At 53.2% G+C, this 138,275-nt stretch overlaps 6 protein-coding genes and 1 pseudogene across 10 annotated transcripts; 3 read left to right on the top strand and 4 right to left on the bottom strand.

The window, feature by feature from the left end:
* Positions 1 to 1,718: 1,718 nt before the first annotated feature.
* On the bottom strand, positions 1,719 to 2,920 carry PYY (peptide YY). 2 transcript variants are annotated; one of them, XM_004597390.2, is made up of 4 exons: positions 2,771 to 2,920; positions 2,284 to 2,471; positions 2,084 to 2,164; positions 1,719 to 1,965 (listed from the first exon to the last, which is right to left on the bottom strand). In XM_004597390.2, exons 2-4 carry the CDS (start codon positions 2,469 to 2,471, stop codon positions 1,941 to 1,943), a joined length of 294 nt encoding a protein of 97 aa, XP_004597447.1. In that variant the 5' UTR covers positions 2,771 to 2,920; the 3' UTR covers positions 1,719 to 1,940. The 2 variants fall into 2 exon arrangements, with proteins under 2 accessions (XP_004597447.1, XP_058532114.1); XM_058676131.1 differs by lacking the exon at positions 1,719 to 1,965 and having other exon boundaries at positions 2,080 to 2,164.
* Positions 2,921 to 36,410: 33,490 nt separating this feature from the next.
* On the top strand, positions 36,411 to 39,967 carry NAGS (N-acetylglutamate synthase). Its single transcript, XM_004597389.2, has 7 exons — positions 36,411 to 36,946; positions 37,420 to 37,694; positions 37,802 to 38,015; positions 38,256 to 38,436; positions 38,865 to 39,036; positions 39,114 to 39,296; positions 39,814 to 39,967. Exons 1-7 carry the CDS (start codon positions 36,530 to 36,532, stop codon positions 39,965 to 39,967), a joined length of 1,596 nt encoding a protein of 531 aa, XP_004597446.2. The 5' UTR covers positions 36,411 to 36,529.
* A 1,753-nt stretch (positions 39,968 to 41,720) lies between these two features.
* TMEM101 (transmembrane protein 101) lies at positions 41,721 to 44,386 on the bottom strand. Of its 2 annotated transcripts, XM_058675479.1 has the most exons (4): positions 44,201 to 44,382; positions 43,734 to 43,914; positions 42,897 to 43,043; positions 41,722 to 42,471 (listed from the first exon to the last, which is right to left on the bottom strand). In XM_058675479.1, exons 1-4 carry the CDS (start codon positions 44,335 to 44,337, stop codon positions 42,163 to 42,165), a joined length of 774 nt encoding a protein of 257 aa, XP_058531462.1. In that variant the 5' UTR covers positions 44,338 to 44,382; the 3' UTR covers positions 41,722 to 42,162. The 2 variants fall into 2 exon arrangements, with proteins under 2 accessions (XP_058531463.1, XP_058531462.1); XM_058675480.1 differs by lacking the exon at positions 42,897 to 43,043 and having other exon boundaries at positions 41,721 to 42,471; positions 44,201 to 44,386.
* Positions 44,387 to 56,562: 12,176 nt separating this feature from the next.
* LSM12 (LSM12 homolog) lies at positions 56,563 to 85,223 on the bottom strand. The gene is made up of 5 exons (XM_004597320.3): positions 84,974 to 85,223; positions 83,212 to 83,345; positions 60,227 to 60,336; positions 58,906 to 59,032; positions 56,563 to 58,195 (listed from the first exon to the last, which is right to left on the bottom strand). The coding sequence occupies exons 1-5, from the start codon at positions 85,095 to 85,097 to the stop codon at positions 58,103 to 58,105; spliced, it is 588 nt and encodes a 195-aa protein (XP_004597377.1). The 5' UTR covers positions 85,098 to 85,223; the 3' UTR covers positions 56,563 to 58,102.
* Positions 85,224 to 87,980: 2,757 nt separating this feature from the next.
* G6PC3 (glucose-6-phosphatase catalytic subunit 3) lies at positions 87,981 to 92,630 on the top strand. 2 transcript variants are annotated; one of them, XM_004597319.3, is made up of 6 exons: positions 87,981 to 88,410; positions 90,715 to 90,821; positions 91,195 to 91,285; positions 91,474 to 91,592; positions 91,803 to 91,944; positions 92,116 to 92,629. In XM_004597319.3, the coding sequence occupies exons 1-6, from the start codon at positions 88,193 to 88,195 to the stop codon at positions 92,477 to 92,479; spliced, it is 1,041 nt and encodes a 346-aa protein (XP_004597376.1). In that variant the 5' UTR covers positions 87,981 to 88,192; the 3' UTR covers positions 92,480 to 92,629. The 2 variants fall into 2 exon arrangements, with proteins under 2 accessions (XP_004597376.1, XP_058532539.1); XM_058676556.1 differs by lacking the exon at positions 90,715 to 90,821 and having other exon boundaries at positions 88,198 to 88,410; positions 92,116 to 92,630.
* Positions 92,631 to 94,162: 1,532 nt separating this feature from the next.
* On the bottom strand, positions 94,163 to 130,968 carry HDAC5 (histone deacetylase 5). Of its 2 annotated transcripts, XM_004597318.2 has the most exons (27): positions 130,809 to 130,968; positions 125,586 to 125,798; positions 117,358 to 117,426; positions 104,277 to 104,536; positions 103,909 to 104,053; positions 103,659 to 103,773; positions 103,358 to 103,488; positions 103,044 to 103,190; positions 102,850 to 102,962; positions 102,394 to 102,525; positions 102,055 to 102,277; positions 100,977 to 101,191; positions 100,530 to 100,808; positions 99,651 to 99,816; positions 98,960 to 99,093; positions 98,550 to 98,670; positions 98,052 to 98,101; positions 97,798 to 97,905; positions 97,459 to 97,514; positions 97,271 to 97,358; positions 96,340 to 96,459; positions 96,048 to 96,145; positions 95,750 to 95,868; positions 95,286 to 95,419; positions 94,692 to 94,776; positions 94,372 to 94,540; positions 94,163 to 94,284 (listed from the first exon to the last, which is right to left on the bottom strand). In XM_004597318.2, the coding sequence occupies exons 2-27, from the start codon at positions 125,605 to 125,607 to the stop codon at positions 94,245 to 94,247; spliced, it is 3,339 nt and encodes a 1,112-aa protein (XP_004597375.1). In that variant the 5' UTR covers positions 125,608 to 125,798; positions 130,809 to 130,968; the 3' UTR covers positions 94,163 to 94,244. The 2 variants fall into 2 exon arrangements, with proteins under 2 accessions (XP_004597375.1, XP_058532537.1); XM_058676554.1 differs by lacking the exons at positions 125,586 to 125,798; positions 130,809 to 130,968 and having other exon boundaries at positions 117,358 to 117,615.
* Positions 130,969 to 133,820: 2,852 nt separating this feature from the next.
* Positions 133,821 to 133,904, top strand: LOC118759689 (U6 spliceosomal RNA; annotated as a pseudogene).
* Positions 133,905 to 138,275: the final 4,371 nt, after the last annotated feature.

Here is a 138,275-nt window from a genome sequence, read left to right as displayed (position 1 = left end):
GAGGTGACCCCTATGCCTAAGGTGTTTCCCAGGCTGAAGAGAGGGATGGGACTGTGCAGGGGGCAGGGGGCAGGGGTAGCCTTGTCCCCTGAAGGAGCTGAGAGTGTCTGTGGACTAGAGGCTTAGAAGGAGCCAAGAACACCTGGTGTGATGGTTTATCTTGCAGCAACCAAGTCCTAACGCGCTCTCTCTCTCTCTCTGCTTCAGGCTCCCTCTGGTTGTAAATTGTGGAAGCAGGCCCCCCTAACCCCAAGGCTGTCTCCTCTTTGCCTTTGTTCAGGTTGGCTATGTGGCTCTTCCCTTTTGGCTTTCTTCAATAATTAACATAGGAAAACCAACCCTAGAGACTCTTAGTTCCAAGGAAGATAGTGATGAACAAGAGCTTGCTTATCCTAGCCTTTGTAACAAGAGCTTTGTCACTCTGGCTTTTTGAGATATAAAAGTCTGTATGTTTTTAGACAAGGTGCATCATCCTAGAAGCATGGATGATGGCCGCAGTGTTGCTTAATAAAATCATTCCTCCGTTAAGCATCTTCCTTCTCATTGTCTGTTCCATCGATCCTGACAGTCCCCCAGCACCCTTGACCTTGGACTTTAGCAGGTTCCTGGAGAGGAAGTCACGGCTGATGGGGGCAGGGCCGTTCCTCGAGAAAGGACTCAGAGACCCAGACAGGTTCATTGATTCTTTTTAAAATTAACTGAACAGCGCCCCCACCCGTTGGCTCAAGCCCGAAGCGCCCACAAAGGTCAGGGCTGGGCCTGTGTCCAGGTAGAGCCGGGACTCCATCTGGGGCTCCCACCTGGGAGGAGGGGAAGTAGCCTACCTGGGTCACCACAGTGGCCGAAGCAGGAACCAGGGCCGGGAGGAAACGAACTCCCGCCCCTAGGCGGGACGCGCGTGTCTTAGCCATCTTACGGTTGTTCCTTAGTCAGCAGGGACAACTGAGCGATGAGGGGGGCAGGGAGAGCGCCCATCAGGGCCAACCAAGGGGGGCTTCCTGGAGGAAAGGAGCTGAGCAGGAAGGATCTCAAGGATCTGGAGTGAAACTGAGCAGCCACAGTGCCTTTGGAGCTGGGAAGGGGCGGGACACGGACCGCCTTGCGCTCTGGGAGGCGCGCTCAGTGATTGCTCATCATGGGGGTGGGGCTTGCAGGGGCAGGGCGGTTTCCATATGCTCCGGCTCCGCCCACCCCTACCGAGGGACTTAGGGGTGTCCCGGCAAACGTCCAGTCTCATCCAGCGTGACCCGCCCCCTCACCCACCACCTCCTCCTCCACAGCTCCATCTAGGGTCTGTGTTCACTCCAGCCGGGGTCTCTGTCCTGGGGCCTGACCCCCTTGGCCTTCCAGCGAACTTCCAGTCTTCCACAGGGACTTGAGCAATTCTGTCCCTAGCCACTCTCCTACGCTGTCCAGCCGTCTCCTTGCCACCGTCCACCTTGCTCTTCCCAAGAAATTCTCCTGCTCCTCCCTGCCCCTTGTGCGGGAACGTCCATGCACCCGCAGTTCCCACTCTGTCCCCTGACTATGGTTCCTTCCACAGAGGCCTCTGGGGGGAGGGGCACAGAGAGACCCCCCCCACACACACACACACACTTCCTTGTTGGGGCGCCTTTGGCCTCAGGACTCCTCTTCCAGCCCTTGGGTGCCCACGCCCCCCACTCACATCGGACGCCACTCCAAGAAAGTGGACATAAGAGAAATACAAACAAACCCTGTGCGGTTCTGTGAAATTTGCTCTTTATTGTAGGATTGGGGAAGGACCACACGCAGCCCCCCAACCCAGGGGACAGGGACACGGAGCAATGGGCAGAGGGTCCCCTCCCCACCCCGCTCCCAACGTGCAGTTGGCGGGAAAAGATCCAGGTTCCAGGGTTGGCAGCAAATATGCAAGAGACGCAGGTGTAGTTAGCATGTTTCCCGGGAGGCCTTGGGGAGCATCACCACGGGTAGGCACCTTCTGACCTGCAGGAGGAAAACAGAAACAATCAGATCTGGAGAGGTGCCACGCGGAGGCTCCGTGGGGCAGCAGGACCGGACCACGTTTCAGGGGCAGTGGGCGTGGCGGGCAGTGCGCTCCTACCGCGATCTGACCCCACGATCCTCGCCATCGGGGAACAGCAGTTTGGACAGCAGGGCTTCTGAGCTCTCGCGTTTCCCATACCTGGAGGGCAGGGTCGCGGAGGGGGTGAGTAAACAGGCATGGTCTTGCCCCTGGGTGGACCAGGACCGAGGGCGAGGCACCAGGGGGCCCAGCCGCCCACCCCGGGCGCCATCGCTCACCTCTGCCGGGTGACCAGGTTGAGGTAGTGGCGCAGGGAGGCGTAGTAGCGGCTCAGCTCCTCGGGGGACGCGTCTTCGCCTGGAGCTTCTGGCTTGGAGGGATAGGCGTCCACCAGCGTCCCCAGGCAGGCGAGCAGGACCAGCAGCACTGCGGCCAGGGCAGGCCACGGCCTACGCACCGTTACCATCTGGGAAAGGGGACATCAGCGCGGGCGGCCTGTTGAGTCCTGCTCCTCAGTGCTGGCGGGCTGCAAAGGCTGCCTGGAGCTGGTGCTGGACCAGGCTCGGTCACCAGTGCGCTGGGTGTTCTTGGATCCCGCCCTGCCTCCGTTTCCCCCTTCTATTTGAGGTACCCGAGCCTTGCCTGCCTCCAGAGCCCCACGCCCAGACAGGCTCCCGACCTCGGCCCCCTTCCAGTCCAGTTTCCCACTATACAGCCTCAGTTTCTCCCATCAAATACCCCGGGGTGAGCCCCAGTCCTACTCACAGCGGCAGCTTGGGAAGCTAGATGCGCAGCAGGTGGAAAGCGAGGGGAAGTCCCTAGGGCTGTACTGCGGCCTCCTCTGCGCCTCTGCTCCCTGCTTTTCCTCCGCAGGGGCTTATATCCCCGGCCTGGAAAAGGAGGGGGAGGCCGAAGAGAAGGAGGGGGAGCCAGCAGGGAAGGCCCTGTCTCCTCCTCCTCCTCCTTCCTTCCCTCCCTCCCTCTACCCGCGTTCAGCCCCGCCCGTGTTGATGTCTCCACCTGGTAGGGGCCGAGGACAGCCGCCCGTTTAGACTCAGGGACCCCGCAGGATGGGGTGCCCCGCGCACACCCGGCCTGAGCACGTGCAGCAGCCCCTAAGACTAGGGAGAATTCGCCCAGCCTGTCACTGTCATGACCCTTCCGGACAGCCCTCCTCAGCCTCTTAGCTTCACTGTGGAGAAGGCAGAGGGGTGGCTGGACCTGGGAAGAAAATTTCTTTCTACTAAAGGCAAGACTGGGAGCATGTGACCTCAGCTCTGGCCTGCTGGGTGTGATGTCCTGGGGCCTCTCTGGATACTCCATGAGATTTTCTCTTCATGAAAAATTTGGTGAGAGAAGCAGATGTCAGTTTGCTCATCAGAAGCAGATGCGTGGGTACCTGTGCATCCAAACCGGCACATACAGACAGGGGTCCAGCCAGACCCTCCCCTTGGTCAGGTGTGATTCAGGGCATGGTGCCTCGTGGGGCTGCCCACTGGCAACTGGGCTGAGACCCTCCCTCAGAGCCCTTGAGCAAGAGGAAGGGGTTGGTGTTTGTTAAGCACATACTATGCGCTGGGTCTTGTGTCGTTGCAGACCTAAACTGAGCTGAATCTGCCCGAATTTTACAGAGGACTGGAGCTCTGACGGCAGCCAAGGCTGCCTGCAATTCCAGCAGCAAAGAGGGTGACGGCATGGTGGTGGGGACTCCAGGAAGAGCCCCGTTAGCCCTAAGGGCTACGGAGGCTCGGCTCCTTGGCATAGCGATGGTACTCAGGAACCAGACATGGGAGCAGCGGACAGGAGGCTGCCAGCACCCCAGGTTTCCAGTCTTACCAGAACAGCTGCTCCAGGAAGAGAGAGGGCGGTCAGGGGCTTCACCATGAAGCCCTTCCGGCCCCTTCTCCCCACTGGCAGGAGGGGCCAGCCTGCCCGGGCTCGCCCTGGTTCTAGGCCGGCCCTTCCACCCTGTGGGACAGATGGCTGTGGGTCTATTTTTAGAGCTCTCAGTGGTGGAGAGTCCAGGGCCCCTTTTTATGGGCTCGGTCACCTGCACGCTCCGGAAACGACTCCCCGTCAGCCAGGCAGGCTCCATGGGCCTTGCACATCCCAAGAAACTCGGTGGGGGCCTCTCACGGAGCGTGAAGGACAGAGAGGACACCAGGAGAAGGGCTCATGCCCCTTCCTCGGAGGGCGGGGGGACGTCATGGTTCTAGGATGTTCTAGGTGATGGTCATGGCTGGGTCTGTGGGGCTCCCCTTTGTGGGGTGAGGGACACAACAGCATTGAGGTGCTCCAGTGTCCCTGAGAAGAGGCATTCCCTGGGTACATAGTGGAAACAGGCCTGGGGAGGGCTGTCCCAGGGTGGGGATGCCTGGCTCACTCAGGTCAGCAGCACTAGCCAGGGTGGGGATAGGGGGCTGTAATGTGCAGTCCCCACCTAGCAGAGCGTTGGAGTCCCCAGATATCTCAGGGGACAGACCTCCCAGGACCCTTCAAGCCCCAGGGGGCCTGAGGCTGAGGGGAGAAACCATGGAGCAGGAGGAAGGCCTGGAAGAACCACTTTCTCATAGATGTTGCAGCCCAAGTCAGTGGGTCTCAGGGCCCCCATGGAGTGGAGCAGGAGCCGCCCATCCATCACACCCCCCTCCCCCTTCAGTTCTGTTCCCCAATTACAGGGCAAGCTGATTGGCTCATTAATCACTACCTCCTCATCGAAGACTTGATAAACTTGTTGATCATGGGGAGACATCTCAGGCCTCGATCGATGGACGCGCTACCTTCCACCCACGGGCCCACCGCCGTCAGTGACGTGTGACTCAGTTGCAGTGAGACACGTCTGGGTCTTCTGGTGGAGAGCGGGGAGACCCCAGAGACAGCTCTTATCACAGATTGCAGACCAAGGCCCACCTCCAGCTTGTCCCTGACCAGTGTCCCTGTGAATCCCTTAGGCATTGTTTAGAGGCCCTAGCAAGGCCACCACAGGTCAGGCTGGCCATGAACTTGGACAGGCATTGGTCATTCTTCTTGCCCAGTTTTAGGGCTGCATATTTAGGGTGTCCTGAGCTAGTATGATGATGCAGCAAGTTAAATGGCTGCCTGTGACACCACTATCCCATATTAGAATGCTGGCTGCTCCACTTCAGATCCAGTTCCTTGCTAATGCACTTGGGAGAGCAGTAGAAGATGGCCCAAGTTTCTGGGCCCCTGCACCCATGTGGGAGACCCAGAAGAAGTTCCTGAAACCCAGCTTTGAACTAGTCCAGCTCTGGCTGCTACATCTATCTAGGCAGTAAATCAGCATATCAAAGATTCTTTTTCTTTGTCTCTCTGTAATTCTGACCTTCAAGTAAAATAAACTATTTTTTTTAAATAAATCAGAATGGCTGGGCCTGGTGCAGTGGGGCTAGTGGCTAAACCCTTTGCCTCTAACGCACCGGGATCCCATGTGGGTGCTGGTTCTAACCCTGGCGGCCCCGCTTCCCATCCAGCTTCCTGCTTATGGCCTGGGAAAGCAGTTGAGGAAGGCCCAAGCTCTTGGGACCCTGCACCTGTGTAGGAGACCCGGGAAAAGCTCCTGGATCCTGGCTTCAAATCGGCTCAGCTCTAGCTGTTGCTGCTTGGGGAGTGAATTAGCAGACAGAAGATCTTGCTCCCCTCTGTATATCTGACTTTCCAATAAAAATAAATAAATAAAGGAAAATTATGTCTAATGATAAGTATTATGGGGTGGGAATCATGGAAAGGCACAGAATGCAAAGATGTGGGGGACTTGGCTGGACTATCAGAGAAGGACTCACCTGCAAGGTGACATTTGAAGGAAGCAAACCATGGGTTACCTTGGGAAGATTGTCGCAGGCAGAGGAGAGGACCCGTGCAAAGGAGCATACTTGGCAGTTTACGGAATAACAAGGAGGCCCATATGACTGCAGGGGCATGGAGTGAATGATGGAGAAGGCTAGAAGGAGATGGAAGAGATTAGTGGAGGGAGGCAGAAGGTTGATCATGGCTGCTGTCAGGGTTTTGGCTTCTGCTAAGAACGAGAGGAGAGCTTCAGCTGCAGACGTGGCTCAGGCTGTAAGCGAGGCGCTGCACCCTTCTGTCTTGTCACCCAGACTGTGTGATTCCAGAATGCGCATCTGCTTACATCCTTGTCCCAGCCCACATACACAGGGGGTAGGTTGGGAGCTGGGGTGGGGGCAAGCAGATAGCAAGTTAAGTGACTGTTCAGGACATCACCAGGAAGTCAAGCACCACTGCCCAGAACTTAGTCACATGGTGGTGCCCAGCCACAAGGGGAGCTGGGTGTAGGGTTCCCAGCTACAAGGCATGGCCCCCAGAGAAGCTTCTGTGGATTCTGTTACAGAAATAAGGAAGAGAATTATCTATGCCTATGTGGAGCTAGTGTTGTGGAGCTGCAAGTTAAGTTGTCTCTTGCTTATAACACTGGTATCCTATTTCTGAGCACCAATTTTAGTCCCAGGTGCTCTGTTTCTGATCCAGCTCCCTGCTAATGCACCCAGGAAAGCAGCAGCAGATGGCCCAAGGGCTTAGCTCCTGTCATGACCTGCTGTCATTTGGAGAGTGAACCAGTAAATGGAAGATCTCTCTCTCTCTAACACTGTCTTTCAAATAGCTCTGGGGAGTGATTTGAGAGACTCTGCCACAGAACATGAGGGAGAAAATACATTCATTTTTTATTTATTTCGGAGCACTTCCATCTGTTGCTTCACTCTCTATGAATCTGTATTGGCTGGGGCTGGGCGGAAGCCAGTAACCAGAGGTGAACTCAACCCAGGTCTCCCACATGACCGGCAGGAACCCAGTGACTTGAGCCATCACTGTGTTCTCCCAATTGCGTGCAGGACAGGCAGCTAGCTCCAGGAGCTGGAATCAGGCACTCAGGAGTGGGGAGAGGTGGGGTAGCTTTCCTGCTGGCCTCCATACCTGCTCCAGAAGCAAGTATAGGAGGACACTATGGGATACGCCACAACAGCCTCAGTGACTGACCTGGGGCTAAACTGAAGTCTGGGGGTAAGCGCCTGACACTGGCTGCCATGCTCCATCTTACTGAATCTGAGACTGAATTCTGCAGGAGGGCTGGTGTACAAGGTGTGCAGTGCTTGCCCTCATCCTCCTGTGCCTAGGACAGCTCCCCAACCCAGGGCTAGCTCAGGGCTCTGCGGGAGCTGAGGCAACCAGGGAAGCCACACTCTCATGCCCTCCCACCACCGCCAGAGCCAGTAGCCTTCCTATCTCTTTCTTTCTGTTCTTTCAATAGCCTATGCACCTGTGTGGCGCCTCTCTCTCTCTCTCTCTCTCTCTCTCTCTCTCGTCCAAGTTTGGAGCCCTCACCTGCCTTGCCTGGTCTCTCTCCATCTCCCCGGCCCAGGCTCATCCTGGCAGCCAGCCTGTCCCCACAAGTGACCTCGGCACACAGCTTCTCTCACTCTCAATCTTTTGCCCAGAAGTGGGAGCCTTGCCCCCTGTCTCACTCAGCTGCTTCATTCTCTGTTCCGTCCCTCCCTCCCAGCTCCCCTCCAGCTGCCCTCCTCTTGCATTAGAGTTTAGTTGCAAGCTGCATACACAGCACCCAGGCTAAAGACTAAGTTTTCCAGGCCCCATGGCTGCCAGCAATTTCTAGTGATACGTTTCAGCCACCAAATGCCAGGATGTACTGTTCAGGGGAACCAGTGTAGCCTCTATCTCTGTCCATCATGCTAAAGGCCAGGCAAAACTAGCCGTGTCAAAATGTTGTATTTTTACTGCTTTATTGAGGTACCTGACCAACAAAACTGGAAATATTTAAAGTATGCAGTCTGATGATTATGGTAATCATATTAGTTGTGACATTTTCCAGTATGTGATGTGATATTATGAATAAAGTCTCATTCCACACAACATCTAGAGCCTTTATCAAGGATGACCCTGGGGGACATCATGTAAGTAAAATACGTCAATGACAAAGAGGAGAATGCTGGGGCTGGCACTGGGGCACAACAGATAGAGTCGCTGCTTGAAATATCTCATGCTTTATCCAGATCCAGGTTCAAGTCCCAGCTGCTCTGCTTCCTTTCCAGCCCCCTGCTAATGCATCTGAGACGCAGCATGACCCATGTGATTGAGCCCCTGTACCCACATGAGAGACCTGGATAGAGTTCTAGACTCCGGGATTCAACCCAGTTCAGTCCTGGCTGTTGGGGTGTTTCGGGAGTAAGCTAGTAGGCATAAAATCTTTGCTGTCACTTCACCTTTCAAATACATGCATCTGTTTCTAAAAGCAGCTATTAAAAATCAGAACCAACAGCAGGCAGAAATCCTTTTCTGGCTCTTCCTATGGCTGTCTCTGTGACACAAGCATCCCAAGGTGAGGAAGGGAGCTACTCCTGATCGGACACCCTCTCCCCCACCCAGCCTGCAGGATAAAGTGTGGGAGATATAACATGATGTCACAGAATGTCCCACCTGGGCTGCAGAGGCCGATCCAGTGCAGCAGGTGGGAAGCTCTGGGGCCAGCGTGCCAGGGCTAATCAAGCCCCAGCTGTATGGTCCTGGGTAAAGTATTGGACCTCACCAGCCGCTGAATGTAGATGACAAACAACAGAACCTTTCGACAACCTTTCTTAAATAAGAAAAAAAAGATTTATTTTTATTTGAAAGGCAGAGTTACAGGAAGACAGGGAGAGATTTTCCATCCGTTGCTTTATTTTGCAAATAGATGCAATGACCAGGGCTGAGCCAGGCCAAAGCCATGAGCCAACAGCTTTGTCTGGGTCTGCCACACGAGTACAGGAGCCCAAGCACTTGGGCACCTTTCCCAGGTGCATTAGCAGGGATCTAGATCAGAAGTGGAGCAACCAGCACCTTAAACAGTGGTTTTATCAACTATGCCATGGCACAGGCCCCTCAACAGCAATTTTCTTTTTCTTTTTTCTTTTTTTTAAGATTTATCTTTATTGAAAAGTCAGATATACACAGAGAGGAGGAGAGACAGACAGGAAGATCTTCTGTCCAATGATTCACTCCCCAAGTGACCACAATGGCTGGTGCTGCGCCAATACGAAGCCAGGATCCAGGAACTTCTTCTGGTTCTCCTACGTGGTTGCAGGGTCCTAAGGCTTTGGGCCATCCTCTACTGCTTTCCCAGGCCTCAAGCAGGGATCTGGATGGGAAGCGGGGCAGCCGGGATTAGAACCGGCGCCCATATGGGATCCTGGTGTGTTCATGGCGAGGATTTAGTCACTAGACCACTGAGCTGGGCCCTCAACAGCAATTTTCAAAGCCAGCAAAATCAGGAAGGATGGAGGGAGTCCCTTGGCCCTGTCCCTCCCCCTGGAAGATGCTATACACAGGGCACAAGAAGGCAAGGGGTGACAGGCAAGACAGGAGGCCATCAGTATCCACGTGCCACTGGAGTGCAAGTGAGGGTCTCGTGTTTCCTTGTATTCCCCAGCCTGGATGGGACACCCTGGAGAGGAGAGTGGGCTATGCGGGGAGGCCTGGCTCCATGCTGAGGCATGCCGGGGAGGCAGTCTCCATACAGAGCAGAGGAAACTGCAGGTCCCTCATCCTTCCAGGGCCCCAGTCCCTAGACAATCACAGGACATAGATGACAACAACTTCCATGGCTGCAGGTTCACTCACCAAATGGAACTTGCAGCTCTAAGGGACAGAAATCTTCCTATCAACAGAACTGAGACAGATATTCAGCGCAGTGGTTGGGACACTGGTAGGCCAAAAGTGGCCCAGGAGATTAAGTCACTACCTTTGATGCTGTCATCCCATACGAGTGCTGGTTTGAGTCTCAGCTGCTCCACTTCCAGTCTAGCCCCCTGCCAATGCACCTGATACCCAAGTGGAGTTTCAGGCTTCAGTTTCAGTCTGACCCCGCTCTGGCTGTTGTAACCACTTGGGGAGTGAACCAGTAGATGGAAGATGTCTCTTGAGGTCTCTCTATAAAGCTGCCTTTTAAATAAATGAATAAATTATTTCTAAAAAGTGAGACACCGGCTAGGATACCCACATCTCAAGGATCTGGGCTCACTCCCAAGTCCAGCCTCCTGCTAACGTGTACCCTGGGAGGCAGCAGATGATGGCCCAAGTCCTTGGGTCTCTGCTGTCACGGGGGAGGCCTGAGACTCCGGCTTCAGGCATTGGCTTGGCCCAGGAGGAGAAGCTTGCAAGTACTGACAAGTGAATCAGTGGGTGGGAGATCTCTCTTTATCTCTCTGCCTTTCAGATAAAAAAAAAATCTTTTCAAGAGTAACACTGTTTTATAAAATGTATTTATTGATTTATTTATTTAGATTTATTCATTTTATTACAGCCAGATATACACAGAGGAGGAGAGACAGAGAGGAAGATCTTCCGTCCGATGATTCACTCCCCAAGTGAGCCGCAACGGGCCGATGCATGCCGATCTGAAGCCGGGAACCTGGAACCTCTTCCGGGTCTCCCACGCGGGTGCAGTGTCCCAATGCATTGGACCGTCCTCGACTGCCTTCCCAGGCCACAAGCAGGGAGCTGGATGGGAAGTGGAGCTGCCGGGATCAGAACCGGCGCCCATATGGGATCCCAGGGCGTTCAAGGCGAGGACTTTAGCTGCTAGGCCACGCCACCGGGCCCAAAATGTATTTATTTTAATTGGAAAGTCAAATATACAGAGGGGAGGACAGACAGAAAGATATTCCATCTGATGGGTCGCTCCCCAAGCAGCCACAAGGGCTGGAGCTGAGCCGATCCAAAGCCAGGAGCCTGGAACTTCTTCCGGGTCTCCCACATGGGTACAGGGTTCCAAGGCTTTGGGCCTTCTTCTACTGCTTTCCCAGGCCACAAACAAGGAGCTGGATGGGAAGTGGGGCTTCCAGGATTAGAACCGGCGCCCATATGGGATCCCGGGGCGTTCAAGGCGAGGACTTTAGCCACTAGGCCACGCCGCCGGGCCCTAATTAGTTATTTTTAAAATTTATCTGAGGGCCCAGCACTATAGCATAGCGGCTAAAGTCCTGGTCTCGAATGCATCAGGATCCCATATGGGCGCTGATTCTAATCCTGGAAGCCCCACTTCCCATCCAGCTCCTTGTTTGTGGCCTGGGAAAAGCAGTTGAGGACGGCCCAATGCATTGGGACCCTGCACCCGCGTGGGAGACCCGGAAGAGGTTCCAGGTTCCCGGCTTCGGATCGGCATGCATCGGCCCGTTGCGGCTCACTTGGGGAGTGAATCATCGGACGGAAGATCTTCCTCTCTGTCTCTCCTCTCTGTATATCTGACTTTGTAATAAAATAATAAATAAATCTTTAAAAAAAATGTATAAGTCTTTAAAAAAAATAACTAATTAACTTAAAAAAAAAAAGCGGTGCAGAGCCAGCGGAACTGTCTTGTTCATCAAAGGCAGAAACACAAAATGGCACAGATTTTCATAGAGTTTAACAGACTCACACCCCAGGGGCCAGATACCTGCAAGAGAATGCCAGCAGCAGATGCACTGCTCACTGCCCTGAACTAGAGGCAACCCCAACGCCTCCCACTGGGCAGTGGAATAAATAACCCAGAACATCAGCATATTGGGATTCCTACCGCTCCGTCATCAAAAGGAATGCACACAGCACAAATTGGATTAACCACAAGAGCATTTTGCCGAGTGCACAAGGCTGTTTCGGAAGGTTATGCCCGTTTAATTCACTTACAGGACATTCTTGAAGAGACGGCCTGATGTTGATGGAGAGCAGATCGGGCTGGAGGAGGCCTGCGCCAGCGCTTCTCTTGCCACCTGAGCACCGTGTGGGCGGCAGAAGCATCTCCGCGGATGCTGAGCGCCACGCATCTGCTGACCCTGCGCTGTGCTTCCTTTATAGGTGGTGTAAAGAGGCCAGAGTGAAGAGATCACTTGGGACAGCCACAGCCTGTATCAGAGCATCAGGGTTGCAGCACTGGCCTTGCTTCTGACCCCGGCTCCCTGCTAACGGGACGTCTGATCGTCAGCCAGGGATGGCTCACTAGTTGGGCTCCTGCCACACGCATAGGATACCTCCAGGCTGAGTTCCTGGTTCCCAGACATTAGGATGGAAAACTAGCAGATGGGAGGTCATTCTCTATACCTCTTCCTCTCTTTCTCTTTGCTTCTACTTCTCAGAAAGAAAAAAAAAAAAACTTGGGGTCAGCACAGTGGCATAGCCAGCAAATCTTCTGACTGCACTGCTTGCAGCCCATATGGGTACCAGTTCATGTTCTGGCTGTTAATTTCCCACCCAGCATTCTGCCTGTGGCCTGGGAAAGCAGTCGAGGATGCCCTAAAGCCTTGGGATCCTGCATCCACGTGGGAGACCTGGAAGAAGCTCCTGGCTCCTGGTTTCAAATCAGTCTAGCTCTGGCCATTGTGGCCATTTGGCGAGTGAACCAGCAAATGAAATCTCTCTCACTCTCTCTCTCTGTATCTCTCCCTTTCTCTCTGTAACTCTTTTAAGTAAAAAATAAATAAATCTTCAAAAAATGGCTTAAAAATCTTTAGAGTGCCCAAAACAATGCCTGGAAAATACTAAACTTCCAAAATAACCTTCTTAGAGAGCCACAGCTGCCTGGCTCCCGTGCCTAGACACCCATTCATGTCAGAGCAGCTGGGAAGTGCACCCATGGGTGCAGCTGATGGAGCAGAAGGCTCTTGGGTAGGCTGGGTCTGTGTTGGTTTGGGGGGTCACAGAGGAGGCGAGTATGTGCATGTGAGCAGAAGGGCAGCCCTGGAAATGCGCGGTGTCCCTGTGGTACCGGATCTGTGCAGAGCGGTCATGAAGGGAGGTCCAAGCGCAGGCAGGCAGACCTGCATAACCTGTGCAGGCAAGGACAAAACCTGGTGCCAACCCTACTTGGGCTACGTCCTTGGGTTCTGCCTTGAGAAAGGTGTCTCCTCGTGGAACCTCCCTCCACCTGGTCCTCTGTGAAAGCAGCTGGCCCAGGTACCTGGACAACACAGCAAGGGCTTCGTGAGCAAGGCCCAGCCAATGCTCAGGGTCACTGGAGGTGCCCCGTGATGGCACACCATTACTTTCAGCAGAGAGAGCAGGATGTCGCCCCTTGTTGGAATAGGGTGATCTGCTGAGGGAGTTTTATTTACTTAGTGTTAGTGGTTTGAAAGGCAGAGTTACCTGGCCCAGTGCATTAGCTCAATGGCTAGATTCTCACCTTACAAGCACCAGGATCCCATATGGGCACCAGTTCCTGTCCTGGCTATTCCACTTCCCATCCAGCTCCCTGCTTGTGGCCTGGGAAAGTAGTCAAAGATGGCCCAAAGCCTTGGGACCCTGCACCTGTGTGGGAAACACAGAAGAAGCAGCAGATAGAAGATCTTTCTCTCTTTCTCTCCTCTCTGGAAATCTAATCTGCCTTTCCAAAAAAATAAAATAAATTTAAAAAGCAGAGTTACAGAGAGAGAGAAAGGTCGGTCTTCCATCTGCTGCTTCACTCTCCAAATGGACATAACAGAAGGAGCTGAGCTGATCCGAAGTCTGGAGTCAGGAGTTTTTCCAGGTCTCCCATGTGGGTGCAGGGGCCCAAGCACTTGGGCAAACTCTCACTGGTTTTCCAGGCACATTAGCAGGGAGCTGGATGGGAACTGGAGCAGCTGGGACTTGAACCAGTGCCAGATGGGATGCTGGCGTCTCAGGGGGTGCTTTACCCACCACACCATGGCACTAGTCCCTACCGTTGATTTAACTGCAGCCTTCAGAGTTACATGGTGGAAGGTCATTCAGTGAGCAATGCTGGCGTTTCTTTTTGCTCATAGGTAACCTGCACAAGGAGCTTCAAAAAGTCTATGGGAAGGTGGTTTGGGCCCCCCACATTGCACCCTGGTGGGCCTGAGGTTGACTGCCAGTCCTTTGCCCACTACGCACACCTGGGAGGCAGCAGTGATGGCGCCAGTCTTTGTCTCCCTGCCACCTACATTGGAAGCCCAGACTAGATTTCCAGCTGCCAGCTTCAGTCTGGCCCAGCCCTGGCTATTGAGAGAACTAGGGGAGTGAACCACAGGCTGGAGGAGCTCTACTTCTATTTCTGCCTTTCAAATGAAAACAATTTGAAAAAGAAAAACATTAGGGTGGGTGCGGCGCGGTAACGTAGTGGCTAAAGTCCTTACCTCGCATGCCCCAGGATCCCATATGGGTGCCACTTGGTGTCCTGACTGCTCCACTTCCCACCCAGCTCCCTGCCTGTGGCCTGGGAAAGCAGTTGAGGATGGCCCAAAGCCTTGGAACCCTGCACATGTGTGGGAGACCAGGAAGAAACTCCAGGCTTCAGATTGGCTCAGATCGGCTCATCGCTGGCCATTTGGCCACTTATGAAGTGAACCAGCAGATGGGAGATCTTTCTGTCTCTACTCACTGTAAATCTGACTTTCCAATAAAAATAAATAAATCTTTTTAAAAATAACATGCACACATAAACTTTGTTTGTTTTTTGCTTGTGGGATATGTGCATTACTTTTTCATTCAACTATGTCACAAACATTCTGAAGCCTCCTCACATTTTTGACCAGCAGACATATTACCCAGGTAATTCATATATATACAAAAGGGAGATGAGTAGAGAAGGGCAAGAAAGCCCAGGATGCGCAGCCGTGCCCTCCGGCGCCCTCCCTCGTGGTTTGGCCAGGGCTGTCCTCCGAGCGGCCCCTATCTGATTAGCTGTTCTTCCAGCCCTCCGCCTTCACGCCCACACAGCACCCTGGTGTCCATCGAACGTCAGGAGAGATTTGGCCGAGCGCCTTGCTGAAGTCCAGATGCCGGGAGCTCGCCACCCTCCAGCCCCAGCTACACATGGGAAATCAGATCAGCGCAGGCATCTATTCTCAGCATGTCCCATCCCAGCTTTCCTTTCCACATGCAACCCTGGACCAGGGGGAAGGACACACATTCCACGGTCAGACTTCCAGCCCAAGTCCCATCCCCATGACAACGAAACTCACAGCCCTCTCTGCTCCCTGTGTCTGCTGTGTGACTTTGGGGAAGCTGCCTGACCTCTCGGAGACTGTTATAAGAAGATTGTGGCAGAGACCACTCACATGCTTTTTTGGAAACCATGAACCTGATAAACCTGCACCTGTGCCCTCCCTGCCAGCAGCAGTCTCCTCCAGGACAAACCCAGGAACACCCCATCCTTATGCTCTAGTGTCTAACACAACAGGGCAGCCTCACCCCTAAACCCTCATTCCCCTCTCCTCTTCCTCTCCAGCATCTGCCCTTCTTTCTCCTTGCTCCCCACACAGCCCCTCTAGGTGTTGGCACTGGCCCAGCCAGGGGACAGCTCTGCCTCCCCCGAGGCTGTCTGTATCCTGCCCTTGCGGGGGTGGGCTAGGGTGGCGATGATGAAGTGGCTTCCACCATATTACTCATTCACACGCTTCCTCGTTAACAGCTTCATTAGTTCCCAGGACCGTGTGGAAAGTCATTAGTTGTGACCCAGTCGGTGCCATCCATCAAGGTGTGGGGGCGATGACAGCAGCCTCCCTCCTGCTGCCTAGCAAGGAGAGCCAGCCCTAGGGCCAGCTTCCAGGAGGTTAGGGCTGGAAGAGTTTGTGGGACAACCCCCTTGCCTCCACAGCATGCAGATCTGCTGGCCCAGTAGGAGGGCTCCAGCCTGCACTTGACCCGAGGGCTCCTCCACTTCCACCCTCCTTTATGCCTTTGGCCACTCTGTCCTCACCCCTCCCCTTGCTCCAATATGTCTCCTTGGCTTGCTGCGTGGTCCCGTCAAGTTACAGGGCCAAAAGCTCTCCCTGCCATTGTCCCAAACTTAGAGCTGCCACAGGGGTTGTCCTGCCTGCAATTCCTGCTCCAGGGGTAGAGCTGTGCAGGAAAACCTCCTCCTCTTGTTTGAAGATTTGTTTAGTTGAAAGGCAGAGTAACAAAGAGAGACAGAGAATCTTCCCTCTGCTGGTTCACTCCCTGGTTGGGCCAGGCCAAAACCAGGAGCTTCTTCCAGGTTTCCCACATGAGTGCAGGGGTCCAAACACTTGGTCATCTTCTACTGCTTTCCTGGACACATTAACAGGAAGCTAGATGGAAAACGGAACAGTCCACTTGAACCAAACCAGTGTTTCAGTATGTAATGCTAGTATCCCAAGTCGAATTTATTTAAACTATTTAAAAAGATTTATTTATTTTAATTTGAAAAGCAGGTCAGATTTACAGAGATAAAAGGCAGAGAGAAAGATTTTGCATCTGCTAGTTCACTACCCAAATGGCTGCAATGGCCAGAACTGAGCCAATCCAAAGCCAGAAGCCAGGAGCTTCTTCCAGATCTCCCATTTGGGTGCAGAGGCCGAAGGCTTTAGGCTTTGGGCCATCCTTCACTGCCCTTGCAGGCCACATACAGGAAACTGCATGGGAAGTAAAGCAGGCAGAACATGAACCAGCGCCCATATGGGATCCCAGCACTTGCAAGGTGAGGGTTTAGCCATTGAGCCATGGGGCTGGGTCCTCTTCCCTCAAGTTGTGCTCTTTTTAAAATAATAAAAAGATATATTTATTCTTTATTGGAAAGGCAGATTTACAGAGAGGAGGAGAAACAGAGAGTGAGATCTTCCATCCATTGGTTCACTCCACAAGTGGCTACAATGGCCAGAGCTGAGCTGATCTGAAGCTAGGAGCCAGGAGCTTCTTCCTGGTCTCCCACATAGGTATAGGGTCCCAAAGCTTTGGGCCATCATCAACTGCTTTCCCAGGCCACAAGCAGAGAGCTGGATGGGAAGCAGGGCACCCAGAACACAAAGTGGCACCCATATGGGATCCAGGGGCATGCAAGGTGAGGACTTTAACTGCTAGGCTACCACTCCAGGCTCAACCCCAAGTTGTATTCTAACCTGTTGTTCCACAATGCCCACCCTTCTTCTTTTTTTTTTTTTTTTTTTTGTCTCTTTGTTTTATTGGGGAAAAAAAGCTATATATACACACACACACGAACATACACACACCACAGAGGGAGATCTTTCATCTGCTCATTCACTCCCCACATGCCCACAACAGGGCTGAACCAGGCCAAAGTCAGGAGCCACAAACTCCATCCATGTTTTCCATGTGGGTAGCAGGAAGACAAGTGCTGGGCCATCATCTGCTGTCTCCCCCGCTGTGTGTTACGAGGGCGCTGGGAAGCAGCTGAGTCAGAACCAGAACCATGCACTCTCACAAGAACCTCTTGGGCACTGCCATTCCAGAGCCTGGGAGGCCTCCCCCAGTGGCTGATGTGCAGCGTCCCACCCTGGGCCTCGGAGAAGAAACCTGGGAAGGGCAGAACTGGGGTGAATGCAGGTCCTCTACCACGCTCCCACCCTCACCACAATTCGGGTCTGTACTTCCAAATGACAAGCAACATACTTGATGTGGGACGCTGCCTTGGCAAACCACACACAGGCCCGCTGGGCCAGTGTGGAGCTGGCCATGGTGCTAGAGGCCCTTGGGCTGCTGCTGGAACCCACTTCCCACCGTCCCTCCCACTCCTGCCTACACCCCTCCTCCCCCGTCACAGCCCTCAACTGCTGCATCAGTGGGTTAGGTATTTTCCACCTGCACGGGCCCTGTGTGTAGCAGCTCTAGAGTGCCCGTCCTGCACTTTCAGCACAGGGCCCCCTGCCAGGGCAGAGGCCCGGCCAGCGTGTATGGCATCCTGAAACGAGACCTAGAGCTGGAGTGGGACTTACTTCACCTAGCCTTATCCGCCTTAACCCCTTGAATTCACCTGAGCTTTACTCCGCCCAGGCTTGGTGGCTATGCTCTCGGGCTCCCCCTGCTGGTCCCCGCTGCCCACCCTACAGAACACCTCCCATGGCCGCCTGACGGAGCAGAATCAAAAAGAATTCATCAGGGAACAGGGGCCTTGTGTGCAGGGCCTGCCCCGCTGGGTAGGGCATCGTTGGAGGAAAGAAAAACTGCTTGGAAGCACTTGGAAACCCGTAGCCGGATTTCCCAACCTGAGCGAGCAGACGCGGACCAGGCGGAAACAAGAGAAGCCCGAATGAGGTTGGAGGACGTCTGTGGACAGGATGGAGGGGGAAGTGGAGGAGTAAAGAGGAAGGGAGAGGACTAAACGAACATCCAGGCGCTTCCTTGGGACCTTCCTGCTGCCGGCAGCCAACGGCAGTGCCACTCGGAGCTTTTTATTGAAGACTCACACACACACATTAAGGCGCCCAGATCGTAAATGTTCAACTCAGTGCATTTCCACAAACCAACACGTCAACGCGGCCGGCACTTGGCCCAGGAAGCGTGCACTTTGGGCAACACCCCCCCAACCCTCCTCGGCTCCTACCCGACCACATCCCCACCCAGCTCGCTCCTCCTTGGCAACAGGGCGCATACGGATGTCTAACACGTAAATGGAATCACGAGGTTTTTTTCGGGGCCAACTAAACTCATTTATTATGGAAGGCAAGCACACAGAGATCTCCTATTCCCTGGTTCACTCCCCCAAAGCCCACACCAGCCAGGACTGCTTCTGGCTAAAGCCAGGAGCCTGGAGGGCCATCTGGGTCTCCCATATGGGAGGCAGGGACTTAAGCACCTGGGGTGCACCTTGTCAGGAAGTTAGAACCAGCACCGAGGAAACACTTGAACGCAGGCTTTCTGATCTTTGGTGGGGGAGTGCTGAATAACATCTTGAGTGCCCATCATGATGCTGAAATTCACCCATATCATGTTAAGTTACAGTTCAGTCCTCCTCTCTGTTTAATATTCTGTAGTATGCAATATCACAAATCATTCATCTGTTCTGCTATTAATAAGCATTAAGGAAGTTGCAGGTTGGGTGGGGGTGCACAATGGAGTAGCAAGCGAATCTTCTACTTGCAGCGTTGACATCCAATCTGGGAGTCATTTCAAGTCCCAAATGCTCCATTTCCCACCCAGCTTTCTGCTTGTAGCTTAGGAAAGCAGTGGAAAAATGCCCCAAAGCCTGGGGCTCCTGCACCCATATGGGAGAACCACAAGAAGCTCCTGGGTCCTGGCTTTAACTGGCCCAGTTCCAACCATTGTGGCCATTTGAGTAGTGAACCAGAGGATGAAAGAACTCTCCTCTCTCTCTCTGTAACTCCTTTAAGTAAAATCAATGAATCTTTTAAGAAAAAAGAAGCTGTGGGTTGAGGAATATTATAATGACTGCAGTTATGAACATTCTTAGACGTGGCTTTGGGTTGAACTTGAGTACATATTCCTGTTGAGTGCATGCACCTGGGTGTGGAGTTGCTGGGCACAGGTGAAGATGTGCTAAACTTCAGTAGATCTGGTGCCAAGCCTGGGACCAATCCACGCCCCACTAGCAGCGCCTGGGAACTGTGCCTGTCCTGCATCCTTGCCAGCACTTGCTGCTGTCTGCCTCATTTGAGTTATGCCAGTGGATGTGTAGTGGTGTCCTATCGCAGTTTAGATTTGTATTTTCCTGACAATAAGGAGCGGCACTTTTTTGTTATTTAAGATTTATTCATTCATTGGAAAGGTAGAGTTCACACACACACACACACACAAAGAGAAGGGAGCAGGGAAGAAAGAGAGATCTTTCATCCACTGGCTTACTCCCCAAATGGTTACAATGGCCAGACCTGGGCCAGACCTTGGCCGGGAGCCAGGAGCTTCTTCTGGATTTCCCACATAGACACAAAGCCCAAGGCCTTGGGCCATCCTCCACCACTTTCCCAGGCACATTAGCAGGGAGCTGGATCAGAAGTAGAGCAGTCATGACTTAAAATAAGCACCCATGTGCAATGCTGGCAGCTTTATCTGCTATGCCACCATGCCAGCCCCAAGCTCTATTGTTACAGTGGTTTTTTGTTGTTGTTGTTTGTTTGTTTTTAGCATGTTGCAACTGAAAAATCCAAGGATGCATTTTCATTCCTGTCTGGTATTGGATCTGACACCGAATCAGAGATGAGAAATGCCAACCTAGGACCAGCACTGTGGTGGAGCATGTAAATTTGCTGTGCAAGACAGCGGATCTCATATAGGTGCCAGGTCATGTCCCAGCTGCTCCGCTTCCAGTGCAGCTCCCTGTTAATGGCCTGAGGAAAGCAATAAGAGATGGCCCAACCTGCCACCTACCTTGAAACCCCAGTGATGATGCGGGCTTCACGCTGGCTCAGCTCTGGTCATTGCAACTGCTTGAGGGAGTGAGTTAGCAGATGGGAGACTTCTCTCCCTCTGTAAGCTTTGTTTAGGAGCACTCTCTAGAACCCTGTCTCCATGCATAGTGGACCCCTCCTCATCCATACACACGTTTCCTTAGCTCTAAACACCAGGTGCTCCCATGAGCCAGTACTGCCCTTGCCCCCACTGACCAATCAGGCGGGAAGTCTGTCGCTGTGTGTCCAGCCAGCAGGAGGAGACTTCTGGATGGGATGAAAACTTTGCCTGAGTGCAGACCGCTGTGTCTCCCCCAACATGGTCCCAGTGCCTGCATGTGGTTTTGCAAGAGGGGACACTCCAATGACTCGGAACCTGGCAGGGAGAAGAGCATGCACTCTCATACACTACGTCCCCAGCAGGAAGCACTTTTCCAAGAAGGGATGCCTCTGTGCAGCACACCACCTGAACAGGTGCACTTGGTACTGTGTGGTAGCAGCAGTCAAGCCAAAGCCAGAGAACAAGCTTAGTAAAAGTGGGATGCTAAGGAGAAAAGGCAGGACCAGAGAGCATCAGCCAGCCACGAATGTGTCTCAAGCCAGCGTGGCCTCAGTAAGGCTTCTGTCTTCAAAGCTGGGCCATGCTGGGCTCTGTGCTTAGTGTGCTTAGTCGGCTTCCTTCCCTGCCTGCGCTCCACGGCATCTCTGCAGGCCTGCAACTTCAGTCCTCATGCCCTGGGTTTCAATCAATCCACCTCTGCTCACCCCACTGCTCGGGATCCCTTCTCCACAGAGACACTGTGGCCTCCAGGGTCGATTCCCAGGACAGCGGCCTTTAGAAGAGCAGTGTGAGGAGCAGAGGAGGCCGCTGGGAACCTGGAGATGCTGGCCCAAAAGGCTTGGGGAGCTGCAGCTTTGGAATGATGAAGATGTTAGTGTAGGCGGTGAGCGCTGCCCAGCTGCCACCCACCCAGCGTCCCATTCTGAAGGACATGGGCAAGCTTAATCTCCCACCTTCTGTGCCTGTCCTAGATAGAGACCGGGCAAGAGGCAACCTGCCTGGAGGGTACTCTGCGGGGATACTCCCGGAGGCTCAGAGTGACGCAGGACAGACCCATGCAGCATCTACAATGTCTTGCACATCCACACCCAACACCCTGTGAGCCTAGCAGGTGACCACCACTATCACTCTGCCCTCCCAGGATCCTCACCCCAGCACACCAGGGGGCCTGCCCCCGGTGCCAGCATCACACCAGTGGAGTGGCCTGAGTGTGCCGAGGTGAGCGGCCGCTGTTTGCACAGCTAAGTGGCATCTGTGTACTCAGCAGGGCACCACAGCCAGCCAGGCTTATCTCCTGCAAACAAGAGTCCGGATCTGCCGGAACCACCCAGAGCCTGGTAGCACTGGCGAGCCACCGGAACCGGCTTATCTCTGTTCTTATGTATCAGCCCATCACTGATAAGAATGGGGGCCCAGGAACGGAGGGACTATTGCTCCTGCACTTTCCTTTCCCACGGCCCAGCCCTAGGGTCCTCCTTCGGAGCTCAGAAGTGATGGGGTCGTTGTTAGGGTGGTCCTGCTCCTGGGGAAGCCAGCAGCCTTTTTATCCCTTTTCCTGCTGCTACCCACGACAGTCAGGCCCTGGCTGGACTTGGGGTCATGGCAATGTCCCCCTCCCTACCTGTCCCCTGCCCCCAACAGTTACTCACTTGACCCAGGCTAACATGGGGTCAGCCTGTGAGATGTCACTACCATCTGAATCGGCTTTCCCAGGGACTCAGGCAGGGAGGCACCTAGGCTGTCTGTTACAGAATTGGGGGCTGCTTGCTAAGAGAAACCGGATCCCAGGGTCTGCACCTGCTGACTGGCAGAGAGGGGATTTGAACTTAGCACTGCCTGAACCCACAGCTTGCACTTGCCTTGCCCAATGAGACATTATCTTCTCCCAGATGAAGACAATGCGGCAAAGTTCTGAAGGCATTTCCCTTCACTGATCGGCTGCGCGGTGCCTGCGGGTGTCAGGTTCGGGGTGGGCTCTGGGGGTGTGAAATCGATTGCTTAAGTCTAGACCCAGGCCTGGCACGCTCATTAAATCTCCACCCTGCTCTTAATTAAATCCTGTCTGCTTTGTGTGAGGAGGCAGAACCTAACATCATTTTGTTTCTCTTCCAAAGTTGGAAGAAAGTGGTCATGACTTTTATAATGGAAAAGGAAAGGCTCTTCTAAATAGTAAATACGAAACAAACGAAGGGATTGCCTTGAGGCACAGCAAGTTAAGCTTCTGCCTGTGGCAATGACATCCCATTGGGTGCCAGTTCAAGTCTCAGCTGCTCCACTTTCAATCCAGCTCTCTGCTAGTGTTCCTGGGAAAGCATTAGAGATTGGGTCAAGTCCTCAGGTCCCCTGTACCAGTGTGGAAGACCACGAAGAGACTCCTGGCTTGAGCCAGGCCTAGTCAGGACCATTATAGTCATTCAGGGAATGAACTAGTGGGTGGAAGTTCTCTATTTCTCTTTCTCTCCTGCCCTCCCTTTATCAGGAAAGTGGCACCAAAATAGAGAAGAAGAAACGAGGAGTGAACTCAAAGCCAAAATGAATTTATTATAGATCAAGACATTCACAGAGGTGGCCAGCTACCAACCGTGCGAACAGAAAAAGCACATGGCAGAGGCGCCACCTTTCAGCAGTTTTGGCTGTTTAGATCATTCCTGGTTTGGGGGTGTTGGAGGGGTGTAGAGGTTTTGGGAGAGCGGGGAGTGTGGACGATACTAGCTTTAGGTGGGCAGTTCAGCCTTGGCAGGTCTTGCTCCCTGGACGGTTGGAAGGAATGCTGAAGGTGAACCTGGTGACATGCAGAGCAGGAGTCCCTGAGAAGACGGTACCTGTTCACAGTGTCGGAGAACCCCGATGTCCGCGGAGCCTGGTGAAACATGTGTCCTGGCCCCATTACTCTGCCTTTTAAGTATGTAAATCATAGCCCGGCGTGGTAGCCTAGTGGCTAGGGTCCTCGCCTTGCACACGCTGGGATCCCATATGCATACCAGTTCATGTCTTAGCTGCTCCATTTCTCTTTCAGCTCCCTGCTTGTGGCCTGGGAAAGCAGTCAAGGATGGCCCAAGGCCTTGGGACCTTGCACCCACGTGGGAGACCCAGAAGAAACTCCTGGCTCCCGGCTTTGGATCAGCTCAATTCCGACCATTGTGGCCACTTGTGGAGTGAATGAGCAGATGGAAGATCTTCCTCTCTGTCTGTCCTCCTCTCCGTATATCTGACTTTCCAATGAAAATAAATAAATCTTTTTAAAAACATTTAAAGAAATGAATATTAAAAAGATGTCACGTGAGCGGCCCTCATCCCATACCGGAGTGCATGGGTGTGTGCTGCAACTCTGCTTCCCACTCCGGCTTCCTGCTGAAGCACAACCTGGGGGGCAGCAGGCGGTGGACAAGTGCTTGGGTCTCTGCCACCTCCGGGGGAGACCCAGGTGGAGCTCTGGGCTCCTGGCTCTGGCTCAACCCATCCCTGGTTGCTCTGGGTCCCGATCCCCTCTAGCCTCTGGCCAGGAAAGAAGAGGTGAGGAAGGCACAACTCCCAGACTGACACGTGGCAGATGCCGGGCCAGGGAGAGCAGGGAGGCACCAGAACAGGCCCCAGGGTGGGGGCACCCCTTGGTCACAGAGGACGTGTACCCATGCAGTTCTCCAGGACTGGTCACATGGTTTCCTGTGCCCTGTGCATCCCGTCTTATGTCTTGGCAGCCCAACAGAGACACAGCTGAGTGTCGTGGGCACCCCACGGACCCAGACCACGCATTGATCTCCTCCAGCCCGCTCATGTCCAACAAGCCACTTTGTGGCTTTTCTCTTCTCTATTTTAAAGACAGAATTACAAATCACAGGGATAGAGAAAGAAAAAGATCTTCCATCTGCTGGGTCACTCCTCATACAACCAAAACAACCTGGTCGGTGCCAGGCCAAAGCCAGGAACTGGCATCTCATCCAGGTCTCCCACAGGGATGACAGAGGCTCCAACACTTGGACCATCTTCTGCTGCTGTCCCAGCTGCATGAGCAGGGAGCAGGATCAGAAATAGAGCAGCTGAGATATGAACCGGTGCTTTGATATGAGATGCCAGTGTTGCAGGCAGCAATTAACCATCATGTCACAACGCCACCCCACCCCATCCTCACCTCCTTCACCCCTCACTTTGTTTAGCTAAGTCTTGGCCCCCTCATCTGTTAATGGAAAGAAGGATCCCCTGGCAGGAGACAAACCAGAGTAGGACCTCATTAAGCTGCACCAGAGGCTGGGTGTTCCAGGGCCAGAGCCAGGGTCCAGTGTCAGGCCAGCTGTGAGCGCTGCTCAGCCATCAGGCACACACTGAGTGTTGAACCCCTGCCCTGGCTGCAGGCCTTGTTACACCACATGCCCTTAGCCGGCTGACAAGGCCTGTGTCCTCAGCTTCATTTCACAGATGCGGGATACAGAGGTGCAGCGAGACTGAGTGCTCAGCCCCAGAGCCCATCAGAGGCTGATGGAGGCCCCTGGCTAAGCTCAGGTTGGAGCTGTCCAGGCCTCCCAGGCTCTAGCCTTAGAGCAGCCACGCTCCCTCGCTCCCTCGGTGTAAGCACAGAAGCTAGTGGGGCGTCCCTGAAGCCCTGTGGCTTGCACTGTCGTCCCCAGACTGGGCCCAGCTCCCCCCTCCACTGCCCTCATTAACTGCGCGGGGAGCCCCAGGAGGCAGTCAGACCTCCAATCCTGGCTTAATTACTTCTCCTGTCACTGTGATGGAAACCTCCCAGCTCCAGAGACCCACAGCAGCTCCCCACCTCCCCCCACCCCTGCAGACAGCCTGGCTCCTGCCCCCGGGGGGCTCAGCCACAAGGGGCTGCTGTGGATGGGGAGTCCTGCCTTCCCAGGCTCCATGAGATGGTCCCTAACCAAGTCCTAGCTCCCAGCGAAGCTCCTGAATCTCCTCCCTGGGGCCAGCAGGAGGGGCCGTTCCTCCAGCCAGCATTCAGGGGGATTCTACGGGGGGATACATGCAGGAATGAGATGTTCACAGACTGGAGGAGAAAGGGTTCCAGTCAAGCAACCAGAAAGAGTTGTTTACAAGGTGGGGGCAGTAGGAGCTGAGGCCGGATGGGGGAGGGGGGTTGAGGGGACAGGCAGAGGAGCTGGTCAAGGTGGTACCTCTCTTCCTGCCATCACCTCCCATGGCCCAAGACAGCAGCCACACACGCACGTCTGCGCGCGCACACACACACACACACACACACAGAAATACACCGACCCCCCAGTGAGGAGGAGGTGGTAATCCTGACAACTCGCAGCCTCACTGGCCCCTCGTCCCTTCTGCAGGACATCCAACAGTTAGGTGAAGGATATAGAATTCAGTGACAAGTAAACTGGCCTGTAGGAAAACAGAAAGGGAAACAGTGAGCAGGCCTCTGATTCCTGGGAGTGCTGGGCTGAGTGGTGCTGAGAAAGGCAGGCACCTTGCTCCGGGAGAGTGCGGACATGGGAGAGCACCTGCACCGCGCACTCACGATGCTGTCCCCCCAACACAGCAAGAGGTCACATCTCCCAACCCTCCAACCCCCCACCCCGGCCAGCTCCTCGGTTGTCCTCACTCAGCTCCCTCAGCACACAGCTCCCAACCTCCTGCCCCACACTTCGGGTCTACACCGTCTTCTGCACGAATGCGTCCTTGCGTGCGTCATCTTCAACGCCTGGGGCACACAGCATTTAACACAAAGTAGGACTCAGTAATGCCGTTTTTTCTTTCTGGTGATTATCTGAAATATTTTCTGGTTCTTTAACCTTCAGCTTCTTGTTTACAAAATGGTGTAAAATACACAGCACATAGAACTCATACACTTAAGTGTGGGAGGCGCTGCCATCCTGTTTCCACGCGGCTGCACATCTCACTTCCTCTCATGGCGCACACAGCTCCACTTCCTTGCCAAAACTTGATATTGAAAATATTTTAAACTTATTCTTTATTTCTTTTTATTCAAAAGGCAGAGAGAATGACAGTTCACTCTCCAAGTACTTGTGGCTACCAGGGCCAGGGAAGCCGAAGGTGGCCCCAGAATTCCTTCCAGGCGTCCTGTGTGGGTGGCAGGGACCTGCACGCTGGAGCTGTCACCTGCTCCCTCCCTGGGTCATGGCATCCTGACTGTCATCCTGACCCCTGTGCTCAATGCCTACTCCATAGTTGATATTTTCTTTTTTATGTTAAACAACTTGTCTTATTTATTTGAGAGAGAGAGATCTTCCATCTGCCAGTTTATTCCCTAAATCACTGCTGCAGCCAAGTCTGGGCCAGGCTGAAGTCAGGAGTCAGGAACTCCATCCGAGCTTCCCACACGAGTTGCAGGGGCCCAAGCCCTTGAGTCACCCTCTGCTGCCTTCCCAGGTACATTAGCAGGAAAGCAAATCAGAAGCAGAGCAGCCAGGATGTGAACCAGCGCACTGAGATGCCAGCACTGCAGCTAGTGGCTTAACTTACTGTGCCACAACAGTTGGTCTCCGTGTTCTCTGGATTTCCTGCCAGTTGCCCTCCTACTGATGTAAGGTGGCTGTGATTTACATTTTTCAATAGCCATTCTTGATGATTTTAGTTATTGATTTCCTCACTGAAGAACAGCATGATAGAAGTTGATCTTCTATCTGCTGGTTCACTCCCCCAGATTCTCGTAATAGTTAGGGTCAGCTCCAGGCCAAAGCTGGGAGCCAGGAACTCCCTTAGACTACCCATCCAGGGGTAGGAACCCAAGGGCATGAATCATCCTCTTCTGCCTTCCAAGAAGCGTTAGCACAGAGCTGGATTGGAAGTAGAGCAGCTGGGACTGCAATAAAGCACTCAGATACGGGATGCAGGCATCCTTGGCAGTGCCCTAACCCACCCTGCCACAACAAGTCTTTTTTTCCCCCCTTTGAATGGGGAAATAGAAGAAATAGAAAAAGAAATAGCAAGAAACAGAGAGAAAGATCTGCCATCCTCTGGTTCACTCCCTAAGTGGTCACAATGGCCGAAGCTGTGCAATCCAAAGCCAAGAGCCAGGAGCTCTTCCTGGTCTCCCACATGCATGCAGGGTCCCAAGGCTTTGAATCATCCTCAACTGCTTTCCCAGGCCACAAGCAGGGAGCTGGTTGGGAAGTGGAGCAGCCGGGACATGAACTGGCACCCATAAGGGATACAAGTGCTTATAGGTAGAGGATTAACCCGTTGAGCCACAGCGCCAGCCCCAGTAACTATTTTTAATACTAAGCAATCAAAAGACTAAGAGAAATTCAGATGGCAATATGACAAAGGGTTAATGTGTTCTATATCTCAGAAGTTCACACATCTAATAAGCATCACAGACTCCCAAACATAAATGGACAATAAACAACATGGGGCCAGCGCTATGGCATAGCAGGGTTAGGCTGCCTCCTGCAACGGCAACACCCAAATTGGATGCTGGTTTCTATCCCTGCTGCTCCACTCTGATCCAGCTCTTCACTAACGCACGTGGGAAAGCAGCAGAGGACACCCCAAGTGCTCGGGCTGTGGAACTTTCATGGGAGGGTCCAGATAAAGATCTGGCTCCTGGCTTCAGTCTGCCTTAGCTCCGCCCGTGGAGGCCATCTGGGCAATGAACCAGCAATGCAAAGTCTCTCTGTCTCTCCTTCTCTCTCTGTGAGCCTGCCTTTCAAATAAACATCATAAAAACTTTAGAAGGAAAGCCCAGTGTGGTAGCGGCTAAAGTCCTCACCTTGCACACCAGGATCCCATATGAGTGCCAGTTCTAATTTCGGTGGCCCCACTTCCCATCCAGCTCCCAGCTTGTGGCCTGGGAAAGCAGTCAAGGACAGCCCAAAGCCTTGGGATCCTGCACCCTCGTGGGAGATCCAGAAGAGGCTCTAGGCTCCTGGGTTCAGATTGGCTCAGTTTCAGCCATTGCAATCACTTGGGGAGTGAATCATAGGACAGAAGATCTTCCTCTGTCTCTCCTCCTCTCTGTATATCTGACTTTACAATAAAAATAAATAAATCTTTTTAAAAAAACTGTAAGGTGGGGGCAGGAATAGTCAACACACCTGGTGAGTAAGGAACACGGCCACTCCTTCCTCACGACACTCTAGTGCATGTTGGTACAATTCTTTCAAAAAATAACTTCTGAAAATAGCAGAGCATTAAAAATTCCCAGGCACTTTTAGTCCAGAAATTCAATTTCTGGGCACTTAGCAAAAACAAACTCAATTCAGAGATAAATGCACAAAAGTATATACCACAGTTTTATTTATGATAGCAAAAGCTTGGAAATACCATACACTTCTCATTGCAGCACCCCTGGTGTTAAACCATGAAGTGTAACGCGATTCAGTCAGCTGGAGCGGGTGCTGTGAGCGCCTGCTCACATAGAGGAAGTGGGTAAAACACTCCATACAGTAAGATCTCAGTTAGGAAGAAACCATCGCAGTGAATCTGCATAAAAACATAAATTAGGGAGCTGTTGTTGTGGCACAGCCAGTAAAGTGACAGTCTTCCATGCTAGCATCCATGTGGACACTGGTTCGTATCCCAGCTGCTCTACTTCCCTTCCAGCTCCCTGCTTGTGGGCCTGCATCTGCATGGGAGACCTGGAAGAAGCTCCTGGCTCCTGGCTTCAGATCAGCTCAGCTGCAGTCATAGCAGCCATTTGGAGAGTGAACCAGCAGCTGGATTTCTGTCCTCTCTGTAACTCTGCCTTCCAAATAAAAATATAAACAGTTTGGCTGGAAACGGTGTGAAATGCAGTTGTATGATCGGGTAAAGGGGATCTTATGCAAATTTCTATGTTTTTGGGAACTTTCCACGACCCTTTGACGGTGAGGGTTTTCTTCACTAGACAGTATAAGCTGTTCTGCCTGACAGGCTCTGCTTGGGATGCAACCCTCATGTGCCCAGTGACCTCCCTTCCTCCAAGTCCCCACCCAGCCCCATTCCAAGCCCTGCGGCGGCAGTGAAGTCAGGGCATCTGGGACCCTTGCCTGGCTCCTCTGTCCACGCTGCGTTAAGACCCGAATGGAGGCCCTGGCGGCCGGAGGACTCCGGCCGTGGGAGGGAGGAGCCTGGCCAATCTCTGGGCCTGAATGCAGGCAAGGTCTGTCCCTACTCGCCCAGAACCCTGCCTGGTGCACTGGGGATGCTCCACCGCCGCGTGTCCCCTGGAGGTGGCCGCCGCATCTTCCCTCATCCCCCCACCCCTCTCCTCCCCGGAGTTGCTCCCTCACTCCCGTGCTGCAGGCCGCGTTTTCACAGAGGCAGGTTAAGGCCTCCGGATCAGAGGCCGTGGGGCCTCGTGGCCGCGGGGAGCCTGGGCACCCAGTGTGCACCCCAGCCTGTCCGCCCTGGCCGGGTGCTTCGCCCGGTGCAGCCGCGGACGTCTCGGGACCGCCCCCTCCTGGCCGCCGCTGGTCATTACACCTGCGGCGCAAGGTGCAACCTCAGGGTGTGACAAGGCCGGGACAAGGGCGGCGGGGTCTGAATCCAGGAGGCCCAATATTCGGCCTAAGGAGGTTTCTCTTGAGCCTTGAAGCTCCACGACCCGCTACCTGTACATTAACTTCCCGTCGGGACATGCAGATCAGGTGAAATAGCATGAAATGTCTATTAGCTGAACATTTTGAACATACCAAAACCACATGGATTGTACTCCATGTGTCACTCTTACATAAACCAACACACACACACACGTGTGCGCGTGCCCACGCGGCTCTCAGGAGACAATGTGGATCCCCTCAGGGCAGGGTCACACGGAGTCTTCACACAGGTCCTGCCATTCCCACCCACTCCCATCTCCATCTCTGCTGGCATGACGCTGCAGCGTCAAACCCATCCACGTGTCCACGTAGGCAGCATGGGGATAGACCAGATTTTACCTAAAGGCTGGCTCTGTGTGAGCCGGCTCCCGAGGAGCTTGGCCACCTATGGCAACCCTGCTTCCCTCTGTGGCCGCTCTTTTTGCAGGAGCCAAGGGCAGTGGGCTCATCCCAGTTCTTCTCGGTCTCAGAGGTATTTACCTTGAGGGTAGTTCCTCCCAGACTTAGTTTTTTTTTTTAAGATTTATTATTTTTTTTTTTGCAAAGTCAAAATTACAGAGAGAATGAGAGACAGAAAGATCTTCCATACATTGACACACTCCCCAAGTAACTGCAACGGTCAGAGCCATGCCGATCCAAAGCCAGGAGCCAGGAACTTCTTCCAAGTCTCCCAGGGTCCCAAGGCTTTGGGCCATCCTCGACTGCTTTCCCAGGCCACAGGCAGGGAGCTGAAAGAGGAATGGAGCAGCAGGGATACAAACCGACACCCATACAGGATCCCAGGTGTACAAAGTGAGGATTTTAGCCACTAGGTTACCATGCTGCCCCCCTGCCCTGGTCACTTAATTTTTTAAAATGTATTTATTAGACACATCCATTTACTTCCCAAATGCCAGCAATAGCGGGACTGGTACAGACCAAAGCTGAGAGCAGAAACTCAACCCAGGTCTCCCCCATCTATGTGACTTGGACCCAACCTCCTGAGCCACTGTCCCAGCCTTCCCAGGCTGAGCATCTGCCAGAAGCTGGGACTCCAGCCCAAGCACTCCAGTGGGGCCTGAGTACCCCAGCCAGCTGCTTAGCCCCTGCCCCAAATACCTGTTGGAGACCCCTTCCTCCACCCTGGACTCTGGCTGGCTCCCAGCATACCTCCTACCTACCAGCCCCCACTTCTCTGGGAGCTTCTCTTGCCACAGCACCTCCTAGCAACTCAGCACAGCCCAAAACACTGTGGGGTTAGTCCCTCACCTCTCTGGAGCCTCCCCAGTTCCTCTCTGCTGAGCTCCAGTCGGTTAGGGAGCTCTCTGATGGCAGCCACCAGGAAGCCCCCCATTACCTGACACCTGGCGCCTGGAGATTCTGGGATTTCTGTCCCAGCTCTTTCAGGGGGTCTTCAGAAGAATGTGCTGCAGGTTTAGAACGGTGCCAAGGCCCTCTTACAAGGCTAATAGGGCTGCCCTTGAACCCCAGAGCAGCAGCCAGAGATCTGGAGTAGGGAGCCCTCTGCTGGACACAGGCTCACAAAGCACTTGCAACTAGAATTTTCATTTCAAAGGCATAAGATCTTCCATCTGCAGATTCACTCCCTAAATACCTGCAACAACCAAGGCTGGACCAGGTTGATGCCAGGATCCAAGAAGTCATCCAGGTCTTGGCAGGAACCCAAGTCCGTAGGCCATCCTCTATGGCCTTTCAGAGTATCCATTAGTAGGAGGCTAGAGCCCATGCAGAGCAGCTGGGAATTCCACTATAGGAAGCCGGCAGCCCAAGGGCTGGTTTCATCTATACTCAAAGGTCATCCCTTGGAGAAGTATGTCTTCATCACAGTGCAATGAAATTAACTCCTGTTCTCTTCCCTTATGTTACAGACTAGAGGAATTGTATGCCGTCCAAGCCTTTCAGAAACCAATAGTGCAGAGACCACTGGACTTACAGCCAGGAAAAGCAGGACTGTGTCCCCAAAGCAGGTCAGCCCCTGTAGTGGATGACCGAGCCCTGCCTCGGGTCACACCCTTCTGGTGCAGCTCTGAGACCACAGCTGCTACACTGGACCTCCACAGATGGCTAGGGTTACCTCAGGGCCAATCCACTGACCAATGGGCATGCAGCCTCTCCGTCTTCTCTCTCTCCACTCCTGAACAGATACCGTGGATGGGCCTGTGCTGGCAGCCTGGAGAGGCTCCAGGGGTGCAACAGTATCTCCCCTTGAGGTTCCACAGTGCCGTCAGGCAGATGCCAGGGGCCAGCCAGGGGTCTGATGGTGAACCAACAGAGTAAATTGTGCCTGCCACAGGTGGGGCTCATAATACCTCCCACCCCTGCCTCCTCCCACCAAGAAAACAGGCCCTTGGGGGCAGGTGTTTGGCTTAGTGATTAAGATACTGGGTAGGACTTTGCAGCTCCACTGGCGTGCCTAGGTTGCAGCTCCTGCTGTGCTCCGAATTCCAGCTTCATGCCAAGATGCACAGTGGTGGTGCTCTCTCTGTACCTGACTTCCCAGGTATACTTCTGTTCTCTCCATCCTCGTGGCTGCGCCTTCTCATGCCATCTTCTGCTCCTCACCTTCCTCCTGAGCTCACAGCAAAGTGCATTGGGCAGGCAAGACAGCCGAGGGAGAACCCTGAGATGGAACCACATGGGAACCATTCTGATAGACAGAAGGTCAACAGCATGCACAGATTGGGTCTTGAAAGGACACAAGGGGTTAGGGGTACCAGAGTGTTCACTCCTTCCAGGGGTCCTGCAGCTGACAATTGGGGGTGCAGATGTCTCCCTAAGATGGAAGAAGAGCTGAACATCTCTGCCAAAGGGAAAGCTGGGGTGGGAGAGGGGGGAGCCTTGCAGCAGCTGCACCCAGGAGGAGCCAGGGGCTACTCTGTGCACCCACAGGTGGGCTGCATTGTCACCTGTGGATCTGTGACATGGAACTGTCCATGTCAGCTCTGGTTCCTCCCCTGCCCAGGTTCCTCTCACCTCCATGCCCACCTGCATGGTCAGTCGAGCGCTCCAGCCCAGCCCCTTGAGCCTGTTCTTGCAGCCCCTAATGGGGAGGGGGTAGGGCCTGATGGTGCTGGTGTGGACTGTGCTTTGGCTCCCTGCGTCTCCAAGACCCAAGGCCTGGGGAAAAGCTGGGACGCTGATTCTGGGCTGTGCTCTGAAAATCACAACTACAGCCAGTGTTAAGGGAGACAAGCTGCGTGGGACCTCCTCTCCCCTCTGCACAGCTCAGTGAGGTAGGACCAAGCAGGTCCACTCCAGATACCCTCTAGCAAGCATGGCCAGGTCCCCAGCCAGAGGTTGGTCTGCCCCTGGGAGAGCTGTGGGGACACCATGGCCCCAGGGCGGATGGGATCCAAGTTAATCATCTACCTCGGATTGCTCTAGGCCCCATTGGCCACCTGGGGACACGGCCCTCTGGGATAAGGCCCAAAGGAGTTGGGGGGCAGCTTCCCAGCTAGCCTCTGTCCAATAAGCTCAGGGGAAATGGGACAGGTGCATTGCATCTGGTAATGGGGGCAGGGGAGGGTGGACACCCAGCGCTGCTCTCTAGGAGCTCCAGTCTGAAACCAGAGAGGGTGGGTGCCTGACCAGAGAGTGCTCAGCTGTGAGAGAGCAGGGAAGAGGGCCTGGGAGGTAACTCAAAGGGCAGGGCTGCCCAACACCCCACCCCAGGCTGTCTCTGCACTCCCTGCCTCCTGAGATGTCTAAGAAGGAAAAAGCAGAAGTCAATGAGGAGGTTGCAAAAGTCAGCTTCCCTGACCTGCTTGTCTCCAGCCTGGAGAGGGTTCACTGTACTACCCCACATCCTCTGGGACTCTCGAGGAGGGGCTCAGCCCAAGCCACTGCTCCCATGTGGAAACCACAGGCAACGAAGTGGGGGACCTAAGATGCCTAGGATCTGACGGTGGCCATGGCAACCACCAAGGGCCCAGCTGCTCCCCTGTGATCACAGAGGGTGGACTGCCTCCGCGTGTGGCTGAGCACAGCTCAAACCAGGATGATGTAACACTGAGCCATGTCCTGTGACAGGTCCAAGTCTTTCAAGTCCTTTCCAAGTTATGTGTAAGAGCACAGGTCTGGAACAGAACTGCTTTGCCCCAGGGACCAGAGCCACTGCCTTCTGCAGAACGACCCTGGCCCAAACATACTTCTAGGCCTATTTCTTCACCTATAACAGCCGAGGAAGCAGTGATCCCCGAGTCACTGTGAGGACTGAGTTACGGTCTAGGAAGCACTTGGTCTTCAACACAGCAGCCATTACCCTCTCAAAAAAAAAAAAAGCCTCCCATGGCATCTTAATACCTGGCACCTGCCAGCCCTCCGGATTAGAAGGCAAGCAGTCAGAGCTGCCCAGCTGCAACTGAACAACCTTGTTCGGTTCTTTATTCTTTTCTTAAAAATATTTATTTTTATTTTTATTGGAAAGAGGAGGAGAGACAGAGAGGAAGATCTTCCGTCCGATGATTCACTCCTCAAGTGACCACAATAGCTGGAACTGAGCCGATCCAAAGCCAGGAGCCAGGAGCTTCTTCCAAGTCTCCCATACAGGTACAGGGTCCCAAGGCTTTGGGCTGTCCTCGACTGCTTTCCCAGGCCACAAGCAGGGAGCTGGATGGGAAGTAAGGCCACCAAGATTAGAACTGGCACACATATGTGATCCCAATGTGCAAGGAGAGGACTTTAGCCACTAGACTACCACACTGGGCCCTTGGTTCTTTATTCTTAAGGCTTCCTCCTGCTTATGGCAAGTGACATAGTCTCTCTCTTTTTTTTTTTTTAAAGATTTTATTGTTATTGGAAAGCCGGATATACAGAGAGGAGGAGAGACAGAGACGAAGATCTTCCATCCGATGATTCACTCCCCAAGTGAGCCTCAACGGGCCGGTACGCGCCAATCCGATGCCGGGAACCTGGAACCTCTTCCGGGTCTCCCACGCGGGTGCAGGGTCCCAAAGCTTTGGGCCGTCCTGCACTGTTTTCCTAGGCCACAAGCAGGGAGCTGGATGGGAAGTGGAGCTGCCGGGATTAGAACCGGTGCCCATATGGGATCCCGGGGCTTTCAAGGTGAGGACTTTAACCGCTAGGCCACGCCGCCGGGCCCAAGTGACATAGTCTCTTACAGTTCATCTCTCCATAAATATAAAATTTGACTTTATTTTTATTTGAAAGAGTTATAAAGAAAAGTATTTCTTCTGCTGGTCCACTTCCCAAATGGCCAAAAATGTTGGAGCTGAGCCTATCTGAAGCCAGGAGCTTCTTCTGGGTCTCCCAAGTGGGTGCAGGGGCCCAAGAACTTAAGCTATCCTCTGCTGTTTTTCCAGAGCACAAACAGGGAGCTAGATTAGAAGTAGAACAACCAAGACTTGAACCAATACCCCTATGGGATGCCAACACCAAAGGCAGCTTAGACTACTACACCATGGTGCCAGACCCAAATAAAATGTTTTTTTTTTTTAAAGACTTATTATTATTGGAAAGCCAGATAGACAGAGAGGAAGATCTTCCGTCCGATGATTCACTCCCCAAGTGAGCCGTAATGGGCTGGTACGCGCCGATCCGAAGCCGGGAACCAGGAACCTCTTCCAGGTCTCCCACGCGGGTGCAGGGTCCCAAAGCTTTGGGCCGTCCTCGATTGCTTTCCCAGGCCACAAGCAGGGAGCTGGATGGAAAGTGGAGCTGCCGGGATTAGAACCGGCGCCCATATGGGATCCCAGGGAGTTCAAGGCGAGGACTTTAGCCACTAGGCCATGCCGCCGGGCCCCCAAATTTTTTTTTTTTAAGATTTATTCATTTTTATTGGAAAGTCAGATACACAGAAAGAAAGATCTTCTACCTGCTGATTCACTCCCTAAGTGGCCGCAATGACTGGAGCTGAGCTGATCCAAAGCCTGGAGCCAGGAGCTTCTTCTGGGTCTCCCACGCAGGTGCAGAATCCCAAGGCTTTGGGCCATCCTCAACTGCTTTCCCAGGCCACAAGCAGGGAGCTGGATGGGAAGCGGGGCCACTGAGATTAGAACCAGGCCCATATGGGATCCTGGTGCATGCAAGGCGAGGACTTTAGCCATTAGACTACAGTGCCAGGTCCCAAATAAAAGTTTTTAAAATGTGTATTTACTTATTTGAGAGACAGAGACATTCCCTGTCCCCAAATGCCCAAAACGGCCAGGGCTGGAACAGGCTGAAGCCAGGAATCAGGAAATGCAATCAATGCTGTCAACACGGGTGGCAGGGCCCCTAGTCCTTGAGCCATCCCCTGCTGCCTCCCAGGCAGCTGGAAGTGTGTGTGCGGGGGGACAGACTCCAACCCCAGGACTCTGCTATGGGAGGTAGTGTTCCAAGAGTGCTCTTCGTCACTGTGCCAAATGCCTGCCCACAAATATTTAATTTGAAATAGTTCAAAAGAGGCCTCAGCGCTGGAGCCGGGCTTAGAGGATGGGACAGCATGACCCAGTAGCTGGAATTTGGAAGCTGATAACCTGGGACAACAGAGGCAGACTTGCTTTGTCCCTAACTGTCCCCAACCAGAGGCCCCTCTCCACACTGCCTCAGCAGACTCTTCACACCATCTAGGGGTTTTTCAAGTCTTTCCCGGATCAGGACTTGGCACCACCCTGATTTTCCCTAGAGGCTCCCATTACCCCAGAGGCGGGAGATTCTGGTGGCCCTCCCCCTGACCCTTGGCCTGGCCCTTCCCTCACGTACACACAGGTGACTCCCTGTCCCTGTCCGGACCCGCCCAGGCCAGGCTCAGCCCCGCCCAGTGAGCCTGTTAAGAACCCCCAAATGCAGGGCTTTCGGTGCAGACGGCTCCTGTGCAGCAGGGTGGGATGGGGGACGAACCGCTTAGGTTGTAGTCATGGTGACCGCGCGAGTGGCCGCTGCCCTCGGCACGGTCTTCGCAGGCTGTAGATGGCGTGCCCCCCGGGACACTCGGGGGTCCCGGAGACTAAGCTGCAGCACGCGGCGGCGGGCGGCGGGAGGCACCAGCCCGGGGCGCCGGCTCAGCACCGCCAGGGTACCAGCTCAGCGCCCCCAGCAGAAAGCTGAGAGCTTGGAGGACGGGGCCCCATCGCCCACTGTGCAGGAGCCGCCACCTCGCTCGATCCCTGTGCCGTCTGAAACTCCACAGTCCCCGGCCGGCCGCTCGTTGATCCAGCGGGACCTCCAGGCCTTTCTGAGCCAGTGCGAGGCCAGCCCGGGGGAGGCACGCCACTGGCTCGTGAGGTTCCAGACCCAGCACCACTTCTCGGATAAGCCATTCGCTGTCATAGAGGTGAGTGGAGGGCGGCGGACGTGTCACCGCAAGGGGCGAGGGTTAATGCTGCGTACCATCAGGCCTGGAAGGCGTGCCTGGGAGCCAGGAACACTGGGGATGGGCAAGGCCGCGCGTTCCTGCTGGCGCCTCCAGCTCAGCCGGCAGGAGAAACCTGGGGACCCCAACCTGGCTGGAGTAAGTCACCCCCCTACACACACACACATGCAAACTATGGACACAGTTTGGGGTTCCGACCAAGAGCTGCGAAGCTGGACGCTAGCCACCTGCGTCAGTCCTCCCGGAAAGGCGTCCCAGAGTCCAAGGTCGCAGGGAGGTACAGCGAGAGGAATGCTGCAGTGAGATAAGGGAGTGGCAAAGAATGCAACAGGTGGCCAGATGCAGGGGGGCGCTGACATCTCGTTGGCAAGGTGGAGTGCAGGAGAGGGTTCCCGGGCCAGGCTAGCGCCCGCTGAATACCCAATCTTTCCCAGGTGGATGAGGAGGTGCTCAAGTGCTCGAAGGCCGTGTCCAGCCTAGCCTTTGCCCTGGCCTTCCTGCAGCGCATGGACATGAAGCCGCTAGTGGTCCTGGGGCTGCCGGCCCCCACGGCACCTTCCGGGTATCTGTCCTTCTGGGACGCCAAGGCGCAGCTTGCCCAGAACTGCAAGGTGCTCATGGACGCCCTGCGACACAACGCGGCCACAGCAGTGCCGTTTTTCGGTGGCGGCTCCGTGCTAGGCGCTGCCGAGCCTGCTCCCCATGCCAGGTTAGTGCTGCCGCCGCCATGTCCACAGCGGCCGGCGCCCTAGGAGCCATCGTGACCCACCCTGCCCCGGGCCCGCAGGCCTCTCCAGCACTTTGTCTGGCCCACAGCTACGGGGGCGTCGTCTCTGTGGAGACTGACCTGCTGCAGTGGTGCCTGGAGTCCGGCAGCATTCCCATCTTGTGCCCCATCGGGGAGACTGCTGCGCGCCGCTCCGTGCTTCTCGACTCGCTGGAAGTGACCGCGTCACTGGCCAAGGCCCTGCAGCCCGCCAAAATCATCTTCCTCAACAACACAGGTGGCCTGCGCGATGCCAGCCAGAAGGTGCGCCCCTCCTCCTGAGGCCCGGCCCGCTCCCCCTGCGCGCCTGCCGCCACAGCGGCAGTGACTGGCCAGCAGGCTGGTCCACAAGGCTGCGATGAGTATACGAAACCCAGATCTAAGTCCTCCCTGGCAGAGGGCTCCCGGAGCAGCGAGGGCCAATAGTTCAAAGACCACTCCCCAGGAGCCGTGGCTCCCTCCCTGGGGCTCTGTCAAAGGCTCACGGCCTCGCCCCGGACGCAGGTCCTTAGTAATGTGAACCTGCCCGCCGACCTGGACCTGGTGACCAACAGCGAGTGGCTGAGCGGCAAAGAACGGCAGCAGATGCGGCTCATCGTGGACGTGCTCAGCCGCCTGCCGCACCACGCCTCTGCCGTCATCACCGCTGCCAGCACCTTGCTGACAGAGCTTTTTAGCAACAAAGGTGAGGGCTCTGGACCTGGATTGGGGGTCCCGTGCCGGCGGCTTATCCACATGCCTGTAAGGAAGCTGCAGGCAGGGGCCCCAGCGGGTGGGGAAGACCAGCAGACAGTCCTGAACCCCTACTGACCCAGAGGGGGCGAGGCAAGGCGGGGTGGTGCCGGACAGTGTGGACCGCTACGCGGGGGAGGGGGACGAAGCCACAGGATTAGAGAGCCAGGTGGGACTGCAGGTGTCGCGCGAGGTGGAGAGATCACTGGCCAGGGAAAAGCATCCGAGTGAAAAATGCAGAAAATCTGCAGTCCACCTAAGTCATTTCAACACGGAGGTCTCGAAAGTGGGTGACTGTCCTTCTGGCCCCACTGGCGCACACCGCCTGGGTGGGGCTGGGCTCTTGGACTACACCTCGCTGCCCGCCTGCCTCACCTCCAGGATCTGGGACCCTGTTCAAGAATGCGGAACGGATGCTGCGAGTGTGCAGCCTGGACAGCCTGGACCAGGGCCGTCTGGTGAACCTGATCAACGCCAGCTTCGGCAAGACGCTCCGCGAGGACTACCTGGCCTCGCTCCGCCCCAGGCTGCACTCCATTTACGTGTCTGAGGGGTGAGCCCATAGGCGCCCAGGGCAGGGTCAGACCAGAGCTCAGGGGGAGGTCCCAGCCTGCCTCTCCCGCTCACCAGGTACAACGCTGCCGCCATCCTGACCATGGAGCCGGTCCTGGGCGGCACCCCGTACCTGGACAAATTTGTGGTGAGCTCCAGCCGCCAGGGTCAAGGCTCTGGCCAGATGCTGTGGGAGCGCCTGCGGCGGGACCAGCAGACCCTTTTCTGGCGCTCCCGGGTCACCAACCCCATCAACCCCTGGTAGGTCCTAGTGCTCCCAGCTCTGCACAGTCATCCAGTGTGACCCCAGCAAGAGTCATCCTTTCCTCCCCTGTGACCCCCGAAAGAGGCCCTGCCAGTGACACCCCTGGAGGCAGCCCACCCAACGGACATGAATTTTCCCCAGAGCAGAGACAGCTGCTTTCCTTGAAGGCAGAACTCGCCTCTCCCAAGCTCCCAATTCCAGGCCCACTGCACCTCGGTCCTTCAGCAACTGCCCCTTCAACCCCTGCTGCCCAGTGTAGATGACAAGTCATGGCCTCCCTCCAGCCTTCCTGGGTGTGTGATCCTGGCAAGAGAGCTTGCTTCCCTGTGGAATCAGAACGGTAAACACGCAGGTTCAGGCTGTATGTTAGGATGAACCCAGACACCAGCTCCCGCCTGGCATGGAGCAGGTGCCAGCCCACCCTCCCCACAAAATGTTTTCTGAAAAGGAGTTAGTAAGGAGCCAGCCCTGGCCTTGCCAGCAGGTGCTGCCCCTTTGTCTTGTCCCACCCAGGTACTTCACACACAGTGATGGCAGCTTCTCCAACAAGCAGTGGATCTTCTTCTGGTTTGGCCTGGCTGACATCCGGGACTCCTACGAGCTGGTCAACCACGCCAAGGGGCTGCCAGACTCCTTCTGCAAGCCAGCCTCAGACCCAGGCAGCTGACCTTCCCAGCCCTGTAGGCCCTGGCACAGCCAGGGAGGACCAGAAGCCACACCTGCTGCAGGTGGCACCGGCAGCCACAGGCTGGATGGGGCTTGTCGGCTGAGCGATCTGCAGGGAAAGCAGCAGCCTCGCCCTGCTAGAAACAGGTGAAGTCAGACCAGCATGGGGAGGAGGAAGCTGGTCTGAAAGTCCACTGTGCTCCAAAAGCTACAATCCTATGAGTTCCTGGCCTGTCCTTGTAGCCTGCAGCTCAGGGTATGCACCTGCCTTCGGGAGCCCTCCTTACTCTAGGGTGGACCAGGTTCTGCCACTGCATTCCCTGATGTCTGTGACTTCCACCCCCAATCCCTGCCTGCCTGCCACCCTGCTGCTTGTTTTCATTCCTTTGGATCCTGCAACTTTCAGGAGACCTTGATTAAAACACAAACTCTTGTCTGAGAGTCAGCTTGCACTTGGCAGGGAAATTAGCAGGGGCCCCAGTTGGGCCTAGATCCCGAGAACTGAGAAACCCAAGGGACTCAGGGAGTTGAAGTCCAGGTGCTGATTAATGAGACCAAAGGCCTCCAGACGGACACCACCATTGCAGCCCTCCCCTGAGTTAAGTAGCACAGGACAGGGAAACCTATCTTTCACAGACCAGGCTGATAGCAGCTCCTTGTCCAGGCTGGGCAGGGCCAGCAAAGCCCAGAAAGGCACAGACACAGCCCCAAGCTGTTACTCAGCATTTGCTGACAGTGTGCCAGGTGCCTGACTGCAGTACAGGGGCAAGAGGAAGATAGCTGATGCAAGGGGCTGTGTCGGAAACAGGGCCGGAGTGGCCCCTGTCCTTGCATAGGACCTGGGCGCACATCTGTACGTGGGCCTCACACACATGCTTGGCTTTGTCATAAACACATACTATCAGTTCTCTTCTAGTTGCCCTCACCAATGATTTCTTCAAAAGAGCTGGCAGTGGGCCTGGTATGGTAACCTAGTGGCTAAAGTCCTTGCCTTACATGTGCCGGGATCCCATATGGGTGTTGGTTCTAATCCCAGTGGCCCCACTTCCCATCCAGCTCCCTGCTTGTGGCTTGGGAAAGCAATCAGTGGTCCCAAGTTTTGGGATCCTGCACCTACATGGGGTACCCTGAGGAGGCTCCTGGCTTCAGATCAGCTCCAGCTGTTGCAGCCACCTGAGGAGTGAATCAGTGCATGGAAGATCTTCCTCTCTGTCTCTCCTTCTTTCTGTATATCTGACTTTCCAATAAAAGTAAGTAAATCTTTTTAAGAAAAAAGAGCTGGCAGCAAATGGACAGAGGAGACAAGCTACAAGGGGGTTTGAGGAGAGAACTCCAGGGCGCATTCTACAGTTGGGGCCATGGGACTCACAATGGGGGAGAAAAACCCCTGGTGGACCACAGCAGGCCTGACCCACACTGGTTTTCAGGAAGCCAAAGATCAGGTGCAGCCAACAGCAAAGCCCAGTGTCGATAAACGTTTATTCTGGAGGACTGTGTGGTCTGGTGTTTCGGAAGGTACTCTGCCCCCTCCAGGTCAATCTTGGAATTGCAAACAGCAGAAGGTGGCAGTGCTGGCGGCTGCCCGCCCCACCCCTGCAGACCCTAGGGCAGACTGGCTGCTACACTCTGACCATGGTTGAGAAAGGGCGGGTGCCGTTTCTGCCCTGGCATACCCTGAGACCTATGTGACTCCCGTGGGACCAGACCCTCCACTCTCCTGGCCTGACACACCTGTGTCAGCACACACACACACATTCATTCTCTCTCTCTCTCTCTCTTTCTCTCAACTCTAAAAAGCACAGCAGGGCCAGGGGGCATCTGTCAGCTTCCCACAAACATTTTTCACATTTGCTCCTTTCGGATCTCTAGCTTCCATCCCGTTTCCCCGCTTTCAGCAGCTGCACCCCTACCCCAGCCTGACTCCCCTCCCAGGGGCTGTCAGCTCTCTTAACAGGAACAAACCCTGTGAGCCATTAAAACGTCTTGGCTGCCACTCTCACTAGGGCCAAGCCCAGGAACTGGGAGAAGAGACGTGCCTCACAGTGCAAAAAGTAAAGGCAGGGGAGCCAGGGAGCAGGGATCGAACAGACCAAAAAGCATAAACAAGCAACTGGGCTGGCTGGCAGAGAGGGAGGGTGGCCCTCAGCGGCTGCCTGTACCACCAGTCTCTCCCTCCGCCCCTGCCTGCTGCGGAACTCAGCCATCAGTGGCCAGGATAACGGCTGTCCCAAAGATGCCCACGCTCTCCCCCAGGAGCTTCATCTGGTTCCAGAACTCAACACGTCGTGTATTGTGCCAGTAGGTCACATTGCCATCGATGAGCAGCATGACTGGGGGCAGCAGGACAGCGAGGATCTGGGCAGCCAGGGTCACGTAGTAGCCTGACAGGAAGGCCAGGGCCAGGACGCCATACAGCACGAAGAGCAGCTGGACAGTCAGCTCGCCTCCCGGAAGGTGGTTTAGGTAGGCCAGGCGGTCCTCCTTGCTGTGCTGCAGCGAGTAGGCCTGCAGACAGACATACCATCCACTGAGACCCCCATGCTCCTGCACAGTGATGACAGAGCCCCAGGAAGCTGGGGCAGTGAGGAAGCACACTTCCACAGTCAGACTGCGGCTTCCACAGTCAGACTGCGGCTCCCCATGGAAGCCCACACAGAATGCGAGGGGGACATGGCACCCCAAAACCGCCCATGTCTCTACCCACCAGGGCCTCCCTAGCATGAGGGCAGAACTGAACTTTTCGGGGGGGGGGGGGGAAATACAAAAAAAAAAAAGAACTGAACTTCTCCCACACATGTGGGCCATTATTTTGGAAGCAGAACCTCTCCCCAGGTCTGCCAGCCAGAGCAGTTTTCAGGAGCCAGGCCAGCAGCCTGGGCCCACAGTTCACTTCCATCCAGACATCTCCCACCCGCAGCCCCCTGACCTACCACACAGATGAGGTAGATGCCCAAGAACACCTGGCCGGTTGATTGCAGGGAGCGGCTGCGGGGTTTCTGCCGGTACAGCTCCCCGGCGCCACTGGCCAGCACGAGAAAGCCACCGATGATGGCAACTGTGCGAGAGTACATACGGACCTGGGTTGGGGCAAGGGGACCCCGGTCAGCAAACCCTCGTACTGTCTCCAAGCACAATGGGCGGGTACCCAAGAGTTACATAATTTAAAAAAAAAAAAAAAAAACAGATGTCAAAACTGAGACCCAAAGGGGTTAGGAAACATGTCCATGGGCCTCACAGAAAGGAATTGGGGGGGGGGGGCTCAGATGGAACACCCTGTCCTCCTCCATACCTCCCGGGCACCTTGAGAGAGCACAGAAGCCACTCAATTAAAACACAGTCTTGCAGCTGCTTGCCTACCTGCGTGGTCCCCTACCTGAGGGCAGTGCCTCTATGCAACCTCACCCCTGAGCCTAAAGTGCCTGGCACAACTTTCTAGCTTTTACAGACTCAAATGGTATGTATAGATTATTTCCTAAAATCGGGTGGCTGGATCAGGTATTCCCCAAGTCCCTTTTGTCCTGTAAGTCTGGGATTATTACTAAAGCGATTGTTTAAAGGATGCCGGGGACCCGGTGCCCTTGTCTCTGGTCCTCCCAATACGCCAACTGTGCTATGACTTTGGGGAAGTTTGTTTCCACGTCGCCCCTCTAATCCCTCTCCACAAGTCTGTGGGTGCTGCCTCACGGGCAGCACACCTCGTCAGCACCGAGCCTCACCCACCAGCTACCCCAAGAGGGACCTCTGCTGCCACCACCGGAGGCGCTCACCTTCAGCCAGTCCCCGTAGTGGACGTAGCCGCCCATGTAGGCGGCGTAGGTGCTAACAGCCAGCTGGAGTGCTGCCCCCAGGGCGAACCACCGACGTTTCACTCCGAAGGACATGAAGCTGGCACACAGCACGGCGGCCCCCATGTCGAAGTACAGGTAGGGCACCGGGATATCTGGCTTCCTGCGAGTGGCAGTGGAAAAGCAACGAGGGCAGGATGACCGGGGGTCCAGACCCTGGCGACCCCCTGAGTGCCGGCACGCTCCACCACTACCCCCAACTGGGGTCTCCGCTCACGGCGAGGAATGCGACGCCAGACACCGGCCCGAAGCTCAGACCAGAGTCCCTCCCGTCAAGTCCGAGGGCCACGTCCAACTTTTGGACACCAACTGCTTCCCCACATCACCCCAGTTGCCGAGACTGGCCGCTCCGCCCCCCACCGTGTCAGGCGCTGAGTGAGCCCGCTCACCGGCGCGCCTCGGCCCTCTCGGCGTACAGCATGAGCTGACTGAAGCAGCCCCAAAAGGGGCAGCGTGTGAGCAGCACCGAACCCAACTGCATGATCAGCTGCAGCATCCATCGTCTTGAACCTATCTTCGACGCCATCTTGAGAAAGGGCAGTGCGCTGCAGCCTCATTCCTCTCAGTAGGCCGGGGCGGTGCTAAGAACGCAACTTCCGGACCTCCCGGCTTTCTTCTCCCTCCGTATGGGAGCAGTGTTCCCGGCACTCTAGTACCGGGGATTAGAAGAATGTCCTTGCTGCTTTCTTTCTGGCCTTGGGACGTCCAGGCCTCTCTTTTGTACCAAAACGGAATGGAAAAGCAGACTAGAGGAACAGTGGGGGTCAGGACATCAGAACTCTTGGACTGGAACTTGTGTTGGAACAAACTAAATCTTGAAATCAGACAGACCCGAGCTCTCAACTACAGCCATGTGACTTGGGGCGGATGGTCCGACTTGTTAAATGCGAATAGCGACATCAAACAGCATAGAATTCGTGTTAAATTAATTGTACAGTCTCATTTGAACGTATCTGGACAATAAGATGCTGGACTTTATGCTTGGTAGATGCTTGCAATAAAAGAATCTCAACTGAATTTGAACTGTGGTAATGCAACAAGGTGGAGGAATCCACCATGGGGGAGGGGTGGGGGGAATCCCAGTGCCTTTAAAACTGTGTCAAGGGCCCGGCGGCGTGGCCTAGCGGCGAAAGTCCTCGCCTTGAACGCCCTGGGATCCAATTTGGGCGTCAGTTCTAATCCCGGCAGCTCCACTGCCCATCCAGCTCCCTTCTTGTGGCCTGGGAAAGCAGTTGAGGACAGCCCAAAGCTTTGGGACCCTGCACATGCGTGGGAGACCCGGAAGAGGCTCCTGGTTCCCTGGTTCCCGGCTTCGGCTCACTTGGAAACTTTGTAATATAAAAAAAAAAAAAAAAAAACTGTGTCACATAATGCAATATAAACAATTAAAAAATTGTTTTTAGGGCCCGGTGCGATAGCCTAGTGTTTAAAGCCTTTGCCTTACATGTGCCAGGATCCCACATGGGTGCCAGTTCATGTCCTGGCTGCTCCACGTCCCATGCAGCTCCCTGCTTGTGGCCTGGGAAAGCAGAGGAAGGCGGGCCAAACCCTTGGGACTCTGTACCCGCGTGGGAGACCCCAAAGGTCCTGGCTTTGGCCATTTGACCACTTGGGGAACAAACTAGCAGATGGAAGATCTTTCTCTTATATATCCTTGTCTCTGTAAATGGTATTCCAATAAATATTTTAAAAAATAATAAATGATTTCTTTATTGATCAAATTTATAGAGGAGCTACATAAAAATCTTCCATCTGCAGGGTCACTCCCCAAATGGTGGCAATGGATGGAGCTGAGCCTTTCTGAAGCCAGGATCTGCAGGGTCCGAAAGCTTTGGGGCCATGCATTGCTTTTGCAGGTCACAAGCAGGGCATTGGAAGGGAAGTGGAGCAGCTGAGACACAAACTGGTGCCAGCCGAGTGAGGATTTAGCCATTGAGCCATTGCACTGGGCTCTGGAGTAGCGTTTCTGCAGTGTACGCGTGGGTGGGAAGATCAGTAGGTAAGGGCAATGGATCGAAGGATAAGTTAATTTTGCCTACTTCTCATCAGTGATAAGCAATTTTTTTTCACTGTAGCACAGAATCCACTTTTATTTTTTATTATTTTTTTTTTAAATTTATTCATTTTATTACAGCCAGATATACACAGAGGAGGAGAGACAGAGAGGAAGATCTTCCGTCCAATGATTCACTCCCAAGTGAGCCGCAATGGGCCTATGCGCGCCGATCCGAAGCCGGGAACCAGGAACCTCTTCCGGGTCTCCCACGCGGGTGCAGGGTCCCAATGCATTGGGCCGTCCTCAACTGCTTTCCCAGGCCACAAGCAGGGAGCTGGATGGGAAGTGGAGCTGCCGGGATTAGAACCGGCGCCCATATGGGATCCTGGCACGCTCAAGGCGAGGACTTCAGCCTCTAGGCTATGGCGCCGGGCCCAAAATCCACTTTTAAGTTGGTTTTATTTTTCATGTCCTTACCCAGCCCTGGTTCAAATGGACAAAAAGCACAACCCTAAGTGCTGAAGAACCACAGGTGAGACAGTGCGAGAAGCCCTTCTGGGCCATCCCCACATAGTGGTCAATGATGGCCTCATCTGCAGAGCCCAGGGACAGGCACAAGAGAGTTTAGGACTAAGGCAGCTTCTGTTGCTACTTGGTCTCCCTAGTTCCTCTAAAGTCCCTTTCAACCTCTGCTTTCTCCTGCAATGGCCATGAGGTTAGGATAGAGTTGGGAGAGATGCTGGCATGGTGGCTAGGCAGTGGGCAATCTGTCCTACTCTGTCCACCTGTAGCTCTGTCCACAGCAACCGTCACTTCCCCACGGATCCGCCAAAGCCACGGTGACCAGGATGTCCAGTGCTCACGGGGGCCACAAACACCTCAGTCTCCTGTTCCTAGTTAGAGGGAGGATTTGCTACTCTGGCATGGTGGCATCACTGACCAGCTGCACCCAGATCCCCACCAGCTTGGCTGGTGTAGGCTGAAGAGGCCCCTGAGCCCACCTGCTCACTTGCATCCAGCTCGGGCAACTGGCAGTGGCTCAGGTTGAGCTGCTCATGGTTCTCCAGGCTGCAAGGTTCCAAGCAGGCTAGCAGGTTGGGAGAGGTACAGGTGGAGCACAGCTAGGGTGGCATGGATGTCCCAGGACAAGCCAGCCAGCTGGTTGAGGCTAAGGTCCAGCTGCCATGGGAAACATGGCTTTCCGAACCCCACCAGCCAGAATCCACCAGATGTGGCAAGAGCAGCAGTAGCCAGCCAGCAAACAGAGGAAGAAAGCAGCAGGTGGTTGTTATCATAAGCCAGACTCCGCCTGAGATCCCAGAAGGGAAGCTGAGCAGGCAGAGCTCCACTGCCCACAACACTGTGCTCAGGCAGACGGGCACTGGGATGGGCATGCTGCCGCCAGATTCCCGAGAAAAGCCTTGCAGCTGCTATGGCTGTGGCTACGTGAGCAAGGAGACAGGCATCAGGCACTCACAGTGTAGAGACATTTGTGCCTTGTCTCCTGTGCTGGGCCGGGGGGCCAGGGATGAGAAATCCAAGCACACACTATCCCGACTCTCCTTGTTTGCCACTACTACCCACTGCTCCCTTTCCCCCAGGTCCCACAAGCAACCTTGTCTTCTCCTGACCCTCACATTTTTCTTGGAGCGGGAACTTCATGTAGCAATATCTGCAGTGCCTGCAGTCAACCCTGGGCTGGTCTGCTTACCCCACTCAGGCTGGTCACACGCAGTCCAGCCCTGACTGGCAGCGGGAAGAACCAGGGGACTGGTGTCCTGCTGGACGAACCCTTGCTGGAGCTCCTGGTTACAAGCAGTGGAGCCCAGCTCCCAGGGGACCCACAGCCCTGAGCATGGGATGAGGGCAGGCTGAGAAAAGCCTGGTAGCCTTGCACAGAGCACATGTCCCCCATCTCTGTCCACTTTAGCTCCTGAAGACCCACATTTTGCTCTCGCCAGGGCAGAGCCTGAGGGCTGATGGGGCTTACTCAGGGGGCAGTGTCGCAACACTGTTTAGCACTGACCTGCTGGTCTCTTCCGGGTACACAGGAAGGGTGTGCTATCTGGAGGCCAAAGGCTAGCACACCCTACCCTGTTTGTTGAGGAGCACCTGGCAGCTCCTGGAAAAAGACTGGTTTTTATGCCCATCATCACCTCTGCTCTGCCCCCAAAGCCCAAACAAGCCACTGCATAGTGTGTTACTTGTCCAACCAGTTCCAGCGCACAGACCATGGGGAAATGAGTTACTAAGAGGCAGGGATTTCACTAAAGGTCTTACCCGTCCCTCAACTGAGGATGGGATTCATACTTCACAGAGCTGCACGATACCTGGCAAGGCTGGTGAAATCTCCAGCTCACACAGCTACTGAGGGCCAGAGGTGAAATCTGACACAACCTGGGCCAATCTGGAACAAGGTGTGCTAACCACTAAGCAACTCTCCCCCAACAAATGGGGTACTGACTCCCAGTCACAAGTTCCCAGTGCAATGGTGCAAGGCTAAATCCTCACCACCTGGTGTGGTAGCCTAGTGGCTAAAATCCTTGAGTTGCATGCACCAGGATCCCATATGGGTGCCAGTTTGAGTCCCAGCTGCTCTACTTCCATTCTAGCTCCCTCCTTGTGCCTGGGAAAGCAGTCAAGGATGGCCCAGGGCCTGGTGCAATAGCGTAGTGGTTAAAGTCTTTGCCTTGCATGCCTGGGATCCCATATGGATGCCAGTTCTAATCCTGGCAGCTCCACTTCCCATCCAGCTACCTGCTTGTGGCCTGGGAAAGCAGTCGAGGACTTGAAAAAACGGCTGCAAAGCCAGGGCTGGCTCCAGGCTGAAGCTAAGAACCAGCAACTTGATCTGGGTTTACTATGTGGATGGCAGGGGCCTATGCTTTCAGCCCATCTTTTGCTGCATTCCCAGGTGCATGAGAAGGAAACTGGGTGGGAAGTGGAGTAGCCAGGACTTGAACAAGTTTAGAACTCAGAGGTGGGATGTTGGCAACACAAGCAGCACCTTAACTCACTGTGCCACAAGCCTCACATCCAAAATGGCCCTCAGAAGAGGGTCTACTATAGCAAAGCAAAGGCATGGATAACAAAGAGGTCATCGAAACAAAAAGAGCCCTGGCTGGGCCCGGCATCATGGCCTAGCGGCTAAAGTCCTTGCCTTGAACCCACTGGGATCCCATATGGGCGCCGGGTCTAATCCCATCCAGCTCCCTGCTTGTGGCCTGGGAAAACAGTCGAGGACGGCCCAAAGCTTTGGGACCCTGCACATGCGTGGGAGACCTGGCGCGAGTTCCTGGCCTCTGGCTTCGGATCAGCATAGCACCGGCCATTGTGGTCACTTGGGGAGTGAATCAGTGGACGGAACTTAGCCTGGACTTTAGCCGCTAGGCCATGCCACCGGGCCCAAAAATATATCTTAAAAAAAAAAAATTTACAGGCACAAGACTACAGAACCTGGAGCTCAACTGCCAGTTCCAGGCATGCAAGTTAAGTGCAACAAGTGAAACAATCCCAGGCAGGTTCACAGGACAGGTCTGAGCAGTTACTGCAAACTCACTGACTACCAGATGCCCAGATAAGTTCACTAAAAATGAGTGACACACACACACTGGCATTTCTTGTGATGAGGGTTACCAGATGGCTCTGACAAGCACCTGGATGTCACCCACATCTCTCATGATGTCCCTTAGGATAATATGAAAATGAGAAGATAGTTCCTCAAAACCAGAATACAACATTTAGATGGAAAACTATGCTATGCCATAGAATCAAGATTTTTAAATTTCTTAAAGATGTATTTATTTTCAGTGGAAAGGCAGATTTATAAAGGAAAGACAAAGATCTTCTATCCATTGGCCAGGAAGTTCTTCCAGGTCTCCCATGTGGGTGTGCTGGGTCCCACGGCTTTGGGCCATCCCTTCACTGCCTTCACAGGCCACAAGCAGGGAGCTGGATGGGAAATTGAACAGCTAGAACACAAACCAGCAACCATATGGGATCCCAGCACTGCAAAACAAAAACTGCGGGCCCCAGACTTCTAAAGCTCTTAACAGGGTGGACTAGTTAACTTCAAATACCGTACTTAACATATAGGCATTTAGCCTAGTGGCTAAACTGCCCACAGCCCACATGGGAGTTCAACACCTGGGTCCAGCTCCCCTCCAGCTGTCCACTAACGCAAACCTGGCGAGGTACTGGTACTGGTCCAAGCACCTGTCACCCATGTAGACCTAGACAGTTCTCGGCTTTCAGATTCAGTTCAATACAGTCCTGGCTAATGTGGGCACTTGGGTAGTAAACTTGCAGTAAGGAATTCTCTGTCTCTTTCTCTCTCTCTATATATATATATGTTTTTATTGATTTAAGATCTACATATACAAGCTGGAATAAGATTTGGTCCAGCAGCTGTTTCTGTGCAGAGACTGGACAGATCTTGCTGCTCATGTTAAGCTCAGCCAATACCTATGTGTCTGCCCAATGTCACTCTCACAAGCTGCACTCATCCCTATGGCAACACAGGCACTGCACAAAAAGGTTCCAGGGGTCTAGGAGTCCTGGGACCAAGGGGCACAGTGCAGCTGTCACACATGCTTCTTGCAGGCCTGTACTCCCCAACAGTGCAGCAGTTCCAGTAGAGGCAGTCTGCAAGGTTATGACTCCTGGCATTGTAAGGACTGGGAAATCTGGGCTGCCCCTATTGCCCCTGATCCACTTGGCCTCCCGTATCTGCACAGGATGTGCACCTTGGCTTCTGAGTTATGTGGCTGTGTGTCCTGGCTGTATGCACACATTGGTACTTGCAAAAAAAGACTCCTCTTGCTAAAGTTGAAGTGGATTTAATGATAGTATCTTTTTGTGGGAGTTATGGGTTCTATTATTAGAATCATCCCCTTACAGCACTGGCATTGTGATGTAGCAAGTCAAGATGCTGGCATCCCATTCGGGCAAATTCCAGCTGCTCCACTGCCTATGCACCTTGGAAAGCAGCAAATGATGGACCAACTATTTCAGCCCCTGCACCTGTGTGGAAGACCCAGTGAAGTTCTTGGTTCCTAGCTTCAAACCAACCCAAAGCCACCTGTTGTGGCCATGTGGGCAGTGAACCAGCACATGGAAGAATTGTCTCTTTCCTTCTATGTAACTCTATCAAATAAATGAATCTTTTATTTTAAAAGGATTTATTTATTTTTGTTGGAAAGATAGATATACAGAGAAGAGGAGAGACAGGAAGATCTTCCATCTGCTGATTCACTCCACAAGTGGCCACAATGGCCAGTGCTGATCCAATCTGAAGCCAGGAGCCAGGAGCTTCTTCCAGGTCTCCCACGCGGGTGCAGAATCCCAAGGCTTTGGGCCGTCTTTGACTGTTTTCCCAGGCCACAAACAGGGAGCTGGATGGGAAGCAGAGCTGTAAGGATATGAATTGGCGCTCATATAGGATCCTGGGGTGTGCAAGGTAAGGAATTAAGCCGCTAGGCCATCATGTCAGGCCCAAATAAATTAATCTTTTTTTTTTCTTTTTTTCTGTTTGTTTTCTAAAGATCTATTTTATTTTCATTACAAAGTCAGATATACAGATAGGAAGAGAGACAGAGAGGAAGATCTTCCGTCCATTGATTCACTCTCCAAGTGACCACAACAGCCAGTGCTGCGCCAATCCAAAGCGAGCAGCCAGGAACTTCTTCTGGGTTTCCCAAGCGGGTGCAGGGTCCCAAGGCATTGGGCCGTCCTCAACTGCTTTCCCAGGCCACAAGCAGGTAGCTGGATGGGAAGTGGAGCTGCCAGGATTAGAACCGGCGCCCATATGGGATCCCAGTGGGTTCAAGGCGAGGACTTTAGCCGCTAGGCCACGGCACCAGTCCCAAATAAATGAATCTTTAAACAGCAACAACAACAACAAAAACACACTCCTGTGCAAATGGCCTCAGCTCAACTGGCCTCTGAGTACAGGGGAATCAGCCTGTTGTGCTGGTGGTCCCCAACCACCCACCTTCGGAATCTGCCCTGAAGTCACTGGCAGTCACACCGAGGGCACCAAGCCACACCCCAAGCCAGGGGTGGGGAATGTCCAGTCTGCAAGCCACATAAGGCCTACAAATCTGCTAAGGCAACCATAGGCAGGACTCCAAACTCAGTAACTCTATAGCAGGCTAATTTTAAAATTGCTCATTTCTATCTGGCCCACAAATGGCATAAATATCCAAATGGCCCCTTGGCGGAAAAAAAGACCTCTTTTCCTGCTAATTCATGAACAAGTATCTCCAAAAAGCACTCACCAATCTGATCCTATTTCCCAGGACACTTTACTATACTAAGAGACTCGACAGGAAGCCCCCTCCCTTCTAAGCTGACCTGCAATGGTGCTCCTTCTCAAGAGGAGGGCTCTTCCTACCAGGGGAAACCCACACCCCCTCCCCCAGCTGAGTTCACAACCCAGTAAGTCACCTGCTAACCGCATCTCCTCTGCCTCCAGGCCTGTTGGTTGGTTGTCCATCTGCAAAGGGCTCTTCAGTGTTGCAATGCAAGACAATATGGTAAACACAACTTCTGATTTCTCCACAAGCCTCTGCCTCCACCACGGTTTGTCACCTGCCTAGAATCACCTTGCCCTCATTCACACCCAGCTCACCACCCAGTCCTATGAGCCTTCAGGTCCCTGTCACCACCACCTCTTACATAGACAACTGCAAACAGCCACCAAACACAGGGTCTTTGTGGCCTCCACCGCTGCCCACCGCCACCGGACCAGACTCATCAACTATGGATAACTTCGGGCTGCCTGTGGCACCGAGAACATTCTCTACAAACCCATCGGGCCCCAGCCTGCTTTTCCTTCACCTCAATCACCAGGCTTCAGCAACCTGTCCTTTGCTGAATATCCCAAAAGCTTACCCACTTTCACTTAGTTCTAACTGCACCTATCACACACACACTCAGCTGGTACCTGTTCTTCAGATTCTAATTTCCATCACACCCCAAAGGCCATATCAAATATTCTCTTTCACAGCAGAGCATGCTCCTCTCCTTAAGTACAAGCAACAATTATACGCTAGGAAACAGACCAGCATAAAATGATTCAGACTAGATTAAAAATCTAATCACTTGTTGGTTCAATATAGATCCTATAATCAACTCTGCTGGAGTGAGCACTAATGGGTTAATGAGGGAAGACAACAGGTCAGCTGTCATTACAGAAGCGAATGTCTTAGCTGCATCTCACTCGGACAGCTGAGAAATTTAATTCCAATTTGGGCTTTTCAACAGTTACTACAAAATGGAACAAACCCCAATCCAACTGGACTTAGTTCCAGCTACTGAGTAAGTTAACCCTAAAAAACTTGAGACAGATCCCTACTCTTGCCAGGCTACAGCCACTTACTTTTCTCCACCACTCCTTTTCCAGATTTATTTACTTGGAAGAATTAGAGAAAAAGAGTGTTTCCATCTGCAGGTTCACTCAGAAGTTTCAACAGCAGGTGCAAGGCTGATCTGAAGCCAGAAGCCAGGAGGTCTCCAATGCGGACGTAGAGGTCCAAGTCCTTGGACCCTCCTCTACTGCCTTCCCAGGTGCATTAGCAGGGGGCTGGATGGGAACTGGAGTAGCCAGGTCTCAAACCAGCACTGAAAGGGGACACTGGCCACACAGGCCCTGCCTTTGCCTGACATGTCAGGCCACAATACTGCCCCACCTTCCTCTGTGTGCTCTGCTGATCCCTTGCCCTTGTCCAAACTTGAATTTCTTTTTACTCTACTGATGAATTTCAGAACTTGCAGTTTGGTCTCAACAGCCGGACACTGGGTAACACAAAATGAGGATACATTACTAGAAGAGCCAGAGTTCCCTGTGAGACTAAGCTATGGATTTGTAGCTCTCAGGTAACAACCATTACCTCAGTGACATAATCCAATGGGACTGGCCTGGTGGCAGAGCAGGGTAAAGCTGCTGTGGTAAGGCATCCCACATGGATGCCAGTTTGTGTCCCATCCACTTTATAATTTTTTTAAAAATCATTTATTTATTTCATTAGAAAGTAAGACGTACAGAGAGGAGAAAGACCTTCCATCTGCTGGTTTACTCCCCAAGTAGCCACAACAGCTGGAGCTGAGTTGAGCTGATCCGAAGCCAGCAGCCAGGACCTTCTAGGTCTTTCACAACAGGTGCAGGGCCTCAAGACTTTGGGTCGTCCTTGACTGCTTTCCCAAGACACAAGCAGGGAGCTGGACGGGAAATAGAGCAGCCAGAATACAAACTGGTGCCCATTTGAGATCCCAGTGTGTGCAAGGTGAGGACTTTAGCCACTAGGCTACCGCACCAGGCCCTGCCACATTCACTTTATAGAAGGAAAAAAAAAAGAGAGAGAGAGGTGGGAAGAGGGAGACAGAAAGAGCACACATCTGCTGTACTCATTCACTTCCCAAATGCCTGAAACAGCCAAGCTAACGCTCAGAATGTAAACCAGCTGACACGGACTCAAGTTGTTGAGCCTCTACCTGCTGCCTCCCAGCATATGCAGCATAAGCAGATGGAACTGGAAGCAAAACTGGGACTTCAGCACAGTCACTCCAACATGGAGTGCAAGCACATCAAGTGCAACAGTGTACCAAACACCCACCCAAGGTACCTTATTTTGGGCCTGCTGTTAAAGTCAACTGGCTAAATACTCAACTTGCATGTGCCAGAATCCAGTAAGGGTGAAGGTTTGTGTCCCAGCTGCTCCATTTCCCTTCTAGCTCCCTGCTTGTGGTCTGGGAGCTCAGCAGAGGATGGCCCAAAGCCTTGGAACCCTGCACCTGCATGGGAGACTTAGAAACTCCTGGCTTCAAATCAGCTCATTTCCAGCCATTGCAGCCATTCGGGGAGTGAATCAACAGACAGAGCATCTTTCTGTTTCCTCTCTGTAAATCTGACTTTCTAATAAAATAAATAAGTATTTTTCATTTATTTATTGATTTATTTTAAGATTTATTATTATTATTGGAAAGCCGGATATACAGAGAGGAGGAGAGACAGAGAGGAAGATCTTCCATCTGCTGTTTCACTCCCCAAGTGAGCCGCAATGGGCCGGTGCGCGCCGATCCGAAGCCGGGAGCCAGGAACCTCTTCCGGGTCGGTCTCCCACGTGGGTGCAGGGTCCCAAAGCTTTGGGCCGTCTTCGACTGCTTTCCCAGGCCACAAGCAGGGAGCTGGATGGGAAGTGGAGCTGCCAGGATTAGAACCGGCATCCATATGGGATCCCGGGGCTTTCAAGGCGAGGACTTTAGCCGCTAGGCCACACCGCCAGCCCCAGTATTTTTTATTTTTATAGGAAAGTCAGATACACAGAGAGGAGGAGAGACAGAGAGGAAGATCTTCCATCTGCTGATTCACTTCCCAAGCAGCTGCAATGGCTAACGCTCAGCAGATCCGAAGCCAAGAGCCAGGAGCCCCCTTCAGGTCTCCCATACGGGTGGCAGGGTCCCAAGGCTTTGGGCCATCCTCGACTGCTTTCCCAGGCAACAAGCAGGGAGCTGGATGGGAAATGGGGCCCCTGGGATATGAACCGGTGCCTATAAGGCATCCTGACACATGCAAAGTGAGGACGTTAGCCGTTAGGCTACTGCGCCAGGCCCAAGATAAATAAATCTTAGGGAAAAAACTATTTTCATTTAATCTGAAAAGCAGAAAGACACCCTCTGGATCAACTTCTTCTATCCATTGGCTCACTCCCCCAGGTGCCTGCCAGACCCTGAGCTGGATCAGATCAATCCAATGACAGACCAAACATTCCAGCCTGGGTCTTCCCCATGGGTGGCTGGGTCATCACCAAGGCCTTTCAGAGTGAAGCCAGCACTTTGCTGAGTGAGCACATGTACTCAGACTAGGATGCGATATTCCAGTCAGTCTTAATACTGCACCTCAGAAGCCAGCACCGCCCTGCCGTGCCACATTTCAGGTTTCTTAAACCTTCACACTCTTGGGAGACATTCATAGTTGGGAGCACTAAGGCGCATGCGGGTGAAATGATGCTACAGTCGCCAAGAAAAGTAAGGGGCCGATGTCTACGAAGTTTGCTCCCCAAAGGCTGCCTCATACACTATTTCCAACCTCCTCTCATTTCAGAAATGACAACTAAGGATGCAAAGCGCTTCATATCCAAACCAGCTGCATCCATCTGCCCGTGCAGACAGCAGACAGAGGGACTGCAGGGAGAAGAGTGAAGATACGGGCTATGTGACACAGCCGCTCCCCCAAACTCACTGCTCTGACCAGCGATGACACTGATTCCTGTAATCCCAGCTCAGGCTTCCTAGATCCTACAAAGCCTCTTCCTTTACTGTCTCCAAGGTATTTCACACCTGTAAACCAGTTTTAAAGGCACAGATAGATCTACAAGCTCACTTCTCAACATTCCATCACTCGCATCTCCAAGCAGCTGGGTGACACATGGTCTTAAGTTTGCGTCCCTATGACGTTGTCTCCCCACATTCTGCTGACACACCGCCCTGAACCCCAAATCCCCTTTACAGATTATATAACGTGCAAACATTGTAGACATTTCCAAATGCATTCTTGAGGCTGGAAAGTGAGGGTGAAAAGTAGGAAGCAGAGAAAATCAAGGGAAAGGTCAAGAAAGGGCAAACCATGCACATCCCACTGATACCCTTCCTCCAGGGCCTCTGGAGCACACACAAACCTGAGACATAAGTGATGGTTAAAAAAATTGGGGTTTTATTGTTTTTGCTAAACAATACTAAAAAAAATTTTTTTTCATATTGAAGGCAGGGCTTGAATTATTTAATTTTGATCAATTTATTTAATTCTTTAAAAAAAAAAAAGAAAAAAAAAGAAAGGGGAAAGATCACGGCCAAAAAAAGCAGTTACCCCCACTCCAGCCCCAAAGCTCTAGCCACTCACATGAGCATTACCCCCACCCAACTCAGTGTCTGATGTTCAGGGTGGCACGTCCTGCCCCATGACACTGCCCTTGGGGCACAGGGGCAACAGTGCCAGCTCTGGCTCTCAGCAGGTTAGTCAAACCAGACAAACTGGTGGGCTAAAGTCCAAAAATTCTTCCTAGGTTTTCTGCCCATTGGCTGAGCACATACAAACTGTCATCAGCTTGTAAGACTTGGGGGGTGCGGGGTGGGGGAGGGCGGCGTAAGAGCAGGAGGAAATCAACTCTAGGTCACTCAAGCCTCTTCCTGGGCTAGTGGCTCTGGATCCAGACTTAAAGAAAGGTCAGGGGGGATGGACAACAGGTTCCTTGTACAAGGAACCCATCCCTTGAGGAGGAGGAACTAAGTTGTGCCGTGCCAGAGTTCTTCCCGCAGAGGCACAGGACAAGGGCGGCTCGGCTCACTCTCCCGTCCGGAGAGTGTGGCAAGGAGGTTCTTCCAGTACCATGAAGTAAGACAAGAGGCAGAGAGAGTCCTGAGGTCTGGGCCAGATGTGAGACTGCCACACACACAGGTCAAACTAAGGAGCCATCAGGAACCCTCAACGCCAAATCCCGGCGGCACACACAGGCTCTACAAAGTGCTGCAGGAGATTCTTGCTGTGAGCTAGGTCAAGGTCAGGCTGCCTGGCTGTGAGTGGTGGGAGGGCAGTACATTTTTTATTTTCGGAGGGATGAGGTGGGAACAGTGGCCATGATCTAGTAAAAAGAGACCTGCAAGAAGCAGAAAATATTTAGAGAACATTTTAATACATATTTTCATATATATATTTAAAGTTAAGAAAAATAAAACTAATCCAAGCCATGCCCTGTGCAAAAAAAAAAAAAAAAAAAAAAAAAAAAAAAAAAAAAATTGAAAAGAGGGATGGGGTCGGGGGAGAAAAGAAATTTTCAAGTGAGACCCGCTTACTGTTTTGGTCTCAAAGAGTCACAGTCAGCTTGTTATTTTTATTCTGGAAGATGTAAAAGTTTCCTTCAATCACTCAGAAGGCAAGTGTAGCCACTTATAAAAACAGAATGGTAGGAACAGCCTAGGAAAGGAGACGCAGAGTGAGAAGGTAGCGCAGGAAAGGGAGTCTCAAAAATAAAATTAACAAGGTGACTGTTCCACAAGGGGGCTGTGAAAAGGACATGGTGGACCAAAGTCTGTTAGTCAAGTAATGATTCAACGTTTAAATTACTCTCTTGTTCTTTTTGTTGGGTGTTTTGTTTGTTCAAGTCTAAGATTTGGAAACGCTGACCCTCTGGTAACAGGAGCCAACAGGAAATATAGAATCCCTTCCCTCCCCCGGCCTGCCTCTGCCGAAGCCCCCAGCGCCTCGGGGCTGGATGCTGGAAGAGTCCTGGTGCGCCGGGACTCAGGAGGACAGGGCAGCCTCCTTCTGTGGTTGCTGCGCTTGTGAACGCTGCAGGATCTTTTGGCTTTCCACGTCTCTAAAATGTTTTTCAACCTGAAAAAGATAAAGGTGGCCAAAGTCAGAGAAGGAGGCGGGCAAGCAAGTCTCCTGAAAGAGCTGGTGCAAGCTTCCACAGCCCTGCCCTGGCTGCCGGCCTCAGCCTACTGCAGCACCTTCGCCCTTGGTATCCATGGGTCTCCCATCCACAAGTAGGCAGCCTCATTTTTAAAGACTTCATCCAAAATTAACTAGAAACTGAGCCTGCAAATTAAAATATAAAATAAAATGAAGGGAGATGACTAGGACCCAAAATATTCCTCCCTTTCCACCGAGCAGAATGAAAACCTGGGAAGGACAGTCACCCTGCACTTCCCTCCCATGATGCTGGGTTCTCAATGCTCTGCAAAGGAGGAAGAAATCATAGCTGTCGTTTGTTCTATTTCTACAAATACCATAGCTCAATTCAGAAGGCCAGGTGCTACGCTGAATCAGAGACACCAATGGAAGGCAGTCCACTAATTCTGACCCGCCCCACCAGGAGGCAGCCTGAAGCCAAGAGCCCAGCCTGGAAGAGTCGGAGGGCATTGGGCCCAGGATCACGGGATCATCTGATCCCAAAGGCAATGGGGTCCAATACTTTTCCAACCCACACAGTGGTCCCAGACCCCTCAGGCTCAGGTCTCAGGAGACCTGGCAGGCACTACAGATTGACATCCTGAGGACAATGACCCATCTCTCCCACAGCTCCCAGCGCCTTTACTTACTATTTTGCGTACATGGCTCAGTGCACTTCCCTCTTTGCCTTTACAGTTTTCCACTTGATAAGGGGGTGTAATAACAACTTCTTCCATGACTACAATGTTCTTTTCTTGCCATTTACAGTCTTTAATGCTGGAAGATAGCAGGTGAAACATTACTCCTGGGGGTATTCCCCCACCCAGGTTCCCAATCAACCTGGCAGCCAATAACTACAAGCTAGCAGTCCACACAAGAAACATCCCCTGGGCACCGCTGGCTACAACAAACGATACAGATGCACATGTATTCTGAGGCTATCAAGAGCATGACGCCAAAACATCAGAAACCTGGAGAACCCTAAGAAACGTGATGGTAATTGCAGACTTCCAAGCAAATTCAGGTCTGAACAAGGAGGTCCGGATCATGGGAGACACTGAGCCAGAGCCTTGGACCGCGGCTGGTTACTGATTTCTATCTAGGGGCACACAGCAAATGTTTCAGTTTGGCAGACCACACAGTTTGTCTCACAGCAGTATTCTGCCCTGTGCGCCACACGAACGCCCAGAGCTGGCCCATGAGCATGTCTTTCTGTGATCCGTGCCCTGCTCCCCAACACCCACGATGGCAGCTGCTCCTCAAATTGGATCCTCTCAATCAGCAGACAACTGGGTACTTGCCAGACTAGGGAAACACTTCCTAGTTCACACGCGGGGAAGCCCAGGACAGCTGATGCTAGAGCTCCTTCACATACCTGAAAATGCTCAGACACACCAAACCTCTAAGAGCTCCGATGCCAGCTGCCATCTGTGCGCCAGACCCAGGGTGATTAAATAGGGTAACAGAAGGCCGCAGGAGGGAGTGGGAATGTCAAATGTTCCAGCTTTTCAGCAGCCAGGGAAGCTAAGGGAGAGTCAAATGACTTCTGCTGTGACTAAATGTCTTTCAGGAGGTGGGAAGGAGGCGGCCTTCTGCTCTCTAACTCCCTGTGTGCATTCCAATGCGTAACTGGGGATAGTGCTCTGGCTGCATCGGCTTTTAGAGAAAGGCACAGCAACTAAATAATGAATCATTAGTGCTAAATTATTGACCACGAGGTCTGAAAAGCACTCTAAGGAATAACTTAAACCCACAAGTAACATTCACCAACAAGGCACTGAAGCCTAGACAAGACACTCGAATATGACTATGCTATCATGTGTAGAAAGGAAGTTAACAATCATCCCAATCTCTGGCGCCCGGCATTGTTAACACAGCACCAGTTTCCCCGATCAGACCGTAAGGTAACCCATCACGACAGTGCAGTCAGACAGCATCACCCCGAAAAAGGATCCCTGCACCCCAACTCACGTCTTGTGAATGGTCTGGAAGAGCTGCTGGCCCTCTAGGGAGACTCCAGCACTGATTGCATAGGCCTGGCTCAGCTTCTCCTCCTTCTCTGTCCGTGCTTTGCTGGCAAGCTAGGATGGGGGAGAGAAACAAATTCAGAAAAACATTCACCATCATCCTTCCCAAACCGCAAGATTCACACGAGAAAAGAAGGCCAGGAAAGACCACGCAGGGAAGCTTCCATTTTCTTAGAGCTCAAGAGCGAAGCAAACAGAAAACCCCATAATGTACCTTTAACAGTGAGTGACTGCTCTCTCTGGCTTATCTCTTTCTCCCTTCCCGTATTTACCAAGCATCCACCACATGTAGGGTATTCATTATGCTAGGCTAGGGATAGCAGAATGGGGATTAGGAGGACAGTCTATAAACAAGGAAACATAAGCACAAGCAAGAAAGCTTCAGGCGGTGCTGAGTGCTAAGCAGAAGGACACAACAGAATGTGACAGGAACTATTTGTTGCAAAGTGATAGTTGGGTACCCAAAAGCGACAGTTAGAAACAAAATAACGCCTATGCTTCTATTGCAGAGCTAAGGGTTCCTGGCAGCTGCCTTGTCAGCACCTCCTAGCAGACAGAAGGTAAAGTTGTCAAGACCCTTTCTCCTCTGCACCATTGTGTGTACTCACACGAGCATCTAATCACATCTGCCATCCCTTGCTCCAAGTTCTGAGCTGATGATGACCTTGTTCTGCTGCTTAGGAAAAGCAGGGCCCCAGCTGCAGGCAACTGCCTAGGTTGCCTTGTACCTAGGCAAGTGTTAGAATGCTGGGAAAATAGCTGCCAGGTGTTCTGGGTACAGTTAACGCCAAATCTATTAACTATACCAAATATGCCTGCATAGTTGCATTTTCAATTTTTTTTAAAGCTATGGGGAAAAAGGGAAGGGCCATGCAGTGGCTCAACAGGCTAATCCAAAACCTGTGAGTACCAGCAACCCATACGGGTGCCAGTGTGTCCCAGCTGCTTCACTTTTCATCCAGCTCCCTGCTTGTGGCCTGGGAAAGCAGCCCAAAGATGGCCCAAGACCTTGGATCCCTGAACCCATGCGTGAGAGCTAGAAGAAGCTTCAGGCTCCTGGCTTCAGATCAGCTCAGCTCTGGCTGTTGTGGCCATCTGAGGAGTGAAACAGTGGACGGAAGATCTGTTTCTGCCTCTCCTCTCTGAAAATCTGCCTTTCAAAAAAAAAATCTTGGGAATAAAAAGGAATGCTGGGTTGGGACATGCCACACTGGTCCCCAGGCACACCATGCCTCTTCATGGGGCTGGGCAGGGCAGGAGGGTGCAAACTGCCTAGGGAAGGGTCTCGGGACGTTCTGGAGTGTGGGCCACAGAGAGAACGTTTAATAGGGAAGGAATGACTTCCGGGGGCTTTCACAAACAGGGCCACTGCACTCTTAGGTAGGTGAGGGAGCTGAGGCAGGGTGGTTTAGAGGAAGGAAATCAGAGGGCACATCTGGGTCAGGCCAAAGCACCCACAAATATCTGAGACCTAAGCTGGGCTGAGCAGCATCATCCAATGCCTGGCTGACTGAGGCTGCAGTACCCACCCACAAGTGTTGGGGCTGGGGCTGAGCCACATTAGACTAGGTCCCAGCACCCACTGGAACACAAGACAACCACATCTGGGGGACAATTCTGTAGGGAATTTGTGGGCCCTCATCTATGGGACCACAGCACCCTCAGGTTTGTATAAGAGCTGGGGTGGTGATGGACTAAACCAGGTTGGACACTAAACTCCGCTACACTCACAGGGGGCCAGGGCTGGAGAGGAGGCCAGGCTGGTGCAGAATGCAGCTCCCATTGGCACTTACAAAGGCTGGGACTGAGGGCAAGCCATGCAAAACAGAGCTTTAGCACTACATGCATGCATAACATCCGGGCTGGGAAAGACTAGCAGGGGAACTTAGGGAAGTCCCCTGCAAGGTCGCAGCTCCCGCCAGAGTGCACAAGAGCTGGGGCTGAAGGAAGGCCAGGCCAGGTGGGGCTAGTGCAGTTGTTGGCATATGTGTGGGCCAGGCCGGGTTGGGCTGGGTCACATCACTGGTTGCCAGAGATTCCAGAAGCACGAATCATTTTTTTTTTTTAAAAAGATTTATTCATTTTATTACAGCCAGATATATACAGAGGAGAGACAGAGAGGAAGATCTTCCCCCTGATGATTCACTCCCCAAGTGAGCCGCAACGGGCCGATGCGCGCCGATCCGAAGCCGGGAACCTGGAACCTCTTCCGGGTCTCCCACGCGGGTGCAGTGTCCCAAAGCATTGGGCCGTCCTCAACTGCTTTCCCAGGCCACAAGCAGGTAGCTAGCTGGATGGGAAGTGGAGCTGCCGGGATTAGAACCGGCGCCCATATGGGATCCCGGGGCTTTCAAGGCGAGGACTTTAGCCGCTAAGCCACGCCGCCGGGCCCACGAATCATTTTTTTTAAAGATCTATTTATTCTTATAGGGCCCAGCGCCGTGGCCTAGCAGCTAAAGTCCTTGTCTTGAATGCACTGGGATCCAATATAGGCACCAGTTCATATCCCCGGCAGCTCCACTTCCCATCCAGCTCCCTGCTTGTGGCCTGGGAAAGCAGTCGAGGATGGCCCAAAGCCTTGGGACCCTGCACCCGCGTGGGAGACCTGGAAGAACTCTGGGATCCTGGCTTCGGATCGGCACAGCACCGGCCGTTGCAGTCACTTGGGGAGTGAACCATCAGACAGAAGATCTTTCTGACTCTCTGTCTCTCCTCCTCTCTGTATATCTGACTTCGTAATGAAAATAAAATAAATCTTACCAAAAAAAAAAGATCTATTTATTCTTATTGGAAAGGCAGATACACAGAAAGAAGGAGAGACACAGAGAAAGATCTTCCATCTACTGGTTCACTCCTCAAGTGACCCCAATGGCTAGAGCTGAGCTGATTTGAAGCCAGCCAGGAGCTTCTTCTGGGTCTCCCACACAGCTGCAGGGTCCCAAGGCTTTGGGCAAACCACTGCTGCTTTCCCAGGCCAAAAGCAGAGAGTTGGATGGAAATGGAGTAGGCAGGTTGTGAAGTGTGCCCATATGGGATACTGGCGCATGCAAAGCAAGAATTTAGCCACTGAACCATTGCACCAGGCCCAGAAACACACATCTTATTGAGCAAAAGACAAAGAATACTACCACACAAGGTAGAAAATGCACCTTCAATGACGAGGGTACATTCCAGAGCCATGCACATCAACATCAGGGTATGATGATGACATCTGCAGATAAGCAGCCATGCGCATGTGAATGCAGTCTACCCCCATATACACCAAGGCATGACAGGGCCAGTGCTATGGTGGAGCAGGCCAAGCATCCATCTGCTGTGCTGGCCATCCCATATGGGTGTCAGTTCCAGTCCCAGCTGCTACACTTCCCATCCAGCTTCCTGTTGATCGCCTAGAAAAGCAGCAGAGGATGACCAAAGTCCTTAAGCCACTGTACTCACATGGCAGACCCAGAGGAAGCTCCTGGCTTCTTGCTTCAGATGAACCCCACTCTGGTCGTTTAGGGAGTGAATTTTCCAGTGGATGGAAAATCTCACCCTTCCCACCTCCCTTTTTATCTCAAATAAAAATCACTGCTTGTTTTTTCTTAAAGAGGTATGATACCTCCAGCAAGCTCCAAGAAGCCTGGAATCCTTGAAACATTCTATTCTGCTTTACTAGTGCCCTTCCAAGCCATAAGCTTGGAACACAGTTCTACCTGGGAAAAAAATACAAAGTATCTAAATTCTTTGTTGCCAGAATGAAGCACCTCATTAAGGCTCCAGCATGACTATAGAAAAAAAAGGAAGTCTTCAATCAAGTTACAAGGAGGTGAGCAGTTCTCTACTAGCCAAGCTGCAACCTCTGTATGCATGAGGCAACAGGACAATTTCCACAAGCTCTCATTCTGGCCTACCTAAGTAAGACAAAGTAAGGCAAAATCCCAGGGATTCCAGGCCAAGCTCCTTCCACACTGTGGTCTCCAGGACACAGACAATGCCCACCGCCACAGTGTGGAAGTAACCTTTTCAAGGCTGGTTGTTTTTCTGATCCCATCAGATTACAATTTTGCAGATAAATAAATCATAAGATTTACAGCACTCCAAGTACCCAGGCCCAAACTGTAACAAGAAGACCTTGTGGTCTGAACACACTCAGCTCTTATGCAAAGAGAATTGCTGACATTTTAAGCAAAACAAGCAACACTTACTCAAGCAACAAGAAAACCCTGGCAACAAGGAGTTTTCCTCGAATCTTGCTTCCAAGCAATGCCTCAGAAAATCTGGAGTCTCCCAGGAAAGCAGAAAAAACTATAGGGCAACAGAACTCCTGAGAAGCAGGGAGCCATGAGGCACTCACGGGCAGACCCCCCTGAAAAATTACCCCCTGAACATCCAAACCATACCTTAAGGCCAGCTCTGACAAACATGCTCCCCATAACACCCAAGTTACTAGCCAATGGGTTATGGATACATACACAGTACCTTAAAAACATACTACCCCTCCTCCCCAAATACTACCAAGTCAAGAAAGGAGAGAAGCTGGTGCAGCACACCAGGCATCTACACAGAATTTTTAAGAATGGAACTGACAAATTAAGCTAAAGTGAAAGGAAAAGAAGCCTGAGAAAGGAGCCACTTTTGAAATTTTTTCAGAAACAAAGTAAAATAATTAGTTCAGGCAGAATGAGTAACAGTTGACACAGGCTGGGTTTAGACACTGATTTCAAACTGTAACTTTTAGGGGGCCCAGCATGGTATCCTAGTGGCTAAAGTCTTTGCCTTGCATGTGCCAGGATCCCATATGGGCACCGGTTCATATCCCGGCAGCCCCGTTTCCCATCCAGCTTCCTGCTTGTTGTCTGGGAAAGCAGTAGAGGACAGCCCAAAGCCTTGGGACTCTGCACCCACTTGGGAGACCTAGAAGAAGCTTCAGGCTCATGGATTTGGAGCAGCTCAGCTCTGGCCATTGCAGCTGCTTGGGAAGTGAATCGGCAGACAGCAGATCTTCCTCTCTGTATATCTGACTTTACAACAAAAACCAAATTAATTGAAAAAGAAAAGCTGGAGCTTTAAAGAAGGCCTGGTAAGGGTTATTGGAGGTCACCCTGACTAGGCTGTAGCACCCATCAGTTCATATGAGAGATGGGGCTGAAGGTGGAACTGACCCGACAGCTGCATTGGCTGGTGCAGGTGACAGATCACACCTGAACCTGTACTAGCTGGCACACACGAGTCAAGTCTGAGGGCACACCAGGTTAGATTTCTTGGGGGACTCAAACTCCAGTCACAGGGAAGATACGTGCTCCAACCTTGGAATGCATGTATCAGCAGTGGGCCTCCTCAGTTATTGATGACTGTGCAGTGGACTGTATGCCCAGATACACACAGGGGACATGACAGCCAGTAGCTCATCCAGGCCAGTAGACAACACTGAGTGTCTCATCTCAGGATGGAAAGCAAAACAGGTTGGACTACTCTTGTAGCCAAGCTTTGCAGCAAGTGTCTGAGTCTGCAGACTTGGTCAGCCAATGGATGAGGGGAAGGTTTTCTCAATCCTGGAGCAATGAACCCAACAATGTCTCCACATCTATCAGAGCCACTCGAGTAACACCCGCAGGGGCTCAGTGTGAAGATGTTTTGCACACACTGGGATTCCATATGGTGCCTGCCAGTGCCTGTCACAGCTCCCATGACCCAAAGCCTTAAGACCCTGCACCCGTGGGGCAATGTGGAGGCGGTTGCTGGCTCCTGGCTTCGGATCAGCTTCAGCCATCATGGCAAGTTGGGGAGGGAAGTTGGGGATAGGAAGATCTTTCTTTCCCTCTGTAAATATACTAAAATAAAATAAATCTGTAAAAACAAAAACCACCTTTAGAACAGTCTTTCCCTCATCATCAGAGTTTCTAAGGAGTCATTAAGTAAACGTTCCTTATCCCTAGGTGCCAATGTAGTTTGACAACAAGCAGCAGCCTTCACCCCTTCCCCTACAGTGAACACAGGAAAAAAAAAAGAACTGAAACATTTGTTCCATCCACTTTACTCAATACCTGATGCTCCCCATCCTAATCATAGGCCTACATTGGCATGCATACCTCTAAACTATGCAAATATTTAAAAAATTACATTAAAAATATTTAGATCGAGGGAGATATTCATTTCAGGCATGAAAACAACATGGGGCCTGAAGCTATAGCCTAGTGGCTAAAGTCCTTGCCTTGCAAGTACCAAGATCCCATATGGATGCCAGTTTGTATCCCAGCTGCTCCACTTCCCCTCCAACAGCCTGCCAATGCCCTGGGAAAGCGGTAGAGGATGGCCCAAACCCTGCACCCGTGTGGGAGACCCGGAGGCCCAAACCCTGCACCCGTGTGGGAGACCCGGAGGAAGCTCCCGACTCCTGGCTTCAGATCAGCTCAGCTCTGACCTTTGCAGCCAGCTGGGGACTGAATCAGTGGCCAGAAGATCTTTCTTTCTGTATCTCCTCTCTGTGTATCTGCCTTTCCAATAAAAATAAATAAGTCTTAAAAAAAAAAACAGACAGACAACATGGATAACCTCTTGAACAGCAAATAATTACTTTACCTGCAATCATACAAACCTCAATTTTTACAAATGTCTACAAACAACTATGTATCTACAACTATTTCAGCATTCTAAGTTGGTAATTTTAGGTATGTTGCCAAACTGCCAGAGGGAACCAGTAAAAGCTGAGCCCAGCAGAAAAGGTGCTAGCTGGTGCCTTCCTGATGAGGAGCCGATCTGGAGGAATACTGTGTTTCATTCAATGGCTGTCATCCACAGCTACTCTGCTTCTTTCTTTGTTAAAGATTTATTTATCTTTATTGTAAAGGCAGATTTACAGAAAGAGACAAAAAAAATCGTCTGATGGTTCACTCTCCAAGTGCCTGCAACTACTGGACATGAGTTACAGCTGAGCCAATCCAAATCAGGAGCTTCATTCAGGTCTCCCAAGAGGGTGCAGGGTCCCAAGACTTCAGACCATCCTCCCATGCTTTCCCAGACCACAAGCAGAAAGCTAGATGGAAAATGGAGCAGCCAGGACATGAACCAGCACCTATATGGGATCCTGGCACACACAAGGCAAGAATTTAGCCAATAGGCTATCATGCCAGATCTCTCAGACTCACTTTCAGTACATCAGCCAGGTGCTAGCCTTGCCACCAGTTAAAACTGAAGACTGAAAAGGTGAGTCTTTCAAACAATAAAAGATACCAAACTCAAACCTGAGCACTGGCATGCCATATGGGTGCTGGTTCATGTCCTGGCTACTACACTTCCCATCCAGTTCCCTGCTTGTGGCCTGGGAAAGCAGTGGAGGGATGGCCCAAAGCCTTGGAACCCTGCACCTATGTGGGAGACCTGGAACTAGAGAAAAATCCTGGCTCCTGGCTTAGGACTGGCTCATCTATAGTCATTTTGGCCATTTGCAGAGTGAACCAGCAGATGGAAGACCTCTCTCGGTCTTCTTCTATATAAAATCTGCCTTTAAAAAAAAAAAGACTCTAAAAAACAGACACTAAGTTCAAGAACACACTGGGTGGGTCTGGTGCTATCCCATATGGGCACACGTTCAAATTCCAGCTATTCCACTTTCAATTCAGCTTTCTGCTAATGTGCCTTATGGAGGCAGAAGATGGCTTAAGTGCTTGGACCTCTGCAGCCATGTGGGAGACCTGGAAGAAGCTCTCGACTTCCAGCTTTGGCCTAACACAGTCCCAGCCACCGTGGTCATTTGGGAAGTGAACCAGCAGATGCAAGATCTCTCTCTCTGTAACTGAATAAAATAAACCTTTCACACACACACAGAGTTCAGGCAAACCAAGCAGCAAAAAGCTACATGTATTTGTTACTAACGCATATGTGGTTTCATTGAAATGACCACATGTGACAACCTGTGCTTTACCTGTCCCTCCTTTCATTTTGTGCAATCCCTAGTGAAAACAAAGTAATTCCTCGAATACTAACCACTGCTTCCTCCTGTGGCCATTTTATATATAGCAGCTTCATGTGGCCAAAGGGGAAACGTGTAAACTTGATACCAAGGCACATCAATATTTAAAGACTCTGAGTCACGCCTACTGCTGGGCTATCTTCATGTAAGGGATTTCACGAACACGGGAGATACAGCTCTCCCTGCATGCATTATATGGAGGAGGAAGCAGGCATAGCAATAACAAAACCCTAGCAAAGTGCACTTCACCTGGTTATTCCGCCACCAGCCAAGCCACACTACTCCAACATGTTCCAACCAGGCCAGCACAGGTGCTGTGGGGACCCCAGAGGGACTCCTTCAGCATAGTTCAACAGGCTGAGACAGCTGACACAGGGCAGCCTGCTGGGTTCACATAATGACTCCAACGAGCTTCCTTCACTGTGCCTTCCACCCAGTTGCCCTCACAGAGGGTTAGACAGTGCTGCAGCTGCTGCCCACAGGCCTGGTGGGGCTGAGCAGGAGCAGCAGACTGGTAGCAACAACTGTCATCCCCAGGCCCTGGCTTCCTCCTGCTGTTTTAAATCAGGGACAGGCTTTTAGAAAGCTCTCCTTCTTAGCTAGCAACAAACAGGCTCTCAAAAACATTTCTCCCCAAATACCAGCATCTTAGCTCAAAGCACCTGCTGGGGAGTTTCTAATAAAATCCTCAGATAGCTGGGAACTCAAAAAAGTCACAGTACCCCACTTGAAGCTGTGCCCTAGAACATGGCAAAGATATCTGGCAGTGAACTTTTATCTCAAAGATTTATTTATTTTTATTTGAAAGGCAGATCAGATTTACAGAGAATGAGAGAAAGATCTTCCATTTACTAGTTCACTCCCAGTGACCACAATAGCCGGAGCTGAGCTGATGTGAAGCCAGGAACCAGGAGCTTTTTTCCAGGTCTCCCACACAGATGCAAGGTCCCAAGGCCTTGGGCCACCCTTAACTGCTTTTCCAGATCACAACCAAGGAGCTGGATGGGAACTGGAGCAGCTAGGACATGAACCGGCTCCCATATGGGATCCTGGCAAATGCAAAGCAAGGATTTGGCCATCACACCGGACCCAAAAGTAAATAAATCTTAAAAAAAAAAAAAAAAAAGAAAGAAAGAAAGAAAAAAACAAACAAACAAACATAACTTGCCAAAGTTTACCAACCTATCAGGGTAGAGTCTGGATTTGTACCCAGGCAGTGGGATTCCACAAAACGTTCTTAATCACTGCACTACACTTGGGCAGCTCCACCTATGGGAAACAAGGCTAACTTAGTGTTCAAGATAAAAGCCAATAAGGATCAGTCTATTTCCCTAATCCATACTCTTCTGATGCTCTGAAACGTGTGAATGCTAACAGACACTCGTGAAGAGCTCAGCTGTGATGAGAAACACTGCAAATCCACAGGCCCATCACTGCTCCACTCTCCAGGAGTCTACAAAACACCTGTCAAAACCCTCACATTGCTACAACACAATACAAAAGCAGATCCAAGCCACACTCAATACATAGCATTGGCAACACTTCTTCAAGAAATCTACCAAGTGTAAGTAGTTCTTGTAAGTTATTTGTAATCACGTTATAGTTATACAACACTACTCATAGCTATAAAGCAAGTGCCACTGAGTAATTTCTTAGTCCTGTGACCCTAAAACAAAGTACTGCTGAAAAAGAATGCTCTGCTCTACCAACAATACCACTACTGACCTGCTACAAAATCCTTCTTTCAGGAGTCCAGTGCAGTAGCCTAGCATGCAAATTTTCACCTTGCATCCACCAAGATCCCTTATGGGCACCACTTTGTATCTTGCCTGCTCCACTTCCCATCCAGCTTCCTCCCTGTGGCCTGGGAAAGCAGTCAAGGATGGCCCAAAGCCTTGGGACCTTGTACCTGCGTGGGACACCCAGAGGAAGCTCCTGGCTTAGGATTGGTTTGGCTCCGGACGTTGTGGCCAGTTGGGGAGTGAACCAGCAGAAAGAAGATCTTTCTCTCTGAGAGAAAAAAAAAAAAAAATCCGTCTCTCCTTTTCTCTGTATATCTGTCTTTCCAATCATTATCATCATCATCATCATCTTTAAAAAATCCCTCTTTCAACTGTCCCCAGATCAAAACAGTGGAATTCTGAGGTGGCTGCAACATGCCTATGGCACATCTCAACCAACCAACCACCCGGACTCAGCAATCGGTCCTTTTAGGTAGACAACAACTCCCTCCACATCTTACAATACCAGCTTCCTTGGAAGCTAAACACTTGGCCTAACAGGTGCAAACTGAGTCAGCTGGCTTACCCACACTACAGCCTGATCGGAATCACAAGCCCTGGCCTTGGATTACTGCATCCCCCATCATGACTCTATCAGGTTCACCTCAAACTTGGAATGCCACTGAATCTGACCACCAAAAAGCCAGTGATTTTAAAATGACAGTCAATCACTCTAGGTCTCTGATCTCACCTAACAGCACTCACTATTCATCCATGCCCGTGCCCTCATCCTCTACCACTCAGCAGAGATCAGCTGTTTCTTTCTACCTCCTACCTGTGTCTTACGGACACTTCCAAGGAAACAACTGGCTGCTCAGAGCCAAGTACGCATCGCACCGAGGGGTTTTCCCTAGGGACTGCAACCTTGACAACATACTCCAACCAAGTGAATCAATGTTAACAGAGGGACGAGAGGGCCTGGCACCACAGCTTAGTGGCTAAAGTCCTCACCTTGCATGCTCTGGGATCCCATTTGGGTGTCAGTTCGTGTCCCAGCTGCTCTACTTCCCATCCAGCTCCCTGCTTGTGCCCTGGGAAAGCAGTCGAAAACTGCCCAAAGCCTTGGGATCCTGCACCCACGTGGGAGACCCGGAAGAAGCTCCTGGTTCCTGGCTTCAGATCGACTAAGTTCTGGCCACTGTGACCACCTGAGGAATGAATCATCAAACCTAAGATCTTCCTCTGTCTCTCATCCTCTCTGTATATCTGACTTTCCAATAAAAATCAATAAACTTCAAAAAAAAAAAAAAAAAGCCAAGTGAAGAAAAAGATCTGCCATCTATTGATCTATTGGTTCAATCCCTAAATGGCCACAGTGGCTAGGGGTAGGCCAGGCAGAAACCAACGGCCAGGAATTTCATTAGGGTCTCCCACGTGGGTGCAGCGAAGTTATTCCATGCTTACAATCCAGCTTTCTGCTAATGCACATGGGAGACAGAGACAGCACACAAAGGTCCAAGTACTCAGGTCTCTGCCACACATGTGAGGGTCCTGAAGGTAGTTCCTGGCTTCTGACTACAGCATGGCTCAGCCCTATCTGCGGCGGGCATTTGGAGGAATGAATCAGTGGGTGGAAAATTGCTTTCTCTGTCACTTTGGCTTTCAACTTAATCTTTAAACAACAAAACAAAGTAGGTGAACTTTGCAAAAACAGGAAGAATGGAAGAGGTAAGGGCCAGCATGTTGGTTCAACCAGCAAATCCTCCATCTCCAAGGACCAGCATCTCTTTGGGTGTCAGTTCATATCCTGTTTGCTACACTTTCCATCCAGTTCCCTGCTTATGGTCTGGGAAGGCAGCAGACAATGGCTCCAGGCCTTGGGACCCTGCACCCATGTAAGAAACCCTGAAAAGGCTCCTGCCTTCAGATCAGCTCACCTCTGGCCACTGCGGCCATTTGCAGTCTGAAACAACAGATGGAAGATCTTTGTCTCTCCTTTTCTCTTATAAATCTGCCTTTCCAATAAAAATAAATAAATCTTAAGAGAGAGAGAGAAGGAAAAGTCCCAGGAGTCTTGGGTTCCTCCACCAATCTCATATTCTCCCACACCCTACTGAAGGGCCAGATTTGACCTCAGTGCCTAAGATCTGGTTTGTGAAAAGCAGCAAAAGCCAAAGCAGCTACCAGGGTGTCTCCACCTGTTAACCAATGGTCTACAGGGAAGGTCCAACTTTGGGAAAGAGGAGGAAGTCAGAAGGGGACATTTGTATTCAGAAAGCTGACATCAGACTGTAGATCCAACAGTGGGGCAACCACCTAGTATTTTTTAGTAAGATTAATTAACCCTCCCCTGCTTTCCAAGGCCACAAACAGGGAGTAGCCTGGAAAGCGGAGCAGCCAGGACACAAATTAGTACCTATATGGGATCCTGGCGCATTCAAGGCAAGGATTTAACCGCTGATCCATCACACTTGGCTCAGCCATTTAGCATTTTTTTTGAAGATTTATTTATTTTTATTGAAAAATCAGATACACAGAGAATGAGAGACAGAGAGGAAGATCTTATGTCCGTCCGACGATTCACTCCCCAAGTGACTGCAACGGCCGGTGCTGAGCTGGTCTGAAGTCAGGAGCCTGGGGTCTTTTCTGGGTCTTTCACATGGGTGCAGGGTCTCAAGGCTTTGGGCTTTCCTCAACTGCTTTCCCAGGCCTCAAGCAGGGAGCTGGATGGGAAGTGGGAGGCTAGGATATAAACTGGTGCCCATATTGGATCCCTGTATGTGCAAGGTGAGGACTTTAGCCACTAGGCTACTGTGCTGGGCCCCACCTAGCATTCTTTATGAGACACCTGCTACAGTTTGGACATGGGTGTATTTCCTTAAAGGTCCACATGCTGGGAGTTTTTAGCCCAGTGTGATGGTGTGAAGCAGTAAAACCTTTATAAGGTAGGGCCTAGTGGAAGATACTGAGATTCACAGGGCCCCATTCTCACAAATGAATTAATGCTGACACTGCGGAATGAGATAGACGTTACAGAAAATAACACTGAACTTTTTAACTTTTTTATCTTCTCAATCTTACCAGGCTCCTTGCACCCCTAAGATCCACCTCCCAGGTACCATTTTCATTCAGTGGCAGAAACTGACTCCCCGTTATCAAGAAACAATGATAAGCTCTCTGAATCTCTTCTTCCTGGTTCCATCTGATCAATCTATCCTTCTTGCTAATGAATAAACAGGTAATAAATAGAAAAATAAAGGTTGGCAAATAGGTAAATGATTTGGTAAGAGGTGAATGCCTCAACTCTGTACCTGTGAATTTAAGTTTTCCATGTTTCCTCTCTTCTTGTCCATTATTCCCTACCCTAAAGCATTACCCAGGGGCCGTTACGGTGGCATAGCTAGTTAAGCTGTTGCCCGCAACCCCAGTATTCTGGTTCATGTTCCAGATGCTCTACCTTTCAATCTAGCTCTTTAATAATAACATGCCTGGGAAAGCAATGGACGATGGTCCAAGTGTTAGGGGCCTTCCCTCCCATGTGGGAGATGTGGCTGGCTTTGCCTGGGTCAGACCACTTTAGAAATAAATCAATGCAGGGCCCGGTGCAACAGCATAGTGGTTAAGGTCCTCACCTTGAGCGCACTGGGATCCCATATGGGCACCGGTTCTAATCCCGGACGCCCCACTTCCCATCCAGCTCCCTGCTTGTGGTCTGGGAAAGTAATCAAGGATGGCCCAAAGCTTTGGGACCCCGCACCCTCGTGGGATACCAGGAAGAGGCTCCTGGTTCCTGGCTTTGGATCAGCTCAGCTCCAGCTGTTGTGGCCACTTGGGGAGTGAATCAACGGACATAAGATCTTCTTCTCTGTCTCTCCTTCTTTGTGTATCTGATTTTTCAATAAAACTAAATAAATCTTCAAAAAAAAAATAAACCAATACATAAACACTAAATCAATACATACATGCTACAAATTAGTATTCATATTTCAAATCAATACATAAGTACTAAAAAATAAAGAATGAATGAATTCTCCAACACTGTGGTTTATGAAGTGTTAAGGTGACTCCCATCTGATTCAATGCAGCAGCAATGTCCACCTGAACACTGCACATACTGGCCTGGGCTGTGTCAGTGAGCCCCTATGTGGGACTCTCAAGAGCACAACCTCCCAGTTTCTGTCCATTAGCTTCTAGTTCTCAAGTAGGTATACAAGTAATGACACCAATGACAACACTGCCCTGGAAATTCACGCTAATTCTGGTTACCAATAAGGAGTTTCTTTTCTTTTTTTTTTTTAAGATTTATTCATTTTATTACAGCCAGATATACACAGAGGAGGAGAGACAGAGAGGAAGATCTTCCCTCCGATGATTCACTCCCCAAGTGAGCCGCAACGGGCCGATGCGCGCCGATGCGAAGCCGGGAACCTGGAACCTCTTCCGGGTCTCCCACGCAGGTGCAGTGTCCCAATGCATTGGGCCGTCCTCAACTGCTTTCCCAGGCCACAAGCAGGGAGCTGGATGGGAAGTGGAGCTGCCGGGATTAGAACCGGCACCCATATGGGATCCCGGGGCTTTCAAGGCGAGGACTTTAGCCGCTAGGCCACGCCGCCGGGCCCAAGGAGTTTCTTTTCAAGATTCATTGTATTTTTACTTGAAAGGCAGATTTTTACAAAAGGAAACAGAAAGAGAGATGTCTTCCATCTACTGGCTCACTCCCCAAATGGTCACATAGGCCAAAGCTGAGCTAGTATGAATCTGGGAGTCAGGAACTTCTTCTTGGCCTTGAACCATCCTCTACTGCTTTCCCAGGCCATAAATAGGGAACTGGATGGGAAATGGAGCAGCTAGGACATAAACCAGCATCCCTCTGGAATGCTGGTGCTGGCAGGCAGATTAACTTGCTATGCCACTACACAGCCCCAGGGGTTTCTTAATATATCTTTTAAAGATTTTACATACTGGGTCTTGCATCAGTACAGAGGTTAAGATGCCCCTTGGGAAAACCACATTCCTTATTATTCCTTACCATAGTGCTTGGTTCAAGTCTTGACTCTGCTTTCGACCTTAGCCTCTGGCTAAGGGTACATTGGGGGACAGCAGGTGATGGAACAGGTACACAGGTCCTGCCACCCACAAGGGAAGACCTAAAGCAAGTTTTGAACTCTTAATTTGGTATGGCTATTGTGGGCATTCAAGGAACGAACAAGCAGAAGCTCTCTCGACATTCATCTGTCTCACTGCTACTCTGCCTTCAAAATAAAATGAAAATAATTTTTTAAAAACATTAAGTGGGGCCCGGCGGCGTGGCCTAACAGCTAAAGTCCTCGCCTTGAACACACCGGGATCCCATATGGGCACCGGTTCTAATCCCGGCAGCTCCACTTCCCATCCAGCTCCCTGCTTGTGGCCTGGGAAAGCAGTTGAGGACGGCCCAAAGCTTTGGGACCCTGCACTCGTGTGGGAGACCTGGAGGAGGTTCCTGGTTCCCAGCTTCGGATCGGCGCAGCACCAGCCGCTGCGGCTCACTTGGGGAGTGAATCATCGGATGGAAGATCTTCCTCTCTGTCTCTCTTCCTCTCCGTATATGACTTTGTAATAAAAATAAATAAATCTTTAAAAAAACAAATTTAAGTGGTCAGCATGGGGTGCAACAAGCTAATTCTCTACCCTGTGGCATCAGCATCCCAGTACGGATGCTGGTTCATGTCCCAGCTGATTCAGTTCTGATCCAGCTTGCTGTTTATGGCCAGCGAAAGCAGCAGAGGATGGCCCAAAACTTTAGGATCCTGAAACCATGTGGGAGACCCAGAAGAGGCTCCTGGCTTCAGTTTGGCACAGCTCTAGCTCTCCTCTTTGTAAGTCTGCCTTTCCAATAAAAATAAATAAAATAATTATGTGTTAATGTATCCAGTCCAATTTACTTTTTCAAATCTGGAGGTGGCAGGTTTTTGCTTTTTACTTATTTTAAACTTACTTTTCATTCATTTGAAAAAGCAGAATTACACAAAGGAGGAGAGACAGAATCTTCCATCTGTTACTTCACTCCCCAAAAGGCCACAATGGCCCAGACTGGACCAGACCAAAACCAAAATCTTGGGGCTTCTTTGATTCTCCCACCTGGGTACAGCGGCCCAAACACAAACAGCCCAAGCATTCAGGTCCCTGCCACTGACATGGGAGACCCGAAAGAAGCTTTTGGTTTCTGTCTGGTCCAACAATGGCCGCTACAGTCATCTGGAGAATGAACTGGCAGATGAAAGATCTTTTTCTTTCTCTATCTCTCCCTCTCTAGTTCCTCAATTAAAGAAACAAATTCCTGAATAAGAGAGGGACCAGACAGGTCTTTCATCTGCTAGTTCATCCCCCAAATGACTACAACATCCAGAGCTGAGACAGCTCAAAGCCAGCAGCTTCACTGAGGTCTCAAGGTAGGTGGCAGGGGTCCAACCATTTGGCCATCTCTCACTGCTTTCCCCAGGCCATTAACAGGCAGCTGCATTGGAAGTGAAGCAAATGGAACAAGGTACCCATATTGGCCACTAGCATCATGAACAGTGATCCAGCTCCCTGCTGATGGTCTGAGAAAGCAGTGGAGAATGGTTCAAGTCCTTGTGACCCTGCCGCCCACGTGTGAGACCCTGAAAAGGCTTCTGGCTCCTGATCAGATCAGCAGCAGCTGTTACAGTCATGTGGGGAGTGAACTAGCAGATGGAAGACCTCTCTGTGTCTCTCCTTCTGTCTGTAAAATCTGCCTTTCAAATAAAAATAAATAAATCTTAAAAAATAAAAAAATTAGTATCTGCCAACTCAGTTAACGTGAACCCATATTTGTTTGTCAAAGGCATAGTTCTATCTGTGCAGGGAGATTAAGAGATGCAGAAGCAACTTTAAAACACTAATCTGCTTGGTCATCTCCAGGTGCTTTCTACAGATCACCCACCCCTGACACAACAGATAGTTCTCTCAGAAGCATCACTCAGCATTACAAGGATCTGAGGACTCACCTTACTTTTTTTTTCAAGCCTGGTCATGTTACTGCCCAGCCATTAGCCATTGATCTGCCAGTCAGAAAGCAGTAATTTTTTTTTAAGACTTAATTTTTTATTGGAAAGGCAGATTTACAGAGAGAGAGAGAAAAAGATTTTCCAATTGCTGGTTCATTCCCCAAGTGGTCACAACAGCCAGAGTTGAGCTGATCTGAAGCTAGGAGCTTCTTTTAGGTCTCCCCATGCAGGTACCAAGGCTTCAGGCCATCCTCTATCCTCCATTGCTTTCCCAGGCCACAAGCATGGTGTGCACTGGCTGGCAGGTAGAACAGCAAGGATACAAACTGGCAGCCATGTGAGATCCCGGCAGATCCAAGGCGAGAATTGAGCCACTAGGTTATGGCGCCTTATTTTGTCAAACCACCCAGGACTAAGCATGCAACAACTCAGGGTCCAATCCCAGCTCCCTACCTTGAACAGTCTATATCATCCTCCAGGAGCCTCAGGTAACTTCCTATGTGATGACAACTGTACCCACACCACAAAGACTGCTACTACGACTGTCAGCTCTGAGCCTGGCACATCAAAATATTAGTTCTTATGCTACTGGCCACACAACCCTGATGAGTCACTTAGACTAATAATCCTCTTTTCTCATCTGTTAGATTAAAACAACACAGAAACCTTTTACAGCTCAAACAAGATGGCTGTGAGGATGAAATGAAATCTGTCAAAGCTCTTAATAAACCAAGAGGCACCAAAAAAATGGTAAAGCCCCCACCCCCACCTAGGCTTATTCTAATGTTTTATGAAAAATAAATTTTCATGGAATGGCATGGTGTAGTGCTTGAGACCCTGTTTAGAACACTGGGATCCCATGTAGGAGTGCCCAGGTTCAAGTCCCAGCTCTGCTCCCGATTCCAGCTTCCCTTCCACATGGCATTCCAGCCCCTGGACCCTCCTCACTTTTTCTTAAATGGACTTTCAGCAAATGTATGATAAAAGCTACATAGAAGACCTGGTTAAGGGGATACCACCGTGGCATAGCAAGCTAAATTTCTGCCTATAATACCAACATCCTACATGGGTGCTGGTTCAAGTCCCAGCTAAACCACTTCCCATCCAGTTCCCTGCTTGTGACCTGGGAAACCAGCAGAAGATGGCTTGGGTCCTTGGGCCCCTGCACCCATGTGGGAGACCTGCAAGAAGCTCCCAGCTCCTGGGTTTGAACTGGCTCAGCCCTGGCCATCTTTGCACTGGCTCAACTCTGCTGTGGCCACCTGGGAAGTTAACCAGTGGATGAAGATCTCTCTCACATCTCTGCAACTCTGCCTTTCAAATAAAAATAAATAGTAAATAGATATAAACAAGTCAGTCCCATTATCTCCTGAGAGTACTAATCCCCAGGCAAAATCTTTGTGTCAAAGTAAAAGACAACGAGTCAACTCAAAGGAACTTGCTAAGAAACACTCTATTTTGTTCTACCATGAAGTTCCCAGGGCTATTATCCTCAAACAACATTTGAACATTCTTCTAACACTGAACCAAGACCAAGCCCAACAGTAAGTAATCAAAGTCTCACTTAAAAGACTGGCTTCAGTATGTCCTTACAGTTTTAGGAGAACTCTTTCAGTCAGAAAACTGTTGAGCACTTCACAGCATACAATGTTACTACAGAGATGATAAAATACTAGTGAGGATTCCTCCCCTTCTGCTACCCCACTGTCCTCTCCCAAGGTTCAGTTAACATCTCACTGCTGGAGACAGACCTGGAGACTTCTCTGCGTACAGTGAACTCCCAACCAGAACCAAAGCAGAACGCCAGTGCTGTGGCATGGTACGTTAAGCTGCTGCTTGAGACACTACCAAGGGTTTGAAACTCATTTTCTCTACTTCCAATCCTACTTCCTACTAATATGCCTGGGAAGGCAGATACGACAACCAAGTATTAGGGCCCCTGTCACCCATGTGGAGTTTCTGGCTTCAGCCTGACCCAGACCCGCTGCAGCTACCTGGGGACTGAACCAGAGGGTGAAAGAACTTTCTCTTTTTTACATAGTTTTCCTCTTTTGAATTTCAGATATATTTAATTTTAGTATACGTGCTGCTGAAAAGGGCACAAATTTAAAACATATCTTAATTTTATTCGAAAGGCAGAGTTACAGAGAGAGGAGACAAAAGATCTTCCATCTGCGGGGTTCAAGTTCCCCAAACGGCCACAACAGCTGAAGCTAAACTGGTATGAAGCCAGGAGCTTCTTTCAGGTGCAGCGGCCCAAGAACTTGGGCAATCCATCACTGCTTTTCCAGGCACATCAGGGAGCTGAATCAGAAATGGAGTACCTGGAACGGGCACCTATATGCTGGTGTTATAGGCGGCTTCACCCGCTACGCCATGTCATCTCCTGGAGGAACTTTCTCTCATCTACACTCTCCAAGCAGCTCTTTCCTTCTTTCTCTCTCACTCTTTTTTTTTTTTTTTTGGTTCTTTGTTTTTAAAGATTTTACTTATTTTTATTGCAAAGTCAGATATACAGAGAGGAGGAGAGACAGAGAGGAAGATCTTCCATCCACTGATTCACTCCCCAAGTGACCACAATGGCCGGTGCTACACCAAATCGAAGCCAGGAGCCAGGAACCTCCTCCAGGTCTCCCATGCAGGTGCAGGGTCCCAAAGCTTTGGACCATCCTCGACTACTTTCCCAGGCCACAAGAAGGGAGCTGGATGGGAAGTGGAGCTGCTGGGATTAGAACGGGCGCCCATATGGGATCTCGGCACGTTCAAGGTAAGGACTTTAGTTGTTAGGCCACCACACCGGGCCACCCAAGCAGCTCTTTCAAAGCAACATTTAAAAATAATAATAATGGCTCATTTCCAAAAACTTGCTAGAAAGTTACTACTAAAAAGCTACTAATAAATATATCCTTTAAAAGACTGCCCTGGACCTGGCGTGGTAGCCTAGCAGATAAATGTCCAGGAGACCCAGAAGAGGCTCCTAGCTCCTGGCTTCGGATCAGCTCAGCTTTGGCCACTGCAACCACTTGGGGAGTGAACCACGGACATAAGATCTTCCTCTCTGTCTCTCTTCCTCTTTGTATATCTGACTTTCCAAAAAAAATAAAGCTTAGGGTCCAGCACGGTAGCCTAGTGGCTAAAGTCCTCACCCTGCACATATTGGGATCCCATATGAGCACAGGTTCTAATCCCAAAGACCCCACTTCCCAACTAGCTTCTGCTTGCAGCCTGGGAAGGTAGTCGAGAATGGCCCAAAACCTTGGGATCCTGCACCCATGTGAGAAACCCAAAAGAGGCTCCTGGCTTTGGATCGGCTCAGTTTTAGCCACTGCGGCCACTTGGGGAGTGAATCAGTGCACGGAAAATCTTCCTCTCCAACTCTCCTCCTCTCTGTATACCTGACTTCTCAATAAAAACAAAATAAATCTTTTAAAACATAACAAAATAAATTTTAAAAAGAAAAGACTGTCCTAACAGCTAAAACATCAGTTAAGACACCCATATCTTATATCAGAGTAATGAACTGTAATACTCTGCTCACTCCTGACTCAAGCTTGCTGCTACTGCAGATTCTGAGAGAAAGGTTAGCTGCATCACTGGGGGCCTGAAACCCACATGAGACCCAGATACTTCCTGCCAGCTGACTCTAGCCTACCCAGGCCCAGCCACTGGTGGCATCTGGAGAGCCAACAGGAGGAGACTGGAGCTCTGTCTGTTTCCCTCAGCCTCTCTATTTCATAAAACAAAAAGTCAGTTTAAAAAATTATAAGGGGTCCAGGAGGTAGGGGTGGTGGTAGACTAGTGGCTAAAGTCCTCAACTTGCACACATCGGTATCCCATATAAGTGCCAGTTCAAATCCCGGCTGCTCCACTTCCCATCCAGCTCTCTGCTTGTGGCCTGGGAAAGCAGTCAAGGACGGTCCAAAGCTTTGGGACCCTGCACCCACACTGGAGACCTGGAAGAAGCTCCCGACTCCTATCTTACAATGATAGTAAACATCTAAAACTGAGCAGTCGACAGCAAAAGCCTGAAAGCACATAAATAGCCAAGGGTTTTCCTACTTAAGAGCAGACACAGGAGAACTATTTCACAGCTCCCACCCATACTCCTCCAACCCCTCTAGAAGGTGGCACTTTTTGGCCACAGGAGCAGAAATCTAACTTCTAAATGTGAGAGAACCATCATTCTTTCCTATGGCTCACCAAAGGCCCAGTGACTGACTTCTCATACCCCATGAATACTAAATAAAAGCTTCAAGGCTGCTTTTCCTCTAACATACTAGGAATAAATCATTTCATTTCAAACCATTAAAAAATGTCATAAGCTAACAGAAGACCTCTCAAAGAGCTCCTGTGTTCTAACAGGAAGCAGGGGAGGATTAATTAATCTTATTAAAAATTCACAGGCTGGGTCTGGCACAGTAGCCTAGTAGTTACAGCCCTCACCTTGCACATGCAGGGATCCCACATGGGAACCGTTTCATATCCCAGCAGCCCCACTTCCTGTCCAGCTCCCTGCTTGTGGCCTGGGAAAGCAGTGGAGGATGGCCCAAAGCCTTGGGACCCTGCACCCACATGGGAGAGCTGGAAGAAGCTTCTGGCTCTTGGCTTTAGATCAGCTCAGCTATAGGTGTTGCGACCACTTGGAGAGTGAACCAGCGGATGGAAGATCTTTCTCTCTGCCTCTCCTCTCTGTAAATCTGCCTTTCAAATAAAAATAAATTTTTTTTAAAGATTTATTTATTTTTATTGCAAAGTCAGATATAGAGAGAGGAAGATCTTCCGTCCGATGATTCACTCCCCAAGCGACCACAACGGCCGGTGCTGAGCCTATCCAAAGCCAGGAGCCAGGAACTTCCTCCAGGTCTCCCACACGGGAACAGAGTCCCAAGGCTTTGGGCCGTCCTCGACTACCTTCCCAGTCCACAAGCAGGGAGCTGGATGGGAAGTGGGGCTGCCGGGATTAGAACTGGTGCTCATACAGGATCCAGGCACACTCAATGCAAGGATCTTAGCCACTAGGCCACCATGCCTGGCCCAAATAAAAATAAATCTTAAAAAAAAAAAAAAAAAAAAACACAGGCTTCAAGGAATGAAAACCAATGCATGAGACAACAGCCTTCCAAATCTGTGCTTGACAATCACAGAAGCACGTGTGGAGTGCTCCTAGTCTGAGGTAATTGTACCCATTCCCATCCATTGTCTGAACTGCCCAAGTGTTGCTTCACTTTGCTAAATTGTAGGGACCACAGCACATTCTCTAGAGAAGCAAGAATTTCATCATTACAAGACTCCTCCAGCAGGGGAAAACTCCCAAGAGACATAATCAAAGGCAGCTGCTGCTAAAAATCACTTTCATTACCCAGTCCTGACTAGGGACCCCACTCTGGCGAGGATCTGTGAACTAAGGTGTGACAGGAACAGGCACAGCATGGCATGAAGCATGAGAACAGTTAACACAGAATAACAAAAAGGCTACAAATAGGATACTCTCACATCTATAAGTGTTGTCCAAACCAGCAACCAAAGCACCCCTTTCATTCCTAGAAGCATCCCGGGTTCAACTTTGAATGATATGATCACCTAGCTGTGAAGGACAAGGTACTAGAAGAGATACAGAGGAAATTACTGCAGCCTGGGGGGTCAGAGAAGACTTCTTAGAAGAGGTACCATTTGAGTCCTGAAGAAGAGGGCTGGCAGTTGTTCTGAAAGGAAGAGCATCCCAAGCGCCAGTTACAACAAGGCTCAGGCACCATCACCTACAACATCACTAATCGGAACTTGGCTAGGAGTTTCCCAGAGAGCATGTGTACATGTAAGATTAAAAAATCCTAAATATCCAACTACGTATGACTTCCAAATTTAGAGAAAAAGGAAACTCCAAGGCAATGGCTCTCAAAGTTTTCTAACTCATGAATCCCTCTGAGAATATAAAAATTACTGCAGAAATTCACCCAAAAAACACACACATTCATGTACACGTACACAGAAACCACATACACACAAAAGCAACAACCCCATCCAAACCCACCACCAGAAGTTTATGAACAGACTACAGTAGGCTTAAAAAAAAAAATACTTTCTATGGCAAAGGACAACAGCAGCAAAAGCTCTCAAGTTTATATGAGCATTAAAATATTTCCAAAAAATTAAACTGATCAAAAATGCCCAGATATCAGACAGCGTAGAGACCTGGCTTTTCCACTTTGCCACCACTCCCACGTGCCAGCCAGCTGTGCCCTTGAGTCCTTACCTTACTAACATTGAGAGAAGCGAGAGGAGGAGGGGTTTCTGTTCGATCATTAATTATTTCCACTTCGGAAACGTACTGTAAGTTTATGAGCAAAATGTCTGCGTGGTTGGGCTTTCCACTGGAAGAGGGGCATTCTGGTGAGAAAACAAAGTTAAGGAAAACGGAAACAGAAGAGCCACTGAACCACCCCAGGGAGACACAGCCATCACACAAACCCAGGCGGCCTCCCTGAATCACTGCTCTCCCTTCAGCCCAAACTCCTAACCCAAAGTTCCCAAAGTTCTCAACCCCCAAAATGGGAGGACACAAAAACATTTCTGTCGCCTTCTCTCTGTAGCTTTACACAGTGCAGGTTTAATGTCTTGTATGCTGTTTAGAACCTACAGACCACCAAGAACAGCTAGAATTTTCTGTTATTTATGCAGAACTTCCTATGGTACTCTTTTCATATTGTTCAAATGTGAGATTTCCCAATGTGCAGAAGAGAAAACCACAGCACTGGAAAGGAAACTAATGAGTGAGTGACCTCACTGGTTAAACCATTCACTCATTCATTCACTTGCTCTTGGTCCCACCATTTACTGAAGGGCCTGCGGCATGCTAATTAGATGAAAGGTTATTTCCTCATCCAAGACCCAAGGAAAAGCACTAGTGTAAAAAGGGCTTATTTGGTCCAGGTGACCTCGTGCCTAAAATAAATAAACCGATCAAAAACAGAAGCGATTGCTCCAACTGCAACTAGACATCATCCGAGCTAGAAATCTACAACTAGTGGTTGTAAATGAATTAAAATACTTGCCACTCAAAGGCCTCAGCATGAAGCTTCATTTTGAAAGATGCTATAAAGGACTACTACTCCAAAAAGAAAAAAAAAATCCACATAAACCCACCTGTAGCTCCAATCAAAAGGGAACCGATGGCACAGTTCTCCCAATTTGTTTCCAAGACTGAGCTTACTGGATTAATTTGAAAATCATTTCCACCCCTAAGGAGGAAGCCACCTTTTCCAGCTTAATATGGCTAGCTTCTATTAAGGGAGGCTACTAGAATGGCAAAGTCACCTGTACAACTAAGTCACAATCAGAAGCTCCCAAAAAAAGTGTTCTGTCTGGACCACGTTTCCAGCGCAAACCTCTCCAAAACAGCAACTTCAAAAAGACCAAGAAACCTAAAAATCGGCACACCCCACCAACAGCACCATGCACACCCGAACACCAACACCATAAGCCACCGATCCCAGCTCGAACACAAACTGCCCCCGGGCATAAGGCCCCTCGGGTCACCATCCCACCGCCCTCTTCTTCTCTGATGAGATCCCAAAGGTGGACACCCCTTTCTAAAATCTCACCCCCTGCCCTTTCAGCAGTTCCTTACCCTACACACCCCCTCCCCATAGGATTTCACCCGCCCCCCTTTCCATCCGGGCTCCTCTCCCACTACCACCTCCTTCCTAAGCAGTGTCCCCCCTCGCACGGTGTTCACTCCGGAAAAGCCCTTCCGCGTGTCAAGCCCCCTCCACCCGTCGGCCTTCGGTCGGGACCCAGCTTCCCACAAGGGACAGGAGACAGGATTCCCAAAGCCAGACCGAAGGGCCCGCGGGAGGGGGAGGGGAGTCCGGGGCCGTGCGCATGCGCCCCGGGCGCCGCGGTAGCCGGTCGCCCCTAGGCCCGGAGAGGGCCCCAGCCGCCGCTGGCGTCCCCCACCCCACCACCGCCGCACCTCCACGCCAGCCCGGCCTCGGGCTCCACGCAGGGAAGGATACTTAAAGCCAGCATTTTGGACTGGTAATCAAAGGCTACCACCTCGCCCTGCAGCCGCTGCTCCTGGCACGTCCGGCACGACACCTGGCTCCCAACGCTGAAGTACTCGCCCGGAGGAGCCGCCATCTTGGGAGAGCAGCCGCGGCGGCGGCAGCAGGCGAAAGCCGGGCCCCCAGTGTGCGCCGCGACGCACGCTCGGGGCGCGCTGACGTCACGCGCCTGGGCGTGGCCTGGTGCTGGGTGGGACGGGAGCCAGAATGGGAATGGAGAGAAAGGAGGAAATCAGGGGAAATTCGGAATAGAGTAATACTGCCTGTGCAGCTGCCCTCGCCTGGCCAAGTGCCTGTACGGTGCATCTTTAGAAGCTAGCGATAAGTAACCTTCGTGAAAGAGGAAAGAACTTAGACTGCGAAAGGCGCGCATGCCTTGCCCACCAGAATTTCATGAATGAACGCTTAACGCCCGTTATCCCAATTTTACGCGTGAGAGGAGTTGGAAGTCCAGAGGACCTCATGAGACTGGATCAAGGTGATTATCATGAATCACACAGTGATTGGGAGGAGAACCTTGGCTGTAATGTTTGAGAAACCAAAGTGAATCCTAGTCAATTATGTGACCTTGAGCAGGTGGTTCCTGTAACCCTTGTCTTCCCGGACGTGAATAGTATCCCCCTACTGACCGTCCAGCAACCCTGTGAGGTAGGAAGCAGTGCCTCCTCTTACAGATGAAGAAGTTAAGTCTTGAGGCTATAGCTGACCCAGGGCCTGCCTATTAACAAAGTAGGTTTGTTATTGATTGTCACATATAGTGGATAGCAAGAGCTGCCTCAGAGAACACTTAACAGATTTAAAAGAGTTCATATGTGTACACGTGTAGCATGCACTAGGTCTTTCATGAATGGCCGACAGTTTCTGTGTGGTCACCATCATCTTTGGGCACAAGCCACATCTTTGTTTTCCTGCTCACCCTCTGGTCCTGAAAGCCAGGCCAGGCCTGAGGAACCCTGACAAGATGAGGGCAGCTTGGGGAGAGTCAGGGTCCTGCTGAACAGTTACTTCCCTGACCTTGAATAAAGGATTATGCCATTTGCATTTTCAAGCCCCTCACTACCAATTGCCATCCCCAACCCATCCACCCCTTCAGTACAGACATTTTAGAACCTCATGTGCAAAAACCAGGTAGTCCCAGAGGGAGGCCAAGGGCTGGTGTTGACATTGCTAGCCTGAACAAAGTTCAAAAATGTTTCATTACCCTGTTGACAGAAACTTCCTGGTGCTGAGGGTATGGGCACAATTATTGTAAGAGGAATAAAATCCTGTTTTCTTTCACTCTTATGTTATTAGAGAAGTGTCCTGTCGCATCCTTGTTTTGGTTCCCACAACAAGCCACAGGCACCTGTCACTCCACTTTGACCTTGACATTGTGATTGCAGCCTGAAGTTCCCTGACAGTACCAAACCCCATATGTCCTAAGTTTGTTCCCACATGTACATTCATACCATAAAGCTTAGTTCACAAACTCAGCAAAGAGAAATGCAACAAATAACAATAAAATACAACAGTTACAACAATGGACTCTAAGAAGGATTTCTCTCAAAGTGCTATATTTACCTTTTCACTACAAAGAAGTGGCTTGTCTCTCCTCTCTGGCACCTCTGAGCCGCCAGCACCACTACTGACCTATTTGGGGTCCATTCTACAGCGAAAAAATGGTCACTTGAACTCAACCACCTGACCTCATAGTAATTGAGGCCGTTGATCTGATGTGCAGGATGGCCCCTGAGTGACCTATGGGGTGGCAAGCACAGCAGGGACAACCTGGACAAAGGGGTGATTGACATCTTGGGCCAGATGGCATGGGAGTCCCTCAGCATGGCAGGAAATTGAACATTCACTTAAGATTTCCAGACTGGGGTTCACACTGTGGCAAGTGACCCTGTGTATAAGAGAGAGACTGCCAGATTAAGTTTTATAATTTCCTGGGACTTCAGGCACTCTTAAGAAGAAGCAAAACACCTGAGATCTGTAGAAACATCAAGGAGAATTCCAGGCAGGGGGAGCTGCATAGCCAGGATAGCTGAGGAGACTGAGTGTAGCCCAACAATAGGGAGTGCAGGGATGGGGGGACTAGTGAAGCTAGAGTGGGACCTACTGTTGACTTTTCTCCTTGGGGCACCCGAAAACCTTTAGTAAGGGAGTGAACTGAGATTTATATTCAATTTCCCTCCCTTTTAAATTAATGAAATAAATAACTTTCCAGGAAGACCTAGTTTTACATTCTTGATTCCATCTACAGGTCAGAAAACTCTTCCAGAATGGGGGAGTCATTCCAACAGTCTCCTGCCGCTGCTCTACCTCTTCGTGCAAGCAGGCCCTCCTTGCCTGCACCTGCCAAGACTCCTTTTGTGGGAGTGTACTCCTTCTCAGGGCTCAGTGGGAACTGGGGCTGCAGGGGCAGTGGCCCCTCCTCTGTCCACACCCAAACTGTCGTATGGCTGTGTGTGTGTGTGTGTGTGTGTGTGTGTGTACTGCAGGTAGGGGGACTTGGAAGTATGACTTGGGCTCAGTTCCCAAGTCTTTAGCCAAGATCCCTCAAAATAAAAAGACAAGGCCATCTGAACAGTGGGTGGGAGGGAGGCAAGGGGCAGCATGGAGGGATTAAGGATGAAGGATGTGTGTAAATTAAGGGCTGCCAGTAGTCTGTTCTCCAAGAGATGTATGTCTGAATCTGTGCAGGTTTCGTTTGAGGCGTGGCAGTCACTCGAGAAGAGAGGTCGGGTCTGGAAAGGAGCCTAGTCCCATGAGCCCACCTCTACCTGCAGGACAGGCAGGGCCCGGACGGACCTGGGCGCGCGGGTTGATCAGTCCCATGACCCGGAACAACAGCCGATATTGCCACCTCGCCGGCTGGACGTCCACGTGCTGGCAACAGCGGCCACGTGGGGCGCTGAGGAAACGCTTTTGGGAAGGTTTGTCCCCTGCGCCGCCCAGTAGAAAGGCTGGCCTGGCGAAGAGCGCAGGAGCAAACAGTTCAAGCCCAGACGCCCCACGACGAGGACTGCCGCGAGCCTGGGTCTGCCGGAGGCGGGGCTTGGCACCCGCCGCTGGCCGAGAGGGTGGCCCTCGGAGGGCAGCCGGTAGCCAGCCGCCTTCCTGTGGCCGGGAGTGCTCGGCTTCGCCCCAGCGCAGCCAGAGCCGGGCTTACCCCGTCCCGCGGCTGCCATGGAGTCCACGCTGGGCGCGGGCATTGTGATGGCCGAGGCGCTGCAGAACCGGCTGCCTTGGCTGGAGAACGTTTGGCTCTGGGTCACCTTTCTGGGCGACCCGAAGAGCCTCTTTCTGTTCTACTTCCCCGCGGCGTACTATGCCCGGCGCCGCGTGGGCGTCGCGGTGCTCTGGATCAGCCTCATCACCGAGTGGCTCAACCTCATCTTCAAGTGGTGAGACGGCGAAGCCCCCGCCCCCGCCCCCGCCCCCTTGTCCCCATCCGCAAGAACCCGGAGTCTCCCAGCAGGTGTGTCAAAGGCCTTCCCACTCTCCCTCCAGTCCCAGTTTCCCCCTTGGGGCATCTCTGAGCCTCTGACTTGGACTGAGACTTCAGAGTCCACCCACGCTGCGCGTTAGATCGTTGTCCCCAGCCTGGCCTGCTGAAAAACTCACCTAACGGACGAGAGGGTTGAAAGGGGAAGACTTTCCCCACCTTGACCGCAAGCCTGCTGGTTTGAGAACCTCCGGGTCGAAGGCCTGGGCATCTGTATTTTACTGTCTGAGACGGTTTAAGTAGCAGAAAGTCCTCACCTTCCCATTCATCTGTTCATTCATTTGACATAGTTCTGTTTGTTTTTAAGAAATATGCTTTATGCCAGGCTGGCTGCTACTGACAAGAGAATCCTTGGAAATTAAGGTGTGGTCTGTAACCGGTGCCCGGCAGCACGGGCAGCTCCTGAAAGCTTGTTAGAAATATAGTCTCGGCTTTGTGACCAGTGTACCTGGAATGTTTTGGGAAGCATTGAGGTGCTAGCCCACCTTCCGGGGAGCATTTCCTCTTCTTTCCCTGTCATTCATTAGAACGGAATCCCAGGCAGGTGGCTGGATGCCCTGCGGGCCCCTGGGCTTATCTCTTTATGCCACCTGTTCTGTCTTTCTTGGGCACACAGGGAGCCATGCCTCCCGCTGGGCATGCTGCCATAATTCCCTTTGCCTCCCCGGAAGGTTCACTGGAGATGCTTGAAGGGGCTGGCAGAATTTGCTGAAAAACAAAATAGGAGTTCCCGTCGCTTCCACACCTCTGTGTGCACTGCATCCCTAGAGCAGTTGTCTGATTATTTCTTGCTTAGTGCCTCTGGCTTGGAGCTCTCCCCTCCCCAGAATCCCCATCGGCCTTCCTGTTCTCCCAAAGCTCCAACAAACCCTCCCCCCCTCATTGCATTCAACACTTTTACAGATTTGAAAATGTATTTTCTTTTTTTTTTTTTTTTTAAAGATTTTATTGTTATTGGAAAGCCGGATATACAGAGAGGAGGAGAGACAGAGAGGAAGATCTTCCATCCGATGTTTTTACTCCCCAAGTGAGCCGCAACGGGCCGGTACGCGCCGATCCGATGCCGGGACCAGGAACCTCTTCCGGGTCTCCCACGCGGGTGCAGTGTCCCAATGCATTGGGCCGTCCTCGACTGCTCTCCCAGGCCACAAGCAGGGAGCTGGATGGGAAGTGGAGCTGCCGGGATTAGAACCGGCGCCCATATGGGATCCCGGGGCTTTCAAGGCGAGGACTTTAGCCTCTAGGCCACGCCGCCAGGCCCTGAAAATGTATTTTCAAATGTGACCCAGAGAAAGAGACAAAGATTTGTCTCCTGGCTCATTTTCCCCTAGCTGCGTCCGACTGAAGCCACGAGCCAGGAAGTCATTCTCTGTCTTGCATGTGGGTGGCAGGGACCCACATACTTAGACATCACGTGCTGCCTCCCATGGGTGTGCTTGAGCAGGAAGCTGGATCAGAAGCAGAGGAGGGCACTCCATCTGATATGGGGAACAGCGGTCCCACACAGCAGCTGAACTGCTGCACCACAATAAATGCCCCATCTGCAGGCCCTCTGATATCCCCTATTCATTATTGAAGTTTGTGTTGAGCCTTTGGTGAGTGAAAGGCCCAGTGCTTGGTGGGGAGAAGCAAGCCTCTTCCCTGTCTCTCAGCTTGATATCAGCATCTTTTCCTTCTCGGTGGCGAGCCAAAGCCCAAGCCCATCCCCTGCATGGTATCCCTGGATGCAGATAAGCACCTGCTTGGCCAGGGGAGTTTGCATCTTTCTCCTCTTTTTCCATTCCCCACTGCCACTTGCAGGTGTGGGAGGCTCAGTTTAGTCATTCAGGTGTAGAGCAATGTGGGCTGGCACTGGGAACATGGAGAGGAAGATGAGGGAGGCTCCAGGAAGAAAGGCCAGGTTCCAGGGCCATCTGGCTGAGAAGATGGCTGTACCTGCAGGAGAAGGGGTGGAGTGGGCGTCTGAGGGTGGCCATGCATGTGCACACACAGACACGTACATTCACCACCATTTCTTGCTTCTGTTTTCACTTGTTAAAGCTATGTGTGTTTATGCTGTGCCAAGGTGGAAACCAAATGGTCGAAAGGTAGCAGCTGGGAGCTCTTTCCTTACCCCATGTCTCAGGCCCGTTGGGGTATTCTGAGGCATCCTGCCCCTCACCATCCTCTTACAATGTCGTCTTGTGTCTTTTCTCTTTTCTAGGTTTCTATTTGGAGAGAGGCCTTTTTGGTGGGTCCATGAGTCTGGGTACTACAATCGGGCACCTGCCCAGGTTCACCAGTTTCCATCTTCTTGTGAAACTGGTCCAGGTGGGAAACCTCAGCCCTTTGCCTTTTCCCAGTTTGATTGGGGTTTGAGGGAGCTTTTCCCAGGACCGTTCAACTAGGGTGGCACTTCTGTCCATCCAAACAGACCAGCATCTCAGTTACTGGCTCAGAGAGCCCAGTAGTCCCTGGAAATGCAAGTTAAGCTGGGGAGGAGGGCACCCAGGTCAGACACCACGCTGCCCCATGGCCCAACTGGTTCAGAGTGGAGCCCAGTGGCACAGCTCAAGGCAGAAGCCTGACAGCAGAGGCCTCCAGCCACAGGGAGCCATGGACCAGAGCTGGGAGGAATGTTTGCCTCTCAGCCACCAGCTTTTGCTCCTGTCCTCTTACCACGTGCTTCTGGGTTCCCCGGCAGGCAGCCCCTCCGGACACTGTATGGTCACAGGAGCGGCCCTCTGGCCCATAATGACGGCCCTCACTGCCCAGATGGCTGCTCGGGCTCACAGGTATGCCCTTGGCATTACCACCTTGGAGAGTAGGGGTGGGGGCATCCCGGGCCCAAGAGACACAGCAGCATGATGGCCTGGGGGCTAGAGCTCCAGGGATGACTGGGTGTTTGGTCAAACCAAGAAGGGCACGGGCACCACAAGAGGTCCCGCTGTGTCCCTGAGCTGTTTGTCTCTCTTCTTTCTAGGCGCTGGGTAAAGGTGATCCCCAGCCTGGCTTACTGCACCTTCCTCTTGGCAGTTGGCCTGTCCCGGGTCTTCCTCTTAGCACATTTCCCTCATCAGGTGTTGGCAGGCCTCATCACCGGTGAGCACCTGGAGCAACAGAGTGGGCCAGGAGGGTGCCCTTGGCTGCAGGACTGAGTAACAGCCCCTCCACCTTCCCAGCTTCCCCCGAGCCAGCCAGCTCCGAGCCCACTGACATCTCAGCCTTTTTTCCTGCCAAGCCATACTGCAGCTTGGGGTAAAGGGCCATGCCCCCAAACTCCTTAAAGCTGCTGTTACGCCATTCTCCTAGGTGCTGTCCTGGGCTGGCTGATGACCCCCCGGGTGCCCATGGAACGGGAGCTAAGCTTCTATGGGCTGACAGCACTGGCTCTCATGCTGGGCGCCAGCCTCATCTATTGGACCCTTGTTAGCCTGGGCCTGGATCTTTCTTGGTAAGCCTGGGAAGGATGGGGCGGATCTTAACCAGGTCTGGTGGGGGCTCTAGCTTGCTGGGCCCTCCTGAGCTCACAGCCAGGTGTGGGAGTGGACCCTCCCAAGGCACATGGCTGGAAGCCAGCAGCTCTGGAGACTCCGGCCTCCTGGCAAGACACTTCTTCCCACAGGTCCATCAACCTGGCCTCCAAGTGGTGTGAACGGCCTGAGTGGGTACATCTGGACAGCCGGCCCTTTGCCTCCCTGAGCCGCGACTCAGGGGCTGCCCTGGGACTGGGCATCGCCCTGCACTCTCCCTGCTATGCCCAGATTCGGCGGGCGTACCTGGGAAATGGTCAAAAGATAGCCTGCCTTTTGCTGGCGATGGGGCTGCTGGGCCCTCTGGACTGGCTGGGTCACCCCCCTCAGATAAGCCTCTTCTACATCTTCAACTTCCTTAAGTACACTCTCTGGCCCTTCCTGGTCCTGGCTCTTGTACCCTGGGCTGTGTACATGTTCAGTGCCCATGAAACCCACTCCATCCACTCTTCCTGACTCCCTTGTGCCCTCTTTGTCCCTGTTCCTGCCCACAAAGCCTGTTCTCTTTGACCTCCACACTCCAGGAGGCAGCCTCCTCCCTGAGTCACCAAGCAGGCCCAACTTGACCAGATGTTCTCACCACCTGGTGTTGGCCCCCAAAAGGGCCCTTCCTGCCTTTGTTGCGAAGTCCTGGAAAGCAAAAGCCATGGTGAGACTAACAGGTCCCCATGTCACTGCAGAGGGTGCTCAGGGCAGCCTCAATAAAGTCATTGAAATTTCTGGATTCTTCTCAAAGTTCCTAGATTCCTTTCTCACCTTTGCACCCATCAGCATGGAACTCAACCCTGCCAGGCTACCATCTATACCAGTTCCTGCAGGGCCAGAGAGGTGGGGCAGGGAGGGGGTGCTGGGAACCCACCTGGGGCCCCCCTCCACTCATCACCACAGAGGAAGCCCTATAGAGTTGCCCTCTGTGGCTTCCAGTCCAGGGCTGGAAGAGAGAGCAATTTTGTTGGCTGGGAAGCAGGATGAGGACCTCGACTCCTCTTTGGAGCCCACAGAACACACGCTGGCCTTAGGAGGCACTGCCAGAACAAGTTTATTTCCACAAGGATGCATGGTATAAGGATTACAAAATGCTTAACTCCGGCTCCAGAGACAAAGAAGGAATGGGTTTACAGAATCAGACCAGCCACAGGCACTGGGAAGCAAAGGGACCCAGGGCCCAGCCCCTTCCCTTCCCCCAGGCAAAACACAACACACTAGCACACAAGAAGCCAGTGCGAAGTGGGGTAGGGACACTTGCCCCCACCAGGCCCCCATCAGGACACTGACTAGGCAGAGATCTGAGGTGGGGGTGGAGAATGTATGTCTGGAGGAGGAGTGAGGAAGAGTCAGTTCTCTAGAAGCAGTTTCCCAGCTTTGGTTTCCTATGGGCTACAGAGAACCTTCTGGAAGCCTCAGGGTCCTAGACCTTGAAAACAGAGTTGAGCAGGACTCCTGGCAACGGATGAGCTGGTAACCAGCAACTGGAGCGCAACAGGAAGGGAAGCCCTGCTGAGGACCTAAGGCAGGACTGCTGGACCCTGGTCTGGAACTTTTGATAAGTCCCCCCTCACTTTCTCCAGGCTTGAAAGCAAAGGTCCCAAAAGAAAGGCGAGCCCAACCCTTCTCCTGGCCGCACACAGGTGTGCCAGAAACACCTGGGCCTGAGTGCCAAGGTGTCCTGAAGCCCTCTACAAAGACCCCTTCCCCCCCCACCCCCGTCTCAGTGAGGACCCACAGAGGACTGGGGGTGGGAGGCAGCAGAGTCAGGGGAAAACAGGTGAGTGTTAACCTCCCTTAGGGAAGGGAAAGCAAGCAGGTGCAACCAGCCAGCCCTGCTCCAGCTTGGGGCACTACTGTGGCCCCAGCTGTGGAGGGCAGCCTAGGGGAGGGGGGAAAGTTAGGTCAGCTAAATCAAGGCGCCACCTCTGTTGCTTCTCTACAGTGGGAGAGGAGTCAGAGGCAACCCAGTCCCCAGTTTGAGCTAGAGCTGAGGGGGAGGACAGAAGCAGGGAAGTGGGTGTGGCTTACAACCAGGGTAGGTGGGCCCCAGCAGCAGCAGTACCAATCCCCACAAAGGAAGCAGAATTGACTTGACCTGGGCCATGGGCGGAGTGGGAGAGAGAGGCTGACAGATCCACACGGCACACGTTGTTGAATGTGTGACTTTTTGTTTTTAATAGAAAAAATAAACAAAATCACAATGATGACACCCAGAGGGATGGGGGCTGGGGTGTCACAGGGTGGGCTCCTGCTCCATGGGCTCCTCTGCCGACCTGTGGACACAAACACAGGATAGACACTGAGTGTGGGTATTATGGGGGCACAGCTCAGGCGAGGACACACAGCTGGCAGGGCCCTACCTGGGACTGTGCTCCCGGGTAGCAGTGGCAGCCTGGGCCTGCTCTGCCCCCACTGACAGCAAGGCCATGGCGCTCACAGTCTCGGCCTCCTCCGTCTCACCTGCCTGGGCCTCTCGCAGGGAGCGGCCCAGACCTGCAGCAAACCTCTGCACGCAGCTCCAGTGTTTACCTGGGGAGGAGCAATAGGCAGGTGTCACCCCCTGGGGGTGCCCATGGGGTACAGCAGGAGGGACATCCCCAGCCCTGCACTCCCACAAGCTCTGCCCCTGGGGCAGACGGAGGTTGGACCCCCTGTGCCTGTCCCCGCTGTGCCCACGCACTCTGGATCTCGATGGCTTTCTCCAGCGTGGCCACTGCGTTAGTGTTGGGCTTTTGCTGCAAGACTGCCTCATCCAGGGGCTGCAGCTGGTGGGGAAAGAAGAGAATTAGGGTGTGTGGGGGGGAAGGTCTGCCCCTCTACTGCCCCCACCCGGCCCCAGGGATCCTCTGCAACAGGGCTGTACAGGAAGCCCTAACCAGCTACCAAGCATCTTTATTTTATTTTTAATGTCTACTTTTTAATGCTTTTTTTTTTTAAAACATTTATTGGAAAGACACAACAACAGAGATCTTCCATTCACTAATTCACTCCCCAATTGTGCTGAGTGGTAAGGGCCCAAGTACTTGGGCCATCCTCTGCTGCTTTCCCAGGCACATTAGCAGGGAAATTAACATTGGAAGCAGAGGACCCAGGACTCGAACCAGAGCTCTGATATATCGAGACGCAAGTGTGCCAAACAGCTTAACCCTCTATGGCACGACAATCACTCCCTAAGCCATCTTTGGGACTGAGGGACATCCTGCCAGAAGGGCCCTCGGCGCTGCCTGACCCAGAGAAGGGATGTGGCTGGTGGGCTCGTCCTTGTAGCCCTCACCTCCACGCTGAGCAGAGCTGAGACACAGGCTTCAGAGGCATCACAGATGGCGGTCAAGTCGTGGCCTCCCTCCAGGGCCAGCACCACCCGGCCCCCAGCCAGTGTCATCAGCTGCCTGGTCAAGTGGCCAAAACCTTGAGGGGATGAAGGAAGAAGGATGACAGTAAAAACAATAATTCAAGAAATGGTAAGAGGACAGAAAAAGCAGGCAAGATAGCACAGCACAAGAGGGAGGCTTAGTTGTTAACAGGCTGGGTGCACTTTGAGCAGAGGCCTGGGCTGCCTCCTACAGCCAAGGTCAGGGTCAGAGAGGAAGGGCAGAGGGACACGCTCAGTGTGATTCCAAATCTTAGGCCAGCCCCCAACCCGTTTCCCCCTGTCATACCAGTCTACACCCAGCCCCCTACCCGACGCGATGCCAAGCTCACTGCCCCACACCCCCCTGGATTCCCCAGCAGGCTCACATCTGGCGGTGACAGAGTAGCCACCCAGTGGAGACAGATGTCCTTCAACGGCATCAAACCCAGCAGAGACTAAGACCACGTCAGGTGAGAACTCGTGGGCAATGGGCATCACCACTGTCCTGCAAAGGGATGGCCCAAGCTGATCCAGCAGACGGCTGGGCCACACCTCGCCCCGTTCAGTTCCCCAGCCACAGACACACTCCCCCCTTCCTCCTACACTGAGCTGAGTGCCCGCTGCCCCTCCCCCTACAGGGTCCAGGAAACTCCCACCCTAACCTGGGCCCTTGTCAGTCCCCACCTGAAGGCTGTCAGGTACTCCACATCTCCAATGGGGGGATCCACACCTCCCGTCCATGCCACGTTCACATTGTACCCCACGCCTGGTCCTCCACCAACCTGGCAGCGGGCAATGGGGGAGGAGGGACGGTTACTCTTGCTGCCTGGGCATCCCAGCCTTGACTCAGCCCCACCCACCAACCTCTGCTGACTCCCCCAGGTACCAGCACCACCCCCTCCAGGCCTTGTGGCTTCCCACTAGGCCCCAGGCTGGTGCATCCCAGAGGCACCCATCTGGTGCCCAGGAACCATACCTCTTCAGGAGCCCCAGAGCCCGGAAAGAAGTTGCCATTGTCATAGCGATGCAGGGAGATGTAGAGCACGGAGGGATCATTGTAGAATGCTTGCTGGGTGCCATTGCCATGGTGAATGTCCTGGAGGGGAGAGAGGGGAGCATCTGGCAAGTGGGCCAAGCACTGACCCACCCAAATGTCAGAATTTCCAGCACCCCCTTGCCCACCCCACAGTGTGCTCTGGGGCTAAGCTCTCCCTGGGCTCCCAGCTATACAAGGCAGGATCTGCCCTGGGAAGTGGCGCCTGGCCCTGCCGCTCCCATTCCACTAGACAGCCTAGGCATATGCAGCAAGGGTAGTGAACAACTACCACCAAGCAGGGAAAGTCTTCAGAAGGATCTGGCATGCACATGAATTCCTAAGGCAAAAAAATAGGGCTTGGCGAGAGTCCCTGCCTTGCCAGGAGCCTTTCTCTTCATGGGCGGCACAGCGTCTGAAAGCAGCCAATGGAGCAAAGGCAGAAGGGGAAGTACCAGGTGCCACCATCCCTGACTGAGAGACCTTGAGCAGGTCACCCCCCACTGCCTTCCTGTATAGAAACGTACAGCGTAGTTCTTAGTACTCGAGGCAGCCATGAGCAGCACCGGGGCCAAGTACTAGACAAATCCCTGGCACATGGCTGGCCCCTGTCTGGAGTAGGGGAAAGGGGCTATTATTGATGGCAGTTGGGCCACTACTATTTACAGTAGCAAATCCCCTTGGGCTGCTTGAGGCTGCGAGAGGGGACCAAGATGGTAAGGGGGTTGAAAGTCCTGGGGTCTCCATCGTGAGCAGAAACCCCTCCTGGGAGGTGAGGACCAGGCAGGAAGAATACATGCACTGTGGGGGGACTTCCCCCTACCAAGGGCTAAGTGTGATCCTAGCCCTACCTGGCCCCCAGCTCGCTACCTACCCAGTCCACGATGAGGACCTTGCCCACGTTCAGCTTCTGTTGCAGGAGTTTGGCTGTGATGGCTACCGAGTTGAAGAAGCAGAATCCCCTGAAGGGCACGGGGAAGAGAGGGTGGGGAGGTCAGCTGCACGGGCAAGAAACAGAAGGCCCAGGCCGAGGGGCAAGGACCCACGTGGAGCGTCACTCACATGGCGGTAGACTCCTCGGCATGGTGACCAGGGGGCCGGATGATGGCAAATCCATTCTGCAGAGGTGTGGGCAGAGGGCCAAGGGCATGGACAGACCAGAAGATGGGGTGGCCCAGAAAGAGGTGAACACAGGAGAGCAGCACAGCCATGCAGGGAAGAGAACACAGGCCATGCTCAATAACTACTCGTCGCCGTGGCTGCCCAGCACACACAAGAGCCAGCAAACAGGAGTGCTGGGTCCCTTGGGATCCCCAACCCCTTGTGCCTCGCGAAGGGAAAGCTAAGGCTGAGGACACAGGACCAAGCCAAGGGTCGCCAAGGCCACAGACACAACCTCACCTTGAGCTCGCCCGCAGCCACCTTGAAGGCCAGCTCCACGAGGCAGCCCACGGCCATGCGCACAGCACTGGACGAGTGCATCTCGTTCCACACGGTGTCACTGTCCACCTGTGGGAAGCAGCAGAGCAGGTTACAGCCAGCCCCCTGCAGGGGGAAGGCAAGCACAGGGGACAGTGGTGGGCACTTGAACAGTGAGCAAGTAGCCACAGGAAGTGGGAAGGGAGGGCCGGTGGTAGGAGAACCACTTTACTCACCCCGATGCCCCCACAAGGCAGCATGGCATACATCTTCTGGCTGATGGGACCTGTGGGGGGAGGGGCAAGCTAGTCTGGAAGTGACCTCACCTGCCAGAGCAGCAAATTCAGTCATAGGAAATGAAAGCTAAAACCCAGACACGGGACCGGGCTCTGCTACCCACATAGGTTGGCAGTTGCCTGTCCTTTTCTGGGGGGCTTCCTGCTTCTGGGAGGCAGGTGGGGAAAGAAGGGTACAATAGGCCAAGAGAGGACAAAGCACAAGCTCCACTCCCCTATCGTACCCCACAACCCCAGCACAAGCATCAAGCGCCTCCTTGGTCCTTATCCCATCTGCCTGCATGGTTCACTGTGTATTCAGACTCACAGCGCCTTCTGGAGGTGACTCCCCATGACCTGAGCCCACGCAGGCCACATGGTCTTCTTTACGGCCCCCACTTCCTCACACCTCAAACCTTGGACATGCCCTGGACCACGCGCCCTGTGCATCTGGCTCACCCAGCAGCTTCTTGCTGTCCAACTTCTGCCGGTTGAGGGGGCTGGTCCCGTAGAGCAGAGTGTGGTACTCGGAGTGCACTGTCTGGATTTCATCCAGTGTAGCTTTGCGCCCCCGAATGCGCTACAAGAGGAGAGACCAGGGAGAGAGTCCCCCCCCAAAGGGTCCAGAGCCCTGTTTCCTCATAGCACAGGACACATAGAAGTACTGTCTGGCCTCAGGAGGTACACAGCCCCTTCCCCAGACCAGAGACCCACCCTCTACTCCAGGATCTTCCCCCATCTTGGCTGGTGAAACTGAAGGGAACAGGTTATAAGGCTGGACTGAGGGGTCAAGGATGTGGCCCCACGTCTGGGGGTAGAGACAGGAGGAAGAGACACGACCCGGGTCTAGGGAAGGAGGGGTCCCTCACCTCACACTTGCTGAGCAGGCCCGTCTCCTGAAGCCGGGACCAGATGCTCTGGATGCGGCCAGCGTGCTCAGGGTGTACGTGTGTGTTCCCACACATGCATTGGTGCTTCAGCATGAACGTGTCGTAAACCACACCTGGGGCACACAGCCATGTGTCAGCTAACCCCATTCTGGGCCCAGTACTACTGCCTGGCTGCCACCATCCTCAGCAGGACCTACAAGCTCTCCCTCACCCAGTCTCCTTCCCACCCTCTCCAGCTTCTGCCCCAGCACATCCCCTCCCCACAGAGCTTGTCCTGGGCCCTGTACACTACTCCCCATTGCTTCCCGCTGTTGACTTGGCTCCATCTTCAGGTGGGCCCTAGGCAGCCTTATGGGGATGAGCTTCCAGAACCAACCAAGGCCTCAGTCTGACCTCATAAGGGCAAAACTCCAGAGACCCTGTGGGTTCTCCCCACCCTGAGCTCAGGGCCCATAAAGCAATGGTGCCAGGTCAGGTGAGTGCTTGGCCGTGGGCGGAAGGCTGCTTTCACCTCCCTACGTGACTGTGGGATACAGAGGAGGGGCACCTGCAAGGTGTCCAAGAGTCCCTGGCTATGTCTTGGCTCTGACTTTGGGGCCAGATGCTATGCCCAGGTCCCCTGGTACCTGGTACATGGGACAATAGCAGTGGGACAGAGGAAGGGGCTCACCTGTGGTGAAGAGGTGCTTAGTGGGCTGGTCTGGGGGGCTCTTCATGCTCCCAGGAGCAGCAGGTGAGGACTGGGTGCGGCCCAGGGCCTGGTGGGGCACAGTGGCCAGGCTGAGGGGCGCCTGGTACACCTGCAGAGGCTGCAGCTGCTGGGCATCTGTGAAGAGCTGGAAAGCCAGAAGGAGCTGGGGTGAGGCTCAGCCAAGCCAGGAGTGAGGGCAGGTACCCAGGAGCCCTGCAAGGGAGCCCTGGTCCAGCCCAGATCTTCCAGATCTCTTTCCCCCACTTCCTCCCACTTGTTCTCTCCAGGGACAGGAGACACTTCAGACTTCTCTTCACCATCTCCTCGGAGATAGAAAGGGATGGGGGTGCAGGATGAGTCACACCAAAGAGTAGCATTGAGGTAAGAGGCTGGAAGGCGTGGGGGCGGGGGCGGGATGAGTCAGGCCCAGAGGGCTCGGCTGTGTCCGCAATGAATGGAGCACAGAGTGCTGCTAGGCACAAGGCAGACTGTAGTAACAGCGGGGGCGTGTGTGTACACACGTACACGCACACACGGAGACGACGCAGGCAGAAACACAGATTCAGGCCATGGGTACACATGCACACACATAAACTGAAGCGGGGGCTGTCGTAGATACGGTGGGGGCTGGCAGACTGGGGCACAGACTCTGAGACCCACACAAGCAGCGCCTCCCTTCCACTCCCTCCTGGCCTCTTTCCTCTGTTCAGAAGGCAGCTCCTGCATGGCTAAGCAGCTGCATCCAACGGAGAGAGGGGAAAGCGAGGGTGAAAAGAAGGGGAGTGGAAGGTACGCAGGGGGGTTGTCAGGGTCTGGGACCCGGGTAGGCAGAGGTGGGAGGAGGCAGGGGAGGGGCACCTTTTTGTAAGCAGCACTGGACTCCTCCAAGTCAGGTCCCTCCTCGGGGCCACTTTCACCCTCCTCATCCTTGACCTGGATGCAGTCCTCCTCTTCTTCCTCTTCCTCCTCTTCCTCCTCCAGGTCCTCCTGGGTACTCTCACTTTCCGTGGAGCCCTCACGGGGCATGGTCAAAGCACTCTCCCCCAGCAAGGCCTCCTGCTGCTCCGTCAGCTCTTCCTCAGTCTCCTCTGGGTGTGTCGTGGGCTGCCTGGGCAGCTCCCCTGTCTTGGTGAGGATCTGGGGGGGGGGGTAGAACACAGGGCCCATCAGCTGGGTGGGGCTTCCTTTGGGTTGTACCCCACATCCACCAGGCCCTCTGGGGGTAGCTCCACACAGCGGCTGCTGTCCATCGCATGCAGTACGCAGCATGCTGCCTCCCAGGACCTCGGCCTCCCTGGGGCTCACCTTGCCCAGCTGCAGCTGCTGCTGCTGCTTCTGCTTCTCCAGGAACTGCTGGTGCTGCTGCTGCATGACAAGCTGCTGCAGGGCCTGGGGACTCTGCGGCAGTGGCGACGACTGCGTGCGGCTCAGGGGCCGGTGCCGTGGGAGCTTGCCCACTGTCCGCATGCTGGTGGCCACACGTTCCCCTGTCACCAGTGGGGACTGCCCATGGAGCGGCACTGTGGGTGTAGTGGTGAGAAGCCCCATTGTCAGGGCACCTCCATGCCCCATCTGGCCCTCCTGGAATTCCCATCCCCAAACCTGAGCCTCCTTCTTCCCCCTTCCCTCCAAGAGCAGGTGCCCAGCTGAGATGCCACCTGTAGCAGCTCCCCTCCGGACTCCACCACTCTCCCAATTTGGTTTGCTGAACTGACTGCACACGTGTTCCTGGGTCTTCGCAGGTGTGAGGGTATCCACTAACTAGCTCTCCATAATGGTGTCAAGAACTCCCTGATCCTGAATTTCTACTCCTCATAACCTGCCAGGCTGCAAAGGCCCGGGACCAGGGTCAGTCTCTTTGAAGCTCAACCTTTTAGCAGGGCAAGAGATACTTAAGGACTAAATGGCGGATGTCATGTCGACCAATCCCACAGCCACGGGCTGCAAGAGCCCCCAGAAACATGTGCTGACAATGTCACACATGCTAGAGCGCAAAGACAGTGTGAAACCAAAGTCAAGGAACTCATTGAGAATCATACGTTAAAGTGAGAGTATTCTGGCTATACTGAGTTAAATGTATATTGTAACATCAGTGCCACCTGCTTCTACAAACTACTGTGACTACATGAATAGTGTGTGTGGTCTGGACTGTGTTCCTACTCTACTGGACAGGGCAGCTCTGTAATATGGGCTTCATGACAGCAGCAAATGGTCCAAAACAGTGCCTGCACAGTGCCTGCCTTCCGTATGTACTCCATGTTTCCAGAAGGCAGGAGAACTCAGCAGTGCTGCTGAGGGGAGCTATGGCAGGATGAGGGAGTCTCCCTGGCTGTCTGTCCCTGACTTGAGCCCCGGGGAAGGAGGGGGCCCCCTGCCCACTCACCAGCGATGAGGGCGCTCTGCTGCCGGGCCTGCTCCAGCAGCAGCACATGCTGCAGCAAGGAGGCATGCCCGTGGGGGCCGGCGTCACCCTCCAGCGCCACACCCAACAGGCAGCCTGGGATGGATGATGTGCTCATGAATTTGCCCGTCAGCGTGCCGCCCTGCCGCAGGGACTGGAGGGCCTGCCTCTCGGCCTCCTGCTGCGTCGACAGCTTCGGGGAGGCCTGGGCAAGGGATGGAGAAAGACACAAATAAGGGACCAACATCCTGTGCATAGCCCAGCTCTGGGCAGGGCGTGAGGCACACGGGGGCAATGATCATACCAGAGGTCGGTACTTACGGTGAGGTGTGAGTTGGTGACAGTGACCGTGGCCTGAAGCCCTAGGGAGATGTTGGGCAGAGAGGGAGACGTGTAGAGGCTGAACTGGTTGGGGGAGCTGTCCAGAGGGAGGGCCCGGTGCTGGGGGAGCATCTGGGGAGCAGTCAGGGGGGAGAGACAGGCATGAGAGCGAGCCAAGGGGAGCTGGCAAGGGCAGGCAGCCTGGAGCCAAGGTCAAGGTCCCGGAAAAGGTGCTCCACACCTCCCACCCCACACTCCAGCTGGGCTGACTGAGGCATCAGAGTCCCCACAGAAGTTTCAAGTCCATGCAAGGACCCTCCTGCCTACCCATGTGGGCAAGAAAGGCCTCTGCTGGGAACGCTCAGGCAGACAGACTGGGAAAGGGAAAGACAGCAGCTCTGGCCCTCACGCCCACCCCCACGACCACGCTGGCCCCACTCGGGGCCTGATCTGTACCTCGGTGGGGATGTTGGGCACTGAGCCGGTGAAGCCGTTCTCGGCAATGGTGCCATGTGAGCTGTTGGGGGAACTGGGGCCGGAACCAGGAGCACTGTTACACACGGACGACACTACGGGAGACGGGGGCTGTCACCTGGGCCTGATCTGAGCCCCTGCCACTCCAAGACCCCCAGAAAGCAGGAGCCCCTTACCCCCAGGCCCAGCGCCCGTGATCTCAACCGCCCTCTTCTTGAAGGTGCTGATAACAGTCCCGTCCTTGCGACGCAAGAGGGGACTGCTTCTCCGCTCGGCCACCTTCTGTTTTAGCCTCGAACGCACTTTCAAGTTGGGCTCAGAGGCTGAAGGGAAGACAGTCAGGCTTCAGACACATCCACATGAGTACACAGCTGCAGCCCCACTCCCCTACCCTACCCCATCAGCCCTGGTCCCCTCTCTCCCCCCAGGAGCCCTACCAGTGCCCATCAGGGGGGTGGTGAGGGTAGCATCTGGTGGGGCCCCAGCTCACCTGTCTTTCTTAGGGGGAAGTCATCATGGTTGTCATACGGCCCGAGCAAAGGCAGTTTGTAGGAAGGGGGCGTCCCAGGGGGGCCGCTCTGGGGAGGGGAACTCTGGTCCAAAGAAGCATGATGGGCTCCCCTGGGGGAGGAGAATGGGGACAGAAGCAGGGCTGGGTGAGCACCTGGTGCTCTGTGTTCCTACACCTAGACAGGTGTAGAGAGATCAGGGATGGGGAAGTAGGGGAGGAGCCTCATATCCCAGGAAATGGCAGCAGCCCTCCCCCTCCAGGATCTGCCCAGTGCCATTACCAGCATTTGGGGTGCTGTGGGAGGGAATGGTTGAGACCGCCTGGCGTGGGCTCCTTTGACTTTGACAAGAGGAATTCCTGGAGCCGGAGCTTCACCTCGGTGCTGGCGATGGCGCCTGTGGGACACAGTGGAGGTGACCCAGGGGTCTGGAAAAGGGTCACCCGCACACACACACACCACTCCCTCAACTCTGGAACCAGGGACAGGTCCTGGCACCCCACCCCACCCCACCCCCACACCTCCCTCTTACTCTCTTTGCTCTTTTCCTTGTTGCGCAGGATCAGCAGCTGCTGCTCCAGCCGCTGCTTCTCCAACTCCTCCTGCCGCTGCTGCTCCCGCTGCCGCTGCTGCTCCAGCTCCTGCTGCCGCTTGGCTGCCAGCATCTCCTGCTGCTGCTGCAGGGGTGCAGGGCAGGAGTGACGCGAGCCGGGCCCCAAGCTGGGAGGGGAGGTCTGTGTCCCCTATTCTTCACTGGCACCCACCCCCTGCACTTGTGCATTAGCATCTCCTGCTGCTGCTGCAGGGGTGTGGGCTGAGGGTGAGGAGGGCCATGCCCAGGGCTGGGATGGGAGGTTTGGGCGCTCCCTGCTCCCCATTGGCATCTGCCCCCTGACCCACCTTGAGGTGCTTCTGCAGCTGGACCTCGTGCTGCCGGGTCAGGTGGTCGTGCTGCTTCTGGAATTCAGCAAACAGTAGCTGCTTCTGCAGCTGCTGCTGTTGCTTGAGCGCCAGAAGCTCCTGCTGCAGCTGCTGCTCACGCAGCACAGGGTCCACAGGGCCGCCCAGAGCACCCCGCAACTCCACGGGGCTTGGGCTACCTCCGCCCCCGCCACCCAGGGAGCTGGGCATGGCTCCTGGCAGCACTGGCTTCACTTCCACTGTGGGCACAAGAACAGGCAGGAGTCAGTGGGCTCAGTCCCCAAACCCCACAGCTGCTGGCATCCCAGGGAGTGACCAGACAGGACTAGGAGGCTGGGGAAGGGTCAAATTCCCTGTTCGGTCACAGCCTACCACCTGAATCACAGCAGGCTGAAGTTAAAAACTTCAGTAAGAAAGTATGTTCAAGCACAAAGCACAGTACTTGGGCAGCTAATCCTGGTTCCCTCACACAGATGGCCCCCTCAGGCCTCAGCTACCTATGACTTAGATGTCGTGATCAACCCCACTTTACCGCCAAGAAAATAGAGCTTTAAACAGGCTTAAGTCATGTAACCAGATGAGGCCAGGTGATGAGAGCAACAGGTGGTGAATCCAGACTCTCTGCCTTTACCAGCATCCTGTACCTCTTCATCTCTCTCACCACCATGGCAGAATATAAACTGGGCACAGAGGGACTGGCAGCCAGGCCCCTTCTGTAGACAGGAGGCAAGTAGATACCCTCTAAACTCCACTACCGTCTCTCCTTTTCTCTGCCTCACACCCAGCTGGCGCAGAGAGGGCGCAAGGAGCAGCTCTGGGAAAGGGGCGGTGTGGGTAGTAGGGGGACAGGAGACCTTGGGGAATGGGATGCAGGACTGCACTGAGCCAGGGACAGGAGGGGGCTGGGAGTCAGACTGGCTTCCTTTGCTGGATTATCTCCTTTCAACAGTTTTATTGTAATTACCCTGCAAAAGCCTCTATATATAGAGCCAGTCCAAGAGCAGCTGTGCCTTGGGGGGAGGTGGGAGGAGGAGACAGGAAAGGAAAAGGAATCAGACAGGAAGAAGGGTGAGGGCAAAGGGGAGTGCTGGGCTGTGAGGGATCTGGGATTCCAGCCCCAGGGAGACCCCAAGGGAAGGAGTGTATGTTGGAGCAGGGGAGGGAGGGCTGGGTCTGCTAGATTTTAAGACCTTGGTCCCTAAACCCTAGGACGCATAAAAGGTTGCAGTGGCTCATGGGAAGGCTGCACCTCAACCTCCTGGTGCTGCACACTGTCCTCTCTCTGGTCACTGAATGCCACTCCCCATCACTGCCCTGTGGTTGCCAGGGCAACGGGGCAAACAACACAGCAGCAGGGAGCCCCAAGCCCAACCCATGTCCCCACAGAAGCCTCCTGACCATGTGGACAGGAAGGGAAAAGCAGGATGCACTGTCTGGGAAGGAGGAAGTGAGAGGCAGGGCGACCTCATCTTGTTTCTTTCCCACTTCTTTTTTCCAATGAAAGTCCTCATTGGCCTTGCTACAGTCCAAGGAGGCCATGGGCACCGGAGAAGCCTCTCTGGTGGTCACGTGATCCCCTCTAACCCATGCTTGGAGGAGAAAGGCCCCAAAGATCCCACAACAGCCTGTGAGCTGGCCTCTTCCAGGCCCTCATCAACAAAGGGGAGGAGATCTGGAGGGAGTACAGGGTGGGCTAGGAGGGACCTGAATCTCTCCTCTCCATTGAACGGGTGTCACCAAGGCAGGGGCAAGGCCAAGAAAGGCCATGCTGCTCTCATGCTGGGCCGTGGCCCCAGGGATTCTCACCCAAGGAAAGGATTGGTAGGGAGAAGCTAAAGGCTGAGTAGGATGCCTCTCTGCAGCGCCACCAGCCCCCAGTCCCCCAGCGCGGCACATTCTTCTGTGGTTTTCCTGCCAGCCGCACTGACGACTTTGCAGCCACAAGGCCAGAGCCACATCTGCAGGAGTGGCCAGATGTGGCCAACAGGGTGGGGCTGCGTGCGCGCGTGTGGACACACAAACACACAGAACTTGTCCCCTGCCCAAACACCAACAGGGCCCCTGGGAACTACAGAGAGTCCTCCTTCAGGTAGCTGGCCCCAGCCTCAAGGTGCAGAATGAGGCAGCCTCTGGAGAGAGCCTTCAGCAAGGCCCCAACCCAGCTTGAGGGTCATCTGCTCTCAGGCAGGGCTGGCTTGGCCCAGGGCACCTGGATCACTCTGCCAAGAGATGGACAGGCTTCAACCTGCTGCTCCCAGCAGCTCTGGAGCCGCAGGAGGCGGATGCCAACCCGCCCAGGGAAGGCAGGGGTCCAAGTGCTCCTGGCTCCCAGCAAATAATCCTCCATGGGCTGGAATTGTAGCCAGCAGGGCTGGCTTCCCTCACAGGAGGCCTGCATGAAGCACACAGGCTCAGGCGAGCAGAATCTCTCCCCACAGACAGCTCAAGTCCACAGCCCCCTGGGCATGCAGGTGGCAAAGTAGCCAGAGGGCCCTGCTACACAGCCTATCCCATGCAGTGGGAAGCATGGAAAAATAAGTATTTGCAGGCCACACCCCATGGGTCTATAACACAACAACCCAGCTTCCCGCAAAAGGGAAGGGGCCTAGCTTGGCTACAGTTGGAGAAGGGGGGGCCGTGGAGTCCCCAGGATATCATCTGCTCGGCAGAGCCTGCAGTCTGGCTTGGCTTGCACCCCTCGAGGGGGTTACACCTTCTGCCAGCTCGGCATGAGCAGAGCAGGTGGCAGCAACTCCCACCAGAAGCCAGCCCCCGGAGGGGGAAGTGGGTGTGTCCAGAGAGGACGAGGCCCTTGACTGCCTCCCCATGGACTGAGGAAGGTTAGAGATTATGGAAACAGAAGCAGGTGCATCAGGGGCAGATTTCCTTTAGGAGGTCGTCTGTGGGCTGGGTGCCTCAAGCAAAGAGCCCACTTGCATGGTCAGGTCACAAGCAGAGGTGAGACCCTGGGTCCTCATGCGCAGTGTGGCTGTCACCCTGCTGCAGTGGCAGGGAGTCTAGAGACACCAGGCACAATACAGCGCCCTCCTGCGGAGGGAGGAGCCAGGGCTCCTGGGCAGGCCCTGGCCCCCCACCCTTCCTGGGAGTGACAGCATGCTGCAGGGCTGGCCCAGGCTGGGAAGCCGGGTGAGCAGGGCAGGATGCTTCAGCTACTGAGCCCTGGTTCAGGAGGGGCTGCCTTGCTTGACTCATGGGCACAACCGACCAGGCAGTGGTGACACTTCAGTGGCTGCCTCAGAAGCCCATTCAACTCAGGGAGAGCTCCCACATCATGTTCTTCAGGCGGCTCAATGGAGCACCCGGTTCCTCAGGCAGATGTGATGCTAAGGCAGATGGGACAAGCCCCAGGAGCACTGCCAGCATGGACTTAGTCTAAAAACAGGGTGTCCTGGGAAAGGGCCATGGCCTTCAAGCAGATCTGTGTGAGGCAGGTCTTGGTGGCACCTTAGGGAACAAAACAAGAAGCAGATCTAGCTGCCAACAGGCAAAAACACATACCTCCCAGCTCCAAAAAGATCCCGTTTAAGGGGCCACCAGCCACTGAAAGCTAAGAACAGAGAGGAACCCAGGTGTGAACCAGGGGTTCTGAGTGGCCTGGAATGCTGGTGCCAGTGCAGTCTCTAACTCTGAGGGGACAGAGGGAAATAGCCCTTTGAAATCTCTGAGTTCAGCCACTGGTGACCCAGGCAAGGAAACCAAGCTTCTTAGTGGCTCAGCCGTGCTGAGGACCGGCCAGCCACACAGTTGCGACAGGGCTCGGAACCCAGGCCTCCTGACTCCCAGCCTGCGCAGCCTGGCTCTGACATGCGGCAGATGGAGACGCCCAATGGCAGGGGCAAGCTCTCTCCCAGCACCAGGGGGAGGCATCACCCGGGGGTGGCATCTCCCCCTGCACCCTTGCACTCCAGTCCTCAGCACCTGCCTCTCCAGGCTGGGTGGCCAGCGGCTGCCTTCACTGAATGTCTCCTGACCTGCCCGGCCCACACCATGACCCCTCCCCACCAAGGACGGTTTCCCATGATCTATTTTGGTGCTCTGACGTGACTGGAGTGGCCAATTTAGGCGCAACAGGTCCAACCACATGCAGACGCTATTTCCACAGGCACCAGCTGGGTAAGGCTCTCACCTAGCAATTTTCACAACTCATGCAAGTAGCACAAGTGAAGACACATCACGTAATGGCTGTGGAGTAGGAGGACCCCGGGGGCTCAAGGCAGGTGCGCCACTTGCTGAGGCGAGACACTAGACGCCTCCCAGAGCTCCGGGCAGGCCAGGAGTTGGCAGAGCACCTCACTGCCCACCCCACCCCAGTATGTCACTGCTCCTCCACCCAGCACCTCGGCTCATGAAGACGCATGTGGAAGAGCTGGACATGTGGCTCGAGAGGACCTCAGGAGGTACCAGCCAGTTATGGCATTCATGGCCCTTGTGTCTCCAATCTGACAAAGCAGGAAGCCTCGCGCCCACTTCTCAGAAGACTTCTAAAAATGCAAAGATTAGGAAAAGACTGAAAATCACATGTGGCCAGAACCCTGGGACGCTGCAGGTGCCAGGCTCAGAATCCCCGCCAGCCTAACTTCAGACTGACCTAAGGAAATTCTGGGTCCCTGGCCCAAACAAGCCCTTCCTGTGGGCCTCACACCATCCATTCCAGAGTGGCCAGCACCTGAAGGCCTGCCCAGGAGAAAAATCTCTGAAAAAAGCCTCTTCCCAACTCCAGCACATCCAGGCTATCTCCACCCGCCTTGCCAGTACCAAGAAGGATCACTCTGCTTGGTGAAGAGGTTAAAGTGCCACTTGGCAACTGGTTCTGTGGTATAGCGGGTAAAGCTGCAACATGTAGTGCCCCAGCAACTCACCAACCCATTTCAAGAGGAGCAAAGTAAAGCCAGAGGGGGAAGCAACTTGTTCAAGGTCACCTGAAAGGGAGGTGGAGGAGCCACCACTTAAATTCCTTCACTTTGTGTATCTTTCTGCGCCAGGCCCGCCCCCCACCACTAAAAAACAGGAGGGGAAATCCTAAGGGTTGTTACAATTTTTAAAAACTATTTATTTATTTTTATTGGAAAAGCATATATTTAAACAGGAAAAAGAGAGAGAGAGAGATCATTTATCTGTTGGCTCACTACCCAAGTGACCTCAAAGGCCCTGGAGCTGAGCTAATCCAAAGCCAGGTGCCAGGAGCTTCTTCTGGGTCTCCCATGTGGGTGCAGGGTCCCAGGGACTTGGACCATTCTCCACTGCTTTCCTAGGCCATAAGCAGAAAGCTGGATGGGAAGTTAAGAACCAGCACCCCTGGGCCGGCACAGTGGCCTAGCGGCTAAAAGTCCTCGCCTTGAATGCACTGGGATCCCATACGGGCGCCAGTTCTCATTCTGGCAGCTCCACTTCCCATCCAGCTCCCTGCTTGTGGCCTGGGAAGGCGGTCAAGGACAGTACAAAGCCTTGGGACCATGCACCCACATGGGAGACCTGGAAGAAGTTTCTGGCTCCTGGCTTCAGATCGGCACAGCACCGGCCATTGTGGTCACTTGGGGAGTGAATCATCAGACAGAGGATCTTCCTCTTTGTCTCTCCTCGTCTCTGTATATCTCTGACTTTGCAATAAAAATAAATAAACAAATAAATAAAAAAGAACCAGCACCCCTATGGGACACCAGTGCCACAGCTGGAAAATAGCTTGCTACGCCACCACATTGGCTCCAGTTGTTCCCAATTTAATGAGAACTGGAAGAATTAGCTAGTTTCTATGTCAGGGATGTAAACAAGGTGCCTGGCTAGCTACAGGAACATAAGAACTCAGAAGCAGAGGGCCAGGCAGAGGGGAGGTCTGAACCCCACATCCAGGCAGCAACTCTGCAGGACTCTTAGCCCAGGGGATCCAGAGGCCTGGCGGAAGCCTCTGGTGCCTGGGCTGTGGAGGCAGTCTGGAGGAGAATCACACTTCCATCTCCCAGCCACTCCCAGAAAATACTTGGGGACAAGGCTAGGGGCAATCGAAGGAACACTAACCATGCAAAGAAGGCTGCAGCTGTTGCTGAAGCTGTCGGTTCCCCCACCAGCGGCGGAGTGGCAGGGCTCCCCGCCCCCTCCACCCCAGGCCGGGAGATCAGTCTCCGCTCCCAACAACAGCACAGCCCCCAAGCAGCCGTGGAGTGCCCTGCCCACCTGGCCACTTGCCATAACCCCTCAACCCTTGACTGGCTGGGTTTAGACACCTGCTCCCCGGAGTCTCAAAACATCCTCTCTCTCTTTCTCCAGACTGCTGGGAATCGAATTCGCTTCGAACTGAGCGACAGCCTCCCTCCCTCTGCACAGGCCCCCACAGGGCCTTCTAGGGACTCTGGTGATACTCAGCAACAGTCTGCTGAACCCCAAGCTCTTGTCCTAGTGTGGCCTGAGTCAACCCACATCAGAATCATCAGAAACTCAAGTTTGAAACACTAGTTACTGGAATGGGCACTAGCCATTAAAAGGTCAATTGAGAAGCCCAAGTCGATCCCAAGCCAGGAGCCCAGAGCCTCTTCTGGGTCTCACACTTGGGTGCAGGGTCCCAAGGCTTTGGGCCATTCTCAACTGCTTTCCCAGGCCACAAGCAGGGAGTTGAATGGGAAGCAGGGCTGTCGAGACATGAACCAGCGCCCATATGGGATCCCGGCACGTTTAAGGCGAGGACTTTAGCCACTAGGCCACCATACTGGGCCCAGCCTCTGGCTTCTGATCGTAGTTTCCTATAAATGCAGACCCTGAGAGGGAAGCACAAGGACTCAAGTCAACGGTCATTGCCACCCACATAGGAGACACAGATTGAGCTCCCAGCTGCAGACTTTGCGTAGGCCCGGGGGGCCACTGCAGGGACCTGCAGAGTGAACCAAAGGACAGGAACTCTGGGTGTGTCTCCAACTCTCTGTCTCTCTGCCTCCCAGACTTTTTTTCTTTTTTTAATGTTGGTTCCCAGGCTGCCCTAGAAAATCCAAACCTGGGACCTGGGAATCAGCATTGTAATGTACTTCCTTGGTCATCCTGATCCAACTGCAAATCTGAGAACCACTGTCTCACGCTGCCCCTGGGGCTAGCCAGCGCTCCTGTCTGCAGCCAACCAGGCAGCTGTTACAGCTGCGTGTGGACACAGTTCATCTGGCTTCCTGTCTGACAGCTGTGCAGCATGGATGGGACAGCTGAAGGTCTCACAAACAAGAGGGGAAGAGGCAGTGGGAAGGAGGCAGCGGAGGGAAGGACAGTGTGGGGGGGAAGAGAGGCAATAGGGGGAGGGGGGAGGGACACCGTGGGTGCAGGGGACAGGTTTTTAATTTCATCCCTGAGCCGCCTTCTCCTTTCAGAAAAAATCCTCGTAGGGAGGGAAACAGGGACCCCAGGGGCCCGCAACACACAGAAATAATCCCACCCTCTGGAAGCACAAACTCCAGAGGCTCACAGCCTGGCCCACCACATAAGGTTGTGTATGTCAACCACTGCCCAAGGCATCCAGATAAAGGGGAAACAGAGCTGACATCTGGCCCACACTGCCACTGCCCAGCATGGACACTGGCATGAGCATGCATGCAAATAAAACAAAAGAACTGTATGGGTCCATAGTACAGACACCGGAGTTCAGATCCGAACGCCCCCTTACTCTGGGATCTTGGGCAAGCTTCTTAGCCTCTGCGGCCTTCCTCAATAATACAACATGGCTGTTGAGGGCCCATGTTTTGGTGCAGCACTGTAAGCTGCTATTTGCAATGCTGTAGGTACCAGTTCAAGTTCCAGCTGTTCTACTTTTATTATTATTATTTTTAAAGATTGTATTTATTTCTTTTCTTTTTTTTAAGATTTATTCATTTTTATTACAGCCAGATACAAACAGAGGAGGAGAGACAGAGAGGAAGATCTTCCCTCTGATGATTCACTCCCCAAGTGAGCCGCAACGGGCCGATGCGCGCCGATCCGAAGCCAGGAACCTGGAACCTCTTCCGGGTCTCCCACGCGGGTGCAGGGTCCCAATGCATTGGGCCGTCCTCGACTGCTTTCCCAGGCCGCAAGCAGAGAGCTGGATGGAAAGTGGAGCTGCCGGGATTAGAACCGGCACCCATATGGGATCCTGGGGCTTTCAAGGCGAGGACTATAGCCGCTAGGCCACGCCGCTGGGCCCATGATTGTATTTATTTATTTTCTATTGCAAAGTCAGATATACAGAGAGGAGGAGAGACAGAGAGGAAGATATTTCGTGGAATGAATCACTCTCTAAGTGACCACAACGGCCCTAGAGCTGAGTTGATCCGAACCAGGAGCCAGGAACTTTTTCCAGGTCTCCCACTTGGGTGCATGGTCCCAAGGCTTTGGGTCACCTTCAACTGCATTCCCAGGCCACAAGCAAGGAGCTGGATGAGGAAGTGGAGCTCCTGGGATTAGAACTGGCGCTCATATGGGATCCTGGTGCATTCAAGGCGAGGACTTTAGCCGCTAGGCCACCGTGCTGGACTCTCCAGCTGTTCTACTTTTGACCCAGTTTTCTGCTAATGCACCTGGGAAGGGCAGAAAGAGGCCCAGGTGCTCATGCATCCATCGCCTATCCACACTGGAGATCTGAATAGAGTTTCTGACTCCTGGTTTCAGCCTGGCCCAGCCATGGCTATTGTAGTAGCTATTTGGGGAATGAACTAGCAGTTGAAAAAAATCCCTCTTTGTCACTCTTTCAAATTAAAATAAGTAAATAAATCTTTCTTAAAAATAGAATGAGGGGGTGGGGAGAAAAGATAGAATAAAACGGACCCCGAACAATGGCTCAGTTGGCTAATCCTCCCCTTGCAAAGTGCCAGGATTCATAACGACACCAGTTCATGTCCTGGCTGCTCCACCTCCAGTCCAGCTCCCTGTCTGTGGCCTAGGAAAGCAGCAGAGGATGGCTATAGCATATAACACAGCAATAGCCTAGTAGCTAAAGTCCTCACCTTGCGCGCCGGATCTCATATGGGTGCCAGTTCTAATCCCAGCAGCCCCGCTTCCCATCCAGTTCCTTGCTTGTGGCCTGGGAAAGCAGTCAAGGACAGCCCAAAGCCTTGGGACCCTGCCACCCACATGCAAGACGCGGAGGGGGCTCCTGGCTCCTGGCTTCGGATTGGTTTGGCTCCAGCCATTGTGGCCATTTGAGGAGTGATTCATCAAATGGAAGATCTTTGTCTCTCCTCTCAGTATATCTGACTTTCCAATGAAAATATATAAATCTTTAAAATAAATAAGTAGGGGCCCGGCGGTGTGGCCTAGCGGCTAGAGTCCTCGCCTTGAAAGCCCCAGGATCCCATATGGGCGCTGGTTCTAATCCCGGCAGCTCCACTTTCCATCCAGCTCTCTGCTTGCGGCCTGGGAAAGCAGTCGAGGACGGCCCAATGCATCGGGACCCTGTACCCGCGTGGGAGACCTGGAAGAGGTTCCAGGTTCCCGGCTTCGGATCAGCGCCGCACCGGCCATTGCACTCACTTGGGGAGTGAATCATTGGATGGAAGATCTTCCTCTCTGTTTCTCCTCCTCTCTGTATATCTCTGACTTTACAATAAAAATAAATTTAAAAAATAGAATAAAATAAAATGAACTGGTGCTGTTAACAACTTCTTCAAAGAGAGAAAAGAAGAAAGGAACGTGGCACCCTTGTCTCCTGGAACCTGACGTTAGTTTCCATCCTAGCAGAGACCCACCCCTCCCATATTTCGGGTAGCCAACACCTGCACACACAGCCACGCTTGGAATGGCCTGAAGAGCATGAACAGGAACATGCAGACAAAGTCCCAGGGCCGAACTAATCCCTCTGCACTTCCCAGCAGCCATAGTAACCCTTCCTGGCATGGAGGCTCACGCAGACCCAGCACCAGATCCACAGTGACCCTGCATCAGCCCAAGCCTGAAGTGTGCAAGGGAGTCCAGAGCCCGCAGGAGGGGACAGCTTTGTGTTCCTGTAAATTCTTTACAAGAGTTCAAACTTAATGCTGGAGCATTGACTCAACTGGCTAATCTTCCACCTCCTCAAGCACCAGCAGCCCATATACGCGCTGGTTTGTGTCCTGGCTGTTCCACTCCCTGTCCAGCTCCCTGCTATGGCCTGGAAAAACAGCAAAGGATGGCCCAAAGCCTTGGAACCCTGCACCCGTGAAGGAGAAGCTCCTGGTTCCTGGCTTTAGATCAGCTTAGCTCTATCCATTGCGGCTATTTGGGGAGTAAACCAGCGGATGGAAAATCTTTCTCTCTGTCTCTCCTCTCTGTAAATCTACCTTTCCAATAAAAATAAATCAATTAAAAAATCCAAACTCCGGAGCATTACAGCTTAGCAGGTAAAGCCACCACCTACAACAATGGCATCCCCTTATGGCTACTGGTTCAAGTTCTGGTTGCTTCACCTCCCATCCAGTACCCTGCTAATACACCAGGGAAAGCAGCAGAAGATGGACCAAATGTTTGGGTTCCTGTTACCCAAGTGGGAGACCCAGGTGGAACTCCAGGCTCCTGGCTTCCACCTGACCAAACCCTGGAATAGTGTGACCATGTGGGGAGTGAACCAGTGGAGTAAACATTTCTCTGTCTCTCTAACTCTACCTTTTAAATACAATATTTCAGAAACAAATTCAAACTCCCCAGGTTGGGAGTGAGCCTGGCTCATGGTGGTGCCCACGGCATGCTGGGCCATGGCAGAGTAGCCAGGCAGAGACCTCATCTACTGAGGCAGACCTCCAAGATTTACCTCCCCTGTCTCATGCAGCAGGAATGGCAGTCAGGGGCCAATACTTTGAGGGGCTAAAGCTCTGTCTCCCCTGCACTGTAGCTGGCTATTCACCCAGAGGGGCAAAACCCAGAATCCGACCAGCAGCCCTGGGCTCCAGCCCCTTGTGCAACATTCATTCATCTGTGGACTGAGCACTATATTGGATGCGGGGCATGGGCAGTGACCAAGACAGCCCAAAGAGAAAGGCCACCACTCAAACAGGGTTTTCATATCTTGCCACTGGAGATGGCAAGTGGTACCACCCTGAAAAAGCCCTTTTTCCCACTCCCTGGGATAGGAAGACCTGCGCCTTACATATGACCCCAGAGAGCATCCCAGCACACCTGCTTTGCCCAGCCTGGGCTTCGGCATCCTGTCTGGAGAGGGATCAAGAGATGGGAAAAGGAGGCGGTGGGGGGGGAGGGGAAGGGAGGGAATCACCAGGCAGCCTGAGCCCTCATGGCCATGTTTATCCCGGGTGGATTTTTTTTTAACCCAAAGGTTAAAGTGTTTCTATTTGAAACATCTATTTACATTCCAGAGTCCAAAAAAAAAAAAAAAAAAGCGAGGCAGTGAGCTCCAGGCCTATATCCGTCCCGAGCCGCGTCACAGACACAGCATCAGAGCTGCGCAGGGAGAACATTCTTAGGCCTCTCTCCGAGCCGCTGGGGTGACTCATGCCTCCGTCCTGCCAGCAGGGACCATGCCACCGCACAGAAGGCCAGGCAGTGTTGAGGTGGGGGAGATCAGGATCTAGATGGAGGGGCAGGTGGGCTTAGCAAAGGCACCAGGCAGCAGGGGTCCGGCCTATAAGATTCCTCAGGTCTAATCTGAAAGGTGAAGAGGAAACTTTGGGTGACAGCCAGCTGCTGCTGACAGGTGACAGAGCAGCAGTGACAGGATGGGATGGTCTAGCCGAGAAGCCTCAGGGTAGGGGTGCTCCCAGCAGACACTCAGCATGGCCTTCCCTTGCTTTGCAAGAGACCACCTTGGGTCGCACAGGCTGGAAGCATCTTCAGTTTGAGCTGTAGATTCAACTAGACTTGGGCGGGAGCCAGTGCCTCTGTGGATACTGTCCCATGTCGAAGGGGCCCACGCAGTACCCTGCAGGGCTGGTCTCTAGGCCATGCCCCCACACTAGGACGCTGCTTGGGTATCCCTGCCCAGGCAGATGGCAGGACATGGTCCAAGGATTTTCCAAACCTTCCCCAAACATTCGTCCTCTGACACATCCCAGTCGCATTGTAACCTTATCCCTTCATAGCCCTGAGCCAAGCAAGCCCCAGGAACTCGCAGCAGCGCACACTTCCCACCTTCGAATTTGAAGTTTGGGATTGACTCCCCTGCATCCAGAGGCAAGGATATATATGCACGTGTGTATGCGTGCAAACACACACACACAGACACACACACACTTGAGTGCCAAGCCACTGCCAGGAGGGGCCAAGTGGGCACAGATCCAGGAGGCCCCTCCCTGGAGGAAGCATCTTGTAGTGCCGGCCTGGTGGGAAGGCTGTGCCAGGAAGGCCTGATGGTGCCAACAGGTTCCTGGGAGTGAGGACAGGAGTGGCCCAGCTCTGGGAACCCCACCCCCAACCCAGGGCTAAAAGCATCACTGCTAGCAAAGGGGCATCCTCAACCCAGGGCTAAGGGAGGTCTTGAAGGCCATTAGAGCCAGAGTAACACCTCTCCTCTGCATCTCCAAGGCCCAGGAAGAAGGGAGATATGGGGGAGCCAAGAGCTGTGGCAGCCAGCTTTCCCACAACTGCATGGAACCTCCTCCACCAGGGTTCGACCCTCACAAGACCCCGTCTGGGGACTGACTAAAGTCACTGCACTCAATCCTCCAGCCCCTCCAAGAACAAGTCAAGGCAGCTGGGATCACTTTGATCCCTGTGGACACCCCAGCTTCAGCTTCTGCCCTTGCCCAAAAACGGGGAACAGGAAGGTCCCTGACCCATTTCCTCCCCTCTGACCCTGGTGCCAACTAGGCCAGGATCCTCGAGTAACCCCCTGCCCCCAGCGGCTGGGACAGACCCTGTTGGAAGCCAAGGTAACTGGCAGGGTGCAGCTGAGAGGCTCAGGGGAAGGCAGACTCTGAGGCATGGGAAGGGAAGCCCACCTGTGAACACAGTCTCCCTTGGCCCCCACCCAGAGCCCCACGGATGATGAGACACCCTGGAGGAAGCCTGAAGCAGGATCCCATCTGGGCAGGGCTCAGAGCAGCGTGCTCAGCCCCAGGGACCAGGATGCCCAACAGTAAAGGGTGGGCAGGGACACTAAAGCACTTACCTGCCACCGGGATGCTGTGCAAAGTCCGCGGCAAAATCTCCAAGGGTGGTTCCCGGCCTGATGTGCCATCTGCCGAGAAACAGGATTCTGTCTCATAGATGGTCTGCAACATCTCCACCAGCCCCTGCGCCTTGGGCACCAGCAACATGCCAGGGAGGGGCCGCCTGAGGCGGGGAACCGGCTTGGGGGAAGGTGCCGGTACAGTCCACACTGCTCCTGGGCTCCCTCAGGCCGCTGCAGCAGCAGCAGCAGCAGCCGGTACCCGCTCTGCGGGGAGGCGCTTCATCCGGGCCAGGCGCTCCTGCCTGCAGCAGAAGCAGGAAGGGCCCAGAGGTCCTGGAGCTGCAGTCCAGCTCACCCCAGAGGGGCACCGGCCACTGGCCCGGCCTCCGTTCCCAGGAGCTGGGGTCTGGCCGGGCACTCAGGGGACAGGAAGGGGAGCTCGGCGGGCAGGCGGGCAGGCGGGCTCTGTGTGTTCCCTCCCAGCTCCGGGTGACAGCTCTGGGCCTGGCTCCCTGCTCCTCCTTCCCGAATGAGCCGCCGGCAGCTGGCAGGAGACTGAAATAGCAGTTGGGGGAGGGCCCTGTCTATAAATAGGTGGAGCATGCTCAGGGAGCCGCCGGCCCGCTGCCAGGAGCCCGGCCTGGCGGAGGCCCCATGGGGGAGGCGCGTTCCACCCCAGGAGGAAGCGCCAGGAGAGGGGGATGGGCCGGCACTCAGGGCCAAGGCCACAGAGCTGGGTGGCCAGAGGCTGGGCCGAGGGAGGGCACAGGCCAGGGTACTCAGGCGTCGTCTAGGAGCAGCTCCGGCTGCTACTCTTGGCAAGCAAGGGGCTTGACCAAGAAGCCAGACTGGATCCTGTCTCCTCTCCTGCCATCCATGAGCAGGTGAAGGAATCGGGAGACGGCGGGGAACACCCGACCCCTTGGCCTAACCTTGCACCTTGCATGGAGCTCTCATAAGAGCTGCACGGGGGTTCACCCTCCCACGGAGGAGGGAGGTGCCTCCCCATGCCCTCCATCAGCAGGTAGACCCCTCCTCAGCAGAGGCTCAATGGTTCCCATCCTTTCTGCAGTGTGGGTCTCCAGAGCTGCTTTCCAAGGGGCAGGCAGCCTGGTCCCTGGGCAGGCTTCAGCCCAGACGGGGCAAGGAGACAGGGGACCAGGGAGCAGCAGCCTGTTTTCAGAGAACAACAAACTTCCCTGGCAATCCACCACATGCAATGTTGGGAGCATCACCTACGTCGTCTCACTCATTGATCCTGCACGATGACCTTGGAAGTTGGGGACACGTTGGGAAACTGAGGCCTAGAGCAATGAAGTTACCCACTGAGGTCACATAGCTGCTCACACACACAGAGGGCTAGGGTATCTGGTGCTGAGAACTGAGCTCTAGGGTTAGATTCCGCCTTTTGCACTGGCATCCCACATGGGCACTGGTTCTAGTTCAGGTTGTTCCACCTATGATCCAGCTCCCTGCTAATGTGCCTGGGAAAGCAGACGAGAATAACCCAAGTGCTTGGGCCCTGCATTTGCATGGGAGACCAAGAGGAAGCTCCTAGCTTCTGGCTTTGGATAACTCAGCTCTGGCCATTGCAGTCATTTGGGGACTGAGCCAGGGGATGGAAGATCTTTCTCTTTGTCTCTCCTTCTTTCTATAAATCTGCCTGTCCAATGAAAATAAATAAATCCTGGGCTTGGCGCAGTAGCCTGGTGTCTAAAGTCCTTGCCTTGCACCCCAGGATCCCATGTGAGCACTGGCTCTAATCCCGGCAGCCCTGCTTCCCATCCAGCTCCCTGCTCATGGCCTGGATGGCAGTTGAGGATGGCCCAAAATCTTGGGACCCTGCACCCCGCATGGGAGACCCAGAGGGCGCTCCTGGCTTCAGATTGGCTCAGCTCCAGTCATTGCGGCCACTTGGGGAGTGAATCAATGGAAGGAGAATTTTCCTCTTTGTCTCTTCTCCTCGCTGTATATCTGACTTTCCAATAAGTAAATAAATCTTTAAAAATAAATAAATAAGTCTTAAAACAACAACAACAACACTGAACTCCAACCACTATACTACATTGCTTCTCATGCAAGGGAATGCGTGAAGCCAGCCCTAGGCTTCCGTTAACAGATACAAGGACTCCCAGGCCCAAGCAGGAACAGACTTGAGGCTGGAAGAACAAAGAATTATCTGCATCCAGGCTCTCTCTAGCACCCTTGGAGCCTGCTGGGACCCTGGGGCTTGGTACTGCCTGCCTGCCCACTGCACTTCTGCTCTGCCTCTTCTCCCCAGCCTATGCCTCCCACTGGTACAGAGTTCCCACTTGGCCTCCTGACCTCACTGGAGCCTTTTAATAGCTTGGTTATTCCTGGGTCTACATTCCCCCCCCTTCCTGATGTCACAGTTGCTATTTTGGAGCCCCCTGCCGGCCCCTCCTTGCCCCCTACTCCAGGCATGGAGCCAGGGACACCTGTCCTCTCTCTGCACCGAATGACCTCACTCTCCTGTCAAGAGCCTGGAAGGAGCTGGCCAACCAAGGACATGGTGGCTGCAGCTCCTGGAGCCCATCTCCCCATCCAGGGATGGCAGAGGAGCCTCCCACAGAGAGTGGAGATTGTAGAAGACCAGCTTGCCAAGGCCATAAACTGGCAAGATGAGTATGTTGCTGGGATGCCTACAGGGGTGGGGGGGTACCAGAAACCCACTAGGGAGCTTCAGCTTGTCAGCCAAGCAGATCCTGGCATGCTGAGGGGGTGCAGTAGTCTCCCAGGAGCTGTGCCTGATGGACACGTCCATGGACCTTCTTTCTACCCCCCAGCTGCCACTCCCACCTCATCTTGGCCAAGCAGGACTTCCTAGGGGAAGGGAAGCTAAGATCCCCACTGAGGGGTGCCAAGGAACCCAGAGAGCCAGGGGCGCCGGCCACTTCCAGCCAGGACTCCACCTCTGCCCGCTGGGAGCAACCAGACAGGCTGGCTGGCCCTGTCCAGGCTCCTCCTACCTGCCCTGGGCTCACGAGAGCATGGCAGCAGAGTCCAGATGTGGAGAGGAGGACTCAGCTATCGGCCGCAGAACCTCGCAGAGTGGACTCCCTACTTAGGAAACTCGGGGGCACCCAGCTAACGGGCACCACTGAGCAGTCACTGGAGGTGGGACACCAAGGCCAGCTCCCAGGGCCAGTGGCTTTGTGAGGTGGCAAGTGAAGCGTCAGATGCAGCCAATCCCCAGTGCAATTCCCAGAATCCCTGAGGGGCATAAGAGAGGAAGCCTGAACAGGGCGTGGGACTGAGGGGTAGGGATGACAAAGTAGCTTTTCTTTTTTTCTTTTTTTTTTTTTTTTACTCTGATTCTAGTGATGCAACAAAGTCCACCCAACAGCTAACCCCAGGACTTCCTGCCACAGCCTCTCTCTTTCTTTAGGAGTTCTCATTGTCCCCACCCCTACCTGTCCAGCTCTTCCCGGGGTCAGCCACGCACCTTGGGCAGCACCCACCAAACACATCCTCATCAGGTGGCAGGGGCTTCACCACCCCCACCCCAACTCAGTCCCCACCCCTGCCGCAGAGGTCACACTCTGACCTCCCAATGTGGGCTTTTTAAGTTCTTCCAAGCTCCCATTTCCTGGGCTGAAAAGACTGGGGTGGGGCCCAAACTGAAAGGTTGAGAGAGCAAGTTCTGCTTTGTGCACAGTCAAAAAGCTGAAAGCCGGGTTAGGCTGCTGCTTGCAACACCCACACCCCAAACTGAAGTCCCAGCCACTCAGTTTCCTTGATGCATCTTCTTTTTTTCTCCAAGATTTATTATTATCATTGTTTTATTGGAAAGTCAGATTTACAGACAGAAAGACAGAGAAAGATCTTCTGTCTGCTGATTCAGTCCCCGAGTGGCCACAATGGCTGGAGCTGAGTTGATCCGAAGCCAGAAGCCAGGAGTTTCTTCTGGGTCTCCCATGTGGGTATAGGGTCCCAAGGCTTTAGGCCATCCTTCACTGCTTCCCCAGGCCTGGCAGGGAGCTGGATGGGAAGTGGAGCAGCTGGGATATAAACTGGCACCCATATGGGATCCCAGAACATGCAAGGTGAGGACTTTAGTCACTAGGCCACCCCACTGGGCCCAATGCATCTTCTAAGGCAGTGGAAGATGCCTCCAGTGGGAAACTTGGATGGAGTTCCTAGTTCCCGACTTCAGCCTGACCCAGGCCTAGCTGTTGTGGACATTTAGAGTGAACCAGAGGATGGGTCATCTCTCTGCCTTTCAAGCAGATGAAAATAGATTAATTAAATTTGTCAAAAACAAAGAGTTAGCCCAGGAGCACCCCAAGGGCAGAGTGAAATGCCAGCTGCCTCTGGGCCTGGGGCAGACGTACCCTGCCTTCACTCTAGCTCTCTCCTTGCCTCTCAACTCAGCTGGTCAGCAAGGGCTACAAGTTGCCATGGGCCAGGATCCATGCTTGCTGCTGGAAGTCAAACCAAGAAAAAGTATGAATTCCTTTCCTGGCATTTCCCGCAGCCCTTCAGGGCTGTCCCTGCCTCCTCCAATCACTTCATTCCTTTATGACAGGCAAGCAGGGCAGAGGAGAGCCAGTGGACCCCAATCTGTAGCAAGCACAAGGTGTGCCAGGAGCATCTGAAGCGAGAAAGGAGAGGCCAGGGGGCACTTCCCAGACCCCTGCCCCTGCTGGCAGTGACCCACTTTCTTCCCCCAGAGGCACAGCCTGAGGCTGGGAGACAGGACGCTGAGGTTCCTGGCTCCACCCCACGCCCATGCCCCAGTTTCTTTAGTCACCCAGAGAGGAGGGTTGAGGGCCCTCCCTCCTGGGAAAGGGAAGAAGAGAAAGTGGAGAGGGTGCTGGGAGGTGCCGCGCAGGCAGGCGTGGTCAGGCAGTGCGCCTCCCTCCCACGCCAGCCTGGTGGCTACCCAGACTGGTTCACTCGGAGGGCCTCGCTCTCCGCTCCCCTCCTTCTCCCACTCTGCTTGGGCCAATGGCACCTGGTGATCAGATTTTGGGTCCCAGGGCAGCTTCAGTCAGCCATCTAAGCCCACTAAGCAGAACATGCGGACTTCCTCAGTTCCAGAAAAATAAACATGGCTTCAGTTCTCTTGTGCCTGAGAAGGTGGTGGAGTTCAGAGAGGCCACCAAAGGCACAGCCCCGTCCACCCCTCTGTTCCTAGACCCAGGATGGCAGAGGTAAATGGCATCCAATGCTGCATGCAGCCCAGCCCTGAGGGCAGAAGGCAGGTGGGGGGGTCTCCAGAAGCCAAAGGCTCAGTTTGTATTGGACACATCTAGCAGGAGCTCTCCCTCTTTCAGACCTCAACTGCAGCCCAGCATGGTGGTCTAGTGGCTAAATCCTCGCCTTGCAATCACCGGGATTCCATATAGGCACCGGTTCATTGTGTCCTGCCTGCTCTACTTCCCATCCAGCTCCCTGTTTGTGGCCTGGAAAAGCAGTCAAGGACAGCCCAAAGCCTTGGGACCCTGCACCAGTGTGGGAACCCTGGAAGTGATTCCTGGCCCCTGGCTTCAGATTGGCTCAGTTCCAGCTGTTGCGGCCACTTGGGAAGTAAACCAGCACATGGAAGATCTTTATCGCTTCTTCTCTCTCTAAATCTGCCTTTCCAAAAAACATAGATAAACAAATCTTTTTTTTAAAAAGACCTGAATGGGCCCGGCGTGATAGCGTAATGGTTAAGGTCCTCGCCTTGAACGAGCCCGGGAACCCATATGGGCTCCGGTTCTAATCCCGCAGCTCCACTTCCCATCCAGCTCCCTGCTTGTGGCCTGGGAAAGCAGTCAAGGAAGGCCCAAAGCCTTGGGACCCTGCACCCTGCACCCTTGTGGGAGACCCGGAAAGAAGTTCCTGGCTCCTGGCTTCGGATTGGTACAGCACCGGCCGTTGCACTCACTTGGGGAGTGAATCATCGAGCGGAAGATCTTCCTCTCTGTCTCTCTTCCTCTCTGTACATCTGCTTTTCCAATAAAATAAATAAATCTTAAAAAAAAAAAAAGACCTGAACGGGCAGGGCTGGGCCTCCCCCCACTGTATCTCTTCCCCTAGAGACCAGCTTGCTGGTGACATTTGGCAAGGACAATGCTGGGGAAACAGGCGACCTCTGCGCCTGCCCAGCCTGCTACTCTGGCTCCAAGGCAAGCCCTACGGATAATCCAGGAAGCAGAGGGAAAGCGGGCAGTGCCCCCTGGGTCCTGGACCCAGCACTCCCATCACTCCTGCTTCCATCCCTGCCCCAGACCTTCCCTCCTGGGACTTTCTGTAGGGTGTCCATAGAGAAGTGGACACCCACATGCTCTGGCTCCAAACCGTGGTTTCATCTTACTTCCAGGGAGCGCCAAGGCACACCAGTTTGCAGACATCTGCCAGGTGCTAGGTATTTCACAGCCCCATACCTGATGTCAGCCTGAGCTCAGGAGCATGGCTGGTGCGGGACCCCTCCAAGAGGAAGAGCTGTGTGGAAGTGGGTTGCCTCCCTGGCCCCTGACAGCTGGAAGAAACAGTCCCTAGGAAAATGCTAGGAGAAGCACTTCACATGAGACATCCCCAAGCAATGACCTGGCTTCTAAGGCCACCCCTCCTCACCCTCCCTCAGAAACACTGAGCAGACAGCATCTCCCCCTGCTGGGGGTAGCTGGAAAGCCAGCCAGGATGAATGCCACGGGTGGGCAGGCAGCCTCTAGCTCCTGAGCAGTCTGCCTCCTGCTTCAGGGGGCACCTGCATCTGTGTTGCACCTCTGCCAGCTGGGACAGAGGAGCTGCCAGGGGAACTCAGCCTACCAGTATCTGGAAAGTCAGCCAGATCTCCATCCCAAGTTGGTGACTGTCACCTTTCACTATGAGGGAACAAAACCTCATACTAGGAAACATCCTGCCCCAGTCACCAGCAGAGGTCTATGGGCCACTTTCATGCCCTTTGCCAAGGGTCAGACTTCAGCCGCAGGGTGAAGCAGGGACTAGAGAGGGATCAGTATGCTCATTCAGAAGAAAGGAGTGGCTGGCCAGACATATGGCCTGGTCCCAGGGAGTGTCCAGCTGAGATGGGGAGTGTCCACCTGAGATGAGGGGCTAGGAAATGACAATCGCCCCCACCCCAGGAACCTTCTATCTCTTTCCCAAGCCAGCCTAAGAGGAGAAGGCAGAAAGTCAGAGCTGGCCAACCTGCCTGGCATGGGCCTGCAGTGAAGACCATGGGGAACAAAGGGGAGGGCACCTGGGTGCCTCCCTGACACCACTCGCATTGCCCTCCCATGGGCAGGGTTCCCACCCAGGCCCTGATCCCCTGTCTTCCAAATGTAGATGGGCAAACAGCCATCTGCCCCTATGGAAAAAGACATGGGGGATGGGATAGGCTGTGGAGGGTTCAAGTTGAGCAAGATGGACTCTGCCTCCTTCCACCGTGCAGAAGGAGACAGTCAGAGAGAGAAGGCAGTCATTACGCTGACCACACTGACCCATGACCCTCCTAAGAAACTCCTGAGGGTCCACTTGGGCAGCTCGGACACGTCCCCAGGGACACATGTCCAGAGCCAGCCTCCCATAGAGTTGCTTGGGGGTCACACCCACAGATTATTTGCGGCGCCACTGGACAGGGTCCCAGGAGCAGAGGGGAATGGCAAATCTCACAGCCCAAAGACCCCAAATTAGGAATTTGCTGTGTCCCAGATCCAGGAGGAAGAGAGACAGTTTACCTGGTCTCAGAGGAGGGTCTGTAAAGGGCCACCCTGCACCCCGATGTCACACCCCAATGCCATATGCCCAGGGACAGAGATGAATGCCAGGGTCCCTGCAAAGCTCTACTAAGATTAACCTGAGAATACAGAAAAAAACAGATTCACCAAGAAAGAAGCCACCACTGCAAAAGGGAAGCTGGATGCTTAGCTATGCTCTGCCATCATCCTAGAACACCCCCCCAGACAGTTCCAGGATTGCACTTCCCCCCTCAGGCCTATTTGCCTTGGCTAACTGGGCAGGGCAGAGCTGGCTCCAAGCCCCCAAATGGAGGGTGGGGCATGCAGCAGTCATACCTACACCCTCCCAGGGCCACCAGTTCCAAGGCTGATCTCCTGGTATGCTGTTTGCTTGTATCATTTCTCCACCCCTGACCCCTTGGTCCCTGACTGCTCAGGCACTGAGCATCCGCAGGCCTGTGCAGGACACCCATTATCCCTGTTGCATCTGAAGGAACCCAGGAAACTCTCCTCCACCTTCCCCACTGCTCTTACCCGACTCGCTGGGAGAGTTCATGCCGGCTGGGGCCCCGCAGCAAGCTGGCGTTGGGGGCTGGGAGACGGGAGGGGATGGAGCTGCGGTGATGTCAAGAGAGACAGACGATAACAGACAGATGGACGGGACGGGAGCCCGGGGCCGTCGTGCCTCTAATGCCCATCCGAGGCCATCCTTCGGGGCGAGGCAGTCAGGCACTCAGAACGGCAACCCTGGGGAGAAACGGAGCAGGGTTAGAGGTCCCCAACTCAGGCATCTGAGAATCACAGGAGACCTTGGAGCTGGTCCATGTACATACCCGGGGACAGGAGGGAAGGCACATCTGCCCAGGCTTCCTAATTGCAGGGGCTCCTGGGCCCCGAGAGGCAATGGCCATGGTGGCCACACCCAAACCAAGTCTTTTTCAAGTGACAGTGTCCATGGCCAGGCAGGGAGACTGGACAGCTTCCCAAGGGAGCCTGCTGTGGGACCAGGGGTACACTGAGGGACAAAACACTACATTTCCAATGGCCCTCTGTGGCAGCAGGCAGCTGTGGGGCTCAGCTGGAGGCCCTTGCAGCAGGTGACAGACTGGAGTCCAGCATCCCACCCCCAGCAGCCTAAGCTGGCAAGAGTCAGCTTCTTCCGGCTTCCTGACCCTTGTGCCACCAGACTCCACAACTCCTGCCTTTGGCCTTGGTCCCTCCCCACCCCCATTCAACATGGACTCAGGGCAAAAGTGTTTGTTTCCAGGAACTGGGAAAATCAGAGATATGCAAGATCCAGCACTTGCAGCCTGCATGCCCCAGAGCCCAAGCTCAGGGCCCCATTCACCTGCACAAGAAGGCCTGGCCTACACAGCCATGAAATCCAGCTTGAGACGAAAGCCTGCCACAAGTCAAGCCCCCTTCCCAACAAGGGACATCTTCTTCCAGCTTCAACAAAGGCACCCAATGACCCAACAGTGAGTGAGGTTAATGTAGAAACAGAGAGCGTAAGTACAGGGTTGTGGGCTTGCCAACCCATGCCACTCCTGCAGCCCCCCGCCGCCTCAGCTCTGTCCATTTTTTTAAGCCTCAGACACTATGCATGTACCCACCTGGACCCAGCCCTAAGCAGCCCACAATCCACTCCAGACTTGATCTCACTAATTTGCTTCCAAAATGCAGGCAAGTTCTCCAACATCCAATGAGAGAGTGAGGTAGCAGGGAATGAGCAGAGCTGCCTGGTGGTTAAGTCCTAGCTCTGCTCCCCAAGGCTGGAACAGACACTCAGCATAGCCTGCTGGCGGAACTGATTTTTAGTGAGCCACACACCCTCGTCCTAGGTTCCCAGGGTTCCCAGGACTGGGGTCCAGGCAGAGGCCCCACAGCCTAGAAGTCAGTCATGGTATGGCACAAGTACCTGAAGAAATCCTGGAGCCAGCTACCCTCTGCCCTCACCCCCGGGGCTGGGACGCTGTGGCTGTAAGAAGGTGCCCTGGGGGTGGAGGGCCAGAGCTAAAGGGGCTGCACACTGCACTGTGGATGGGCCCAGGTGTGGGGTAAGGACAAAGAAAACCGTGCACAGGCTTGGGGCCAAGCTCAGGAATGTGGCAGGTGGGGCTGCCGATGCCCTGGCAGGGCCCGCGTGGGCAGGCAATCTCTTTGCCCGTGCCCACACCAGCGCTGGCACCCAGTGCCGCTCACACCCTTTCCCGTGGGCTGGGGAACACAGGTTCAGAAATTCCCACGATTCCCAGCAGCCCCAGAAACACAGCCCATATCCTTGGTGTCAGGGGGCTCCGAAGGGACAGAGCTTGGCTCCCACCCTTCCCCCACTTCCCTTCCAACCTCTCCGGATAAAGCAGGAGAGAAGGGACAGTTCCTGAGGCTCACAACAGGCTAGGGTGAGTTTTTGCTCCTGCCCCCCCCCCCCCACAACCACCCTGTGAGATCCAATGGGTCCCTTGGGGCCCAGACATCCAAGACTGCCAGCAACCCCCCACCAAGGCTCCCCAGAGAACAAGAGCCACCGGCCAAGCTGGCCTCCCAGGAAACAAAGCAGCCTTCATGGCCAGATCAGGACAGGCGCAGATTCTTGTCTAGGGTGGGGCCTGGAGGGGAAAAGAGGGCAGGCTGATGTTTAAAACCTGAGCTCTTTGTTCCCGCCTCTGCCGAGGAAACCTGCTGACTCTGGGGAAACGAGGGTCTCACTAGTGGGCAGTGAGGCCCAGCACTTGGGAGGCCAAGCCAGGGAGTGGCAACTTCCCTAACATCCCAGGATAGGCAGAACCCCAGGACCCTGTCACCCTCCCCGCAGTGGATAACTCTCTCCTCTGGACAGACCTGTACTCACCTCCAAACCCGCCTTACAAGGATGCTGTCCTTGAGGATTCCCTCCAAATTCCCAGATCTGAGTCAGGTGTCCCATGAAGGGCCCCTCTGGAACTCAGATTCCGCCCCCATGCCACCTGCTCCCCACACAGCAGCCTGCACCTTCCTCACGGCAGGCCAAGGTCCTGCACTCCCAGGCCCCAGGAGCAGAGGCAAGCAATCTATACCAAGCCAGGCGAGTGGCAGATGGATTCACTTGCTCCAGCAACTTTGCCCAAAAGCTACGAGCCCAGATAGCACACGCCAAGACTTAGCTAAGGACTTCCCAACCCGGCCGCTTCCTGATGGGTAGCCTCAGCAGACCCCCTTGCCCTAACCTCCATGAACTTTTTCACTGCCCACCAAGCCATGCAGGGGGACGGACTTGGCAGTCCAGGCCCACAACTAAGGAGAAGGGAAGGACATCAGAGAAGAAAAAAAAAAAAGGCTCTGGGCTGACAAATTCATTTTTGCAATCGGCCCATTTCTGTTTGTCTGCTCAGACGCAGCTCCAGGCATCTGCACAAGCCAGATGGAGGAGGCTGCTATTTCTAGAAAAAAAAAAAAAAAAAAAAGAAGAAGAAGAAGACGAAGGGGGGTAAGAGGGGAGCAAGGAAAGAGGTGGAGGCAGAGGGCAGAAGAGGGGTCTGCTTGCCCTAAAACCTCAGGTGGGATGACACCCTCTCCCCAGCACAATCAAATAGGATCCCTATTCAAGATAGGTCTGGGGCTGTCGCTGGGGTGAGCAAGGTGGGGGAGAAGAAAGGCAGAGAAAGTTGAATTAGCCGAAGTCGGCTACAATAGGCCGCCTCACGGGCTGCATCAGGTTTTCATTCATGAGCAGGCGACACTGCTCCAAAAATGCCAAGAACCGCCCCCCCCCCCCCCCGTCTCTTCACCCCCCCCTCCAGGAGCACGTCCTCCCGCAGGCTGGCTGAGCCTGATGGCGCGTTCCAGACATCCCTCCTGAAAGGGATGTGAGTAGGAAGAATTAATGATTAAAGAGCAGCTGGTACTTCAGCACCAACCGCACTACCCCCGGCTCCTTTAGCTGATCACCACCCCCTTCGGCTAGCAAGAAGCAAACGACCCCCCCCACTCCAGTCCCAGGCCCCCTTTGCAAGCCCCCATCTCTAAGATGCCACCCCCAGGAAAGAGAAAGCAAACCTTTGTCTCATGGGGGTGGGTGGGGCACAGGATACTGTGGACGCCCCTCCAAGGCAGAAAGACTGGGACAGAAGGAGAAGCTGGCCTGCCTCTTCCTGGGCTCTGCAGCTCTGGCCCCTTGGGGAGCACACACTTCCAGGGTCCGGTGGACACACTGGGGACTCACTCGTCTAACTCCGAGCCCCCTGGGCCTGCCTCCTCAAGGCGCAGTTCCGAGCCAGGCCCAAGTGGAGAGAGGGCAAAGAGAAGATTCAGGAAAAGGAGAGGAGGCAAATCAAGATCTCGCATCTCAAAAGGGAGAAGGAGGAAATACTGGAATGAACAAACAGGCAGCCCCAACATGGCTCGCTCCCCATTCCCAGCCCAGCCCAAGCCAGCATCTTCATAGCCATCATTGATTGGGGGGGTGGGGTCTGGGCCTCACAAGAATTTCTCTCCCTTCCTCCTCAGGACCCAGTCCTAGGCTCCAGGCTTGCAAGGCAGCCTGACCAGCGGTCCTCTCTGGCCCAAACTCCTTAATCTCCCCTCCCCGCCTCCTTTTGTCCCTTGCATTGGCCACCAGCTTCCTCTCCCAGGTAGACTTTGCTGAACTCTATGACCAGGGCTGCCATCGCCACCACCACCACCATCATCAACAACACCAACACCCCTGGGCTCCAAAGCCAATTCCAGGTTTCAGAAGTGTGGTGGTCACTGTCAGAATGGGGGAGGGGGTCCCCTTCACACACCCCTCCCAGGAGCAACTGCAGTTACCACCCTTTGCTGCTAGGGACACCCCGCATCTCAAAAGGCCAGTGGTAGGGGTACTGAGTGATCATCTCTTCCAAAGGCAACACTCCATCTCTCCCATCTGCTCCCCCTCCCAGATTAATTACTTAAACCAAGCCAGTTCTCATCCTCCCCAGGACCCCAGGGACAAGTGGGGTAGGGAAGCTGACTCCTCCAAGTTCCCAAGGCACTGCTGTTGCCCCCATCTCCATGTCACATAGATCCTGGATGAAAACCGGAGGTGAGGTGGGGGGCAGCCACCCCAGACAAAAAGCAAGGGAGGGACTGCATTTCATTTCCTACCTCCCTGTCTCTCCCTGGCTCCAGGGTGTCAGACAAGAGAAGGTGGAAACAAACGCAGTGACGCTTCACGGAGGAAGGGGTGAGAATAATGGGAGGGAGAAGTAAGAGGGGCTCCGCGGTTCCCCTCCTCACGCACCCAAGTCAAGGGCGTAAAATTAAGAATGCGTTCTCAGTCACAGAGAGAAGCGCTGTGGGTGGGCAGCGCCCCTCACCTCAAAGCACCAAGAAACGGGTGTCCGGCGAGGAGGGGGTCTGCACAGAATCCGCGGGTGCAGGGCTCAGTCGGTCTGCAACGCAACGTGCAACGCCAGGGAGATGGCAAACACGCACTCCTGCCTGTCTCCGGGACGTCTGGGGGCGCGGGGCGCTGGAAGGAGGGCCCCTCCCTTACCTGCAAGGCGGGCACCCCTGCACAGGAGGGCCGGGGAGGGGCGCGCGCAGCAACCCCCGAAGCCCAGCAGCGCGGCGAGCGATGCTCCGCGGTGGGAAGCGGGGCCTTCGGCTGGCACCCGGGCGCGGGGAGGCAAGAAGGGGGGCGCGGAGCGCCGCGCGCGTGGGGAGCCCGCGGGCAGCGACGGCAGGAGGAGGGGACGTCGCCTCGCGTCCCGCGGGCCGTGGGAGACGGGATCGGGGCCCGAGCGGCGCGCTCACCCGCTGCGGATCGAGCTCCGGCTTCGCGGGCGGTGGCGGCAGCAACGGCGGCGGCAGCAACGGCAGCGCCTACTCGACGGCTCCTCCATCTTTGCGGCGGCTCCTCCGGCTCCGCTCGCCGCCGCCACCAACAACAACATTCGGAGACGTCACTCCCGTCACGTGACCCGACCCGGAGCTAAAAATAGAATCAGACCCCCCCTCCTCCGACTACTGCCACCACCAACCCCTCCTCTCTCTCGGCCCTCCCCGCCAGGCGGGGCCAGCAGCGCCACCGTGACAGCTTCTTAAAGGACCAACACCCAGGAAAGAGCTGGGTTGGGGTGAAGGAAGGGATGGTCTGGGTGGCTGGGTGGTGGTGGCAGGGGCGGGTTTGGCTGCTGGGGCTCGACCTCAGGGACTTAAGGCCCTTCCTCGACTTCCTTTTCAAACCTTGGGTGGTGCAATCGCTGCCTGCCTAAGCTGCTCCCTTAGGGGCGCGCTCCCACGGTGGGGGAGGAGAACCGGGGATGAACTCTCAGGGGCAGGGAGGGTCGCGCGTAAACCCCTGCTGAGGTGATCAGGCTGGAAGTGGTTGGCTCACACAGTAGCCACCAGCCCTGACCGCACACAAGGCGTTGGTGTTGATCAGGCGCTAGGGGAAGACGAGCCCTGCCTGGAAGGACCAGTCTGTGGAGGTGAGGTCCCAGGCCTCCCGAAGACCCCGCCCAACAGTAGCCGGGAAAAACTCCAGGTCCCCAACTAGAGCGCCATCCACTTTAGTGTTCCTCTTGGGACACCATCGAGTGTGATTAAACCTAGCCAGTGTGTCGCTGGGCCAGCAATTCCACAGACAAAAAAAAATCCAGTCTAAGGAAATAAGCATGGTTGTGTTCCAAATACACATAGAAGGAAAGCGATTGATGTGAAATATTGTAAACAACCTAAATGTCTACCAGTAGGGAATTGGCTCAGAGAAGTTAGATAATGGCCCAGAGTTACAGAGTCCATTAAAGCACGAACTGGGGTTCACACACGCATGTCTCCCTGCTCCCCAAACCCAAAGACCAGAACTCAAGGCCCTTTGAAAGTCACTGAGAGCTTCACTCCAAGTCCCCCAGGAGCCAAGAGGCCTGAAAGTCATGAAAATTTACCCTGTGACATCTGAATGAGGTTTGACACTCTCCGTTCTCAGGTCAGTGAGAGCAAAATGGCGCCTATACTCTACCGCGTGACAGGGAGGGCACCTGTGGGAAGTGTGGGGCTGTGGGATCCTTTTCGTTTTAAGGAGCTGAAAATTCTTTACCAATTGTCTCCTAAGTCCCTATGGTGGGGACCATCACTGTGGAAACAGGGGTTAAGGGACCATCTCCTTAACCCCTGCCTCAGTTTCCCGATTCAGGCTGAAAATGCAGAAGGTGTCAAGTGGCTGCATGGGGAACCTCCAGCCTGAGGAACTAGTGGTGAATTCGGCCTCTTGGAAGAAGGAAATCAATTGTAGAAGATAATCAGGCAATTATGCCACAGCCTGGCAGTTGGCACCGGCATTGGACTTTGAAAGGGGTTGGGAGGGCAATGGGGAGTGGTGAGCAGCAGCCTGGAGCTGGGCCGTGCTCTGGGGCAGCCCTGTGGAAGGAGGTGGAGCAGCTTCCTCCTGCCCAGTGGTCACTGTTGAGCTGCGGACAGCTAGCACCCACCTCCTCCACAGCCCCTCTGTCCCACCCTAGGGCTGTGGCTTCTAAGGTTGGTCAGGCCTAGGGGAGAGCCAGAGCATACACTTCAGCTGTGCCTTCCCCTGCCCAACTCTCACCCCCAGCATCTCCTGGGTGCAAATCTTCAGATCCATGGGATTCTTTGACTACAGTTCTAGTGCCCGGTGTAGCCATCCTTAGGGGACCCCACAGAATGGGTGAGATGGATAGAATCCAGTTCTGCCTCAGTATGGCCCCAAGCAGAAAAGTGATACAGACAGAGGAGGAGCTGAGCTGACAAACCCAAGCAATAAGTAGAAGCATGCATTCGATATTTATCAAAGACAATATGCTCTCTTTAAAGTGTTTATCAATTACTAAAGGCGTCTGGTACACAAAGGCGTCTTGTATTTATTCCATTCAGCAAGAATTTATTGACTATGCTGTTATGAGACCAGCACAATGCTATGCACTGTGAGGACAGTAAAGAAAAGAGGAGGAGGATAAAGAAGGGGAAGATTGAGGGGAGGGGAGAAGAACGTGGGAGGAGGAGGGGAGAAGGAAGAAAACAGGTAGGGAGATGAGGAAACCTGGGTCTGGACAGCTCCGACCCTGTGGATGAGTCATTCCCCCCAGGACCTTGGTCTCCTTATCTGGGAAGCTGAACTTGAACTTCTTCCCTAGGTCTGTGAATGACGGATACATGGGATACATGATGGCTCATGTGACAGCATTCAGCCTATGTTCTGGCTTCAAAGTTTGGTCAGGACCTTCACTCCTTAAGAAAGCTCAGACCCAACTTGCCCTTGGGCTCTTTACAATGAACTTGGGAGCCCAAGACAAAGAGTCTATTTCAAGGCAAACCACCTATGCACTCCCAGGTTCAAAGCTAAAATGAGGTCAGTAAGGAAGGAGCTGTGTAGAATGTAATGAACCCTGCCTCCAGGATACCTGGGCTTGGCCAAAGGCCGCCTGTGTGCCCATGGACAAGTGCCTATTCCTCTCTCTGGGCTCTTATTTGTTTATGTGATGAGAGGGTTAGATTGGATGTTCCTCCTTCCAGCTGAAGACATTTCTGGATGGTCCAACAAGATGACACTGAGAAGGAAAGGAAGAAAAAACAATTTCTGGGGCCTGACTCAATAGCCTAGCAGCTAAAGTCCTCACCTTGAACGTTCTGGGTTCTCATATGGGTGCCGGATCTAATCCCAGCAGCTCCTCTTCCCATCCAGCTCCCTGCTTGTGGCCTGGGAAAGCAGTCGAGAATGCCCAAAGTCTTGGAACCCTGCAACTGTGTGGGAGACCCAGAAGAGGCTCCTGGCTTCGGATTGGCTCAGCTCCAGTGCTCGCTTCGGCAGCACATATACTAAAATTGGAACGATACAGAGAAGATTAGCATGGCCCCTGCACAAGGATGACATGGATTGGCTCAGCTCCAGCCGTTGCGGCCGCTTGGGGAGTGAACCATCGGACAGAAGATCTTCCTCTCTGTCTTGTCTTCTCTCTGTATATCTGCTTTTCCAATAAAAATAAATAAATAAACAAATCTTTAAAAAAAAAAATTTCTGGGGCCTCCACAATGGCTCAATTAGCTAAATCTTTACCTTGCAAGCAATGGGCAATGGTTGAACGTGTCATGGATGCTCCACTTCCCATCCAGCTCCCTGCTTGTGGGCTTGAAAAGCAGCAGAGGATGGCCCAAAGCTTTGGACCTCTGCACCTATGTGGGAAACCCAGAGGAAGCTCCAGGCTCCTGGCTTCAGATCAGCTCAGCTCCAGCCAACTGTTGCAACCATTTGGGGAGTGAAACAGCAGATGGAAGATCTTCATCTCTCTTTCTCTCTGTAATTCTGCCTTCCTAATAAAAATAAATACTTTAGGGCTCGGCAGCATGGCCTGGTGGCTAAGGTCCTCGCCTTGATCCCATATGGCCGCTGGTTCTAATCCTGGCAGCTCCACTTCCCCTCTGTCTCTCCTCCTCTCAGTATATCTGACTTTGTAATAATATATATATATATGTATATATATATATATGATTATTAAAAAAATAAATACTTTAAATAAATAAATACTTTAAAATTTTTTTCTTTCTCCTTTCCCTTTTCTCCACACCTTCCCCCGACATTACACAACCTCGTCTCATCCTCTCCTCTGGACTTGAGGGTGATTGAAACCAGTTTTAGACCAGTGTCCAGCATAGCAGGCATGTATCAGTCTGAGATAATTGGGAGAAGAACAGCAGACAAGGCCTTACCCAAGCCACCACAGCTCTGAGCCTCAATGTGTGCACCTGTCAATGGGATGACTTCTGAAGACTGTTTCTAGCGCTGCCAGCTAACTCTATCTTGGAAATTATAGCTTAAAACAACCACAAACAAGGAGGCCTGGGCCTCAGTCATTCCATTCCATCCCCGAGAGCCTTACCTAATCCTGGACATAACCCTGTCCCTCCCCAGATCTCTCACCTTCTCCCTGTTGCCCTGGCGATTGGGTCACTGTCCTGACACTCAGCCTTGGCCAAACCTGGAGAAAGCTAGCCTCGTGGCTCTCATAGCACAAGCTGTGAATTTGTTTAAAAATAAAGACTATTCTGAGTGCAGCTGCCAGCATTTGTCGTGGCGTTAAAAAAAAAAGAAAGAAAGAAAGAAAGTGTGTGTGTGTGTGTGTGTGTGTGTGTGTGTGTCGAGTGAGAACATGAGAAAACTGTCCATCTCCTGGTTGTAGATCTCACACCCCAGAAAATCTTTCCTCTGCAATTGGCTTCTTGTTCACGAACAGCAGGTGAGCAGAAGGTCTGGGAGTGGCCCTCATGTATCTTTCTCACCCACCATGATGTGAGGCCCGTGATGGAAGCGAGGCCCATGATATTCTGCACTGGCTGAATTTCACACCTGCCTGCTTAGCATCAAGCAGGAAGGCAAGGTGGTACCAGTCAAATCTCACCTGTCTGCAGGTTCTTCCAGAATCTGGGTAGAGTTTGCCCAGAGAACATGGGCAGAAGACAGAGGGTGTAAAGGAGCCTACTCCATGGGCAGCTTCTGACCCACGAACACAGCCCAGCCACAACCAGCAGGATATAGCAGGCTAGTTCTGCCAATCAAATACCCTTTCTAAGCCAGTTTCCCTTCTGTGATGGAAGGGTGGACCCTGGGGTTCCAAAAAGGCTTTCTGGCCCAGAGGTCATGGACAGTGGACAACCAGACAGAGTAGACTTAGACACTATAAAGGCAAGGCAAGGTCTCATTTGTTTGGGGGCTTCTAAAGGTATATCAGGTTGATTGGCCTCTGTGGCAGAAAGCCCAGTAACAGGCTTTTGCTAAAACTTCATTTAAATAATATTATTGGGCCCAGCAGCGTGGCCTAGCAGCTAAAGTCCTTGCCTTGAACGCCCCGGGATCCCATATGGGCACCGGTTCTAATCCCGGCAGCTCCACTTCCCATCCAGCTCCCTGCTTGTGGCCTGGGAAAGCAGTCGAGGATGGCCCAAAGCTTTGGGACTCTGCACCCACGTGGGAGACCCAGAGGAGGTTCCTGGTTCCTGGCTTCGGATCGGTGCAGCACCAGACATTGCAGCTCACTTGGGGAGTGAATCATCGGACAGGAGATCTTCCTCTCTGTCTCTCCTCCTCTCCTTATATCTGACTTTGTAATAAAATAAATAAATCTTTTAAATAAATAAATAAATAATTGTATTGATGTATAATTTATATAGCATACAAGTGCCCCATTTTAAATGTACAATTCAATCGCATTAATACATTTATCAAGTTGCTCAATCACCACCATCCAGCTGTAGAACATTTCCATCACAACAATGGAATATCCATTTACAATTCATTCCTATTACCACCCCCCACAAATGGCTTTTTAAAACACTTAATATGTTAATTAATTTTTCTACCATAAAAAAGTCATGCATGAATTCTCACTGTAGAAATTTTGAGGGCCCAGAACGATAACTTAGTACTAAATCCTTACCTCGCATGCACCAGGATCCCAGCTGCCCTGCTTTCCATCCGGTTCCCTGCTTGTGGCCTGGGAAAGCAGTCAAGGATGGCCCAAGGCCTTGGAACTCGGCACCCATGTGGGAGACCCAGAAGCTCCTCGCTTCTGACTTTGGATCAGCTCAGCTCTGGCTGTTGCAGCCACTTGGGGAGTAAACCAGCAGATGGAAAAATCTTTCTGTCCCTCCTTCTCTCTGTACATCTGGCTTTCTTGTAAAAATAAATAAATTCCATAAAAAAATTTTTTTTGAGGTAGAAGGGAATCAGAAACATACAGAGGAAAATCAAATCATTCCTGGACTCAGCATGGTAGCCTAGTGGTTAAAGTCCTCGCCTTGCAGCGCCAGGATCCCATATGGGTGCCAGTTTGTGTTCCGGTGGCTCTACTTCCCATCCAGCTCCTTACTTGTGGCCTGGAAAAGTAGTTGAGGACAGCCAAAGCATTGGAACCCTGCACCTGTGTGGGAGACCCAGAAGAGGCTCCTGGCTTCAGATAGGCGTAGCTCTAACCATTGCAGTCACTTGGGGAGTGAATCATTGCACAGAAGCTCTTCCTCTCTGTTTCTCCTCCTCTTTGTATATCTGACTTTCCAATAAAATAAATAAATCATATATATATATATATATATATTAGCCCATTTATTATAAGCTACTGGTGTTTCCAGATAGTGCCTGTTCTGGACTTTCAATTCTTTTAGTCTTCTGCTTGCAGACTTGACTCTGATGGTAGAAGGGTTGTTGCATGTCCAGGCTGCACTAGCCACTGTTTTCATGCCAGATCCATGGTGCCAGATGCCCACAGCATGTGCTTCATCTTGGTTTTGCTGCAGCAGCAAGCATACTTGGCATGCTGACTGATTTCAGTCTTCTTCACCATCTTCTGGAGGGAGGCACTCCCCAAGTGGCTGCAATGGTCAGAGCTGCGCCAAACCGAAGCCAGGAGCCTGGAGCTTCTTCCAGGTTTCCCACGCGGGTGCAGGGTCCCAAGTCTTTGGGCCATCCTCGACTGCTTTCTCAGACCAGTACATGAAAGATCTCTTTCTGTCTCTTCCCCCTTATTCTGTAACTCTTTCTAATAAAAAGTAAATAATCAAAAAAAAAAAAAAGCAGATCAAGGGAGGAAGAGAAAAAGAAGAGAAATATAGAAACCATAAAAGTGATCTCTTATTTTCTTACCTGCTAGTTCATTCCCCAAATTCCCAGCACAGCCAGGGTTGGGCCAAGCTAGGAGCAAGTAACTCCATTAGGGTTGCCCAGGATTCTGTTGTTTTCTCACTGGAGTTTCTTTATTCCTTTGCCTATTGATATTTACATTGATTCCAGGATTTCGTTTTTTTAAATTTCTAATTAATATTAGAACAGAATAGACATAATCCTAAGAATACCATATAGGCAGTCTTCTCTCTCCGTACCCCACCCGCAGCCCCACACACACCAGTCTCTCTCTCTCTCTCTTCTTATTCTATCCTAGAGTTTCTGCTTTCACAACATGGAGTCATTCTACTCTGATTAACACCTTGATTTAAAAAAAAAAAAAAGACTTATTTATTTTTATTGGAAAAGTAGATTTACAGAGAGGAGAGAGAAAAAGAGAGATCTTCCATACACTAGTTCACGCCCCAAATGACCCCACGGTCAGAGCTGTGAGCCTGTCTAAAGCCACGAACCAGACACTTCCTCTGGATCGTCCTCCACTGCTTTCCCAGGCCACAAGCACAGACTGGATGGGAAGTGAAACATCCAGGACACGAACCAGTGCCCATATGGAATCCTGGCCTGCTTAGTCAGCTGAG

This window comes from Ochotona princeps, chromosome 17 (genome assembly GCF_030435755.1).
Source record: "Ochotona princeps isolate mOchPri1 chromosome 17, mOchPri1.hap1, whole genome shotgun sequence".
NCBI classification, from domain to species: domain Eukaryota; kingdom Metazoa; phylum Chordata; class Mammalia; order Lagomorpha; family Ochotonidae; genus Ochotona; species Ochotona princeps.
Note: the sequence above shows the minus strand (reverse complement) of the source record. Positions and strands in the feature narration are given on the sequence as shown.

Bases quoted from the DNA above. Each gene is read 5' to 3' on its own strand.
- LSM12 (XM_004597320.3), bottom strand. From the start codon at position 85,097: ATGGCGGCTCCTCCGGGCGAGTACTTCAGCGTTGGGAGCCAGGTGTCG. The intron at 60,337-83,211 runs GTAAGGACTCAA...CCCCCATCCTAG, and splicing joins CTTCTCTCAATGTTAGTAAG to CTTGCCAGCAAAGCACGGAC. The intron at 58,196-58,905 runs GTAAGTAAAGGC...TATCTTTTTCAG, and splicing joins TGAGCCATGTACGCAAAATA to GTTGAAAAACATTTTAGAGA.
- TMEM101 (XM_058675479.1), bottom strand. From the start codon at position 44,337: ATGGCGTCGAAGATAGGTTCAAGACGATGGATGCTGCAGCTGATCATG. The intron at 43,915-44,200 runs GTGAGCGGGCTC...TGCCACTCGCAG, and splicing joins GAGAGGGCCGAGGCGCGCCG to GAAGCCAGATATCCCGGTGC. The intron at 43,044-43,733 runs GTGAGCGCCTCC...GCCCCAACCCAG, and splicing joins ACTACGGGGACTGGCTGAAG to GTCCGTATGTACTCTCGCAC.
- HDAC5 (XM_058676554.1), bottom strand. From the start codon at position 117,505: ATGTTGCTGGTGCCCAAGGCGCAGGGGCTGGTGGAGATGTTGCAGACC. The intron at 99,817-100,529 runs GTGCCCCTCCCC...CTGGCTTTCCAG, and splicing joins CCAGTGCTGCTTACAAAAAG to CTCTTCACAGATGCCCAGCA. The intron at 96,146-96,339 runs GTATGGTTCCTG...GCCCGCTGCCAG, and splicing joins GCTCTGGGGCTCCTGAAGAG to GTTGGTGGAGGACCAGGCGT.
- PYY (XM_004597390.2), bottom strand. From the start codon at position 2,471: ATGGTAACGGTGCGTAGGCCGTGGCCTGCCCTGGCCGCAGTGCTGCTG. The intron at 2,165-2,283 runs GTGAGCGATGGC...CCTGCCCTCCAG, and splicing joins AACCTGGTCACCCGGCAGAG to GTATGGGAAACGCGAGAGCT. The intron at 1,966-2,083 runs GTAGGAGCGCAC...TTCCTCCTGCAG, and splicing joins GATCGTGGGGTCAGATCGCG to GTCAGAAGGTGCCTACCCGT.
- G6PC3 (XM_004597319.3), top strand. From the start codon at position 88,193: ATGGAGTCCACGCTGGGCGCGGGCATTGTGATGGCCGAGGCGCTGCAG. The intron at 88,411-90,714 runs GTGAGACGGCGA...TCTCTTTTCTAG, and splicing joins CTCAACCTCATCTTCAAGTG to GTTTCTATTTGGAGAGAGGC. The intron at 91,286-91,473 runs GTATGCCCTTGG...TCTTCTTTCTAG, and splicing joins ATGGCTGCTCGGGCTCACAG to GCGCTGGGTAAAGGTGATCC.
- NAGS (XM_004597389.2), top strand. From the start codon at position 36,530: ATGGTGACCGCGCGAGTGGCCGCTGCCCTCGGCACGGTCTTCGCAGGC. The intron at 38,016-38,255 runs GTGCGCCCCTCC...CCCCGGACGCAG, and splicing joins TGCGCGATGCCAGCCAGAAG to GTCCTTAGTAATGTGAACCT. The intron at 39,037-39,113 runs GTGAGCCCATAG...CCCGCTCACCAG, and splicing joins TCCATTTACGTGTCTGAGGG to GTACAACGCTGCCGCCATCC.